Below are 144,179 nucleotides of genomic sequence, written 5' to 3'. Positions count from 1 at the left end.
CAAAGAGTTTAGCTCTAACAACGGTTATTAATCAAATGTTACGCTTAAATGGTAATTTTCTGTCAGTAGATCAGTTTGAAATATTGCAGGGAGTCCTGGAACAAAAAGAAGATACCAGTTTTCTGACATCACAAGTAACCACAAATGTTGCTAAATCGACTAGGACTAAAATCTTAATGATTACAGGTTTAAAGCCTTCCTCCTTCTCTTCCGCTAATAGTAACTCCCTGCCACTCGTTACATTTCTTTAAACGTCCTGCTGACGTTTAGTGTCTCTCAGAGGTATTGCGGCATTCTCTACAACTCTCGGTACTCTCAAGATGGTTGGGAGTTCAAAGGTCTTCTCGTGACCCTGGATCCTTTAACTTTGTGCCTTCCTGTGCTCCGTCAGACCTCCTTCTCAGACACCGTGAAGTTACTCCCTGGCGACTATTATGTTCGCTTTGTTTTGCGGTGTTTGCGTGCACCTCATGTGTGCGCCAAGTCATGTGTAAGTGAGAAAAAGGGGAAAATAAAAAGGAGGAATGTTCAGGAATCTGAGGTGAAGGGCCTCTTTGGGAGCCTTAGTCTGCATTTACTTACATTAGAGTTGGCAAACGGAAGAGCAACTAAGTAGAGCTGAATGAAAGTTCTGGTTTAGCTCTAATGCGATTTGGAGCTCTGGCTTGTATGTGCATTCTGTGGGTGGCTACTGTACTCGTAATGTGGTTTTTGTGTGTGTGTGTGTGTGAGTGAGTGTGTTTGGCACTGTGGGCTGGTGAGCAATCCAGCAAGAAGACCCCTCTCCAGTATCAATTAAAGTCACCAGCTCACGCCACTTGCTTCTGTCACCCAGGTTTACCCAGCTCTCTACTGCAGCCAGCACAGTCGCAGGGAAAACATTAACATAAGTAAGCCCTCTACTGACAACTCTCTTCCTCTCTATTTCTCTCTCTTCTCATATTGCCCTCTTTTCCACATTCTCTCTTCGGCTTTTCCTCTTTTGCAATCTCTCCCCCGTCTCTCTCCGACTCTCCATCCTTCTCTCTCTGTCTCTCCAGCAGGGAAAACATCATTGTCATGGAGAGAGGGATGACAACAATGAAACGGCTGCAAATCACACTGATTGTTAGTGCTGGACCTGGTGGATGGGGAGAGGGCTAATGTAATTGTCCAGGCCCTTGTCACTGTTGATACAGGCTCTTCAGAAGGCGGGGTGATTTAGCTAAAAGCTATCTCTAGGCCAAGTAATTAGACACACCATTCACGGGGTGGCATTAGCTCGGGCTGCTGCTTGCCACTGTATCCCTCGCACTGTGTGTGAATACACACACACACACACAAATGCATCTCGCTAAAGCCTTATCATGCCACTCTGGGTGTTATTCAAACCATTAGCAGGGAGCATGGTGTTCTGGGCCGGGAACAAGTGTATGTTTATATGTGAGTGTGAAATTCATGCTCATTCTGCTTGCTGTGTGCGCTTGCCTGTTGTGTTTGCCTACATGTATCATCACTATAGGCTGATTCTGCCAGCTGACACGGGCTGTCTAAGATCGAGTTGAGGTGGTGCAACATACTTGACTTCCCTAAAGCATCCTGTGTTACCCATCTCCCTGCTGTGACTCCATGCTCTCCCATTAAATCAATTAAAGCAATCCAACACTCAGCTCAAAACAGACAGGGCAGAGTAGAGCAGGCACTGTGCCCCCCTGTTCAACGTGTACTTCAGCGGCATTCTAACCTAAAACCCATGGGAACTGGACTGAAGTGTGTTGGATTGTTTAGCTATACTCACTCCAGGATAATGCCTTCTGTAGAGGCCCGTTTTCATATGAGGCCTTGAGATGAATAACAATATGTCCATTCTTTCTGTTTTTTTTTACAGTTGTATGGTCAGTCCAGATTTTTCTGAGCGTACACTCTATCGCCTGACAGAACACAGTCTCTAACTATCTGCTGTACTTTTACCGATTGAAACAATTCATTTTGTGCCCATCTATAAGGTCAAATTATATCAATAAGACTAAGATGAAACTTGCATAAAAAAAGACCTAATTAATGATTTTATGAGGAAAATGGAGCAATTACAGGACCTGCTACCCCTCCATGTTCATGATTGACTAATTGGTTTGTTATGTAACCTCATATACATTTACATATTCATAAAGACAAACAAGGAATAAAGCAGACATTTCCCTAAGTGACTATAGCTTTTCTTTCTACAACGACCTTCTTGTGTGCACACTGTAGAAATGTCCACAGCCCTGAAGTGTCTGAAAGCAATGACAACAGGGAGCATGCTAAGAGCTTGAAATGCATCCACCTGGGCCCTGGACTGTAGCAAACACCTGTGACCAGCTGTTTCGAGATTGTTTTTTGCATGGTTATCTGTTTAGTATCTGGCAGCTTTTTGCTTGGGCACTCTCTCCTTTTCTTGTCCTAGCTACCTCTGTCATCCTATTAGCTGTCTTTGCCTTTTAAATAAAAGGATTTGCTATTGTACTTGGGCAGATGCATTATTCAAAAATAAGATACTTTTCTATTTTTGATACATTTAGCTGATCCTCCACCTTTCCTCTTAGTTACAGTTCAGATTTTAGTTGATCACACTGTGGTATTGCCATTGTACATTTACTTCTTTCACCACTGACCACTAAGTTAAGATGTCACGCATGAAGATTTTCACATATTTGTCTGTCTCCGGTGTCAACAGACAGTAAAACAGTGACAACCACTTTGTAATTCTAACAGCCATAAAAAAGACTGGTAGCGTTGCTGGTGAGTTAGCTTTACCCTGCAAGCATCCGGATGACCTGAGGGAGGTTTGTGTTGAAGTTAAGGCCAAATGGAAAGCACTAAAACTCCCTCCTAAAAATCATTCCCTCTCTCTATTTTCCACCGTTCACCCCTCTCTCCGCTCTCCCCTCCTCTCCTCCTGCTCCGCTCCCTCTTTATGGGGACACCGGACTCCCTGACAGTTTGTTTTAAATTTGACCGTGCAGATGTTTCTCTGGGTGACTGACTTTTATAGTTTAGAAAAGATTATATCAGCTTTCCCTAAGATTGTGTTACTGTATTTAAAAATGGCTGGAGATTGAGGCAGGAGGGAAGGAGGGAGTGGGGGATTTGTGCAGTGGGAAAGGGAGGGGAGGATAAGGGGTTCATACTGTAGGTCTCTAAATCCTGGGTCTCCCTCTCGGTCTTAGCAGCACAGGCTGGACAGGGAATTGCTGGGGAGGATGGAGGATAAAGTGGGGAGGGGGGGGCTGAAAATCAGGGGAAAGAGGTTAGAGTTCATGGCAGCAAGGTTTGGCTTATTGCATTAGACACAGATTCTTTCTAATTTCAAAGGACAACACCAGCGTTAAATTTGAGGATATTAGTTTTTGATAGGCAGCTGGGGCAATGCACACAGTAAAGGGGGTGGGTGAGAAGGACAGGGTGAGTCCCACTTTTTTCACATTACGGGCCACGTAGCCAGACGATCACTCCTCTTTCCCTCTGTTCCTTAAACATTTAAAATTTGTATTTCTGTATGCTCTGCCTGCAGGAATATTTTTCTTTCCCTCTAGATATCTTTGCAACACTTCCTCTCTCTTTTTTTTCCTGTTAACTATGGTAAAAAAAACAAAACTATAAATTGTCAGGGGAAGGTGAAAATACATTTTTTTTTTGTATTTCCAGCTTGACTGTCAAATAGTGAACAACTGTTTTCTCTCTACCAGTGTGAAGACTCAAGTGGTAAAACAATTTTAGCTGTGATACTGAAACTGTAATTCAAATGTTTCACTGTAGTTTAAAGTATGCCATTTTTTCAAAAAGCCCCAAAACACTGCAATGTCCTCTACTGGGAGACAGGTTTAACTTTCAGAAGAGGCCATTATGGGTAGAAAAGAGAAGGGTTAAAATGGGAGGTAGACAGACAGAAAGTGGAAAAAAAAAGCATATCATTTATCAGTAATCTTTATATCAGACAGTCTTCCCCTTCCGTATCGGCGTCAGGATGAATCAGTTCGGTCATTCATTCACATTCTCACGAAGGGCAAAACCCATCAGCAGCAACTTCTAATGTTTCCTTATGAAAATATGCACAATAGCAACACTAACTGTAATTGAAAGATTAAAGAAATGGAAGGAGGCCATTAAGTCTGGCTCCTTGTGCAGGTCCAAGCGATTTTAATGAGAGATGAAGAAAGGGTGATGTGGAGGTTTTCTTCACAGGTTCAGCCTGTTTGTTTAACAGGGAGCTCGGGTTACGTTCATTAAACCACGGGCTGCTCCTCCACTGTAAGGGTGTAATGCATATGTTATCAGACTGCGTGGCAGGAACAGTTTTGAACTACGTCCTGTCTGACTGCCCGCCTGGTGCGCTGGCTGACTCCTTGCTTACTGGTTGACTGATTATCTAATGACTAAAAGATTGAAAGACCGCATATGAATGTTAACAATAACATGTCTTTTCAGGGTTTAAATTATTCTCTTTAAGGCATGAGTAATACAGGACAACAATGCTTCTCCAATGACAATTCAGCAGCAGTGCAGTCTGGGCTTAATTACAGTTAAGGTTAATTGTCCATCAGTTCCAGTTGTGGTTCTGTTGCATGTAACAACATCAAAACAGCCCTTACCATTGGCCTTGTACTTGTCGTATGAGAGGAAATTGGGCTTAGCGCTGGTAATTTTCTTTCTGTGGTGGCCTACCGCTGCTGAGGAAATGCATAGGTAATGTCAAAGGACGTTACAGTGACTACATAGGCTGTGGTGGACTTACTGGCTCCCTGACTGACCTGATGTCTGACCGACTGGTGGGCAGTCTGACTGAATTACCACTTCCTCCTTTCTCTCTGCTTGTGGGATGTGAGGATTACTTCACAATGCTCGACTTGGGTTACGTGATACACGCACAAGGGGTGTGTGACGGAGTCACAAGGGCAGCTGGAGGTACTTCATATGATACCTCTCTAAAACACACAGGGACCTGTTGGCCCTGAAGTCTGCAAAACTCTGACCATTTATGTTAAATTATAGGAGACTCCAAAATGTAAAGTCACACCACACACAAATCCTGAAGCTTAGCTGACCAAAAGAACCTACTGACAGCGTATGTGTTGTTCTATTATTCTTTATTTCTCTTCCAAGCTTACTTTTACAATACAAGTGACCAGAGTGTGCCGTGTGGTTCAGGCAACAAAAGCACTTTGGTTAAGTTTCGGATAAGATCACAGCTTCAGTTTAATGTTACTAAAGTAAACACTTCCTGTCTTTAAGACACTTTTGACGCTTTCGGTGCTTAACCAAGATCACAATCTTTCCTCAACCTAACCAAAAGTTTTCCTAAACATACGGGTACAAATGTGTAATGATGATTAAGCTGCATGAATTTTGTTTCTTCATTATGCTGATCAAAAACAATTCATTACGTAAACATGTATTTACCGTTGCAGTATGTAAGGATGGTGAAACCCAGACAGGGTTGAAGTGACTTGACAACAGTGTGACCTTTTACTCATATTTGACTTATTTTTACACAACCAAAGTAAGAAGAGAAAAAGTATTATGCGGGAGTTAGTTGTGCCACCACCTCTTCACTTCTTCCTGCCTTCTGCTCCGTCTGTCAGAAGCAAAGATTGGTAGTTTGCAGTAATGTACATGTAGAACCCAACATGATTGTCTTGAAATAGATGAAAGGGCACCTCTGCCTTGAACTTTGAGTGGCTTCCATCTTTTTATCATCTCCCGTTCTGTTCGCCCCTCCAGTCTACTCAGAGATGAGGAAGATGGCAGGGGAGACAAAGAGCCTGTACCTCCAACCACCTCGCCTTCGCTTTGTAGCGCTCTCTCCATCACTGTTAGTCACACATGATTATGCCCTGTCGACTGCCGACCAAGTGTTGCTATTTGCCTGTAATAGCATGACAATCAGTGTCAATCTGTGCCGCGCTCCAAATGTTGTTCACACTGTGTGTCCATTGACTATGTATTTTACATATGGTTAGCATACACAGATGTCGCCTGGTCTTCACCCTGTTGATGCTGTTCATACAACTATTCAGTGTATGAGAAGATGTGCTGTACATATACACTGTTAATAGCGATCTACATTTTTCCATACAAATACCCACTCGCAGAATATTGTAGCCTACATCTAAAGGGTAAACAATTGACTGTGTGCACTTGTCAAATCAGTTATGTTTCATTGGTGAGTATGTTGTTTGGAATTGTTTTCCACGCTTGACACCAAAGATTAGAATGAGATGAAGGTTAAGAAAGAACTAGGACTAATGGAGGGTGTAGGCGAGCTAGAAAAGAGAAAAGAAAGGAGACAAGGCAATGAGGGATCGATGTTCATCTCCCTTAAGTGTCCGTGCTTCACCTTTAATCTATGGAAATGTATGGAGCAGATGAAGTATAATTGTAAGGTGGACTTTGACCATTAAAATCTCTCAAGTGCTTGTTGCAGGAGGGGCCAGAGGGAGACCAGGCAGTAATCACTACAGGTTCACTCTGCTGATGATGGGGAGGGAATTAATTTACCCTGGAGAAAAACAAATTAAGGCTCTACTCAGCCCGGTGCTCTGTCACACAATAGCATATATAAATATTTTATCTTGGGCGATCCAGGTTAGCAAAGGTTTAGTACATCTCCATTTTCACAAGGGCCCGCTCTCCACACCGTGGCCTCCGTTCCCCTCTTGGCTCTCCTCCTGATGAGTGCCTGCTGTCCTCTCCTTCACCTCCCGGTCTTCCTCCTTTCACTTTCCTCTCCGGCCTCTCAATCTTCCACCAGTGTCTTTCTCACCCATGTATGTTACTTCTCCTCTCGCGCCCTCCTCCTCTTGAGCTCCCGCTGTCTCTTGTCCACACTCCTCCACCTCCACCAGTTGTTGAATACAAAAAAACATCCAAATATTCGTTCTGAAGACCAACTTGCACGACTCCGATGTCTTAATCCCCTCTGACACAGACGTATCACTTGTTGACAGACAGTGTAGACTACACCGTGAAAAACAGGATTCAGCTGACACAGTTGAAAATGTCACTGTGATTTATGGACCCGTGTATAAATCAAGTTTGGGGCTGCACTGTATTATAGAAACAACTTACTTTTCCTATTTAAAATGGAGCACCGATCCTGTTGGATGTTTTGGATCGCAATAAATTTGCCCTGGCAAAAAAATATGGGGTTTGTTATCTTAGCTTCCTTTTTCACTTGCCTTCCAGTTGAACAATAAAACATAAGAGCGTGTCATACTATATTATAGGAAATAGAATAATACCGTAAAATAGCTTTCCACTGAATTGGACCTTACTAAGATTGCTGCTTGTAAAGAAATACCTTCAGTTATAGGTCCCCTGAATGCGTCTTCTAGCCTGGAGTTGGATACGTCCAATATTTATCAAATTAATAACAACTGCTGTGTTTATCTTAGAATAAAATCATTTTCTTTGTTTATATCATTAGAAGTTAGCCCTGTGATAGATTGGTGACCTATGCAGGGTGTTCTTTACCTCACCCCAAATGCATGCTGGGATATAGCGGCACAGAAATGGATGGTTCATGGATGGGAGGTCATAGTTTACCCAATCTTTTTACTAAACACTGCTTCACTTTCTGTGATGGAATGTGTCTAAGTACATTTTTAAAAGTTAGGATATTAGTTATGAGTTATTGGCATGAATGTTTCCATTTAATACAACTTTATACTTACACTGCCGTATATGGAAATATTGCTTTTTACTCTGTTTCATTAGTTTGACAACGACAGTAGAAATAGACGACATATGTTAAACTTAAATGATTGAAACTATGTAACCTTGACAAACTACAGCAATAAAATCCTACTTACCCATAATAATTACCCATAATCATCTAATTAGCCTATAGAATATAATATTCACTCATACACTTTAATTGTCCATTAAATACTTACATATTTTCACTTACGTGTAACAAAATAGTTTCATTTTGTTGTATTATGACCGTTACCTGAGCAAATGATCTCGGTATGTCATACTGTGTATGACAGCCTCTGCTGGAGTGGACCCCAATGTCGAAATGAGCGTAGCGTGTGTTGTTGCGCTGCCGTCTTGTTGTTGTTTTTCTTGTCAACAAAACGAGGCAATTAGAGCCACAGCAAGCCGGTAATGACTGCGGTGCAGAGGGGAGCACGGGAGGGCAGGGCGACACCCGGTGTGAGAAACAGCACGCGCCCCTGCTCCGCGTCCCGCTTCGCAGCAATGAGGCTCGTGCTCTAATGAGAGGGATTTAATGGATTTATGGCAGTTAAGGATTCCTGTGTGTCCGCATGCTCTTGGCTTCGCTGACTAGAAATGTCTGTAATAATTGGTGAGCCGCCTCCACATTAACAGGAACCAGAGAGAGAGAGAGAGAGAGAGGGGGAAAAAAACAAAACTGCATCTCCTCTCCACCGCTTTCCCACGGCCATGATAAAAACAGGTAGCCTAGGCCAACACAGATGCTGTGCAGTGAGAGGAGGACTGTGGGAGTAGTGTGAGAATTTGTAGACGCAAATGTTCATAATGAAGGTAATTTTCTCACATTTTTATTTGGACCATCGAGGTTTTGTAGCCTACAGAGAGAGAGATTTGGTAAGGGTAGAACCACTGTTTTACATCGCAGTATAAACATCAAAATGCAGCAGGTGTATTAAAGAGAGGACGCCAATATTCTCCTATTAACCTTGATACATAAGCTGAAATGCTGCATGACATTTTTAAAATGCACATGTGGTCAGTAGTATTTGTTCTTTATAAACCATGAAATAAATGAAAAATAATTGGATTTTTTATTTGTTTTGAAGAATGTAATTTAATTCTCAAATGAAGGTCACACTCTCCTTTTATATTTACTACAACATTACCCTATCCTGCCCTAAATGTCTGCCAATAATGCTTTGAATTTAGAGGCACAATTCTTGGCTTTGGCTGCTTATAATTCCTCTTTATCCAACCTTTTCAGACTGAGCTACTTGCCAGCTGTCACCGAGTCACGGTTTCCTCTGCTTTGTGAATCGATAGCCCTAGTCGGCTAATTTATTGTTAATATGTCCATTGATCAAGTGTCCTCTGGGACCAGATAGAGAAACAGCACTTAATCCTAGTTCAACTAAATCCCTAAGTTAAATCACATCAAACAAATACCATCAAGAGAAATTGCCACGGTGAGCCATGCCATTATAACTGAACAAATAGACTAAAGCGTCATTAAGATGATTAATCGCTACTTATTGTCTAACTTTAAAAAATATTATTGCTACATAGAGGTAATTTAATACTATTCAAATAATCTAAAAGCATTCATAAATATATTTTATAATACTGGATTACATTTTTGTATGGCATGAGCAGAAAATGTGATTTTCTATTTCCACATGCGTCCATAATGGATAACAAACATGCCAACGTTTATATCACATCTGACCCAAACATCCTGTCTCCCAAAGCTCACACGATTTTAATAAATCACAACAAAATGAAAACACCGGTTACAAAACATGAGCACTTATTGAGTTAACAAGTCAAACTCTCCTTTCCCTCCAGCTCACCACTCGCAGGCTGAGGAGAATTTCAGGACAAAAGAAACATTTAGTGTCTGCTTGTTTATTCCTGTGCTCACTCTGTATTTATTCACTCCTGTCACTCATCTTTTTTTTTCTCCTCTCTCCACCTCGTTCTCCCCTGCGGCTTTCTCTCACACACAGGCAGTGTGATGGCGCTGCAGCAGAGAGAGAAGGATCTGGGTGACCATCTGAAACCAATTATGGCGGCGCTGCAGCCACCCAGAAACTCAGTGACGGATGGGGATCTTGTATTTATAGCTGGGGTAATTGGCAACACTCAGACACACACGTAACACGCACACACACACACACACACACACACACACACACACACACACACACACACACACACACACACAACACAAAGAAGTACAAAGAAATAGACACTTTTTAAAATGTACACACACAAGGCACAGTTTGTGTTTACACTTAGGGACAGACATCACACACACATAGACACACATGCACAGGCCTCACGCAGGCAGCAAAAAAAAAAAAAGGTGCTCACTCCCTCAGAGCATGTCTCACTTGCAGTCAAAGTGACTCAGGCAGTGTATGAATCAAAGACCTTTGTCATGGAAAGACAAATAAGGCTCAGGGATGGCAAGAGAGGCATGTTTGTGTTTTCCACGGTCTAATCAGAGCTGATGTTTACAGCCGATACTGCAGTCAGGACAGAGGTTGTACATCTCAGCTATCTGTCTCGGCCTGTCAGCGCGTCAAACCTGCATGTGAAAACATATACAAAACACATCTGCCTCTTGTTAGGCGCCATAAATGGCTGCCATGTGGTCTGCTGATAAATAGGCCAGTATATTTATTGGAGCACAACAAATTGGCTACAAACACTGACAAGGAATCGAAGAACTATAAATATTGCGACGTGGTGAAATCTTTAAACGTGCTGCAGGTATTTTACGAGTGTCCCACTCCTTTGCCTTTTTTATGTAGTTGGAGGTATTTCTTTTGACCGCTTTCTTCTTTCACACACCGCCTTATTAAATAGGTGGGGGGGACAATGGCACTCTCACACTGAGCGGGTCCAGGGCTAAGTGTGTGTGTGTGTGTGTGTGTGTGTGTGTGTGTGTGGAAGGCTTGGCCGCAACTAAGCTGAGCAGATCCGCCACTTGAGAACGATAAAGAGCCCTGTTACACCCGAACTCTCAGAGAGACGTAACCAGAAATTCCTGAATGAATCGGCAACAGACAAGCCCTAAACCCCGTGTAATTACATATTTGGAGTTTATCAGGGTTTATGCGAAAATGCACAAGTTTCCCTTCCCTGGTGGTCCTTAAACACATCCATATGTTTCCATTTCTGCTCCTCCCTCCGCTCTCTCACCCTTTCTCTCTCTCTCTCTCTCCTTCTCTCTGTCTCTGTCTCTCTCTCTCTCTTCCCCCTTTTTAATCTTCTGCCTCCTATTTTCCCTCCATGAGAAATGGCTGTGGCGTACAGATGGATGATATGACCCGTTGGAGTGGTGTTTTCCTATTGTTAAGTTGTTGTTGACTCTCTAGACTCACAGTGGGACAGATCCAGTTTGGTGTTTTGGAGTGTGTCAAGGCCATCAGCACTGGGCCAGAGCTCTTGGTGGAACTGTGTGCAAACAGGGGAAGCCGCAGCCTGTCCACATCGCACAGAGTGGAACACACACACAAATCTGGGGAGGCCTTCTATCGTGTGTGGGCCAGTTTTTTCATTTCTTTTTCCTCCCTGTCTGCCTCTCTCTCTTCTTCTTCTTCTTCTTCTTCTTCTCTCTCTCTCTCTCTCTCTCTCTCTCTCTCTCACTCTGCTTCTCCCTGCTTGAGAAAACTGATCTGTTTTAAAACACGTGCTAAATATTACCATATTTACATTTTCCTGTTTCAAGAAGGCAGAAAAGGGGGAGTGTATGGTGTGGATTTTTCTTTTCTTTTCTTTTCCTTTTTTTTTTTTGTAGTGGAAAGGTCTTGGTCTGGGGTTAGGCTCTGTTTGAAACCTTAAACCTTTTTCATGCTTATTTGTTTTATGATTCTGCAGGGCACTGTGTTTACACTAAGAGTGCAACATCTGGATTAGATAATTTGTTGGGAATTAACCGAGCCCGTATGCTTATCGACCTCATCTGATTACATCTGTTTGATGTTTGGAGCTTTTTTTTTCCCCTGACCCTTCATTATTTTTCAGCCGGCTAACCGGTATTCAGTTTTTGCTGTACATTCTTGTTTGATATGTTTTCAGACAAATGGAGGATTAACATTGTACAGCATTAACCTCGCCTCTAATCAGCAGCAGGCCCTCCATGCACTGTCACATCTGTCCAGTCACAGCACTGCTGGCCTTTCTATAATGGCTTATTCCCAATTAAATCTCTCTGGTAATGTTTGACTTTCCAGTGACGCAAGAGGCTGCTGGAGTGGTTGTGGCTTGCCGCCATGGTTGTGCATTGCATGAAGAGGACGATGGAGGATGTTAACTGATTAAATCCTCAACCATTCTCAATAATCTAGACCCTGGTGATTTTAAATAATATTTATATAAAATGCAAAAACAATAACTCAAATGTAAGGAATGGGTGACTCATACTGACTTTCACCATCAATACTTTCATCAGGATTGTGTTTTGTTCTCATAATAATCATGACTCCATTATCTCTACAGTACTCTCTCTTCATCACTGTCTTTCATGTATATTTTACAGGCTGCAGCAACAGCAGCTAGGATACTTCACTCTGTCACACAGTTAGTGAGTCGGTTGTCCCGAATAGTTCAACAAACTTGACATAACCATTAAGACTGCTTGAGCCTAATTGAGCCACTTTAGGTTTATTGGGTTTTTAAGCATAATATTGCTACACTAGAAATCCTCAGTGAGTCAGTTTAGCACCACTCTTATGTTTTATATACTGTATGGTTGGGTGATGTGAGGAACATAGACGACGAGACAAACTATCACACTGTGGTAGGTATCCTTTTTATTATCTCTGACCAGCATAGGGAAATCTACGCTAGTATTGGCTTAACATCAAAGTGATGAAATGTCTTGATTTGGCCATTAGCAAAAAAATATTAACTTGCATGAAGTTTTTTTTTTTTTTTTGCTAATGGAATATATATATTTATTCAGAAACACTCTTCTATCTTCTTTTTTTTTTTTTAACTCTCTCAACAGTAAGTTAATGATGAGACATTTATTTCTGGCTCTTATCCTTGCTACTGACTTTATCTGGCTGGAACATGTCCCTCCCTGGTTTCTGTGGGGCTTTATCTCCTTTCTACGATCCATTACAAAGCTGCCTGCTGTCCCTTGGGTGATCTGCCCTGTCCCCGCTAATCTGGCCAAGCTGCCGTGATTCCATCACTCCCGATGAACCACACAGAAAGATTAGTCAGACTCTACGTACCACAGATGTGTCCAACACTTGATTTGTGTGTGTTTTATTGACTCTGGCCATCTGTTAATACAGTTGCTGGTTCCTCCTCTTGTGTTTGTTGATGCACACAGACAGGAGAGCTGAGTGCCAGAAGAAACATTCAGCAAAGGGGGAGATGAGAGATAGAGACAGAAAGAGAGGGTGGAGTTGTGGGCAGGAGGGTAATATTTCATAAAAAGCTGCTGGTTTAGTGTTAATCTGCGGCTTGCTTTATTCCTGCGTATAGAACATAAGCATTAGTTCTTGTTTTTAGTCAGAGCATTGATTCAGGATAGCTCACAAACAGTCTTAGTTGATGAATGAGTCTCAGATGTTCAGTGCTTTCACAAAACAGTAAGGGCCTAAATTCCTTCACTAGGAGGAAAGTGAAATATTGCTTTAGATATCTGAAATTCCTCACGGTACCATTCCTTAGATTCCCTCTCAACACTGAAGGCACATAAGAAACAGTTGGTGTCAGCATTCCCTGAATTGTCCATTTGTGTGTACACGTATGTGCCTGTGCATGTAGGAATTTCTGACCGTGCAAAAGGATGATAATGCCTAACAGTTGCAGTCACTTGTGTTGGGTTGTTGTCTCGTTTTTTCTTGGGCATTCCACCCAAGACTTAGTCTTCCTCCTCTCTGTGTCACTCCTCCTCACAGCCTTCACTCCCATGGTGTCTTTTTCCCTCTCCTCGTGTCTCACATAACATTTGTATGAATACCTTGGAAGCCACAGAGCTTATGAAAACTTTTGCCGATCATTAATTATCCCCCGTCTTACTAAAATGCCTAAAAGGTGAGATAGATTACATCTTAAAGCTTAACCTACTCACTCAGCAAGAATTACATCATTTTGTCATCGCAATCTCAGACAATATTTTCACTCTGATCCGTTTTTTATCTGTCCTCTTCTCGCTGGCTGCCCTCCTTCCCTGCATTCCTCCCACCCGTCTCTTGTGAAGCTGCCTGTTTGCCCACTGAGTGGAAAGTTAAGAGCGGTCTGGATGTAGCCATCACATTTTTTTTTTTTTTACGACAGTGGTGATGTTGCTTCTTGCTACCCTCTCTGCCGTGTCATGATGATGTGATTTCTTGACACAGGCGTCACTCAGCCAGTTGAAACCTCAGAACTCCATGTGAACCTGCTGAAAGGGAGGTGGCGTTCAGCCTGGGTAAACACAGTGTGAGAGGGGAGCCAGGGACACAGCCTGTTGGTCCTAAATGTGGAGGAAAAAACGTCCAGTAACTGGGCTTGTGGGGAACAAGCCGGGGCCAAGGCTAACCTGAACACAGGCTCGCTGGGAGCAGGCATAGGAATGAAGTTGGATCACAGCTGCTCCAAGGGACGTATAGGTAACAAGAGGGATTTGGACTTGGGTCTTGCAAACAGGAAATCATTTTCCAGAGGGCAGTATCCCTTTTGCAAGGCAGCACAGTTTAATTCACTTTTAAGTATAACCTACCACGTAGATTTTCTTCAAAATAAAAGTCGAAAATAACCATAAAATTGCTGCAATAACCTTTGAGGAAGTGATTTGGAATTAAGTGTGTTTTATCATTCAATGAATTACAGTTTTGAATTACATGTTAAACTGAGTAAAATTGAAAGCAAATTGACCTCAACTCTACAAGGGAGACATTTGAGCTTTACATGGACATGCACCGCTACTTATGTATCCGCCTTTAGTCCTGTACATTCACCCCTCTGAAGAGGTATTGATATCGCCTCTCTTTTTTTTTTTTTTTTTTACCTCTTTGACTCACTGTTCCCCCCTTCAACTCTGACCGCTGAGGGTTTAAGTACAGTCTAGGCGAGCAGCAGGGGGTTCATGGGAGAAAAAAAAAATCACACACAGAGAGAACACTGTATTCAGCACAGAGCTCGAGGTGTTAACAGTAGTTGTGTCTATGTGAGGGATAACACAGCCAGACTCTGAAGAAATAATTCTTACTGCACATTTTAACCTGTATAAAGTAGCAGGTGGGCCGGGTTTACTCAGTCAGAATAACTCAGATAGTATCAGGAAGATAAGTAAACTTAATTGACTCTCAGACTTTCCTATGTTTGTGCTATGCCAGGTGAATAGAAAAAAAAAAACATATGTGTAATAAATTATAATACAGCTTTATAACAAGATTCATTTATTTGCAGCTTGAGCAGCAGTTTGTCAAAGACAAAGCACCATTCAGTGGTTGGAAACGTGTGTTTTATTTTACCATGCAGTGACGGCATGTTAAAATATACTGAAGTCATCCACTCTCCGCCACAGTGGCCAGCCTTCTTCTTTGTCATTGTGTTTTCAGAAATAAAAACTCTTTTGAACTTGTTCTGGTTCACCCCCATGCCCACTTGCGCCACGTCCCACCCCAGTGCTACCTCACAACCTCCGGGAAGCAGTTAATGCTTTAATTGGCACTTAATTAGTTAATTGACCCCAGCGTTGTTGGGAAGAGGGGGGTGGGGGTAACAGGGTGACAGAGGCTTGGGGGCGCAGGTGAGGCTGGAGAGGATTGGCCCAAGGTGCTTCCTGTGTCACATCACCAGTGGAGGTACCCATCAACCCCTTTGAACTGGGACACAAACACTGGAAACACTTTCATCGGGCCGATGTGTCATCACAGCCAGGTCCCATGTATATGTATGGGACTGTCTGAAAATATACAAAGTCCAATTTGCCCGGGACAGGCCAACCTCAGGATAATGAATCACATGTGATGTGTATCTGATATGCAGCCTGAGTCATCACCAGATGTTTCGACAGGATTACTTCCAGTTCTGGAGAAGAGCAGTGGATTTTCAAAGAGAAACCAACAACGCTTCATCAAGAAAGACAAAGAAAAGAAGTCAACAAACATTTGCCGCCACGATAAGTAAAATAGAATAGTTTATGAAAATCTTGTACTGGAATGCTCCCAGTGCCTCTGGAAGGCAGACCAAAGTGTTTCTTATGTCTATAATTGGGGGTACACATGCCAAATGAGAGGAGTTTTGAGGTCAAGTACAGAAGAGGAAGTAACTCGGGTACCAGGCCTTCAGATAAAAGCTTACAGGTGGAACTAAGTACAGTCCTACATATGTAAGCAAGCTGTGGTGCTTGTTTGTTCTGGTGTCTGTTTGTATGTGGAAAATGCAGCTCCCAGCGCATAATGTGTTTGCTCAGTTGAAGCATAGCATGCACTCTGGATAACATTCCCTGTCTCTTTCACTTGGCAAAAACACATATGAACCTGTGTGAATTTGTGAAACCTCAGAACACTGACATACCCACACAAACACAGAGAAACACGCACAAAGGCTCGCTGCATTCGTTCTCGCATGTGCTTGTTGTTCCACCTCTGTAGTTCACTCACACGCATGCAGAAATCATCATCCGCGTTTCTCGAGTTTACAACATCCTCCTTGCCGTTTCCTGAGAAATTAATAATTTTCTTTTTTTGGGGGTGGGGGGTGGGTGGGTGTGTGAATCTGTGTGTGGGTTCCTGCGTTTGCCCCTGTGTGTGCACCCATGTGTGTGCATCAGAGAGGGACGCCCAGCAGGCAGTGTTGTTGTAGGTGAGGGTGAGGAGCCCCCTGATGGGCAGCTGTGGCAGAGAGGCCAGCTTTGATCAAAGGCCCAAGAAGAGGACGAGGAGGAGGAAGGAGGGAGGGAGGGGAGAGCAGCAAGTAGTCCAGAAGAGAGAAGAGGTGAAGCAGGGCTGCAGAATGGGGGACCCGGGATGACGGTTGATGGAGGGTCCCACCATGAGCTTAAGGACACTACAAGAAAAAACACCTGCTTCTCTACCACCACCACTAGGTCAGAATTGCTGGAACATACTCCTCTTATTATAAATGTTTATGGAGGTTAGTGTTGTAAGATAGCACCAAGGGTACACCAAGAAGTGAATTTTCTTTCTGAATTAATTTCCTTTAGTAACATTCGCAGCACCACAGAGAGAGGATGCCAAATCTGACTCAGTTTCTGCATTAGATTTCCTCCTCTGATGAGATGAAAAAAGGGGTGCATGCGGCTGAGTTTTCCAAATAATTGAATCATGTATTTATTCAATAGGCTCTGGGCAGCATATTGATTGTCGACAGATTGAGTTACGCTGAGAATCTGTGGGAAGTCTCACAAAAGGAGACGACCTAACCAAGGGCATGTGTGCAAGGAGCCGTGTGGCCAGACAAATGTATTCAGACGAGATTCGTGTCGCTTAGGTCATTCTGGCTTCACATTTGCCTTGAGGGAGACGTATTTAATTTAGGCTCTCAGTTCTTCCTAATCAGATGCTTTTGTTCCGACCTCTCGCTACTTCATTTTGCTTTCCTGTTCTGCTTGAGTGTAGCGTTACGATTTATGTTTAAAATAATGTCAAAATGTTTTACTTTAATACATTTTATTTCATCAAAAAAAGGTTTCTCCGAAGAATAACAACATAAAACGTATATTTTTGTTAATAAAACGTCCAAGAAACCAAAGGAGACACTGTCCAACCCTGGTGTGAATTTGAATGTTTCACTGTAATAAATATTTGCCTATATGGACTGGTGTATTTATAGCAGCTTCTTGGCACATTAAAGGAAATTCTGCCAAGCTCGGGAGCTGGGAAATTATATTTAAAAAATGAAATAAAAGCAGCCTTTGAAACACGAGGTCATGCAATCTTAAAACAAGCCAGCTTTCTCTGCCAAGCACAACTACAAACATCCCTCCAAATCCAGGCTTCATTGGCCTTGACGCACTCTGAGAGAAAATTAAATTTGACAAAATAAATTAATGCCAGCGCACCACTTCAACAGACCTCAGCTGAACTGACGTGCAGCTCATTCTGTTAGATGTAACATTTGTAAAATCTGTTGGCTATATTTTTCGTCTTTGGTATACGGGTGCTGAAGTTTTTAACACAACAAAGACAATAAGAATAACAATACAAACAACAACAATAAATTAACAACCAAAATGTCTTATTTTCATTGTTATTATTATATTTTAACCTTGTTATAAGCTAATATATTTGAGTTATTAACACATGTTTAACTAATATTTAATCAAATCCATTTATTTGGATGCATGATTTGCTCAATCAAACAAACATTTGGATCAGCAAATTAATTAAATTAAGATTTTTTTCTCATTTTATGAAAGATTATGAATTATGTAATGGGTGATGTTTTTTGGTGGCCCATGAGTTGGTCTATGAATCAGAGCACACAGCAGTGTCAGGGACTGTATGGAAATGGAGAACATGTGTTTCAGCTTTGACTGCATGATGCAGGTTTGTGCGCTTGGTACCATGATGGAGAATTGTTTTCTTAACCTCTTCATTCACCTGCATAATGTCGTTTTTTTTTTTTCTTTTTTCTTTCTGTCTTACAGTGAATGACGCTTAAATAAGGATAAATGCGGATTAGGGCTGGATTAAAAAAAAAAATAGAGTGAGATCCGGTTTGTTCTGGACCTTTTTTGAAAATGGGCGTTAAATGGTCAGATCAGCCTTTGTTGGCAGGATAAATACTGAACAAGGGAGTGAAGTTATGACAAACGAGTTGGGGGGCAGCCTGGCAGCAAGCAGACAATTAAAGGCTGCCATTTCTGTTACAGTTCCTCGCCTGTCATTAGTGTATCAGAGGAGGATAATGGCCGTATCATTGGGCTGTACACTTTCAAAGACTGGCTCAGATAGGGAGGGAGGTTGTAAGTGTCACTCATCTGGAGCTAAACCTTTCTTTAGTGAAACTTGGAGTGTACATTTGACTTAAATTTTCCCCAAATAAACATAGTTATTACATTATATATAGATATATTATAATATATATTAGATATAAAATATATAATCTACTATATTTAAAAAAAAATTCTAGAAGATCAAGTCTGTGTGCATTACATTAAAAAAAATGAAATCAGCCTCTTTTGCCATAATTCCACAAACATTTCTCACAATGTATGCGTGACTTAAACTGCTTATATATTTTCTTGCTAAAAACAGACAGACATTGACATTGACTTCCGTTATAATTATGGCTATGTTGATGATCTCCATAGAGACAGAGAGAATGACGCTGGTTTGGGCCACAAGCTCGAGCCTGCTGCCCTCTGCATGCAATGGGAAACGCTGGCCCTGCGCAGTTGTTTAGTGTGGTTTCAGAGGAGTACCGATGCCATATGCGCAGCCTGTCCTGCATGATGCATGTGCGCCTTGTGGGGTACACTAAAAAAGAAAAACAACAATTAGACATGAATGTGTGTGTCCAAACAAACGAATCAAAGGGCCGTTGTGTTTGTGGGAAGATGACTGGTGGGGGGAAGAGATCTTCCCCCTTCTCTCTTTCTCTCTGGGCTGACCCCGCGTTTGAGTCCTGCGGTGCGAGGCCGAGACACACAGATGGGCTGCAGTCTCTCTTTCTTGTCGGTCCTCTCACTCTTTCATTATCTGCCCTTTTTTTTTTCTTTAACTCCCAGTTCATTTCATATAAATTCAGTGCAGTTTAATCCAGTCCAATAACTCAATTGGAGACAATTGGGGGAGGCTTATTTATTTGTTGCCTCAGATGATGGTGTGAATTTATCAAAGCACGTGAAATAAAAAGAAAAACATCCATTTATCTAAAAAAGTTGAATAAGAACAAAAAAAAAAAAATCTTCCTGTCTGTCTCGCTCCCACAACAAACAAACGGCAGTCAGTCGGTCCACGCCTGTCCCAGACAAGCAAAAACACAGTGTTGTTCTGCTTTTCCTGCAGACACGTGAGGATGTGGTCGCACTCCATCAAATATAATAACAGGACCAAACAACTGTCATGCTCGGGTCGTATTGTCCAAGAACAATATGACGCGTGATGATTTACTTAAGATGCTGCCACCATGTTTGAAAATGGAAAAAAAAAAATGTCACAGGAATGAAAAATAAACCATAAAACAACAACAGGGATGACAAAGTGGAATATTTTTTTGATATCCCGCAGACGTTTTTTTTTTTTTTTATACAAATAGAAAATGACTACCTGGCCTGTGTTGAATAGACGACTGATGTGTGTTTTGTGTGATTTATACTTTTATTTTTTATTGAAAAAAATTCAATGTAGTAGTTTTCAGGGTAAAATAAACTCCCAACTCTGGGTTTAGCTCTGTGTGTGTGTGTGTGTCTTTATACCGACGCAGTAAACATGCGCATTTCACCCACAAACTTGCACTTGGAGATGTGTGAACCCTCGGCGCAGCTTGTGTGGCCCTGCAGCGGTGCAAACCTCATGTCCGTTTAACTCCACTGTCCCGACACCAAGCTGTCTGAGCCTCAAACCCTGCTCGGTTTCTTGTCCCTCTAACAACCTCCCAAGCTGCTCAGAGAAGGAATAAAAGCTCCAGAAAGTACATCGAGACTTGAATAGACCCAAAAATGGGGAGGGAGAGACAGAGAGATGGAGGGGTGGGTGTGTGGGTCTCTGTTTGCAAGCCTCCGGTGGCTGAAGCGAGGCGGTGCATTGGGGGGGGGGGGCTGGGGGGGGGGGGGGGGGCTCCCTGTGCATTAGGTAGTAATAGGTTTGGGATGACTTAAACGATTTGTTGACTGGGACAATAAATCTGTTGTGTGTTTCTTGGCATGCTGAGGGGAGGATTACAAGTTGTCACACAAAGGAATGCAAATTGCAAGCCAAACTCTCCGAGAGGCCTGTGGAGTAGCCAGCTATTTAGAGCATTTGTGCGGATCCGTGCTTCTCTCTCTCACTATTTTATGTTTCTCTATTAGTCCTAATAACTGTGAAGGGTCTGAGAGTAGCCACTGTATTCATCTCAAATCAATGGCTTTTCCCGCACCAGGCCCTATAGACCTCCACATTTGCATTCTACCGAGTGAGATGACCAGCAGGACAATTGGCGTTAAGTCTCTTTCAGGCGGCCAAATGGAAACTTGAATCCTAAATGACATTTTCTAAAATCCACTCTGTGTATTATGATTATTTTCTGCACAGAGTTTCTCACCCCGGAGAGACCAAAGTGATATTCAATTATAGATTTAAATAATTGCATTTATAAATACATATATTTTTATTCCCCTCTCTCTCTCTGTCGCTCTTTGCTTGACATTGTTTTCTCATACTGAATTTGCATGAATTCATGCGCTTATTCCTCTGGTCATTTTTTTCATTTTTGGTTCAACTTTACAGCCTTTAATGGTTTCACTGGAGCTGAGTTTGCAGTTCTTTGCAGAGGAGAGCGGCCTGTCTTCAATCATACCTCCTCCTAGCGACTGCAGGGTGAAATACAGGGACAGCAGAGTCCATCAAAGCCCGTTTATAAAAAAAAAAAAAAAACAGTAGCAGGATTATTCTCAGCGATGTGTTTTTTGTTTTCTTTTATTTCCTATGCTGCCATCGACATACAATACGGCACTGTAAAGCAGGAGCAGAAGCCACATGACAATAAGTTGTTTAAGCGCTCAGTGTTTCTCGGACTGGAGGTCCGTGCGCCAACTTTCTGTCAGGCTGCAGGATGCCTGAGGCCGGGTGGACGAAACCGCAGGACGCGGATCAACACGGAGATAGCGGAATTATTCCTCTCAAATCTCAGCAGTAGTCGGTCTGACCTACCGCTACTCTGGAGCTGCAGAGGAATCACAGACGGCAGAAGCTGCCGGATCAAGTTTCTGCTCTGTATCAAGCGATCATCCTGACACAAACACCCACTAAAAGTCGTGATGAATTCAGCAATAAACCGAACACACACACACACACACACACCCTGTTAATTTGATTTACATATTTGACTCTTTCGTTATGGCGATATTTCAGGCGGTGTTAATGCGACTATAAGCCACTGGATCAACATTCATATTTAGTTTTATGCATTAATTACTGCGAGAGTCACAGATGAGTTTACATGTGGATTTAGTAGGATTATAAGCTGTAAATATTTATGGCCTAAAGGCAGTTTTATGTTTCGCTGCATAGCTGTACATGCAGAAGACCCATAACGTTTTAAATCTCTATTAGAAATATAGAAATATAGCAATAAAAATAAAAGTAGCCCATTATGATTGTATTTATATTATTTTTCTGTGTGCTCAAATATCTGCATTTACATACAGCAGATAGTTTAATATCCACACTATATGAAAAAAAAAAAAATAATTCCCATTTATTTTGGGTCTGTGTAGCATATCTGCAGGTCGACATAATAATTCATATACTGTGTGCCTTTATTATTTCTTATATGGACCCTTGTTGTGCACGGTATTTAGCTGATCACCTGACTCCTGTAATGAGCTCTGATGGTTGATTCATAACTGTGATTGCAAGGGTCAGTTTCATGTTTTGACTAAGGGGAGGCTTGTTTTAATTGGCGATTGGGCTGGAAAGTGTACACACACACACACACACACACACATATATTATTAATGCGCACACACCCCACCACTACCACATAAAGAACCTACAATACTTCTCTCCTCATTTCTGCAATCCATTGTTTTCAGCCCGTTTGCCCAAAGTTACCATACCTATGTGCCCTCTCCCCCGCGTCTTTACACGGCACAGCAGAGATAGTTTAATTAAAGAACAACATTATCTTAGAGCAGCAGCACTCCTTCCAGCGAGGAATGCCGTGTTTTCAATGCTGCGTCAGGAGAGAGAAGAGAGCACGCCGCCTACATCGACTGCTGCTTACCTTCCCCTAGCTTATATGGCCCATGCGCTCTCAATAGCTTTTAATGGTGTGATTGTAAAACATCTTGTCACATGAGGGAGTTACAATAATGTTTTACAGCCCCCTGCTTTCAAAGATGAGCCATAATATTGCCCTCCGTAACTTTAAAAACAGGCTCAGTGTGTGCAAAGAGTTGCATAATGCCAAGGACCATTATTTTCAAATGCACACTTCAAGACGGAGTCTGTAAGCTCAGGTGTGTATCATAAAGTGGGTACTTAAACACAAGGCCGCAGATATGGCACATAGATACATGCTGCACACACACAGGTCTGAGCACATTTTACAGGATGACTTACACATTAATGGATATATAGCAGGAAAAGAAAGATATTATGTAGCTTGAATGTTTGGGCCATATCTGAGCAACAGTGTCTGGACAGACATAAATACAGGTAGACAGTTAAGTTCATACAGGGGATATTTGGCCCGATCACCTTCTCCTTTTTATGAATTATTTCACCAGCACAAATGTAGGGCTCATGTTCACTGGATATTAATTTGCTTTCCTTTATCTTTCCTGTCTTCAGTGAACGCTGGTGTTTGAATGCTGATCTGCTGGCCCGGCCGGCCACATGATGTCTGAGGCCAGCCGAGAGGGCGGGCCGTTTAAACAAGATTTTTTTTCACCCCCTAATCAACACGATCGTAACCCCTGCAGAACAAAAGCATGAATATCCATTTCCAAGGAAAAGGGTGAGTGCCCTCTCCATGCCCCCCTCGCCCTCCCCGCCCCTTGGTGTACTGTACTCGTTACCCTGGTAACCCCATGGGCAGAATGCAGATCAGGGGGACCAACGAAGCGGCCCCTTGTCTCCCCTCACAATTCACCCTGATGATGACTAACACTTTTGTTCATAGAGAGGGCAGGTGGGAGTTACAATACGCTTCAAATCATTGCCCACCCGAGATCTCCCCTTTACTCTCCCTCTCCCACCCCATATCCCTATATTTCTTTCTCATCGTTCTAACACATTCCCTCCATCTTTAACTACATTTGTGAACAATCCATTTTCTTTCATTTTTTTTCAAATCTCTCCTTTTCCCTTTTTTTTTTTTCGTTCATCCTTCCACTCAGAGCTCACAGCGAGTCCCACAAAGCTCACTCACAGCAGACGGTGGCGGTGGTTTGCGAGAGGTCAGTGTTATCTAAACAGACCCATTGGGCTATTTGCTATAGCACCCTCCATCAGGCAGGAAGCTCTGAGGAATCAGCCCATCACTTCAATCAGCCACGACAGCATACAATGAATTTATAATGGCCTGGAGCAAGGGCGAGGAATGAAATCAGATGAAAAACCCGAGAGAGAGAGGAAGAGAGAAAGAGAGGGACAAAGAGGAAGAAGGAAGGAGAGAGCGAGAGATGGAGTGTAAGAGACAGGAGCCAGAGTTCAGCCGCTGCCTGTTGTCAATGACCACTATGCGATGCTATGAGGAGTGTGTTGTTTGTTTGTGGTCTGAAACAAACAAGTGATTGTTGAAAGTGAGGAGATGGACTGTGACCGTGTTTGACAGTAAAACGTACAGTATACGTGTATGTATGTGTGCGGTTACATGCAGTCGTGTGTACTGTAATGTTTTTATTCGAGTATTTGCATAAACACACGTTCAGTGGAACTCACAGGCAGAAGTTCACATGTATGCATTTGTGTGTGCGTGTACGAGTTTATGCACTTATGTGTTTATTGGCCTGTGTGCAAAGAGAAGTAGTAATCTTATCTCTGTTCAGAGGGTAAGTACATGTGACAGTAGATATATACAAACTCTTGATCAATATCTTGATAGATTGTCAGATAATGACTCTTCAGGCAGATATGGACAATTGCTTCAATATGTGTGTTTTTCTGGCTTGTACACAGACAGCTTGGCTAACGGCCACCATCTACAATTCACGGTCCAAAAAGCTGAGCTCCGGTCCGTTCTCTACTTGGACTGACTGACTGCAGCCGGCCCCTCACTCCCCAGCACAGCCTCTGTGCCCTTTGATCACATTAACCAGTGCAGTCAAACTCATCTCCCAGTCTTCTCTTATCACCTAGGATCAAACATTAAAAGAGGGAGGGAGCCAGAGTTACTCATAAAGTCAGAGAAATATGGCCACCGAAGGGGGGTTGAGAGATAAAGACAGTGAGAGGCAAAGATGGGGAATTCAAAAAAGCAAACAAACAGAATAACTCATCAAAGGCCGGAAAGTGGAAACGAGGAGGGGAAGCAGACAGAAGAAGAGGAGTGAACACTGGTATGAAGGCAAGAGCAAAGAAAAAAAAAGTTGGTGGGATGAAAAAAAAAAAAAAGACAACAAGCAAAAGACAGCAACACCACACCATGTCAGTTCGTCCTATGAGCTGCCGTTTCCTGCATTTCCAAGTTTGTCGTCTAAACCAAGCGGGGCGGAGTTCAGCTGTAGGCAAACAGGCTGTTTTACGAGTACCATTCTGCAATTACCTGTTACCTTGACTGTCGTGGGTTTTAAGAGCGACCCGGCCTTGGAGTTACCTGGATACACCTGGAGGAGAGCGATAAAAAAGAGGCAGGGGTTTTAGAAACACAGGGTGGGAATGATCTCCTATCTGAGCGGCCGCGGCTTGCCCCCAAAACTCCATCTGTCTGTCTGCCGTGCCACGACTTCTGGCGCCCACACACGCACCCTGCCTATCGGTCTGTCTGCCTGCTTGTCTGTACGTCTGTCTGACTGACTGTGTGTTGTAATAAAGCCCGAGTTGTCTCAGTAGTTTCATCAGCTAAGCCTATATATGCTGCCCACCCTGTCCTTCGTGCACACACACACAGCCATGTACACACAGTTCAAGATTTCAGGCAGGTGGTTTGCTGATAGTGATGGGTAGGAAAATATTTGATGTCTCCAGCGTGCCCATTTAACATTCTCACCCTGTGCTCTGACCTTAAAGAGTGTGCATGCATGCATACAGCATGCATGGGTTTGTGTGTGTGTGTGTGTGTGTGTGTGTGTGTGTGTATTTTGTGCTCATGTGGATCTGCGTACTGCATCGCTGTGTGTTTGTTCACTTAGCTTTTAGCCCCAGTTAGCAGGTCAGACCCCCACAACCTTATTCAGACACACACACATACACCATCCTATTAGTAGGACTTATCAGAGCCCATTTGACCTCCACCTTCTCCCTGACCTCTAGAAGGTGGAGGTCTCCATCCCTTGGGAGAGCGGGTCAGCAAGGCGTAAGCACGTGTGTGTGTGTGTGTGTGTGTGTGTGTGTGTGTGTGTGTATGACAGGATGGGGGCTGCTTTGCTGTCTGACTGTGAGCAAACACTGATGGTCAAACACACTGCCTCCTCCACCCCTTGTATTCTGTCTTCCTCTCTCCATCCCTCTTCAGCGACTTCGCCTGTTTTTATGTGAACAGAATTTTTTTTTTACTTTTTCTTCATCGCAAAGTGATGATGATCATCGATAAGTGATGTTAAGCAGAGTTGGGAAACAGCTTCAGAAAACACCCCAGAATCAACAAAGATTCTGTCAAAACATCAAAGACTATAATAAATATCGAATAAACTAAATATTACTGTATAGTAGTGCTGTATGCATGACATTGTATTCCTTTGTCTTTATTGTATTTAGTTGTAGATAAAATCCATATCCATATTTGGGCTATAATATATATATATATTATATATATATATATATATATAAAGCTGACATGACTAGACTTTTGAATGTTTCCATTTTAGCAATTGAAAACTTACAAATATGTCAGAGTTCACACTGCCTGACAATACTTGGCAACTAGAAGTGTTTTATGATATTCTAGCTTTAAAAAATGTGTTATGATAACAATTGAAACACTTACTTGGGCCATGCTGACTCCTCTTAGTTATAGTTTATACTGACTGATCTCCATCCAGCCATGCTGTGATTTCCACCGTCCATGTCATCGCTGCTTCTTCTCCCTGTTGCTATCTACTGCATCTGTCCAGCTTCATCTCATGGGGTGTCCTTATCTGCAAGGAGGCCACTGGGACTCAAATTGTTTCTCATTCATCTCCAACAAACCTACTGCCAAATTTACCATCCATTCAAATTTGCCCCACTCACCGGTTTCCAGCCCAATCATGCAACCATTTCCGTTTTCAAAAAGGAACTGACAGTATATCACGTAGTGGCTCTCCTTGGTGAACTCTGATTTGCTTCTCTGTGTTAATATCTGGCACCGTTTCACTTGACTGGAAAATGCAGGCACATTGCTCAGATTTCCATTGTGTAAACTTTAAGCATAATACTTTCCTTTAAATCTCTTACCTCCCACAATCAAGTTACCAGTTTTTCCACCAATGGGACTTCTGAGGCGTTCGACAGAGCCAAGTGTTTATGCTGTGGAGTTAGTTTTACAGTCCAGATTGGGTGAATTTCAAATCAGGAAGAAAATATCTGCTGCTGCAAAGAAAAGAGCCTAAGTTAGAGCAGCACAGCACGGCACATAGAGGACTCTATTTGGAGGTCTTTTTCCACACTCCTCCATCCTGTGTTCTCCAGCAAACAGGGTATTCTATTGAAAGGGAACAATAAGGTTCTTAATCAGCAGACCTTTCCCCCTCGCCAGTTCCTGGGTCAACTGATGGCCCACACTGCTTTGTAGCAAGTGAACGGCATAAAATATATGTTTATGAAAAGGAGAATTAATCACAGTGGGTATCTTTGGATAAAGTCATATTTGTTGTTTTTTATACCCTTTCTCCAGCTCTGTCTAGGAGGGCTTTCATGTGGCTGTAATTACCATATTTCATTAGCGTGTGGAGTGTCACCGCTGGAGCATCAAAGCGGTTGGCTCTTCGCATGTGCGGCAACCACTGCCAGGGAAGTACACAACTATCTGTTTTTTTCCCAGAATAAATTCGCCCGCGCCTGTTTTTGAGTGCACTCTCTCCCTCAAGCTGCTGTCGATATCAAAGAGAACCCATTCCGCATGTGAAGTGCCCCTTGTGCAGAATAATAAAGCAGTGCATCATGGCAAAAAACTGTGAAACACAACACTCTCACCACCATCCTTCAATGCGCACACAAGGACACGCATGCACATATACACATGGTATTCCTCTCTCCTTTGTACCTACTTTACTCTCCTTGGTACACATTCACTCCTTCTACCTCTGCACTCGAAAGCAAACTATTTTGGCCTACTGTATGTCGAAATACAGAACCAGGAGTGCAACACATCTGTATTTACTCTTCACGTTCTTTCATTATTACAATACAGTTTTCATTTACTACAGTACATAAATTAAATATACTCCTTAACTATCTTTGGAGATAAGGCATGGTTTATCTTCATATATTATTATGAACAAAAAAAAAAGTATTTTAGTCAAACATAACATATCCACAGCCTGACATAGTTTATGCCTCTGTGCTGTAGAACCCTACTGTTGTCCATAAAGTGCTAAAACACACCACACGCCATATTGCTGCACTGGGTAACATATTCCTCTAGTACGGCTTGTCAAACTAAGGCAGTGTAAACACGGAGCTGTGCTTTGTGAGCATGCTCAGTGGTGTCTTCCGGAGATCACAAATGCAGTAACTGAGTTGCTACAAAATAATTGACACTGGCCGTGTTCATTATTAGTGAAAGAGTAAGTCACCCAATGCATCATTATGGCCCTTTTATTTGTGTCAGGGTAACACTTAGGGACTTATATAGCATGAAGTTACAATAATTAATAAAAAATGTGTGATTTTGGTGTCTTTATGGGATTGATATAAATAAAATAGCACCAGCTTTATCCTTTATTATTGCCTCCCGTTTCATTTTTAATCATCACCAAGAGGCTCATTTACACAGTGAATATAATTAAGCAGAATTTAAGCTGCGCAGTATAATATGACCACTTTATTATGAACAGAGCTTTGATTTACCTTCACCAGACGCCATCTTGCCTGGGAGACTTGCACCTGACCTGTTCAGGCACTACAAGGCCACAGAGCTCAATCCTACGGCTCAAAGCCACACATCTTCAAGGGGACTCGGACAATGGGAAAGAATAATGTCTCAAACAGCACTGCATTGCCTCTCGCTATCAGCGGGATTATCTAAAGGGAGAAGAGCTATCTGCCCCGAGGCTAAACACACTTTTGTTTTCCCAAAGCTTTATGGCTTCCCTCGGCTAGACAGAGAATCAAAGCTTTCAGTGAAATATGTGGTAACGTTCACCGCACAGGACATGGTTAGGAAAGACAGACGTTCCCTTTTAACACACAATTACAGATCCAGTGTTAAAAAAAAAAAAAATTACATTTTGAAAACATCCTTCAGCAGCAAGTAGACAAAGCCGCAGCTCCTTGCATTGCATTGTGTTTGCCGCGTGATAAACTTCTCCGTGTGTTATTGTTGCGATCGGTGTGTGAGCTGCAGCTCAGCAATTAAAGCAGCACACACTTGAAATGCTCTTAACAGCGCCAGCTGCCTGAGATCGATGTTCACCTTGACTCAGGTGACTTTCCCTCTCTTGGAGGTATCGATCAAAGATGACGCCACAGCACTGAAATGGGAAAACAACACTTGTGTGTTTCTTTCACTATTGGGAACCGTTTTCAGCTGTTTAGCCAACTGCGCCATACAATGTCACATAGATTGTAAAGTATATGTCAATAGAGGTAGCCTCTCGCTTCAAAACCTTGGAGAGAAGTTAACAAATGATCCCTTATCTATGCCCCTCTATTTCTTCCTCCCCATCATTTTAGTGACTTGCTGAGATCACCTTAACATCCTCTCGGGGCAAACACGGCAGTTTGGTTCTTAATCCTTTTACCAGAGGTGATTTTTAACAACTTCCTTTAAGTCAAGTCAATGGGACTGAAGCCTGATCCACTGCAGAGGCTTCCTCATGCCCGGTAAGCCTTAACCTTGGAGCCCCCTCCTTCCCTCCCCAAGAGGCTCAGGCCAACAGGGAAGGCGATGGGGAGGGGAGGCAGGCCGGGGGGTGCCGGAGGTGTGTGGAGAAACCAAGGACCTGCCACATTATATGCTTTAACATGACTGGCAAATCCACCACGGTTAAACAAACTTAACCTTCATTTGTGAAACGGTGCAAATCAAAGGGCAAAAAACGACTTGTGCAAGTAATTACCACCGGGGGAGAGCAACAGGGCAAAGGAAGGATGGAGGGAAGAGAGGGTGGGAGGGATGGGATGAGGCGGTGTTGGGGATGTGGGGGTGGGGTGGTCGGTCTCAGGGACAGCTAGGCGTTAACAGGTTGAATGGAAGGAAATGGGAATCATTTAAGGTGAGGGGCATTTTTAATGAGTTTGCTCAGAAATTGATTTTCCACTGTAATCTTTTATTTATATGCGGCCGGCAGCGTGTCCTCGGCAGAGTAAGGGTCAGCCCTCAGAGTGGCCTGTCAAGGCCCCCACTCCTTCAAACAACACCCCAAAGTCCAGGGAAAATGGTATTCTAGCTAAGGCAAATATTGTCCTGTCTTGGCTTAAGGGGCGAAAAAGCTGTTTGTTCTAAAAAACTTGCTCTTCACTCTTTTTTTTTCTTCTTCTTTCAACGTTTAAGAGGAGGCTGTTAAAGACAGGAAGGCTCTCTCTTGAAAGATAAGTGTAAAGTTAAAATTGAAACAAAATTTGCTCTGTAATTAGTTAGACCATTCAATTAATATTGATTAGAAACATTTAATTCATCTTAAGAGGATTTTGTAGCATCGTGCCAGAACCAGTTTAAAGCTGTATCCAAATTACACTGACTCTACTTTAGACATAGTTTGATTTATTTCACTTTATTTGTACTGATCCATTTTCGAATAAGTGTCAGAGTCTGTACAATATGTTTTATTTATGGGGTTGACTATATTTATTTGCCCTGCTCTTTTTAAATATTGATATGTATCTTTTAAGTGTTTCATGAAACATTTATATATCACAGATATGCATTGTAGTCGTAAAATGTAGTTTATTTTAAATCAAACGCTTTCAACTGATGCATTTAAAAGACTGGAATAAAAAAAAATAAACCATGATATTCCTGCTGTTATTATTGTTATTAACTTTTAATTATAATTGTATTAATAATTGTATTATTCTAATTATTAACATTAAACAGTCTGACATAAAATAACATTTCTTATTCTGAAGGTGCTCAGAAATCTGAACTGTAATGGCATAAAATACAATATGTACAATAAATGTTTTGTATCGTTAAAATGTTCTCGCAATAGCATAACCTAAAATAATTAGACATCAAGTTTTTGCTGCTTTGCTTTTTCTGTCCATGATAATGTATTGAATATTGCAAAAAATTGTGCAGTTAACAGAGAAATTAATTCTAGTTATTGTTTATACTTAATTCTAGTTATGATTATTTGTGAATATACTTATGTCTACATATTTTGTAGTCATTTCAAAATACCTTGTAAACATTTCCTCTCAACTGTGTGCAGTTTGAATCAGAATTCATCTAAAATGTATTATTAAATATAATTTATTGGATTAATTATCACATGACATTTTTTAACGTATTATTTTTTTCCCCTTAAGTTTATGATTTAAGCACTTTGTATTCAGATGAGGTATCCAAAAAGAAATGCTTACCTCTGTGTGCAGGACTCTGTGGCTCAGGTTGTGAGGCCTTTAAACTGTTTCCCAGAGACGCTTTGTGCCATTTGGTCTGTTGTTATTTTGTGACTCTGACGCCACCTAGTGGTAAAACTACTAATTACAGCAGTGCAACTTATTCTGTGTGTTTTTGAAACCACCTTTTATATTTAAATATTCTGTGTGATGAGTGACACTATATCGATAATTTATTTATTTATCTGTTACATTGAACACACAGATTTATTCTGTTCAGCCAGAATATTCTTCTTTTGATCTTTAAGCAGTTGTTGTACTGGAACATATGGGTCAAGAGTCTGAGCACAAGGGCCCCGAGATGACACTTGTAAGGCAAAAGCATTCATCTTTCATTTTTCTGTACTCATGTGCAGACTCTTGTAAGTGCTTCTCCAACTACTCGGTTGTATAGCCGATGTGGACGGGTGTTTCTTGTCATATTTCTGTAGCCACTTTTTATACTAAATATATCATCTCCTTTACTTTAAGAGTGCTGTCTTGTTGATATAAAGTACAAGTCCAATTTGAGACCATTTACTTCATGGTCTTCAGGGAAAATATTCTGTTAATGGCTCTGCAGACTCACCAAACAAGATCACAGCCAATAAATCTTCTACCTGTCACTGATATGAACATATACATTTAATGTACAGTAATACAGTTGCCCTCATCCACGCCTTTATTAAGCTTTCACTGGGCACTAAACTGTCATCGCTTTGACAGGTTTCAAAAAATTCTGGCCTAAATTACACTAGAGTAGGCCAATTTGTTCATAATGGCTCCTTTGACACATTTTAACTGGTCTCTTTATTTTAAAGAGAAAGCATTAAGTGTGATGCGTTCACCTGAAGTTACATCATGCTCAGTACAGTGTGACAAACCCAACGTCAGTGTGGAAACTAAAATGACGTCGTCCACATCATTAAAAAGCTGTGACTCAAGTCAGCCGACACAAACTTGTTAAAATGGTTATACATGTAACATCAGAGCTTTGCGGCTGTTTGTTAGTGACCAATAATCTCTGTGTTTTTCTTAACATCTGTGTTTTCAACATCTTGTCATACTCTCTCAAGGAAAAAAGATATATGCCTTTATCCAACCTTCTTCACTGCATTTGTCTTGAAATATTTTATCCTGATGTCTGAAGATTTTGAATTCATGGCGCATTACCCTGACAGGCACTTGTAAAGTCTCTCGCAGTCCACTCTGGAAAGTGTCCAATGCAACTGAAGTACTTGGAGCAGAAACACGAGGCGATTGGTGTTGTATTACTTTTAACCAGAAGGTGGCACTTTGGGATTACCTGTTGCACATGGTTACCCCTTCTGCACAATAATCCCAACAATTTGCAAGTTGTTTTCAGTCAATTATTTCTGGGTGTTGGGTACTGTATACAAAAGGTGTTTATTTCATAGTCCATCAGGTACATTTACTTTTATTGTTGTGTTTTATGACACATTTTAAGCATTATAATTGTCTGATTTGTGATATACACACATTACTAGATTTAACTTTTAACAATGGCACATTTACCCTGGGGTCATAAATGTGCGTGTACATTGTCACAAATAATTTAATACTATTATAAATAATAAATTGATTAATTAATCAGTATTCAAATAATACAGGGGGAGGCTGCTGTCGATTTTTTTCTGTCTAATTCTATCTTGCCTCCAAGATTTGGCCATGTCAAAATGATCTGAAGAAAGAAATCTTGAAACACTTTGATAGTTTTCAAAGTTTATTTTTTCATTTATCTTCAAAAAGCAAGAAAATATACTCTTTTATTCCAGAATTAATAAATATACAATATTTTTTTTTATGAACAAAATGCACAATTTACAAAAGTGGCAACTGAGTGCTTCACCTCCTACACAGTACTGCCTGACTGTATGCATTCAACTCGTTTATCACATAACTGTTATTAGTATGTTCTATTCTCATTATTAAAGTCTTCTATACAGTATTACAGCTTTTATTAGGTAGAAAGTTCCACCACACAAACGCTTTAAAATTACAGGTCTTCATTATGCTATGTGTTTTTATTATTTATTCTACCATAATACTTTCATGAGGTTTGAAGACTCCAACGTCCAACACAGTCCACTTGTTGCTTGTTTCATGGCTGAGAGCTTATTCCACACATATGAGACGTGACAAGACTTGGCATTTCGGCAGGCTGGAGCTGATCCCTCCCCTGTAGGTGGAGGCCGACAGCAGGATTGTCCTGCCTCAGGACGTCGTGTCCCCCATCCCTTTTCTCCGTGTGCTGGCTGATGGTCATTCCTTGTGTATCAGGGACATTCCACTGCTCTGGTGTGGACGCAGTGGTGTCTTGAGTGTTTGTCTGTGAGATAATGTCGCCTTGTGGTCAGGAGGTGAACAGTATGTGTGATAACAGCCAGGCTAAAATACAAGACAGCGTGAGTGTGCTGTGGACTAAGGCCGGTGGGGCTGAGCTCAGATTAGGCGGAGTGGAGGCGGACGAACTGGGATGTCGCTCTGTGGCGTAGTTATCAATCTGTCTGTGCTGCTCTTCATGGGTCAGTGGAGGCTCGACTGTCAGGTAGCCATTGATTATCCTCACATTGGTTGGTGAAGTAGTGCTGGAGTAGAGAGGACACACAAAATCAGGGTTTAGCTTGCAACTATGATCATTTTGATCAACAGAAGAACAAAAACGCCAAAGGTTCAGTGATCCCAGCTTGTCAAATGTGAATATTTGTTGAATGTCTTTGTCCTATGTGACAGTAAACATAACATCTTTAGATTTGCTCTCAATTAGAGGACAAATACGACAGTAAACTGATATCTCACCTATCTCCAATGCGGACCCACAGGTCACTGAAGAGACGAGGTCTGCCATGGCCGCGATGGCCTTTGCGAGGCCGTTTGTGTCTTCCGAATTCCTCCAGCTGGCTCAGGCTGTCGGGGAGCAGCATGTGTGGCAGCTCCTCATCTCCAAGGCCGGGCATGTTCTCTGGGTCCTCCAGCTCTTCCTCTGTCTCTGGTGGACTGGTGGAAGATGTGTCAGTGGCCTCCTCACTGGACCCGGCTGCAGGCTCTTCAGATGGTTTGCTGCTTGAGAAAAGAAAAAAAACAGATAGAGAGGGTATGGAGTCAGTTTATACTCATTAAAAGCTCATTCTTTGAATTTTTCTCCTGTATAAATACAATCCTCTGTGTACTCAAAGGCATTACTTAAACATTTGACTTATGGATGTGTCTCTGGGCTGATATGAAAATATCGGACTGTTTTGCTTTTCTAAGATTTCAAAGTGGCTGCTGGCGAATGTTATTGTTTGTGGTTTCTGACCACTCTATTGCTTTCCACTTGCAACTCTTAACTTCAATCAAGGACATGAACACCACATAGGGAGCCTTGCCCTATAAACACTAGCACGGAGTGGCAGAAATACCCAGCAGGCAACACTGGAGGAAGTTGTAACTCTTGTGGCCGTACTGTTGCGTCAAATCTGACATCTGTCCAAAGCAGACCACCCAGAAATAACCGGCCTCTCCTCGAAAAAAACATTTGCCATGCTCTTCTTTCTTCCACCCATTACTCAGACTTTCTCCTTTCTTGTTCTTTTCCTGTCGACATGGCTCGCATGTGACTCTGTGTTTCAAGGTAGAACATTAGAAAGAACGTACTGTACACATCATGTGGGGGAGTTTCTCTGAAACGAGCAGTAGGAAATCAAACATTTCCTATCCTCGTATCTTTTAGATTACAAAATAATTTCTAAGCAAGATATTATTGACTCATGATCTGAGTCATGGTTTCCACTGCTAACTCATGATTAGTTTTGTCTCTCTGGTCATCATAAATTTGATGGTCTGCACTTATACTTTTGCAGGCTTGAACCCCCCCCCCTCCCGCCTCTTCGGTCAGGGTGATGATAGCTCCGGGCCTGCGGTCAAGCTACTGTGAAGCCAAACCCAGCTGCTCTGTCTGTCAGTCATATAATCACTCATGAAGACCTTTTGCCAATCGGTTCTGGTCTGAGGCTAACAGCTTTCATAAACACCTCTCATTCAGCCATCTTGTGGTGTTTTTCCTCGCCTGTCATGTCACCTTGTATCAGGGAGCTAAATGCGCCTGAGTGCATGCACACGTGTGAGTGTGTGGTCGCGTGGTTGCGTATGTGTGTGTGTGTGCATGCGCGTGTGTGTATGCAGCGTACGCAAGTGTTTTGTGACCACAGTAAGTCAGTCCACTTGTCGGCTTTTAAAACCAGAACCACTGGCTAAAGCCCACAACTCTGCAAACAGGGTAGAGAGACATAGGCAGGATACATTTGCAGCTGGAGTTCACAGTTAGAAGTTTCTACAAGACAGACGAATGGGGATGTATTTATTCGTTTTATAGAGATGCCACTTGTTTTCCCTTTTCACCCTATTTCAAGTGTCTTTTGTTACTATTTTATGGGCCCGTGGATCAACCCCCTAGGTGAGACTGGAGCTGTTCTGTGCCAAGGAATGGCGGTACACACACTGGGATATTAAGAGGGATTGTAGAAATGCTGCAGGATGCCAAGCCTCTGTGTGAGTTTGAGTGTGTGCGCGCAACCCTGCTCCTTGGCACTGTGCATCACTCAACTCACCCTGCGTGCGCATGTGCTCGTGTGTGTGTTTGTGTTGATCGTGGTACCAGTGGCTGCTGAGTACAGGGCAGACACAACTGGCAGCTCGCCTTTGGCAGGCAGGGGAGAGAGGGAGAGGGAGAGGGGAAGGAAGGGAGTGAGGGAGGAAGGTGAGGGAGTTGATGAGGTATCAAAGGATTCCTGCATAGCTGAGCTTTATTTGCTACAGAGCACAATTTGGAAATAGCTCCACTCTAGAGAGAATAAGATGGATGTGGACTTGTTTCTTTCTTTCTCTGTTTAATGGGCTCTGTTGATGTATGTCTACATGTATCTGCATGCCTGCCAAAATCTAAGAGTGCACAAATGCTCTGTTTAACAGACCTTATTACTATAACCTTGTCGGATCTCAAGGTTTCCACTGTAATCTGTGACTGATTACATGCACAAAACTGGAATCATCCAGCATTAGCCTCCAAAATAAAATAATGCAGATGTTCTGTCATCATTTACAACCAGATTCAGTCATGTCAAACAATTTTAGGTTGTCATCTGCTTACTCACTCTGTGACCGGCTCTTTGTGATCAGGGGGCATGTGGACGATCTCGTAGCCCTCCTGCCTCAGGATGTCCAGCACACTGTGATTCCCCAGGAAGTGACCTAAAGGCAGACAGAAACGGCAAAAGTCACGATAGAGCCGAGAGAAGCAAGCCAGAGTTAAAACCAGTTTCGTGGTGAGCATGCATTTTGTCTGTATAACTAAAACACTTAAACATTTTGGATGCTAATAGATAGATAGATATTTTATTGATCCAGAGGGAAATTCAAGTGCCAATAACAGTTGTTAAAACCACTGTTAACTAACCGAGTAATTCTTGTTTTGTATATAAAACCTTAACTATTTTTGAGGGTGGCAATGCTGTTGGCAAAATCTTGTGCAGCCATTCGTGGTCCCCAGAAGATAAACCCTTAAGACTTTCCTATAACCTTTAACTGTGGGCAGTATCACCATCATGACGTAATGAATTGTAATAACTTGTGGCTTAACATATTGATTGATATTCTTTTTGCGTCATCCTCAAACAACTTGCCCACCAAAGATGATATTCTTCCATCCAAGGTGTAGGGATACTAAGGATACATTGTTACAGTCCTGCTGCAGATAGAAGTAAGAAATAGCATGGTGGAGGATCTGTGAGATAACAAGGACTGTTCAAATGCAAGGTCGCTCTTCATCTCCTGGGCCCACTTGTTGCTCTGTAATGACCCCATATTGTCAGCACTCAACCTCCTGCCTCCTCTTCGCCGCTCACCCACTTTCTTTCACCTTGTGTATGATTCCTTCAGACTAACATCAAACATGCAGGCCCCTGCCCCACACTGATAAAAGCCTTTTTTTTCCCCCCTCCCATCAGCCGATAATCCTGCGTGTCACTCAACCCAGCAATAAGCTGTAATATAGCCTGACATCACTGTCACTAACTCAAGAACTCATATTTGTGCTCACACATATACACAAACCTGCACATGCAAACATTTGCACACACGCAGGAATTCACACACTAACACACCTCGGCTCTCTCCTCTAGCTTATTAACGACACGTTGACAATATTCAAGCCTCTTACTGGCTTTTTTGTCAGGGCCCTCTGCTCCCACTCAGCTCCTCACCTCCTGCCAATTTTATCATTATAATGTTCCTGATCATTCCTGCAAGTCAAAGAAAGAGGCACACGGTGTTACACTTTCTTGGCAGCCGAGTTCAAAGTCAGCGCTGGGATAGGCTGTGGAGTGAAAGGGGGCTTCTAACAACAACAGAGTGTCGGCGAGATCAGATGGGATTACACAGAGGGGAGAGTGTGAGTTTTTGTCTGGGTGAGGGTGTGTGTGTGTGTATGCTCTTATTTGTATGCAGACTAAATATACTCATGATGGCAGGAGTGAGGATTTATTTGATATCTTTATTTCTGTCTGAGAACTTTGTCAGTGTTAGGATGTTTAAACTGACCTGTGGGACAGCAAAAGAATAAAAGTTGTTTATGATGGACTACAGTTGCAAGTGATGTTGTCAGTGTCATAAAATATAGAGAGTCGAGAAGAAAAAGATTATTATGGATGGCAGTGTTGGTCTTTCAGGCTGGATTACCATTAAAACTTTTCATAGATAAGCAGGGTACCCAGAGGATGAATCCGTAGGACTTTTTTGATCCCTTGTAGCACCTATACCTTTTGTAGCTAGTTGCCGCAGCAGGTCAGAGTTTTCACCTATCAAGTGAAATATCTCAATATCTACTGGATTTTTTAACAGACATTCGTGGTTCCCAGATGATGTATCTTATTGACTTTGGTGATGCCCCTGGTGCTTTAGACTTAAATTACACAATAAGTGATGGATGGATTGCTATGAAATTTGGTACAGGGGCAGTGTTTAGCTCAGTTGGTAGAGCAGCCGCCCCATGTGCGAAGGCTCAGTCCTTGCTGCGGAAGCTCAGGGTTTGAATCCGACCTGTGGTTCTTTCCCGCATGTCATTCCCCGTCTTTCTCTCCCCACATTTCCTGTCACTCTTCAGCTGTCTCTATCAAAATAAAGCTTGAAAAGGCAAAAGAAAGAAATTTGGTACAGATGTTGTACTATGGTGGAAAGCTGCTAGACTATGTGGTCATGTAATCTCAATTTCTGTCCATGATGAATTATGACTGATGATTGTTTGTGTGTGGTGGCGTGTTGTTGACCGGGTATCTCTCCCCAGCAGTGGGAGTACAAAATGATTTACTGAAGATAAGCAAACTGTCAACAGAGATGACTCTTATCAAGACAGAACAAGTAGCAGGTCCTTGTAGGTGACCATGTGAGAGGGGTGTACACTTAACAACAACAACAACAACTAGAGAATAGGTAAACCTCCGCCTGTGACATATGTTATAAATAATATGATGCTTTGCAAACCACCTCAGGCTTTTGTTCTGCTGAATCAAATAAAAGTCTTTATTGCTCTGGAGACTTTGTCTCCGTGTGTCATGACTTTGAGTCTTTTAGCATCATCATATCAGATTGACATTATGAGCATATTAGTGTAACACTGGTTACTCTTAGCGTTAACTATAACTTGACTTTTACTCATTTAAATGAGTTTCGGGCTGTGGGTCAAGCGAAAGCACGGGGACAGCTTCTTCTGTGTCACGTTCGTCTCAACTGTAGGACAACTCAGCACTGACCAACAATGTGATACATCACGTCAAGGTTGCACTTCATATCACTCTGCCCATATACACAATCACTTATGTTACAGGTGAGGTGTACTATGGAATGTAGTATCTTTACTGAAAGAACAGAGTACAAATGGTTATCATTAATTAAATTATATTAATTTTCTAACTCAACCTGAGCAAAAATCATGTATTCTCTAAAATAAAGCTTCACAAAAAAAAAATCATCTTACATGAGCACTTAAAAATGCCATATTTGACAAATTCATTGGAAGTAGCTAGTTTGTTTGTTTTGTTTTGTTTAAGTTAAAACATTATTATCTATAAGAACATTACAAAAATGTCCCACTACACAAATACCTGTGAATAATTTCTCCTTTAGCTCTCTGACATTCTTCCCTGTTTTCTTTCAACCCTTTCTCCAACAAGACACGGGGGCCAAAGTCAGCTCATTCAGTGACTGCATGCTGACAGATTCAACCACCCTCATATCTGTGTCAAGCAGCTATTTCATTAATTTCTGCAGGCCGGGGGCAGAGAAGAACACCTCCTGTGTGTTCTGCCGGGTGTGAGGTCAAGCTGACTGTTTGATGTGCTGACTTGATTTCCTCCGCTCTGCTGTCATGCATAACACACCCGGACAGAACTGTGTGCGTGTGTGCTTGTTTGTATGATGAAATTAGTAGTCTTCCTGCACAACCGGCAGACGACCACATGTTTTTAATTACAAAGACACACCTGCTGTAAATCTGACATTCTTTAAACATTCAATCTGCTCAGTATTCCTTCCAGTATACCCCATTTGTTGTTTCCAGGATGCTGTAAACATGCACCCACTCCTTAAACAACCTACTGTACACACACACACAAACAGGCCAGCAGTGCAAACACTTTTGTCTGCAGCGTAGGGCAAAAAGAAGGCACGGATAAACTACAAACAGCTACAGACATACACTTATGCACACGTGCTCCCTAACATACACAAACAAACTGTCATTCTCATTGTGAAAACCACCATTTCTCAAATTGTGGTAACTTCCATGTTTGAACTTAAATTGAGGGATTGCACAGTTCCCCTTGAGTTGGTGCAATTTGTCAAACAAACAAAAATGTTTTTGAGTTCCTCAGAAATTGGACTTGAAAAAAAAAAAGCTTATTCAAAAGCTTTTCATCTGTGTATTGTTTGTTTCTGTGTGTTTTTTGTGGTTCATCCCTGTGTCTGGGTGAGTGACGGGGTACAGAGATAATAGCTTTTTCCATACACAAGACTGAGTGTGTGTGTGTGTGTTTTTGTGTGTGTGTGTGTGTGTGTGGGAGGCTGGTCTAGTGTGTTTGTTTGCTGAGTATCTAGACAGTAAACAGTGTGGTGCTTCTGAAGAAGACATCAGGCCCAACAAACAGCTCCATTAGCCAAGATGTAATGAGAGGTCAGCTGACTCCTAATTGTCTCCCCTGCTGCGTGCTGCACTCGTAGGCTGACTGCACCAGCAATACACTGCGAAACATGCTGCTGCTGCCTTTGTGTGTGTGAAATACACATTACTAATTCAAGTTACTTAAACTATAATCTATGTCTCCTGAAAGTTTTTCATTTTCGGGTGTAAACATCAGGCGTCTGAGAAGTGTTTCCTTCGGCACGCAGGAAAGGATGAGTACTTAAAGGTCCCCTGTGTACAATTTAGTGGCATGTAGTGATGAAGCGGAAACTTGTCCAGGATGTACCCAGCCTTTTGACCAATGCCAACTAAGATAGGCTTCAGCCCCCTGCGTCCGTGATAAGGATAAGAGGTCATAGGAAATGGATGGATGGACATTTGCAACCAGATGAATACCACTTCCCTTGCAAGCGTATCAGAGAAGGTACAATGGCTGCAAAATGTCCTATCTAGAGCCAGTGTTTGTTTTTTTCTATTCTAGGCTACTGTAGAAACATGGTAGTGCAACAAGAAAGAGGACCCACTCCTTCAGTAGAGGCTCATTCTAAGCTAACACAAACATAACAAATGTTATTTTTTTCGGTTACTGTACATTTAAAACTGGAATTTTCTATCCTTAGATTACACAAGGTCACGTGTGGGCCTTGCGGTCTTCGGCAGTATTAGTTGTTTGGCTTTGGTTGAGAACACCAGGTGCCAGTCTATCTCTCTATCTCACCACACTGTGGTGGCCAGGGTCGAAGAGACCTTTTGCTGCCTTCCTAGACATAATAGATAAACAGACATCTGTGTCTCCAGACTAGAATATGCTGACAATAACACCTGCATGAGTAAAAACATTCTCTTTGACTAATTCTGGGCGTATGGTATTTGTGGTGTTATCTTGGGGTTTAAAGTCTATCCACCAGCATGAGTTCGGCAGAATGTGAGACCGACTCAGGCACTTCTGATGTAATGTGAGAGTGTCTCTAATTCTCCTTGATCAAGCGTCAATAAACAATACAGCATAAGACATCAGAGGCTCCTGAACACTTTGTTCCTTTCTGACCTCACCACTGACCACTGACTTCAGCAATTTCTCCACAACAAAAACCATGCCTGTGAATATTATATTCCATTTCTGTTATTAGGTCTTCCTAAATCTTACACACTCGATCTTTAAATTAAAAGAAATACAGCAAAAACGCTAATTATGGGGTGTCGATTCGCTCAGTTGGTAGAGCATCTGCCCCGTGAACAAAGGCTCAGCAGTGGCCCAGAGCTCGAATCCGACTTGCAGCCCTCACTCTTCAGCTGTCTCTGTCAAAAAAATGTTTTAAAAGGCCAAAAAAATATCTTTAATTCTTATTTTTTCCATATGCTGTATCACCACCAGTTGCATGTTGTTTTGATGTTTTACAGCTGTGAGCAGCTCCTCTATTCCCATGATGAATGTTTTTTATGGTTATGTTTAGGCATTGACTCAGAGCACTCGGTTAAGGTTAGGGAAAGATTGTGGTCTTGATTAAATATTGAAACAGTCAAAAGTGACTTGAAGCATGAGAGAGGATGTGTTTACTTACTTATTAACATTTAATCGAAACCAAATTTTTTCTTTAACCTTAATTAAAGAGCGTTTGTTGCCTAAACCTAACCACGGGCTGGACTGTAATGTGTATGCCCACCATTAACCCCAAACAACCTCTATTCATCACTTCCTTTTCTCAAAAAACATGCCATTGAATCCACAGTATTTATATTTTCCTCACAATATTTGGAGGAACAAATGTGTGGTGTATAACCTTGATTGATTTTTTTTTTTGTATGTGTATAGATCTATAATTTTTTTGAAGTACTCACTTTATTTTCTAGTGTGAACTACATACTCAAAGCGTGCTTAAAATGAATAATTAATATGTCATATGGGATTTGGACACAGCTTCACTCTCCATCATCTACATCACAGTGTTTAATCTGGCAAGTGATCTGTGGCTCCAGCTAAGACAGAAGCAACGTAACTTGTGGTAATGTGGCTTTAAACCACTTCCAACCACTTTCACATATCACCCGACCCTCTGGTCTTTCTTGCCGCTCTGCTGTCATCACTCTAATGAAGCAGATATGCCTTAAATATTTTTCTTTCCTTAAAATAAAAAAATTAAAAAAAATCTGCAGTAGGAGGTACCGTGACTTTTTGCACTGTGTACACTACCTTACAGGGTGTTTCCCCTCCTGTGGCTCCTGAGAGCAGAGTTAATGACCCAGTTACTCCTCTGTTTAATAACCTCTCCATCCTGATTTCCACTTCCAGTAGCAACTCACTTCTGCCTCGGTCTGTCTGTGTTTACCGTAGCCGCCTCTTCTCTCAGGACAATCTCTTTATCTGTCTGGTTTTCCAGACTTAATCATGTCCTCTCTGCTTGTCTTGTTGTCTTCCATCATATTTTTGTTTATGTGCTTCTTCTCTCTCCATCCAAGTTTGTTTATGAAGGCATTAGTGTGTGTTGCAAAAGAAGGCGTTGCTGCATGTCTCTCTCGTGGCCACCCAGGCTTGATTCCAGCCATGTCAGCACCTCTTCATTCACACCTGTACTCCTCCTTATATTTCTCTGGTCTCAATCACAGGGTCAGTCTGACCACGCCAACCTTTACATGTATTCATCCTTTCCTCTCTACATCCCTCTGGACATCCTCCAAAGTGCAATGAACAGCTGGTAGTAGTGCATGAGGAGAATGGAAACTGAAGATTGATCCAAAAATGAAGAAAACTCACAGGAAGAGAATTATGTTATTTTTCAGTTTTGCACAAACAAATGTGTTCGCAATTAAGACTGTGTAAACAATGGATCAACTGATGCACACTCGCGGTTTTAAAAAACTCCCACATGGCTTGCAAGCAGACCACCTCGTATGAAGACTACAATCAGAGCACAAAGGGTAAGAAAATAGAGAGAGGAAACATGAGGAAAGAGAGGAAAAATGGGGAATTTACTGGTGGAATGAATAAATAAGAAGAAGAAGGTCGCAGACAGGTTAGACAGAGATTGGGCTGAGAGAGTGGTGGATGCAGTTGAGAGGACGAAAAAGACAAGAGTGTTGATCATTGGGCGAGAAGGATTGCATTGACGTACATCCTCCATCCAGCCAGAGTGCATGCTGGGTACTGTTGCTACATGATGTATGATCTAAACAAACACAAGCTGTTGCCTCCCAGCTATTGAACAACAGATGAGAGAAGATGATGGAAAATGGAGAGAAAGAGAGAGAATACAGTGGAGACAGAAGCCGCGAACACAGAGGGAAAATAAAACTACTGTAGTTGATGAGGGTGTGTACCTTTTTAGTTTTGTTTGGAAATGTGCTGCCGTGTGTATACGGGCTGAGATGATGGGGAAAATTCCTCTCATCTCCATGTGTTTGTGAATGTATGCGTAGGTGTCTAATGGGTGACAAATTAAAGGAAAAACTAACATGTGAGGTGTTGGACCACCATGAGCCACCAGCTTCAATGCTCCTCTTCTCTTAACTCCACTGAAGCGTTGAACACCAAATATTCCCGCATTCGACGTTTTAAAGGTGAGAGTCAGGCCTAAATTTCCTGTAGTGTAAAATGGATTAAACTCTGTGTTTATCTGGTCTAACCAAGTGTAAACCAACTGTGACGTGGACCCGTTGGTTTGTGAACAACCGCTTTGAAGCCTTGAGTTGGCATTAGGGCTGCAGAAATCACCACATTTGGACAAGAGCATGAAGCTGGTGGGTGACACACAATGGCAGTCTGCTTGGTAACAAACATTCTCGTATTACAGCTAAACAGTAGGCTAAAATATGTTTCTGAAAACATTTGAGGCGAGAATACGCCATGTAATAGCAGATTCATATTTCATCAGCACTGACTAGTTTGACTACAGTTTGATTTGAGTATCACGAGCCCCGTGTGTTGCACAGATAGATAGATAGATAGATAGATAGATAGATAGATAGATAGATAGATAGATAGATAGATAGATAGATAGATAGATAGATAGATAGATAGATAGATGAATTGAACACCAGGCTGTATGATACAAGACGTCAAATTAGTTTTTTCAAATTACTGCATTTCAACCACCATACCACCAGGTGTAGCAACTATAACTGTGTATTGCGGATGTATAATTTTCTAGATCTACATTCGTCATGGCTCTATTACTTGTGACATTAAGTGCACATGTGTTGTGTACCTGTATGTGGGGAAAGTCTCTCAATGATTTATCCTGAGTTGCACTACGACTCTTTCCTTGAACAACACATGAGTAATGCTACAAGGATTTTAATAAGCCCCGCATCCCTGCGCCTTGCTGTGCATTTCCATTTACAGTTTTACAGTACTGGGATCCCTGTATAAATCACACAGCAGCCTTTGGATTAACAGTGGAGCCAGACAAACAACTACCCATGGTACTTCAGAAATAGTTGAATCATTGCCTTGAAAACTGAGCACTGCTTTCACTTGATGTGTAAATCTAAAAAAAGGCAGGATGTTAAATCCCACCTCTCAGTTCTGCTTTGGGTTTGTAAGAGAGGGATAATGGCAGTCTTTCCCCACACCCTCCCACATCTCTCACTCATTCCTCATCTCCATAATGACTTCACTTCATATGCATGCGCCACAACGTCTGTCTGTCTCGCTGCACCATACTGAGGTGTTATGAGTGACAGCTGTTGACGGGGCTGTTAACGTCCAAGTTTTTGGTTGACGTTCCGGTCAAATACAGAGACGAAGAGAGCCGGGGTTCAGATCCAGAGGAAAACTGATGCATGTGGTGGGCCTGACACTGGTCCATGTCAGACAGGACTGCAGGGTGGCTCAGTGGTTCAGTGTTGGAAGTTAGTGATTCCCTATGTTTAAATATTTAGACTGCGCGAGCTTGCCGCTGCAGTCTGCACAGCCCTTGTGGCGGGCAGAACATGAAGAAAGTGGGTGAGGTGAGGGAAAAACAGAAAGGTGTTGAGAGAAATTTGGAAGAGGAATACAAAAGGCACAAAGTAATAGAGAGGAAGGAAGGTGAATGAAGCTGAGACTAGTGGCGCTAACCAGTTCTAGTGAAAATTGAATTGTTTTTGTTCCTGTCAGCTGTGGTCTTCACCGTGTCTCCCTGCAGCCGCTGGTCAATCGTGGAGAAAGACTCTTTTCTTGTGGACACCCACACCTGATGGAAGAAGCCTTGGCATCCTCACGGCGTTCTGTCTTTATCTTTCTTCATCTCATTCTTGCACCATGATTCATTTCCTTCCCTCGGGCCTTGAGATAAAGTTGCAGTTGAGGAAGAAGCACATTGAGTTTTCATGCGAGCAGGTAGAAAATAATCACGGATTTCCTTTCAGTACAAAATACAAATGCTTATGTGCCTGTCGTCTTGTTTATGTGTTTTAACTTTGCGCACATTTGCTTGCAAGTGTCTATGTGGTGTGTGTATGTGCTGCTGGCATACATTACACAGACATTCTGCCCAGCAGGCATAACCTCAGAGATAAAAGTAAGTGAGGTATGTCATCATACATGCAGCCTGCGGTATGTAAACAAGAGTGTGTGTGTAGGTGTGTCCATGTTTATCTGTTTGCTGTTTTCATTCTTACTATTTAATCAGGACCTCATTTACACCTGGGACACCAGGTGAATGCAATTAACTACCAAGTAAGAAAAAACAGCGGTACTATGGCTTCCAAGAAGCGGACCTTTGTATTTTTTGGTCTACACAGGATTTTGTTGTGGTGCGTGCAGGGTAATGCTCGAAAGATCAAAGAAAGCAAGACTGAAGCATCCACGTGTTTATGAAATGTAGCATTAAACTTATTGGCTCTCAAAAGGCTATGAGATGTTCTTTCGGCTGCTAATGAAGTGTGTAATCTACGAACAAGCTAATGAGCTGTACTGATTTCATTAGAGCTAAAAATCTAACTGGCGTATCTAAGAGGTCCCATAAGACGTTTTCACGCAAACTGAAAAAAGTTAGATTCTCAATCATTTAAATGATCATTCCTTACATGGGTAACAAATTGGGCTTGTTTCATAAAAGAATAGGAGAAAACAATTTCTGCCAATACTAAAAATAAATTAGTAACAAATTGTGCAAAAACAGCGCAGTGTGAATGTTTTAGGTGATGCACTTCATAACAATTCACGACTCAAGTGATTCAGGTTACATGTACAGTTTATACTGGACTGTAGTATTAACTATAAAAAGACAAATACAACAATGAAACTGTGAAAGTATGAGCAAAAGTCAGCCGTATACTTTAAATAGTATACTGTTGTGTGTACTAGCAGACAGAGTAAGGAACATTTTAAGTACATATTTGTATGTTTTCATTTTCTATTACTTCTGTGATTTAAGTTTCATGAACCAGACGTTTAGTTTTTAAAAAATCGATGCAGTACTTACAAAAACCATGTGTGTTATTTTTGTGAGTGAGTGAGAAGAGACGGATGTAGTACTGCTGGAAGGGACATTCTTACTCCAGTGGACACTGAAGCAGGACTGAAGTAGCCCTACAACGCACTACACACTCGAGTGACACACACACACACACAGACACATTATCACCCTGCAGCAAACAATGCTGGCTTCTCGGCCAAACCGCTCTCCTGTTAAAAATAAATTCTAATGTGTGCTAAGCCCAAACTGTCAGTGGAAAGCACTAATAATATCTCTGTATCTCCCCCTCTCTACTCTGTCTTTTCCGTCGAGAAACAGGACATCACAACGACGCCCATCCCCGTCTCTGTCACTTTGCCAAGGGGAAGGCAGCATGAAGCAGAAGAGACAGAGCTGGATGCCGTAAGTTCAAACTGTTAGTTTAATAAAGGTGACGTAGGTCGGAGCAGAAAGATGGGAGCTTAGGACAGAGAAACAGGTAGAGGGATGGAGTAAGGAGACAAACTGGAGTGCAGACAGCAACAGAAAGACAGACAGACAGACAGACAGACGGGAAAAAGGGCTGAGAAAAGCAGATATGCACGACGAGAGGAAGAGCCACGGAGACAAAGTGACATGCACGCCAAGCAGACTCTCTCCCTCAGTCATCACTTCAACACCACAACACCGCAAGCGACTGCAAAACACATGGGCCTGCTCTGCCTGCACAATGGGCTATTATAGGCCTGTAGGCCTACAGCAGAACGTACGCACAAAAATCAACTTTCAGCAAACAGATCTAAAGTGGCGCAGACATCAAAACAAACAAATACTACATGTGTATTTTTGACAGTAACTACTCTTTTCGGCGATAAATATCTCAGGCGGATCATATGACTCTTGTGTCGCACAGACACACGTGTAAGCGCGTATGTGTGTGAAGTGGTGTCTAGGCCGTGGCAGCGTCAGGAAATTCCAGGGGATGTTTTCAATAAGGCTGGGCAGCGGCAGCCAGAGAACTGGCAAATGAAAACCTGCTGAAGCACACCACAGAGCTTCAACAACACACTGCCTACCCTCTTAGCAATCCTCCACTCATCAGAAAAAATTATAACTGTGTGTGCTTGTGTATAGAAATTACAGTGCGTGTTTATTGTTTGCGTGTGATCAGGAGAGGGGGCGACCGAGTATGCATATTTTGCTTTGTGGGTGATGGAAAAAAAAGTGCACTGAGGCTTGTATCTGTTTACAATAGCAGCAGAACAAGTGTCCAATGTGTGTACAACGTGTCTGCGAGCATGCCTCCCCTTTACTGCTATCATCTGGTGTTGCTGTGTCGTTCTGTCCGAGGGGAAACAGTGATGCGTTCACTTGGCCTCACACAGAACGCTAACGTCATGCTACAGTGGGTGCCTATGATTGGCCCCCATTACATAATGTTGATAGTAATAGTGAACAGCAGTGACCACAGTGGTGTAAAGAAACAGGATGTTAGACTGTGAGGAGAAGGAAAGAAGATGGAAAAGCTGAATAGCATTTTCATAATGAATATTCATTCAGTAACACAATGTTGCTCACTTCAGCCAAAATAGTTTGACATTTTCCTCTCATTTCAAATCCGAACGCTAAACTAACTCACTGGCTGATGTCTAACAGACAGCTACGAGAGTGGGATTTCATCGAACTGAACTGGCTTATTTTTGCTGAATGTCATACAAGGCAACCGACACACAGATGTTATCAGATTATGAAGTTGCCTTAGACACTGAGCAGACGGAGAAACTTTCATTTGACGTCATGTTTCTGGTAATCTGACAAATGTCAATGCAAGTCAAATATTCAGCCTCCTCTGGTTTGGCCTCTTCTAGCTAAAGCCTGATCAAAATGCCTTTCCTTACATCGCAAGCTTTTTTTTTTCTGAATCATGACTGCTACTGCTTGCAAAAGGAGAGCAGTGAAACAGAACCATATATATATATATTTATTTTGTGGACTAAAACTATAAACCAAATTAACCAGCTACTGTAAATGAAGGTCAATGGCTGCCTAGAGCTGCAGAGTTAAGTGAAAAGGTTTGTGATCTGCGAGCAACCTCTTTAAAAAAAAATGCTGATTAAATTTGCTGATGTATTGTAGACTTGCAGTAATGTAAACTCCCTGCATAAGAGTTCAGCTATTCAAAATATATTCTGAATTACTGACTGACACAGAGAAACTCAAGTTTGGACCGCCGATATCGTAAAATCTTGGCCCAACTTCGGGCTCCAGCAAGAGAAATACTGCTCAGTCAGTCTCTTTTATACTGCCTGGGGTAATTCAATTATGCCTGCTGGAGCTCTTTTACCTCTGTAATTTGTACTAATAACCTGTTGGTGAAAGTGAGGAAAATAAAAGAATGTCTGTTACAACATGTGCATGTACATGTGTGCAGGGCCGAGGTAAAAGAGAAAGAAGCTGCTTTAGCAAGTACAAAAGCATACATTTTGCACATAAAAGCACTTGTGCCACAGGAAGGTGTAGGTGTACAGCAAGAGGAAAGGGGGAGGCTGGGAAGTAAGGTGCTGAGCCGAGCAGAGATGGATTTCCTGCCTGAACCACTTTATACACACGCCGTATAGTTTAATTACCCTGTGAAAAAACTCCTGGATTGGACTGCGACAATGGTAATTCTAGAGGGCCTTGACCCGAGCGCTGCCCTGGCTCTTTCCCGACAGTCCTGTTTTCCTTCTTCTGCTCTGGACATAGTTCAGGCTGGAAGAGAGGGGTCCAAGGGAAAGGCAGCTAAAGGGCCCATTAATATTCATGTCTTGTTTGGCAGAAATGCAGCCTGATAAATAACAAAAAACAGCCACTTGACAGACATAAAAACACAATCAGAGGATTCTGGTAACAGAGACACTGACATTCTGGCAAACAGCGCCGGGATCATCACACGTTATCGCCCTGCGTTATGACTATTCCGTTTTATAATCCACAAGTATAAGCCATGTGCTGTAGTATAAGCCCACCGCCTGCAGTCACACACGTCATATTCCGAGTGTGATTCTGAGATCTGACCATAAAGATTGGATTTTACGTGATCACATTATTGTACGCCCACATTTGGCCTGAAAGTGGCTGTTATACATCTCCCCAGGCTGTATTTATTTTAAAATATGTCTGGACAATTTTAACCCTCACACCTCCTGTCTTCTTTATTTCTCGTCATTATTCAAAATACACATTGCGGTTAGACTGTAATCAGACTAGAAGCAGCACTCACAAAGCAAGCCTGACCATAATTACTTCTTTTTTTTTTTTTTTTTTAATCTCGAGGAACTATGTGAGCACAGACAGATTTCTGGGAGTCCAGCCCGTCACTTAATACATCCTGGCATCATTGGATGATAAAATTTCATGGCTGGTTACGGCCAAAGGGAAACAGGGACCAGCAGGGACAGTTACAGGACCGTAAAGACGTGAGTCAGCGTCTTAAGGACAGAAGGAATGGATGAGAGAAAGGAAGCTTTGTGATGGGAGAGGCTTTATACAGGCTGATTTATGAAGCCTTTTTACGTCTTGTTTTGGGTATATCTGTCCAGTTTGTCATCTGAGACACAACTTATGTCTAATCATCAAAGTGCATTCTCTCTGTTTTTCCACATGCATTTACAACTACTGAGTGTGGTACACAGATGTGCAGCTGGATTTACTGCCACTACTCATTTTTGTTAGTATATTACGGAAATAATTTAGTATTCTATACAGATCTGCAATGAATTAGTCAGAAGTTTTAACTATGTAGTCATAAAATTGACAAAAGAGATGCCTCAGTGACTCATCAACAATCGATCAGTATTTTTATTCTCAGGAATTATTTAATTCTAGTATTCGTAAATGTTTTAAGAATACCTTTAACAGGTTGTAATTGACAGTATATTTTTAGAAGTGGACATAGAAGGCAGCCCCGGTAATTAGTTGCGTAATAAGCTTCTGACGTAGTAAATCAGACACTAATTACATTCAGATTGTGAACACAAAACTGAATGAGCGTGCAGCATGAATTCTTCCTGCTCTTTCATGTAAATCTGGCCCTCATTCACTGCTATCTGCTCTGCCTTCCTGAGGCCTTTACTGAGACCTCTGTGTTTACTGTATGTGTGCGAATTTGCTTATTTGGGCATGCTATAAAGTATGTGCACACATACACACATGTGTAAGTATGAATACGTGTGTGTGTGTGTGTGTGTGTGTGTGTGTGTGTGTGTGTGTACTCAGCAGGCTAAAACTGTAATGGTTCTCATCACTTCACACTAGCTGTCAGTACTCTCATACACAAGCTGCAGCCTGTAGGTGACCCGACACACATGTTCACCTCCGATCTGTGCAGGGCCAGGTCGGACACAAGAGAAAGCCTCACTGAGGGAAACCTGGAAAACAATTTGAATGCTAACAAGTCTCTGTTGGTTCACTTTAGTTCCCCTAATGACACAAAATCACAAGACAATGCAAGTAGCAGCAGGGGATGAAAAATGTCAGTTTCATGTAGGTCTGTTTTGATCACTGTTGCATACCATCATATCACTATCTATTCCAAGTTAAAATTCTTGTTGGTAGTCTGCTTTCTGTACGTTGATAAAGTCTGAGACTCAGACAGTCACATATTTAACCACTGAAGATTCCTTGGCTTTTTCTCAGCGCACATTGAAAAACACATACATATACATGTTCAAGAGCTGCCCAGGAAAACAACCTAAGTTAGCAAGGGAATCAGTCATAAGTGCCTTAATTGTAGTAGTTTCAGACATGAGAAAACTGTTTCTTTCACCGTCTTTATCTCGTGGGATTCAGACGTTTAATCATCGAACTCCCACTCACAAGTCCAGTTTACTTTCTGCCCTTAAACTGAGCTCTCACACACCAGCACAGTTCTGCGTCTAAAGATTTTTTGTCTTATTAGTATGCAAATCATACAGAGCCTATCCTCCTACATCTTAAAAGCAATACTCTGTATTTCCAGTATGTTTTATTCAGCCTTATTGCCTTAGAAAGATGTTTTTGTACGTCCATCAACCGTTCGCGTATTAAACAATGCAACATTGCTAACAACTTGTAATAAGAAACATGACTGTTTTTTCTGTATTTCCATGCTACTCCATCTCCAGTGCTTTTTTTAGCCTAAGGAGTTGGACCGGGTTCATTGGCTTTCTGAGGTTCACACGACTTTCAGTGTTTCACAAACACAGTGTGTAACAGGAGAGGGGGCGAATTATCAGCTCTCATTTATTCATCTACGTACACTTAAGATAAACACCACCACAAATTCCCCAAAATTCATTCCTCCATTCACAGTCAGTACGTCTGACTTTACAGTGTTCAGTCTGTTACACACACACACACACACACACACACTCACACAAACGTGCACGTGCGCACACACACATGGCAGCTGGATAGTGCAACAGCAGCCTTGTCCAAACAGCACAAAGAGCAGAGGGAGCAGAAATGCTCAGAGGAAGGACGCAGGCATTCAGCATTAATCATACACTGTGGCACACACACTTGCATGCACTCACACACACCTACGCACACAGACACAAACCCTGGCGGCGGCACCACCCGTTTTTTTTTCAGATACACATACACACAGTCATACAGTAAACAGACACACAGACACCCGCCCACCACCTGCTTTTGTGGGCAAACACACTTACATGTACGCGTATGTTGATACACGCACACACACATACACACACACACACACTTCCCTCAGGACACACTACACCATTCAGGAAACATTAGCAGCATTAGCCAGGAATGCTAATTGAAACAAACAGCTCATGGTTTCTTCATTTCTGAGGTGGGAGCTGGCTGTAATTGAGACTTCTGTGCGTGTGTGAGTGTGTGTGTGAGTGTGTGTGTGTGTGTGTGTGTGTACACATGTATAGACACACGGTTGTTCATGCCAGAGATCTGGGAACCATTGTACACTATTATTGTCCTGCTTTTTCTCCAGCTTTGCTTTCAAACACGAAAGAGAGCAAATTGTTCCCCGTAAACACACATTAGTGCTGACAGGATCAGTGTTCAAGACCAAAGCAAACCTGATCTTTCTTTCACTTCACAATTACACGCAAACACACACTCTCAGCTTCAATCAGAACGTATTTGGAAAGACCTCATTTAATGCAAAATAGAGATTACGGTTTGAATTTCTGCCATGATGGATTCTCATATTGTTTGGCCTGCAGTTTAGAGAGATATCCCATAACCAGCCGGGTTAGAGATCAGCCGCTGTGGCCGAGGGAGAGAAACTGAACCCTGAACACCCCTCATACAGTATCTGAGACTCCCTTACCTGCACCGAAAGCAAAGAAGTATGTCTGGTTGGGGTTTCTCTGCAGCAAGGCGGACACACGGCGGGCCATTCGCTCGTTGCGTTTGTAGATGAGCTCCTGGCGGAAGTAGCTGTCAATCTGCAGGGCCGTCGTGCGGTCATGAGCTGGCAGGGAGCTGTTGATGAAGTGAGGCAGCTGGGAGAAAGAAGGAAAATGTTATGGTGAAAATCCACTGCGGTATAAAATGTTCATGAATCATTTACATCAAACACGCAAAAAGAAAGGACTGGTGTTAACGAGACTGAGAGGGATAGAAAATGAGATGGATGAAAGAAGAGGGCTGAATAGGGGTGTTGATGACAACCTGGCAAATGTGTGTGCCCGTGAGAGTGTGAGACTTGGCAGCGGGGAGTGTTTGTGACATGGCGCTTGACAGAAAATGACCAATGCAATGCTCTGCTAGACAGGCTGGCTTTTAATGAGAGAGCATCAGTGAATGAATGAGAGAAAAGTGTCAACAGCACAGAGTGTGCGTGCAGCACATTTCCACATGACTGTGTAAACTAATGTGTTTATATACGTGCATGCCTCACTGAGTGCATATGTAAGTTTAGTATATCCACTGGTGTGAGCGTGTGAATGTGTGTTTAATTGCTGTTTGATTTACTAAGAGCCAGACAGTCAAAGACAGACACGGTGGCTCGGTTCCACTCTTGGATGCGTCAGTAGATCCAACAGGCTGTTAGTCTGTGAAGATGAGTTGGGGTCGGTGATGGGGTAGCCTTGGGGTTTGGCATCAGGGTCTTAGCTGTCCAACTCAGACACACACAGTCTCGTTTTCTCTGTCTTCCCCTTCCTGTCAGAGTATCGCTATACCTCTATTTGACTTTTTCTGGCAGTTTCTCTTGACATGTACGCAATAAAATAAGAAATATCAGAGATAGGTGAAATCCCAATACACCAGAGCACGTCTATTTGGTCTGTTCCTTCCTCCTGGCATGCTGTCTGCTGCCAGTAATAAATACGTCTTTTCTTAACAGAGGCCTGTTTATACTATTGTGGCTCTGAAATTCTTTTCCATGTGTTGTTCTTCCTATTTTGGTCATAGAATAAAAATCTGATTTTGATCTTTCATCTACAGTTTGGATTTAGAATTGGACGAGGAGGGTGAAACGGCCTTCACTGCCTTTCACGCTGTGTTTTTTATCCTTCAAAACTAACCTGTGAGCAGCCCCCCTCCCCCTGTTCATATTTCAGTGGGATCTCAATTTCTGCCCTGTCATCTTCCTTCACTGGTCTCTCTTGTACAACCAAGAGTCTACCTGAGGCTACGCAATCTTCGGTCTTTCTTCCCAAGCTGGAAAGAATCAAACGATGGCAGGATTGGAGACAGTTGTAGATGTTGCAGGATGTTTTTGTGTCTCCATGTGTGTTGTGTACAATTGCAGATGTGTTTAATCTGGAACTGTATTTGAGTGTGACAACAACACACACATTTAATACGCACAGTCTAAATCAGAGTTACAAGTTGACACTGCAGTCGAACAGCTGCAAATGGTGCATAAATCAGTGTGTGTGTGTGTGTGTGTGAGTGTGTGTGTCAGTGTGTGGTGTCTGAATATTGAATACATGGGGGGATTTATTGTACCACATGTGAACAAGGTGCTGTTCTCCAACATCTATCCAAAATCTGTATCTGACATGTTTCCTCTCACTCCCCCGACTGCTCTACCTACACTCTGTTTCACATAAAGGTTGAAAGGTTCTAATTCACACCTCCGTCATATATTTATTCATTTAATTTGTAAAAGAGAACTCCAAGGATTTTACACATCAAAGTTTGTTTACAAATCCTGTGAAATACTGATAGATATGTGTGGGGGTAGATAAGTGTTTTGTGGCTCCAGAGGAAAGCTGTGAGAAATTGCCTCAAGTGATGTTGCTTCACGTGGTGCTGAAGACTACAAGTATGAAAACGAAGTGTGTAGTTAGAGTAGTTAGAAAGATGTGATCTTACCACTGTAGGCCCACTCCTCATTGGAGGAGGTGACATTTTGCCAGGGATATATAGTTGTGAGATCGATTACTCCACATTTCAGCTACAGGATGACCTGGTTATATGATTTGTCGTAACAGTTTTTCCATGTTCTGTGTAGTTTCCTGTTTTTAACATGAGCTTCCTCTGTTTACAAAGATGAAACCATGTATGTGGATTCCATTTGAATTCTATAATCAAAAACATCAAATTATTTTAATAACAAACCCAAAGCAATAAAGTATAACATGATTTTCCATAAACTATAATGCAGTCTAAATATGCTCAGAGTAACCGTGAGAAACGGAGAACCCTGATTTTGCACGTAACGTAATGATGAAACCTGCCACAGTTAGTCTTTATTCACATTTGGCAGGTCGGTGGTTGTTAATTTCAAGACATGACCTGGTTTGGATGACATAAGCCACATTACTCATTTATCTCATTTTTACATTGCATGTAGTTACTCAGTGGGGAAAGAAAGCCAGAAGGAAAGAAAGAAAGCCGCATTCACACAGATATTTGTAGCCTGAAGCCTTGTATTGTCTGTGCTTTTTCAGGGTGAATGACCCGGGTTCATCTGGATTGACGGGGGTTCATGATTCATACATAAAATGAAGCAGAGTTGGACAGATATAGGAGGAAGAGAGAGGTGGAGAGGGAGTGCTTCATCATTGCTGTGATGCGTGAGGATAGGGCGAGTGTTTCATGACGAGAGTAAAAAGTGTTCGGTCGGAGAGGGGTCAAGGTGGGAGTGAAGTGGTAAATACAGATAACTTATCACAGAAAAGGCCATTAGCTGCGTTGTATCCCGACCTACACAGGAAATGTGGAGTGACAGGGAAATATTTCCTCCCTTCCTCACTACTGGTATCACTCTAACCTCACTTGCTCAGTCAGTTTGTCCTGCCAGCAATTTACTCACTTCTATTATTTCTTTTTGATTTGTCTCTTTGAAGTCAGAAGTCTCTCTCTTATACTTTCCTTTCATCTATTTTCCATTTCCTTTCGTGCTCTCTGATTTCCCCTTTTGTGGAGCATATTCAGTTCCTTTGCAAACATCAGAATAATCAAGCATTTCAGTTAAATCTAACATTACAAAACAATGTAGATAGAAGTTATGGATCATATCAACAGCAATTTTCCAGTAATTTTGCAGTCAGCTAACATACATTTTTGCGATTGCATCTTTCCAACTTTTTTTTTTTTTAACCTTTTGGGTGTTTTTCTATCTTCTATCCTGCAGCATTCTGCATCATCGACCTCTTTCTATTATGATGAAGACTGAACTGGGAGAGGATCAGGGGTGTTAGAGGCCTCTAGATTATGCCCCATTTATCAAAAAACACCTGCTCTTTTACTGCTCTTAAAGTTCTCACACACAGACACTCACTCACACACACACAATCTGCTATAGATCATCAGGAGGCAGGCACCGCAGTCAGGCGCCTGATTGCTCTAGCATGTGCTGGGGAATGTTAATACATGTTATTATGACACGAGGAGCAGGGGCGAACTGATGTGATTTAAAGCGCTCATGCAGGAAACGACTGTAGCCACGACTGCAGGTGAAACTGTGGCTAACAAGGTCTTCATGGCCCCCAGAGAGAAAGAGATGGATAGACACAGACAACAAAGGAGACAGTGGGAGAACATAAGAAAAAAGAGAGATGTGTGTCTTTTGTCAAGGGTAAAAACAACAGCGGCAGGGTGAGATATGTCTTAATAGTTATTTGTGCATACCGTCTCGTGTAAATGATGTGGAATCTGTGCAGTTGAGCGGTGAGTTGAGGTTACATGGTGTGTTAGGTTTAATGAGACTTCAGGATCAGTGAGGGAGGTTGACGCAGTATAATTGACTGATGTGGAGGGCTTTTCGAGTAAATCTTCATTTGAGGGTGAAGATGGAGTGAGGGCTACTGCACGCGATGCCTAGGTATGCGTGCTTACTATATATTGAATGGCCTTTTGACAGCTAGCGGAGTTGGGTGTGAAGACTGATGAGGGGGCCATCGCTGAAGGAGCAGAGGCTATGTTAGGAAACGCAAAGTTAGAGGAGGTCAGATGGCGTATTTACAGCTGGGTCCAGAGCTATTAAAGTGTCAGACTATCAAGTAACTTGAGGGGGAGAGGGATTAAGATGGCAATGTGCAGTTTTGTGGAATTGATGCGCAAGCCTAAAAGTTTGAGGTGATGATAGGGTGATGGCAGAGAAGTGGGTATGACAGGATTTGCCAACTCAAATCAAGGATCAGCCTGATTTGGATTTTTGAGTACTGTTACAGATGTTTTTAGATTAAAGCTGCAAGTAGCTGGCTTTTTATGTGAATATTTTACTATATCAGAAACTTCACCATTCTTTTGTCCAACAAAACTAAACTAAACCAAAAACATTCACTTTCACTCCCGTAATTTAATTCTTGGCGGAGTGAAAAAGCCTCTGAGCCAACACTAAAACTCTGCACTTGGTTGGACCTGTAAAATGAATACAAGAGGAAAAGTTGAGCCCAAATTTGCAGAGGTATTTCGAGAAAGTCACTGAGTCAGATTAGTCGGCTACTGATAAACTCCTGCTGTGACTTGACAGAGAAACATGGCAGACTACCGACTGGCCCCCGACCAATCATAGCTCATCATGTTTTATAACTAGAGAGCAGCATCACTGATCCAACTGACAGCACCAACAACAAATGTCTAGGTATGTTAACATGTTTTATAAATGAAAGTCAACCCGGAACTATTCATCATCATCAGCTGGCGGTCTGTCTTTTATTTTTATTTATTTATTTTTTACTAGTTGTAGGAAGTATGTGGATGCACAGCGTACACTGTGAGTGTGCAGAGGGTGATGTCACACCCGCACATGTGATTCATTTGTTATAATCCTCCTGAGCCGAGTATCACCCTTGTGTGATGTTTTATTTCAATGAAATGAAATAAAACATAAATCTATAGTTATGGGTGGAAGAGTGCTCTATAGGTCACAGAAGGCTGATGCTGCACCGACTGTAGGAGGCAAAAACGTGTGTATAAAGTGTGCATTGTTTTAAATCACACATGTTTTGTAGGTCAAGAGGGTGACAGACCGTGTCACTATTTATTATCACGTCACGTATCATATCGTATAGTTTAGTTGAAAAATTTGTGAAAAATTACACAAACACTTCTCTCCTAATTTAAGTTTCTCTTTAAATCTACAAGGACCTCACAGGGTGTCATGTTAAAGGACCAAACATCCAAGGATTGATGACGTATGTGATGATGATCACCCTTTCATTTCTGACACCCTGTGTCTGACAGGTCAAACCATACATGCTGATATCATGTAGTCAGATGCTGACATAAAAGTAACTTAATGTGTGACATTGTTTGGTTATAACTTCATATATTCTGATAAAACAGATTGTTGGGAGCATAAAAAGGGCAAGCAATTTTGTAAGAGCAAAAATATTGTGCAATAATTGCATTAGATCATTGGTATTATGATGGTCAATGGTTCATACTTTATGGTTTTTATGTTGCCCTTTTTGAAACCAGCTGTTTTAACTGACAAAAGTAAACTCCATCTTATTTTTACTTTGGAATCAACCATCCTTTAAATAAACATTTCTGCACGTTTCTAAATCTAAAGAGACCAACCTGTGAGGTGTCATGGTTGAAAATAATGGAGCTGAGATCACCACAGTTGTAGTGGGTAATGAGGTCTTCAGTGGTGTAGGAGCCCTGCAGGCTGCCTGCTCGGACGCCCTCGTGCTGCAGCAGCGTCTGGTTCAAGGCAAACAGCACCTGCAGGGAGAGAGAGACAGAGAGACAGGAAGGGTGCTGTTACTTTCTGCATCCACAAACTCAGTTTTCTCCGCTCTGGGCTCAAGAGGAATGTGCCATGAAGGGGGAGAAATCTTGCAAGCACGGCCAGTGTTACTCTTTAAAAATATAATGTGATCTTAATATACAATGAGGCCGTTATTCCAGAGCGTTTTGATTTCTTTCAGGATATTTTCATACACTTTCCATACAAGCTGACTACAGGTAAAAGCAGACCACAAAAGACATGGCAATACTCCAATGACTTTCCTCTGAGGGAGGGAGAAAACAGGGGAAGAAAGGGAGAGCTGAGGAGAGCAGGAGAGAGAGAGAGAACCTTTAAAAATAACCCTTCTTTCTCTTTCACCAGGCCAGGGTGCTGTAAATTTACAGCACCCATTAAAATCAAAAGTAAACCCTCTTTAGAGAGAATTTATTGCGTGCAGCCGCCAGCCAGCCCAACGACTCCACAGCTGTCCTAGACACGAGGGGTTAACCTCCCTACTCCCGCCCTCTACAATCCCACGCCACCTCTGACTGGCCTGCCAACTGGGACTGAGTTGTCAATCACTGTTAAGCTCTCTTACAGGAACCAGAGGTGTGTTATAGCAGAAGAGTTTTTTCCTTTCTCTTTCTGTATACAGCAGATTTCACACACCCAGTAAGACAGTTTCGGTTGACTTGATTAGAACATGTGACTCAGCTCATCATATCTTCAAACCACACCAGACTGATCCATGACTATGATCCTTATTACCGAGAAACCTGACGAGAGCTTCGGAAAATACTGCAGGGGGAACGTCAGCCCAGATGATTTGTGAAGCAGCTTAAGGCCGATACAGCTGCACAACTGATTGAGCCCGATGTCAGAAGTCTAGATCGTAATTCATACAATTAAGTTGTGTTTTTGCAATCATAAATGCCCATATCGTGCATATTAAATGTTTCAACTCCAGGTAACCTTTACGCTGGGATAATCACAACCAAGCTATAAGCTCAACCTTGTGACTCTCTCTCTCGCTCCCTCTTTCTGAGGTCATTGTGTTTGCTAACCAGTCTTGTGGGCTCATTTTGGCTTTGGCGTGCTTTTTTCATAATGCAAGGAGACAACTGATGAGCTAACGGCATACATTACTCTCTCATTATCCCCTCTTTCATGTCTTCCCCTGCTCTTTCTCCACTTTGACTTAAGAAGGGCGTCCATCCTCTTCCAATCTCTCTGCCAACACCAAAATCCCGAGCCCTTCCTCCCACTGTGAAGCCAAGACCTGAGTCTGATCTTATTTATTCTTTTTGACACATTTAATCAAGCTCATTCTCTGCTACGCCCACCGCCGTGCTGTCGCCCCACTAGAGGTGCATAATCCAGGAATGTGACCGTTTCAGTCGACTCGTGCTTTTCTCGGCTCAAATATCGGCACCAGACTTCCCAAACTCAGAATCTCCCCTGCTGATTTAACTAATGATTCTATACCTCATTTCAGTTTTTTGTTTCCATCTCACGTGAGATTTTTTTTATTGCTCTGAACTTCAGGTCATGTTGAGGTGTGATGCCAACCCCAGAGATGCTAATACCTGCCCGGTAGCTAACTAACCACAGTAGCTTATTCTGCTTCTGCAGTTGCTTATTCAGTGCCAGTAAGCTGCCACTGCCCCTAGTCCTTGACCCACAAGGCTCTCTGCCACGTCTCAAGGGTTTTTCCAAGAGAAACACCAGAGCAGGCCCTGGGCAGAGTCAGGAGCCGGGGCTGGCAGAGCACACACACCTGCCAGGCTGTTTGTAACATTGCCAGCTCCCTTTACATGGCAAACTGCACCAGACACGGCAGACCGGAGGCTGAGTGCAGTAGAGGATGGATGGTAAGATGAGGGAGGGGGTGGTTGTGTTGTTAAGGGAGTTGTTATTTCAATATTGTCCGTCTCCTGGGGAAAGAACATCTCTGCAGCTGTAACCATGGCGCCGGAGTTTGTGCTGAGCTGAATGAAAGAGCACGTCAATCACTGCAGGAGAGGAGAAGAGGGAGAGAGAGGAAAAATGCAAACATTCCCAGTGTGTGCGTGATTGCATGTATATGCATACGTGTGTTTGTGTATGTGTGTGTGCATGCCTGTGTTGACTGACAGAGTGGGTGTTCTCATGCTGAAGTGGTCCACTCGCTCTGACAGACTGGCTCTTTTACAGCCAGGCCTTTTCAAAGTAACTAACATTGACACCGTTTACCACATAGTTTACTACTGCAGGTCTCTCCTCTGTCTTTATTCCTTGTCTCATTTAATACATGCGTGAGAAACTCCCATTGTAATTAAATAAAAGCTTTATAAGAACAAAGCTGGAAGGAGCAGAGCTCTCGGATGGTTTTGGAACCTGCGATCTGAGTGGAGCACTCCAAAAATTCATTAGTGAGGGTTGGAAAGAAAACAGAAAAAAAAAGAAAGGGGGTAGGGCAGGAATGGGAGTTCAGAGAGATCCTTTATGTTTCAGAAAATGTCATTTATCAACATGTGTGTGCATTGCAGCAATTGACCTTGAAGTGCGTTAAATCCTGGCTGTTTGCTAGCAATAGTGTCAGCTTGTTTGAAGGTTTTACTGCTCTGAAGCATGAGTAGGTGCCGATGACAAAGTGCTGGAACTGAGAAAGCTCACTCTTGTCGACTACATCACTCCCCTATTATACCTCCTTAAATCTGAATCGAGAATGTGAGTGATGGATAGAGCTAAAGGGCTTTGGGCTGTGATACAACAGAAGGAAGTGTCAAACTGTGGAGGCCAAATGCCAAACTCTGGCAAAATGGAGAAATGCGATACCCCGAGATTACTTTTTACTTGACAGCTGTAAGAGTCGGTACAAGCGTGCCTGTTCGTTAATCGTTAATGAAAAGCACAGTTAATGCACAGATTGAGAAAAAAAAACTGTCATGTATCAATCCTGTCTGCTTCAATATTTTTCCTATTTTTTCCGAGCCACCCTTTTAATTTCCCCATCCATTACTCACTCCTTCACTCCTTCAAGCTGTGGTAAAACAATGAGAGACTATTCTACCCTCCTGCAATCTCACGGAGAAAGAAGAAAGAAAGAACAAAGAGAGGGAGGAGTACCAGTACGAGGAAGACAGAGAGCTGAGAACAAAAGCTAGAGTGAGTTGAAAGTGTGAAAGAATGGTAGAAGACAAATAAAGCCTTGTTCTCTATGAGCGGAGCATGTGTTGTACAGATGGAGGGGATTCTTCTTCATTCGTGCAGTGGAGAGTTGGAGTTTGGTGGTCTACACAGTGTATGGGTATAGCTCTGGCACAGCTACTGGGTATAACCAGGCAGTCAGGTGCATGAAAGCATGACGGTGCCTGCCAGCGCCAGGCAGGAGATCTGAGAGCGTTTGTTCCTTCTCTACTTAAGCCATTCATCTCAGTGGATCTCTTTTCTTCACCTTGTCTCGCTCACTCAATTTTCGTCCACTCAGGTGTTGAGCGGAACATCATGACAATAATAAATTATCACTTCTTGAACTGTCATATTGGCTGCCACTATAGGAAATCAGATGGATTGCTTTACAACCAACCTTTTTTAGTTTGTGACCTTTTGATGCAATGAACCAGTGTCTATTTGACAATTACTTGAAATATGTTGGAAAATAGTTGCTGTGAAAAGACTTTGAAAGATATATTACTGAAATGTGGAGTTAGAGGTAAAACAGTTTTCCACCAGTTTTCAGTCCAGGATTTTGTGGGCGGTCCTAGAAGGGTGGCTCGATGACACACTGAGGCCACCCTGAGCAAACCCCCGCACCCCTAGCAGAGAGATAGAGATTAATTAATCTCGTTCAGAGTGTTTAGAGATTAATTAATCTCGTTCAGAGTGTTTCAAAGTTAGTCATGTCACTTTGCTGCTTAACTGCTCCCACGAGTGGGCAGGGCTTCAGTGCATCCAGCGGACACTCCCCCACAGTCCTGGAACTGTAATTTTTACTCGATTTTGACACCTAATTTCATAAAATGGCCGGGAGGTCAATAACACAAACTCAGAACACATATTTATTCTTACTTTCCATGAACTTAAAGGACAAGTCTGAAAACAAGAGTGACTAACAGTCGTGACAATGACTCTGTGAGGCTATAATTATGCACAGTGGTGCATGTACTGACATGCCAACACTGGCATGCTAACATTATCTTTGGACAGAAAACACATTTCCTTCTTTCTGTGGTTAATGGGAAGTGTGGTCTTTACTTAAAAAACAAACAGTGAAGGTTAAATAGGAGTTACCAATCACAGAAACCACAATGGTGTGTTTTTGTTAATTACTGCCAGACATATAAATGAATTTATCATCAGTCAGTTGGTCTTAAAAGCTTTGTAGCATGAATTCAGACCCTCCAAACAGGATGGAAATTGAGCTCTTTCTGTGTCTGGTACCTCTGGTCATTTAATCACCTCCTGATAAAGAAAACAGTACAAACAGTTTCAGGGTGGTGCGTTCCCCTCGACCGCTCACGTCTCCCTGAGAGCCGCTTGTGTTTCATCGTCCGAGAAAGAGAAGAGCTAGACCCCTGACCTGGGACACGCACCACCGGGTTCCTCTGGGCAGAGCCAGCTTTTCCCCGTGGGCTCCGGCTACAGACAACAAGAGGGGATTGGGTTCACAGCACCCTGGGGTGACTGAAGGGAAGGAGGTAGTGAGTTGAAATAACATCCAGGGCAACCCAAGAATAGGAGAAGTGTGATAGCTCATCCCCGTTCCCCACAGAGCAGCCCTAAAAAAGGGTGGATACCAATTTGAGTGAGTGTACTTTCCACTTCATGGCCACAGTAGAAAACCATAAAAGAATTCATAAAAAACACCCCAGTGTCCATTTTCTTTTAACTGGTACTATCTCAGTATGACTTCATGCTTGAATGTGCATGGAGCAGTGGCAGGGGTATTTTAAAAGCCTGCTGCTTTCTGACCTTTTAGTCCAGCTAACTCTGAAAAGCACCTTGAATACATTAGGGTGGAAAGATGGTGTCACACAAGACCACATCAAAGTTGTCTGGACAGTCTCACATGATAGCTTCGCTGTTGTCTCCTACAGTTTTATCAACAAGATCCTGAAGACTTGTTCTTTCTTTTTTCTCCCTCTAAGGGAATCATGTAACCTGTCAAGGGCTTTAAAGGCAACAATCGAGCATAAAAATGCCTCAAACTCGACCTCCAACGTCAGAGCTTTGCCAAAATAGTTTTACAGCCCTTCGGCGCCTTTCTGCGTATATCGTTTGCTTATTTGAAGGTGAGCAGCACTTTCAACTCATCACATCTGGCATGAGCTACAGCAAGCCAGAGCCATACTTTCTTCCAGCTCTTTATCCCTGTTAATACCTACAATACACATACGCACATGCATGCACACTCACAAATACAACCACCCATAAGCACACACGCTAATAATTATACACACCACATTCCTCTTTGAGCAATACCTGTATACAAAACACATATTGTCGATAAATGAAAGAGAAGATCAGTTTTCCACTCAAGACAGAGTCATTATTGTGAATATTGTCTCTCCTTTGTCTCTGCCTCTCTTTCTCTTCCCACTTCCCTTCTGTCTTCTCTCATTTGCTCTCTTTTTCTATCTCACTAAGTCTCTCACCCTGCCTGGTCTACCTCCTGTCTCAGCCTAGGAAATCCAGGGATTACCAGAGGAACAATCCCAGTGGCAGAGGCCTGCTGCTCCCAGCTTCCACAGAAAGCTGACTATTCTCCCCCCTCCTTCTTCCTTCCGTCCTCTCTTATTTCCTTTTGAGACAGGGGGTGATGACGGGAGATATGGCTCTTTTAGCGTGAAATGGTAAAAGTCTTCGCAACATCCACTCCTTTTCTTTTTCGTATCCATCCTTCCTAATGGTGTAGTTGTGCCTAGAGAAGTGGTACTCTTTATTTATGTTCTCTTTTGCATATTAAGTATTTGCACATTGTGCACACTTCTGCTGCTTGACTTCAGGCAGTAAGGATCATTGTAAAATTAAAATTAGCTAGAGAAAAGGTGCAGGTTTCACAATCAATACTGACTGACAAGTGAGACAACTACATACTTATGTATTTTGAGTGAAATATTCCTTACATGTTTCTATTATTATGAAAATTGGACAACTATGTCATGTCTTCATCATCCTAGGAGAAAAAATATTCAGCTTGCACAACACTACTTAACAAAGAGCATCAGAGAGGATTTAGAAGTGGGTTTACCCAATACTGACTAAAAACTGAGGCGGACTGCACTACACCTCTGGCTCAAGTTTATTCTCTCTGCTCTGCTCTTTTCCAATTCTTTGTCCTCTTTCTTCAAATAAAACCAGTTCTATAGACACCCATACACACACACATACTGTATATACCTCTCGAGTCCCCAGAGCCTCCTCTCTCCTTAATAAGAGTCTCCAGTGAATGAGGGGGTGGGTGTCGCCCCTACACTTGTCCACAAATAAACCCTGCTGTTTGACTTGGCAGCGCTGCTGCTGCTGGGGCCAGTCATCCCAGCTTTCCTGCCTCCTCAGAAAACAGAGAAAATAATAAAGTATCACTCGATCCAGAGTGAAAAAGCGCCCAGCTGGTACCTCACCGTGAATATCCACAAGCAGGGGGTGTGAAAGAGTGGTGGAAAATTATAGAAGGAAATTCTGCTAATTTTTGTTTTCTTTCACCATCAAGGGCCCAGACCTTTTGGACAGGAATGAGTCTGTGTGTGAATTTATGAGGACAACACAGCTGAACATGAAGGTGAAGTTGACAGGTAGAGAGGGGTCAGATTGCAACGTCTTGCACTTTGCTTCTGATTTCTGAAGTAAATACAGCTGAAAAAAAAATCTGTTTTAGCATCATTCAGCTCCTTGCTTTGATTTTACAGCCCACAACATTTAAATGCCTCACTGCCCTCATCAACCTTGGTTCTGAGGTGTCCGCACATAGATGCATAGTTTCATACTAATGCTAGTACTATGATATCCATATGATTTACATCAAGATAATTGTTTTGCCTGCTAGCTGATGTCTTGACCCATCCTGACTCTGGGGTTATTTGGGGCCAAAGAGCCACCAGGTTGACGCCACTGTAAGGTATGTTGATGTTATGATGCAATGTATCTTGAGGAGGTCATTGGTGTTTCGGGTCTCGTGTGGTGTCCTTCAACTGTACAGATAAGAGGTCAAGCCAAAAGATAAGGCCAAGATGTGGGGAATTTCTGTGATTTATCCATCCCTCTGACTTGAGCAATATGGTATTGTTTATTATAGATGCATGCTATGGAGGCATGATCTCCAAAAGGGCTTGTCACGCATAGATCAGGAGAGTCTCTCATCATCCGGCCAGGGGCTCTCCAAGTAATGTTTTACTTGCTACGATATTGAACTTATTGTAATAAATTTCTTATACAACTAAGACAGAGTCGGCGGAGTTTCTCTTCAAACATCTTCAACTGCATCACCACTGAATATACGACAGTTTAAACCACCGCAGACACTAAACAGCAGCAGACACCCAACGTTAGCCACCGGCTGGTGAACAGCATATGTTTAGCAGCTAAAAAGTAAAAAGATATTTCCCTCAGAAGTTGGTGGAGATGAAAACAGAGCTAAAACATGTCAGACTTACATCCATCAGGTGGCCAGAAGCACCTCTAATCTGTTTCGTCTAGATATTGGTGAGTTTATAACCTCAGGGGCCAAAATCAAAAGTCAGATAATTCAGTTTTGATGTTAATTAAATTAATGAATTCAGATACATTTATTTCAATGTAATACGTTTATTTGGACAGGACCCAATAAGGTGCACTGATCATCCAAAAGGATGCTATAATTATTTCAAAATAAAATGCTGAAAGTGCAGCCATGTGTTAGAGCCTATAAAACTCTCTTTTGAATCACTGAGAAGAAAAACAGCATGTGTTGGCTTTATGAGTCAAGTGTCATTTATTATTTTATTGCTGTTTTTTTTCTGCTTTATTTGATATGTGTAGTAGATGTATGTATTTATCACTCTAAATAAACTGCACCTGAAGGTAATGATCTCACCCACCATCGGATCCGACAGATTTCTTTAGGTGTTTTTAGGAAAATAAGATTAAAGGACTTTGTACACTAGATCAGGTCACTCTGACCTTATCTCCCTAGCAGCTCATAGTCCACTTCTAACATCATGGCCTCCACTAATCCTAACACATTTCACAGTCTGCTTTTTTTCCAAGGGAAAAAACGCTCATTGAATTCCATCGGATTTATCCGGCTCCCATTATGATGTGTGATGCTATCCAAACCAGATGAGCTGGGTCTTCTCCACGGCATGAGAAAGGAGCAGGGAGAAAACAGCCGCGTATGTTTAAAACATGCCTCCACTGCCCCAAACCAGCCTCTCTCTTATCTCCCCTAGTCTGCTTTGGTTGGACTAATGGCTTTAGACAGAATAATTCCCAAAGAATGATTTGTCCTTTAAAAGTCCAAAGTCCACATCTGAAGTCCGGCAAAAACATGAGAGCCAAACATAATCTCCTGCATGGACATTTATTGTGTAATGGAGGAAAAACCGGACCTAAATTGAGAAACAGCAAGTGTCCAAACATTTAACTGCTCCAGGTGAATTCATTCCTTTTAAAGAGACAAATCCTTGCAGAGGTTTATGCGTGAGAGTGCGACTCAAACACACATGCAGCCTTCAATCATCACCCGTCGGTCTGATGATATTCAAATGATGTAATGCCAAGTTGAGCCAAACTGGTGTTTCCTTAAATAAATCTCTATTTCAGCTCAGGTTTGTGTGTGCACCTAAGCAAGCACCAGAGCCTGAATTGTTCTTGTTTGCACAATTTGACAGGCGGATTTGATTTCTCCTGCAGAGTAGTGGACACTTTAGTAGCACAGAGTGAAATGCAAGCAGACCATAGCTATAAAAAAAAAGGCATACTTTCATATCAAAGGGATATGATTGAGATGTTTTTATGTATGAGTTAACATCTGAATGTTGTGCATGTGTTTCAGTACAGTGTGTGTCAGCAGAGGAGTAGAAGGTAAAAAAAGAAGGAGGAGGAGGAGAGGAAAAATGAAGTGAGAGAGATAGAATAAAGTGAGAGAATGCATGAGAAGTAAAAAGGGAGAAAGAGGAAAAAAGCTGAAGGAACACAGTGGGGGGTGTAATGTAAAAATATGTAAGAGTCCAAAAGAGAGACGACAAGGCCAGATGTTTACAGTTAACCAGGAGAGGTGGAGGGAAGAGGGGAGGGAGCAGACCTTATGCCCCTCACCTCCTCCTCCTCTGTCTAACAGGTCTGGACTACAGCTGGGCAGTTTTGTCCTCCACCATCTTCCCTTTTCATCCTCCCAAAACCTTTCCATTATCAGTCCTGTCCCCATCCCTCCAAAAACAACTCCTGTCTCTTCATCTTCCATCAATTCTCAAACCTTCAATCAGCAGCCTTCCTCTCTTTCCCCACCCACGTTATGTGCTCTAAGTGACAAATCTCAAGATTATACAGTTCAGCAGCATCCCTTCATCCCTCTCCCACCCATCCCTTTTTGCTCTCGTCCTCCCTTATTCTTTCATTTGATGGCGGCTCTTCTTCCACCACTGTCACCGATCTCTATTTATTTAGCTTTCATGTCCTTCCTCCTTCCTGTAGTCCACTCCTTACACACTCAGCATGCGTGCATGAGCATCCACATGTAACGCGATGCTTGTGTGTATATGCACGTGCACATGGGTACTGTTTGTCTTTCCATATGTGTCTGTCTTTACTACAGAGTTTGTCCAAATTGTACAGTGTGCTTACTATCTAATGGTCTGGCACAACTGACAATACTCTCTCTCCTCTCCTCTCCTCTCCTCTCCTCTCCTCTCCACAGTCATGGCTCTATTAGACTCAATGCTGAAGCTAACGCGGGTAATCCCACACAAGCAAACCATTTCACGGCAAATCAGCGGGAGAAATGTTCAATTTCATGGAAGCGTATTCAGCCTGCAGAAAAACAGACAGAGACAGAGCAAGATTGTAATGTATATCTTTCAGGCACAAAAGACACAGTGAACAAGCATGTGTGTGAGTGAGTGTTAAATAAGGGGTTTTTCAGAGGTTGGGATATCACACTATGAGTGAGGGTCACGCTGCTCTGTCATTTCAAAACGTTCTGTCAGCACCTGCATGAGGAAGCCGAGTCCAAATCATCATACCCGATGAGAACAAGCTGCCTTAGATGAAGCGTGGAAAGGGACACACAAACACACACAAATTGTTCAACCTTCCCAAATATTGCCTGCCATGGTTTGCCAGCATTTAACAACTGTGGGACCACCAGAGAGACTTCTGATGTGTTTGACAGACAAAGTATTTTTAGTGGTGGAAAATGTTTATCGGCTGCATCTTTTCTTACAGTAACGAGAGGAAGGCTGCGCAATGCCACATTTTGTCCATTGTAATTTTACGTGTGTGTGTGTGTGTGTGTGTGTGTAATTTTGTCTCTGTTCAGTAGAGAGGCCAGCCCAGGACATGTTCTTTAGCCGCTGCCAAAAGAGGAGGAATTCACCTTCCAGTAACTCCTAAATTGTCTTTTTTTGTATATTCTTATCTGGCCAGCTAGCCATTGCTAAGCCCACGCTCAGGAATCAGCTGGGTTTTGAGTTGGAGGTTATGTGAACCCTACGGAGCTCTGCGTGCAGTCCACAAGGCTGAGATAGCCTTTGCTGGTGGTCTCTAAATGCCTTCAAACTTTAAGCAGGCTGCTTGTTTTCTATTTTTCCATGTGTCAAATACAGGAAAATGTAAAGTGTGGGTGGCTTTGGAGCGGTTACAAGGCACCTTATCAGAGCTTAGCGGAACAGAAAACAATGTAACGTGTAGTAAATGAAGCAATTAATGTAATTACCTATCAAACCTCTGTCACACACAAACATTCAAATGCATACATACTATATGACATCATTCAAACTCTTTCTCCGTGTCTCGCCCTCTTGTGTTTCACTCTCTTACTGTGTGAATGAAAAGCAGATGAAGGCTAACAGTCAGTCGACAAGGTTTCATGTGCTGGACTGACTGGGGAAATCTTAGGACACATGGACACTTCTTAATCCACTTCCACAGTGTCTGATCACACGGACAGATATCGCACACACACACACACACACACACATAAAACTCAGCCATCCAAACAGAGGTTTTTAAATGGCAGCCAGCAAACTTCACAGAAGAGTGCAGCTGGTAAAAGAGACCAAACTAGAGAAGAAGAAACATAAAATGACAACTGAGGGGGGAAAAAAAGGTGTTAGGGAGGGAAGTGAGTGTGTAAAACTGAAAATGAGGTATAAAGATATGGTATAATAAGAGTTCCTGATGTTATGAAGTGTTTGACTTATTCACTGCATACATACGGCACCAGTGGTAAAGATCTGCTGAAAAGTATTTTCTTCAGAGCTGTATTGTTGCCTGAAAATGACAACTTTAAAGTCTGTAAAGTAAGAATAAATGTGGTCTGGGTTTGTCAGACCGAAGTACAAAATAATTAAGATTATCGACAAGTTTATGAAATTAGGTGTCAAAATCGGGTAAAAATTAGCAGCATTCTCAGCTCCAGGACTGTGGGGGCGTGTCGTTCAAAGTCTTTTGACATGTTTTCAGCAACTATTTTCCAACATATGTAATGTATTTTGAAAGAAATTGCCATTACACAGACTTTAAGACTGTGACTGTGAAGGTGTGGTTAACTGGGTTGTAGTATTAGGTGAACTATCTTGTTGACATGGGTTAAAACTTGCAAAACCTTAATAGGGTTCCCTTTGGGATGTAAAGAAAAAAGAACAACAATTAAGAAGTAAATGAAAGATGCAAGAGTTATATTTTACTAATAGCACATTTAAGTTATTTTGTCCTTAAAGAAGCTTTTATTTCAATTTCAAAGTAAACAGATTTACAGATGCTATGATACTTCTTTATTTGGTTTATTTTCCTTAGCTACTAAATGTGACCTTCCTTGATCACAAAAAGTTTAGCAGGTATGATTTTTGGGGAGAAAAACAGTTAGATTTATTGAAGTTAGGACTTCAGCCAGCCGTACTAGTCTTACAGTGGTTCAATTTTGGCCTCGACACACTGCAATTAATTAACAGAACCTGTTAATACTGACAGCTAAACCAGACACCAGGCCTGTGCCGAAAACAGAACAGAAGAAGAATTAATCATGTTTACGAGCAACCCTTGAATGAGCCCGTCTGCATCATCAGAGCCACTAATCAATGTTGGATCAAGGAGGAATATGAGAAAACAAGGATTTGTTTAAGTGCCTAACTGTGTTTGCTTGTGTTAGTGTGTGTGTGTGAGAGAGAGAAAATAGAGACGGAGGATAACAGTGTGTGTGTCAGGCAGACAGATGCAGTCAAGCCAACATGGAGACAGAGCAAAACAGACAAACAAACAGACAAAATCACAGAAGCACTAAGTGGGAGGAGGTGAAAGGGGGAGAGAGCCCAGTGATAGGATATGGGAAATAACTCCTCTATGCTGCCAGTGGTTTGGAGGTGGAAGGCAGAGGCTTGACGGCATGTGGTGGAGGAGTTACAGTAACACTGGCCATAGATTAGTAGCTCTTCCTCTAGTTGGCCTTGACTATGAGCGGCGTTGGCTGTCGCATCAGAGACATGGCATTTAACTGCCCTCATAAGACTCTCATTATTTCATAAATCTGCAGTTTAGGCTCTCAGCTCTGTTGATTTGAGCCTACGCCAAGGCTTAGAGAATGTTTTTACAATCTCCCTAATTTATTTACAACCTTGATTCATTTCTGCGTGTACAGTGTGCACGTGTATGAGAAGTTGAGAAAGTCTAAAGGCGAGAGATCCAGGTGAAACTGTTTGCTTCTTTTTTGCTTGGCAGCATTATGCAGAGTGTGTGTACGTGTGTTAATGTTGCATTGCTAATGTGATAATTCAAGCACAGCGCCAACGAAGAATAAAATTTCACCACGTCTGGTGCACATATGAATTTATTCCCTCATGAATCAGTGACACATATTTACTCTAGCACTTTTTATTTTGCCGTGTCACATTCTTGGCAGTTCCTTTATGTCTGTATTGACTTTGTTATCAGGACTCTGGTGCTGTTACTGTACGTTTTAACTCTGACCTAAAGCCACTCAGTGTCTGGATCCCTACTGTAGCTGCACCACAGTTTGCTAAATGCCACCATCCACCATACTGGAAAGCAACACATATATACTCTTTCCTTCTCGCTTTCTTGCTTGCGAGGCACAGACTCTAATATACACTTCCACATTCATCTGACCTCCAACCACCCAGGGCTTTCAGCCCCGTAGCCTCCCAGGGAAAGTGCTTGGTATGAAGAAATCCAATATGATTAAGACTATGATTGCTGCCTCTAATAGTTTTAGCACCCATACCCTCTATTAAGAAAAACATTGGGTTTGGACCACAGCACAGCACAGGCTTCTGACAGAGGGAATCAGTCTGTGGGAAAGACCCATAATTCAATGTTTGAGAATGTGTGCAAGTGTGTGTACAGTAGGTGTGAGTTATACATATGTAGACATATACATCTGTCTACGTGTGTCTTTTTTTTCCTACAGTATGTCGTGTGTGTGTGTGTGTGTGTTGGTGTGTTGTTGTGCAGCCCACAGCGGCTCAAGGGCAGACTTGGTCGGCCATGCTGAGAGTTTGTGGTCGCCCCGACCAACAGATCACAGGATTGTGGCTTTAAATGGGCCGCAAATCATCAAACAGGCCACACGGATGGAGAGGAATGCTCAAGCAGACGGGAGGAGTCCTGGATAAACAAGATTACAACTTATGCTGTTTGTCTTCACTGGAAGAATACAATTTTTATGTAAGAAACAGCCAGTAGCAGAGGTAGCAGAGATCAGTACAATGTTTAGTGTCTTATTTACATAATACATCATCATTTATTCACTCCAAAAACTATTTCTGTGACATGAAATAGAAGATTTCTACAGTATATTTATACTGCTCCCCCTTTTGCCCAGTTTTGGAAGGTAAATTCAGATATTTAAAGGTGAGGTGTTGAAGAATACACCATTATTTATATATATACAGTCGTCCCTCGCTATATCGCGGTTCACTTTTCGTGGACTCGCTGTTTCGCGGATTATTTTAGTGGAATTTTCCGTGCTTTTTTTTACAGCGTACTGTACAGTATGAACGCGCATTGTGTTCTGCGTCCTAAATTGGCTAAGGGAGAACCGCACATGTGTTCTACGTCCTGTTTAAAGGAGTACTGTACAAAATGCGTGTAAAAAGGTGTATAAAAGTGTGTGGTTAGGGGTTTTACGGCCTTAAAACATGTATAATAATTGTAAAACTTACTTTGCGGATTTCGTTTATTGTGGGTTATTTTTAGAACGTATCCACCGCGATAAACGAGGGACCACTGTATATATGAAATAGAGTTTTAAACTTTTAAACCTTTTAAGTGTTTCCTTTATTTTTTATTTTTTATTTTTATTTACGTCACACCTCAATCTTAAGACCTGGTCACACCAGAAAGTGGAAGAACAACATAGTTGCAGCTAACCAAGCTAACTGCTAACAGTTTAGCTGGCTAGGCTAGCCCTAGTCTGTCATAATAACTCCTGGAGGTTCTCTCTGTTTTCTGTCGACTTTTTCCCCTGGCATTTTGTTCAGCATTTTGTTCAATAAAAAAAGTTATTGAGAGGGGAAAATAAAGCTCTCCAAGCTGAGCTCGTTAGCGTGTTAATTTAGCTTGGCCGCTAACAGCACAAAAAATGTACACAGTTTATTCAAAAGATGTATTTGTACCATCAACTCCTGTCTAATAACTGCCAACCATATGTCTCGACAAGTTTAAGGATCAGACAGAAGTGATTAAACAAAAGTAAACCATAAAAGAAAACCAATAAGCTATGATAGCGTGCTCCATCTTGGAGGACCGTCCACCAAAATGCCTCACGAGCAAATCCACTAATTGCAACATTTCCACTGGAATGAACCTGAATCCGCCACGAGATTTCATCATTTGAAATCCTGGTGTGACCAGACATTTAGGCTTAACCTTTGAGACAAATGTTTAGTGTTGAACTGCGAGTGCAAGTTCCAAGTTCTGAGTCGAGGACTGAAGCTTGTATTGTGCCATAGGAAAACACTAAGAAGGAAGTGTCTGGATGGGAATGATTGTGCGTGAGTGCGGCTACAACACACTCCATGTGGGGACAACATCCACATACACGTTCAGTGGTGCACTCTGAGCAGCATGGGATTGTCCCTTTCTGCCACACACTACTTCTTTGTGACCCTACCCTAACCTTAATGTTATCTCTGTCCTGATCACTGCCTGAGACTAGAGGCCAAATGTCTGCCTGAACGGCAACTGGAGCCATAGAAACAAACACAAACGCATTCTCACAGTCTCACATCTACAGATGCTCACACACATATACACACCTCATCTTAATGGGCCAAGTCTCACCACAGGGGAAACATTTTTCTATCAAAGCTGCAGTGAGTCTCCAAGACTGTTTATTTAGTTTTTTGTTGTAAGAGATGATATGCCCTCTATGCTCTCGGCTATAAAATAAACCATTGTTTGGTTTGAGCTTAATCTTTGTGCATTAACATGTCCTGGAAACAAGAATTGCTTCACCATGCCACCAATGTTACTGGTGTCATTGTCTAAACATACTGGAGCTTTTTTTTTTTTTCCACACCAAGCTCTCTGTTTCCATCTCACCACACACCCTGCTGGGCCAAAGCCTATCTTAATTAACACTAGGGTTTTACTAGATCAGTGTTGGTTTAATACCAGCTACACATATTCGTTGACAGTAATTAAGTCCTGAAGTCGAGGCTGAGGCTCTAAGTGTGTTAAAATGTTATGTGTCTTAAACGCACACACACACACACACACACACACACACACAGACGTGATGTTATCGACTCGAGGGTCACTGAAAACAATATCTGTCAAAGTCGATAGAGTAGAAACGGAGCCACATCAAGCAGTGCCACAGTCTTGTGTGTGTCTGTGTGTCTGTGAGTGTTTATGTGTTCTCCTGCATGCATGAGTGTGTGCCAGTGACCCAATCGTCAGTGTGTGGTCACGGGTGAGTAGCCGTGGTTTCAATGGCTCCACACACACAACACACACACACACACACACACACACACACCACACACACACACACACACACACACTCACGGAGGGGCTTGCTGACAGATGACTTACATGGTTCAGGGTTACAACAGAAGAATGGAAGAGAATTACTGTGCTCTGTAGCTTCCACAAATAAATATCCCGTCCACCACAGCCATTGTTGTGAAAATACCATAAAGGAAGTAAGACACAATCAAACACACACTGGTATAAACATGCATACACATACAAACATAAAACGACATAAAAGATTCAGAAAAGCCCCCAAAAACACGCTGATGTTTGCAGTCTAGGGATGTTACCTTTTGAACAACAAGAACGAGCTCAAGAGCGTTTACCCCGCCAAAATAAAACTCTCCTCTCTTTTCTTTTCTTTTCTTGTCTTTTCTTGTCTTTCTTCCCCTTTTCTCATGTCACCATCCCTTTCTCTCCAGCTCATTTCCTCTCCTTCACTGACCCCCTGCTCTCTCTGTCCACACCCCCACCCCCACCCTCATCAACACCCCCCACCTGGTTCATTTCAGGCCAGACTGGCAGTGGCCATGGCAACACTCCAAGAAGGTGGGTGAGTCAACAGAGAGCCACAGAGGCCCTACTCTTAACCTCCGTCTCTGGGGGTGAGAGGGTGCAGTGAGGGGACCTCAACTTTTTACTGCAAAGATCCCTGAACGACTGAATTAGAGGAGAGAGGAGGAAATGAGAGGGAAAGTCTAGAAAGTAGACAAAATAATGTAAACACTTAAGAAAAAAAGGCATGTAAGAAATTGAGTTTTTTGATCTCAAGAGCAAACACTCCAGCACATGAGTCATATTAGGTTTGATGCCAGTAGCACTTTTACTGTAAAAATAAGTCTGGAAATCAAAACAGCTACATTATTGTGATGTAGACTCATGTTTCTGTGAGTTTTTAAAGTAATGTGAGACAACCAATAAAACTCCAAAGACGCCAAATCGCCTAAAACCAGCTATTTTTTTTAATAGTTCAAGAGTAAAAGTGTGAAAAAGTATGATAAACTGTGCCAGAAACTCAGATTTAGGGGAATCAACGTGATCAGAGGATTCATGAGTACATTTACACTGTGCGTTTGTGTAGACGCCAAGATTTATTTACAAGTTTCAAGAGTAGGGAAGATTTTGGAAGAGAAAGGGGGATGACGTGACAAACCAAACAGGGATGTTGCAGTTATGTGGTATGCGTACAGACCCCCAGGCCACCGTGATGTCTTGCGAATTTGCGGCGTTGACCAACTGCAAATCATCTTGTCAGTGCCAAGTCCAAAATAGAAAGTAGTTATCATATAAGCAATGTCCTGCGAGCTGTCATTACGTTTAAGTGTTCAAGTTATTTTGTCCAACTCCCTAAGGGTGTAAGTGAGCAGCAAGTTAAAAGGCAAGTGAGGACAGGACTGAAGGAGAAGTGAGGAGTAGAGAGGAAGAGGAGATGCAATACTTTAATATCTGGCTCTAGCGCTGTGATGAGGGTATGATGGCTTGTGTCAGTTAACACTCATGCGGTACGTTTTCCCTGCTGCTGCCAAAAAATGGTGGACGAGGTGTCTGTGTGTATATCATCATCTGCACTGTCAGTGTCAGGAGTCAGAGTGTCTGTAACAGTAAAGACACACACACACACGAGCAGAGCAGAGAGTCCTGGGATGGGTGACACAGACACATGTTTATCATTGAGGAGATTGACTGGATTCCTTTCATCTGAAAATGGCTGACTGTTCCCTCGCTCCCAGTCTGACCCCTCGGCAGCCTTTATCTCTCTATCGCTCTCACTTTCTCCTTAGCTCTGTATCTTACTCTGTCTCTGGGTGATTCTCCCTCCTCCTTACTCCCTGGACAGTTTCTTTTAAGCACTTTCTCGTCCCTCCTGTCTAACGCCGACCCCATGTCCTGCATCTGACTTTACACCCATTTTATTCCTCTTTGTGTATTTCTTTCTGTCTCTCTTTTACTACCCTCTGACCCATCTGCTTTTCATCTGAGCCCACATCGACGGAGCAGAGATAGCAGGCGGTTACGGCAATGATACATTTAGGTGGGGATGGGGGAGACTGACTGATTGATGTGTGTGTGTGTGTGTGTATCTGTGTCTGTACGTGAGGCTGTGTGCAATTTAACACCCATCGTCACGTGTGTTTACGTGGGTGCATTCCTGCATGCATGTGTGTGAAAAAAAATGCGTGAGTTATTAAGCTTCACCGGCGATATTTGCCTTCTCATAATAAATGCACACAGATATTTGGCACGCTCTGACACCAACCCCCCAACCCTCACACACACACACACACGTATACACACAGCGGTTCTCAGTGCGATGAGCTGTCAGTCCCTGTTAGGCTTGGCATTCTCGTTAGCACGCGGTTTGGATCCCGTTTCAGAGGAGCTGAACTCGGGACCTTTTCCCCCTCAGTATTCCAGAAAGCAGCGAACAAGAAGTAAAGACAGACAGGAAGTGAGAGCCAAGGACCTTTCATGATATTGGAGAATTTGTATTTAATCATTTGTTGAAATATCTCTCGTGCCGCGTGACTTTTAAAATTCACAGTGTCTCTAAACAGTTTCAAAGCCTGTGCCTCCTCAAATAATTGCGTCTTCATCTAAACTGCTGCGCAAGATCACCCTCGGGTATATCAAAGGCCAGCTGTGGGACAGTGAAATCAAGCTTAGCAAAGCACATTTACCTTATGAATAACTTTACCTTAAGTTTCAATTACATTCCTTCCAAATGAGCCCCCGAAGAACCCATGGCTGATTAAAAGGAATTTATTTGCCTTTCTTTGGGAGAGAAAGTGGAATAGAGTTGCTTTTTACAAGATCCAGATCAGCAAGTCCTCCTGGGTGGGCAGTGCTTCCCCAGAAATTCTGAACCCAGACCAGACATCCTTCAAAATGATTTTGTCCACCAGTCACTGTTGCAGTAATAACTCCAACATATCCAAGATAAGCAAAACAAAAGTGACAAAATTGTTTGAAATGGGGGGGGAATGTTCACCATTTACACAGACATGACTATTTCTCCAAAAAACTTGGCGCCCTCCCAACGAAAAGCCTCCTGCCTCTACAGTCTGCACCATCCCAGGTTAGCCCAAGTGAAGACGGATGGAATTCCTGGACCATCTTGCAGAATTGAACCAGACTTCACACTTTATGAATTCTTTTTTTTCCTTCATAGATGACAGCTGCTGATGGTTTTGACAAATAATCCGTCTGTCTGGGGGGAGTGGATGTAGGTGAGGTGTGAGGAGGAGCAGTTTGAATACAATATCTGAAACCACAAGGTTGAACAATGTAGGGGTCCTGGGGGGTTCAATGCTTCTGGAATTGGTCGATCCGTTCAGGTAGACCATCATGTTTGAATGGAAAGAATGAGGACAGAAATGTTTTTAAGTTCTGTCTATGAATTACCTGATGTGATGCAGCTCTCGCAAACATTTCATGATAAATTAGTGATCACTTTCTTGCCAGGCTTTGGGGATGGTTCATAGCAATGCCCAGAATGACTGATTTAGTACTCCCTACCATACACACATAACAGGGAAAGTAAATACTTCAGAAATAATTAAACAAGTAGAGTGCATGTAACACATTACCAGGCATTTCACCGTCCAGCACTACAGATTGGACAGAGTCAAATGAAGCTCCAGGACTATTTTACTCTCTTTGAAAAACGGATCAAAATAAAAGAGCACTTTTTAATCTCTCCGTTTGTTTTTCTTTCTCCTCTTTCACCACCTTCTGTAGTTTCGTTCTTTCTCTTTCCTCCACTCATCATTCTCATCTTCTCATGGTTTCCAGGGAGCCGTCCAGCTTTTGTTTGAGTCGGGGGCCGTTTTGTGTAAACAGCAGCCGGGTTGAGGTAAGATAGTGAAGTTCATGTGGTTTATTTGACCTGACCAGTTTCTTACATCAGTACTCCTCCTCTGACAAACATGATAAAATTCTCGCTCTCTGTGTTTTCTTCTTTTTCTTTTACTGATACAGTATGTAGCTCCTCATTAAATACGTGGAGTATTATCACACCGAGCCAATAAACTGATTTACAAAACTCTTTGCTGTTGAGTCAAAGAGTGAGTACTCATTTATTGAAACCTTTTGGATGTGCATGTTTGCTTTTGTTCAGCAGCAGCAATAGCCTCCTTTTATTTGGCTTAACTTGCGTCCTTGGCAATGCAGCATAAAACTAATCCATTACATGCAGCAAGAGACAGAACACACAAATTATTACATACTGTACTATTTGTAGAGCTATTATGCCATTTTTCATTATGAAAACCTATTAGTCAAGGTCAAAAGTCATGTCTTTTTATAAATGAATGGTTCCTGCAGGGAGAATCAACATTCGGAGATTCACAAATAGCCTAATGTAGATGCAAACGTGCACAGTGCTTTGTGTTTTTTTTTCCATTAGTCTTTTAAATCACTGATGTCCACATTTATATCTTATTGAACTCTACTGAACTTGGCCAGAAACTGGCCAGAGAACAAAACACGAAATTAATTTTATCATCATTTCACTCATACAGCCAGCGAGCCAGAGCGATTTCGCTGTACCACTTTAATATTGAGGGAGTTGTAGGAAAATGTAAATCAGCGCAGCAGTCATGATCAACCTTGTCAACGCCAAGACCAAACAAAAGTCCAAGTTAGTTTGAAGACAAGCCAATACCTTCCTTCTGACCACTGCCACAAAAGGGTGAAAATTTGTCAAGATCATTATTGATAGTATACTGCACTTTTTATTATACTTGTATTGGACAGCATTTCTCAACAGCATATAAATCCAGTTTCAGTCAGTGTATAATCAGTAGCCAGCTGGACATTCATCTATAGATAGCAGAGCAATAAAGGCAATTACGCCTGTGATTTCCACATAATTGAGACGTCATTTGTGTCAGTCTCAGGAAAAATAACAAGACCTCAAGAAAAATACAGAGACACGACCAAGATAAATGAGGTTGGAGACAGAGAAAAGACCACAGCTTTAAAAGCTGCGATCACTAGCAGCATGAAACCCAGACTGCGCTTAAGTCTGTAGCGAGGGCAGCGGTGTTGCAGTAGTGATCAGTTGGGACCTAGCGTCCAAACATTGTCGTCAATCTCATCGTTTCTCCATCCCTCCCATCCTTCACCATTTCCCTTCATCCATCCCCCCCATCCCACTAAATACCCCGGCTGTTAGCAGGCATTAAAAAGCCATTCACACTGCTCTCAAGTGCTTGGGTTGGCCGTCACCAGAGCTGACTACAGAGACTTTGAGGTGGCCTGGCCTCTCTCTCTCTCTGTCTCTCTTTCTCTGTGCCTCTCATGCACTCTCCCCTTTGCATTTTGGCAAGCCGATAAAAAAGACTTGTGTTTCCATTCCAATACTCACTCGCTCTCTGTGAGCTTTTCGCAAAGATCTAGCTTTTGGCTGTCAACAATGGCACGCATGCCTGGACTGTCTGTCTGTCAGGCTTCTGTCGGCCGCTTGAGGCGTTGACACGATTACCTGAGAGAATCAACAGCAGAATAATCTATCAAAAACATGGGATTTGTTCATGTCGGTCCAGAGCATTGCTTGGCTCACTCTGCGCCCACTCCATATTTTTCATATTATCAGATTCTGTAAAGTTGCAGTGTGATATAAGACGTTGAGGGCTACATCCGTTTAGACACCAGTGGCAAGGAAACATCTCTCTGGAGCCTTTTCAGCACTGGCAGACACACCATTACAATAAAGACTGGAGGAACAGGGACCGATGCCATGCATGACAAAACCACATTCCACTGTGAACTATGAGGATGCAGCCAGACAAAACCAGTGGAAAAGTGACCTTAGAAAGTCATTTTCAAACTACTCTCAATATGCAACCACACAAGTTTGATCTGAAAACAAGAATATTTTCCTGAAAGTATCATTTGATATCTTTCCAACTGAGATTTTGTAGGCCAGGGATGTTCTGACACTGTGGACCCCGCTCAAATAAGATTCAGACAAATGTATGGATGACATCTTCAGTGCTAGAGGTGTCCTGGGCCAATCACAACCCTCTTTATTGCACTCGATTGTGTTTTGTTCACCTAAGCTGGATACAGTTTCAGCACTGCTGTCTTTAATGACAGCTGGTCTCTACACTGAAAGCATTTCTCTACATAAATAAATGATAATTTGTGTTTGAATATGAAGATTGATTGAGGTGGAACAGTGATTGACTCTGTTCTGACACCACTGCTGTTATTCCAGTTTCTCATATACGTATTTCAACATGTGAGTAAATATAAATATCAGCACATACTAAATATTCAGAGATTTGGATATGGATCAGACTTGACTGAATTATGACTTAGAGAAGATGAATGGATTTTGGTGTAAACTGCAGCTCATGTCAGGAGGTGCACTTCACGGTTTGAAAACCTGCACTGTAGCCAACCTGCAAATGTCTTATTCCCTTCATCAGTCATCATTATCAGATGTTTTATTTTTTTTTGGAATAAATTATATATATACTAATCTATTATAATACGCTATTATTTACAACGTATAAAACATTTGTCACGGTTGCCATATTATAAAGTGCTACCAGAAAACCAACAATTCTTTAAATCCATATTATAAAGTGCTACCAGAAAACCAACAATTCTTTAAATATGTGATTCAAATATTTATATTCTGTGCTACAATGTGTTTTGGCCCTAACTAGACACTTTTTACAGCGAAAGATAATATAGGTATAAAGTGGTTGGAGTATTTCAGGACAAAATATGGTTGCTGTCCACATTGGGTGGTATATCATGAGATGCTGTTACTACCCGAAGGCAGGTGGTCTGGCACAGAGCTGACAGGGGCATCAGAAACCAATAACTGTGTCTGCTTACACACCGACTTTCTTCAGCCAAGTTAAACTCACATATCTGTCTGTTCCCAGAGTCAACTTTAGCTGAGAGCACTACTATACTTTAACTTAATGGGACAGTCTCCTTCTCTTTTGTGTTTAAAGGCTAATAATTACATTTTTACAGTGAAGATGTGAATTTCTGTGTCAGATTTCAATATTAAATTTGACTATTTTTCAATGAAAATATTTTAAAAGTATTCTCTTAATACGAATCAAAAGATCCTTAAAAGAACAGTTTGACATTTTGGGAAATGCAGTTATTCACTTTCTCGCAGATAATTAGATGACATGTATGATACCACTCTCACATCTGTCTGTTAAATATAAAACGACACCCAGTACTCGATTAACTTAGTGTAGTGACTGGAAACATGTTATATCTCATTCTTGTACCCAATGGTTGCCTGGCAACATCACGGTGATGCCAAGACTCCAGGAAGTCTCTTCTCCCAGCCAAGAAATAGTCTGGCACATAACCCTGCATAAACCACCTTTTAAACAAATGAGATAAAATGTGTTAATTAGCATGCTTTTAGAGCCAGGCTCATTGTGTCCATTTAAGCTACGCTAATTACCTGCTGACTGTTGCCCAAAAGTGAATGAGTGTATTTCCTGAAGTGCACCAACACCCCTTAAAACACCAAAAAGGTGTGAGTTGGTGTGTGTGTGTGTGTGTGTGCGAGCTACAAACTTGCTGTCAGAGGTTTTTGAAATACCACGCTGATCACACAATGAACTTCTGTTCAGTGTGTGCAGTAGTGCAGTATAGCCAGGCTTTGTGGCAGAAACCAAGATTTGTATCGTCAAGTGTCCTCAAACCACACTGAACCTCTGGAATATATGAGTAGAGTGCAAACATAATCTAATTTAGTGAATCCAAATGAAGCATTGAAAATCTGTGTATGGATGAATACGTCTGTATTCAATATGCGCGTGTTACTGCACATAAAGGCTTCCGCTTTGGACGTTCCCCGCGTGCCCATGAGAACAAATTTGTCTGCGACAAAGTCAACTACCCCACCTGTTCACTATTAATATAAGTTTTACTCCATCAAACCATTTCCCACACAATCCCACATCTGTGATTCACACAACACACACATTCACCTCCGCAGCCCCTCAGGCTGACATGTTTCCCTGCTAATCTGTTTGCACAACTCTGGTGTGACCACAGGCCTATTACACATCGTCACATGATGCACACCCACAAGAGAGAACGAAGAAGAAAAACGAGGAAAGAGCCACCCACTAAGAGCCCCGTCTTTCTTAACTTCTCCCCCTTTTACCCTTCTTTTCTCCCCCTTGGACCCTCTCTCTCGTCCTGGCTCTCTCTCACTCATCGCATCCCCTCCATCTACAGCTCTCCCACTCAGTTTGTGGCTGTAATTACAGCTGCCCATCATTTAAGCTCTCCCTAAACAACGACACCCCTCAGAGACCACGGTCCCGCTACGACTCTAAGTAAATTTGATTTCTCATCTCATTTACATTCCATAAACTCTGCCATATGTTTGATATTATATTTAAACTGTTCCATGGGACGCCAAGAGAGTGTACGCCCTGGGAAAGGTAGAAGAACTGTGCTGGAAAAACTACACTGGTGAATGACAGGTGAAATTGACCGTGATGTGAGGGAGCAGTAAGGGAAAAACTCCAAACCGACAGACGAGAAAAGAGAGAAACTTCACAGCAGCATCCTTTATTTTTTTTTTATTGTTGTCTTTTTTATTTTGGCACAGAGGGAACTGTCGAGTGGAGAAAGTGAAAGGTTTCCTGTGTTATTGTTACTTTTGCTCTCTTCCAGTACCACCAAATTGAACAATTTTATTTTCCTCTCCTCTCTTTCCCGTTTTGCCTGAGTGGCGTTGGGGTTATTCTGCTTCTCCCTGCTCCCTGCTTGTCCCTGTTCTTGTTCTCATAATCCCTTTTTATGTTTCGTTTCTTTTTTCTTTCGGTGCTTTCTCTCGTGGTAAGGATTGACCAGGTCAGACGTCAACAGCAGGGCAGCCAATTTTATCATTATCTTTTATCCCTTTTTCGTGCCAGATGGAGAGGAATTTTCACATAGGACTGTAGTAAGAATGCCAAATAGTTCAGTGACATATTAAGCCATTACATTTGTGTGCTTTTTGTCACTGTCCTGATATGGTTAACTCATATTATAGTGCAAAAACACTAAAAATAATCTCTATCCACCCATTCATATATTTGCTAAACCGCTTATCTCGTTAAAACCAAATTGGCAAAGACTAATTGACTCAGGCTTGTGTCGTTACAAGGAACTGAAGAAGTCATGTTCAACAGCAGTGCAGAGGGGGGTTGGGAGACGGTGCTTCTGGGGCTTTAGCCAAAAGGATGAGGTCATCCAGAGGGTAAGGACGAGGGCAACCGTCTCCCTCACTCAATCCGGCTCAGAGGAGGTTCTGGGAACTCTAATTTAAAAGGTGAAACAGAGGCCTGAATGCACAAATGCCTGAAATCCCCTGAGCTACTGAGGGCAGACGGGGGTAAAACCAATCTATTGACCGGGGAACTGAAGGATTTTGATGAAGGCTGCTGTAATATGAGGCCTTTTGCCCATCCAGGTGGTCAACTGCTGGTTTTGGATCCATTTTTGAATGTGGGTCCAACACCTTGCTGTTTTAATCTACATTAACCAGGTTTAAAAAGTAGCAAAGCTTGGTTTGACCTGTTTAGTTCTGTGTTTGTGCTTTCACTTATTTCTGTATACAGTCGGTTCACTTTTCGCGGACTCGCTGTTTCGTGGATTTTTTTAGTGTAATTTTGCATGCTTTTTTTTTTACAGCATACTGTACAGTATGAACGCGCATTGTGTTCTGCGTCCTAAATTGGCTAAGGGAGAACCACACGTGTTCTGCGTCCTGATTAACTAAGGGAGTACTGTACAAAATGTGTGTAAAAAGGTGTATAAAAGTGTGTGGTTAGGGGTTTTATAATTATTATATAATAATTGTAAAACTTACTTCGCGGATTTTGTTTATTGCGGGTTATTTTTAGAACGTATCCCCCGCGATAAACAAGAGACCACTGTATATCTATCCATGCAAACAGCTGGTATCAGAGCATCTGTGTCTGAAATCTTATTAATGGCACTGGAGCCTGTCTCCTGCCTCCTGCCGCTTGTCTGTCTGATTGTCTGCCTCCCCTCCAAGCCTGTCTGTTTACCCAGTGATCCACAGCGCTGCACCTCACTCCGTCTCTCTGCTGCGCTTCTTACCTGCCTGTCCTCATGCTCCTTTTTTGTCTGCCTAGATGGAGAGGTGTGTAATGGGCATCACTCCATCCAATTGCAGGGTGGGGGAGATAGGACGAATGACAGGATTTATGTGCTCCCTAATAAAGTTTACAAGTGGACCCTTGTTTCAAGAAATACAACTGCCAGTTTTCACATTGGTCAGGGATTTGGAGACCAGCTTCAGGGCCCGGTCATGCACATTCCGTTAGTGGCAGCAAAAAATAAAAAAAGTTATATTTTTGAACAAGTATGAAATCATTTACAAGGCCAAGCAGGAATATAAACCGCTTCCTGACAAAGACAGTGTAATTCTGGCTCACCTGCTTCACACTTGAGCCTTTCAGAGAGGTTTATGAAATTTTAATTTGGGCCAACAATGTCAAGTTTTTATGATGCTGGGAAAACTGATGATGGGAGTAGAGAGCAGACCAAGGCTTAAAAAATCTGTTAATGCTTATTGTTGTTCCTCTCAGCTCTACTATTTGACATTTGCAGAGTTACTACTCAGTGACTGACTGTTTAACTACGAATAACAACATCTGACCCAAATCAACACTTTTTTCTACAAGACAATAGTAGAAAAGTGCTTGACTGTGTGAATGTGTGACACACAGTATTGCCAAAAAGAAATGTCGTACATGTTCCCCACAAGTCTAACTGGATAAACAAACACAAAAAGTAAAAAGGGGAAATTAGCGTGAACGTGTAGGTTTTTGGAGCAGGGGGTACAGGAAGGTGAGAGGTGCAGGGGCCGGGGTGTAAACAGAGCTGAAGTGCTCCACTGGGTTGTGTATAATGGGGACAGGGCAGAGGGGCCGGAGAAGACGCATAGGTCACATTAAAACCAGGTTCAGTGAGAGGGCTCTACTAATGCTACCTAATCCCCAACAAGCCTGACTCACACAGCGCACACACATGCACACAGTTGTTCTCGGCTGGCACCTATTTACGACGAGAGGTGTGGGAGTATGCGTAGCTGATGTCACAGACAGGCCAGGACGCTGAGTTCATCTCAGACCACCAAGCTTCCGACATGGAAAGTTGCATGCCATGGCGTACTGGCAATCTTTTTTCCATGTTCTACCACTCCGGATGATACTGATACACCGCATCGTCTGGTTTCTTGTCGGCTGCTGCTCTTTCACTCTTTATGTTTGTTAGCAGTATTTTTATGGGTGGTGTGCGCTTAGATTTGGTTCCACAGTGATTTTAAAGATGGATGATGTGGATAGAAATCAGTGCATGGTACTCACACTACTTTGTCCCATTAAGCTCCAAATTGTCTTTGTCAGTTTATGGGTAAAATTCTTGCTACTGCACACCCGAGGAAGAAGAACTCAGGGTTGCACACTAATAAAATACCAAAGCAGTACATGTTTGGATGCTGACTAAGAATGATTCAGACTAGAGCTGCAATGAGTCGTTTAATCGATTAGCTGTCAACTATGAAATTATTTGCCAACTATTTTGGCAGTTCATTTAATAGTTGGCAAACTATTTTGGTTTTTAAGAAAAACTGTCCAAATCCTCAGTCATTTCATCTTCTCAAATGTGAATATTTTCTGTTTGGATTGTGGACAAAATATTTGAGGACATTAACTTGGGTTTTGGGAAATAGTGAACAATGAACATCTTTCACCATTTGCTGACATTTTATGGACCAAATAACAACTAATTGTTTAATCAACCAATCAGCAGATTAATCAATAGGAAGATGAACCGTTAGTTGCAGCCCTAATTCAAACATTGCCTAAGAGCAATATATGTTTAAATTCAAGTGACAAAGCCCTCTAGGGGACGTAGGAATTAAGGCTGTTTTCCATCAAGAACAATGGAGGAAATAGTGTGACGATCTAGAGCCACAAAATCTGTAGTGGCAAGAGGTCAGGGTTGTTGGATGAGTCAACAAAATATTGCTCAACAGTTTTGACCACTATTGCTCCCAAACCTTAACCATTTGATTTGTAATGGTGATTTTGGAACAATAAAGTATGTTGTCCTGCCAATATGGCTTTCAGATGTATGAGGGCTGTTACATACATCGTGTTCTGTCACAAGCTGTTAGCTCTTGTGCTGCATTCAAACCGTAACTCAACGTCAAAATCGGATAAAATATATCAGGGAAGAATGTGAATGTGAGTGATGGCACAAACCTCATCACATCGCAGGTACAATGATTCTTGGTTTTAGCAGCGACTAACCTTGTTAACAAAGGTTATAAAACAACGACGTCCCAGAAGACAACAACATTCCAGAGGGGCCAAGTGTGTCTCTGAGGAAATCAGTCAGTCACATTCCTGTCTGTGATCAATCAGCCTCTGGCCCAGACAACCTGAGATTAGTCTCAGCCTTCCTGGAAACTACCTGCCCATCCCATGGAAAACAACCTCCAGCTCCGTACAATTTACCACATTTTCCCTTATTGTGATGAGCAAATATGTATTATAGAAATATAATGTGTGTGTTTCTTTGAAACTACCTACCTGCAGTAAAACATGTTCAACCATCATTCACTTTACTGAAATTTCCACTGTTTGGATGACAAAATAATTATACAGAATCAGAGTACAGTTTAAGTGTGTGTGTGCTTGTGTAGGCGTGTGCAGCTTTGGTCCTCATTTGAAGGGAAGATGACTGCGCAGTGAAGATGGATCCAAAGTCTGATGTGAGGCGATTTCAATTGAAGCAGAAAGGAACGCTCATTTTCTCCACCAAAGGGAGAACGTGGGCGAAGGAAGGAGGGAAGGTTCTTGGCACATTGAACAGTAAAATATGGAGGAGCACTCTGACCTGCCACGCTTAACTCACTACCTCAACGGCACTCATCTCCGTAACAATGTGGTGGAGTCATTAGTGCAGGTCTCTCAGGTACGGTGTGGAGGGATGTGACCTCTGTTGGATTCAATGAATGGAGACAAATCAGAGGAGCACAGAGAACACAGTGAAGTTAATATGTCAGAGTCGATTCATCAAGAACAAGCTCTGCAGAATTTGGTGTTCCCACTTTCCCCGCATGTTTTACGTCTACTTCAGCTGCTGGAATCACTTTCAACTTCACTTAAATGAGTTATCATGATAACAGTGTTATTGACTTGGGTTTTCCAGTAAAGAAAACACTAAAATTGTAGCACTTTGTTTAAGTGGAACATTTCTTGTAGTTGCGTCCTACCAGTTTCCTGTGAGCTCTTGTCTGTTTCCTGCTCTGCAATTTATTTCTTTTACCCTTTCATTTTCTCCCACAGAATATAAATCCAGTAAAAGAAATAGTAATTTATTCATTTGTCAAGTGCACAGTGCCACTGTTTTCTCAGTGTCCGTATCTAGCCTCTCTGCCTCCCTCCATTTCGCCGTCTGCCTGCAGTGTTCTGGCCAGCGCATAATTGTCTAAGTGCTTCTGGATGGCAGCAGGCTATTTGGTCATTAAGGGGCCTATTAAGTCATTAGTGCAACAGTGGGACTGCCGTCTGCCTGCCGACAGGACCAGATGATCGGCCTGATACGTGTTGCCTCGCAGTTTTCCACATATTTGCGCAGGTAATTATAGCTTAGATGTGAAACACCCTCAGATGTCACGCTTAAAGAGGGGCTACACATCGCCAGCACACTTTAAAGGTAATCTCCTCCTCCCCTTCTCCTCCTCCTCCTCCTCCTCCTCTTTTTCCACTCAGGGTTGAGCGTTGGTGTGTGGAGATGAACAATGGGTTAGCAATGGGACAACCAGAGCCTCGGGACATGTCAGAGAGAAAGATAGGGAGCGAGAAGGAGGGAACAGAGGTCCAAAAAAGAAGTGAGGAGGTCAGAGGAAAGAAGAGCAGAGTGCAGACAAAGAATCGCTTTTTCCATCCGTCAGCCTATGCAGCCAACACATCACTTCAAACCCAAACTTACACACCCATCACGGAATGTAAATATTTGGATATGGGTACGGTTGGATTTTACTAAATTTCTCCCTTTAAAGATGTCCTGTTTAGGTGAACACGGTCCAAAGAACACAACGCAAAGTATTCTGCATGATATGATATGACGGCATGAGAATCTTATTTTGATTTCAAGACTGCTGTTACTCTTAGCAACCCTTGCCCAGCCTTTGGAGACATTCACTACTCTGGGCTCACAATATTATATCCACCGCTTACCATAAACGCTCATCAAATCTGCCGTGCGCAGCCAGAGATTTTCTGGATCTGTACAAAGAAAGACATTCCTCCTGTATACATGCTGTATTTTACTTTTAGTGTTTTTAAACCATTTCAAATCACTCATTTGTGTCCTAGGGCTATATACTTTATGATGAATTGGAAATACAAACACAATTCAAACTGAACTGATCATAGTTATAGTGACTTATGGGAATCACAGACTGTGTGGATCTAAACGCAGAGAAATGTCTCTGACCCAGACAGACAAAAGTCTCATTTTATGACCGCTGTGTCTCCTGGCAAGTATCCTGGCATCATGCACTTTATACAATATATTTTTATGCATATATTGGAAAAACTAGATGCCCTCATATTTCATATTAATTTACCATGAAAAAACACAAAACATGTTTTCAACGCATTTCCAGGCATTCAAGTGCCATGCTGTGACCACAGCATGTGTGAAGCTGCGGTGTCAGCACAACAGAAAGCCTCAGCCTGACTGATCGTCTCTCACAGAGGGATGGCACAGGAGGGTTCATTGATTGAAATAGAAATGTCAGATTGTCACTGAGGCTGTAAACAGGGCTCACCAAGAGGAGGGTGCCCTCCTGCTGAGAGGAAACCGGATTCTCTCACTTACCACCCTCCCATCCCTTTACCCGCTCCCCACTCAAGCCCTGAGGTGACAGCACCCATGGTCCGCCACCTCTCTCTCAAGCACGTACACGAGCACCTACACACAAGTCGTAGCACAAAATAGTCAGAGCTGATGGAAAAACTCAGCCTGGTCAGAGGTTGAGCCAGGTACTCTATCAGATTGGGCGCTGCCTGCCTGCTCAGCAGTGCCCAGACTGACCCCAGCAGACTGCCAGTCTCCTTACCGCTCTGCTGCTCCGCGGCTCCACTACCACCTCCCGCCGTAACCCTTGACCCCTGCCCAGGAGACAGGCGCCACCGATATGATGTAATTTCTCTCCGACATGGGCTAGTGGCCTCAGCTGCAATGCGACCCAGGGAAAATAAATATGGGTGTTTATTTGCTGGGAGTGTGAGAGGCCCACAGGCTGGAGCTGCCCTCGAGTTTCTCAAAAACAGCTTTGCACTAGAGACATTTTTGTTCCTCATCTTAACTCCAAGAACATACATTACTACTCCTCAATTTCAGTAGAGGCAAAAGCATCCTGCATCTTCTGATTTATTATTTATATAGACAATAGATAAAGTTTTCATGGTATAATACCTGATAAGTCATTATGTGAATTCATTGATCCACCCTTGAGGGAAAAGGGTGTATAGGAGTTAAGTCTCGTAGGTGTGATTGTGAAGCTTGCACCAGCTGAGTTGACTAATCTTTCTCTCTTTCTCTTTTTGTGCTGGCCTGCCCACCCAGCTGTCAAGCTACATCGGCCTCCAAAGAACTGGAGAAGAACCATGCACCATGATCCGTCTTTGTTTCCACACCCTCTAAACTGCCTCTCACAGAGACAGCAACACCTTTCTCTGATCCAAAGAGACCATAGAGATGTCTTAGACAGACAGAGCTCTTGTTAGACCACAATGGTCAATGCCTCTGGCACGCGTAATGTCTCCCTCCCACACTACCACCAACATCACCACTACAAACAGTAGATTGGTGCAACACCTGTTCCAACACCTCCTACCACAGAGAGGATGATTTGCTCTACCACTTTTCGTGCAAAGACAACCTCCGTTGTACTGACACCCCTAAGACCAGGCGCCTATGAGAAACCTACATTGGGACAAATGATGAATCACCAGTGTTCACATTTCTCAGAGCCTCATGGTGAAGTTACAGGATATTGTAAGCAACTATTTTTATTGGGAACAAATAATATGTGAGCTGTCAGGGCTTGGAACCTTTCCAGACTCAGATCTCCCTTTAAGCATTGCTCATGTTTCAGATTAGCGTTAGCGGTGAGACAATGAACATCCGTCTCCCTGCATTTTCAGCCCTGCCGCTGCCTGTACACTTTTTCTATTCCCCAGTCACTCTGTATCTCTGCCTTTTGTTTCTGTGCGTCTCACTTTTCTTTCTTCTGACTCCCACCCACAGATTTTCTGTTCTGACTCTGTGTCTATCCGTCCTTCTGACCTCATCCTTGTTACAGTCATGCGTGGAGGGAATCAATCAACCATAGTGTTCAGATTAAATCACAAATTATTATAATTGAGAATAATGGTTTCCATGTCAGTTTCAGTTCAGCTCTGAATTTTTCTCATACATATCTGAAAACGAGGGGGTTGGAAGCTCGGAAGTCTAACAGCGCTTGTGCTCTGCTGGGGTGAAATTCAAGTTATCCGTGATCAAATGTTGACTGAATTTCCATGGCAGTAAAACTCTTATCTGAATTTGAGCACCTGTCTTGTAAAAAGGTTACCATGGCTTGTGAATTTGGTGTATTCTGCCTGTTCTTTTCTCCGAAGAACAATAGATTGTGTTTCTTAAAGTCGAAAAAAGAAGTTCTCAGGAAAAAATAAACACTACTTTCTAAAGTTGGACGCCGTACTGCTACACAAGCCTGTTAGGATGTAACTTAAAACAGTGTTGTTTTTAGGGGCAACTGCTGTGCCTGCCACACTAAATACAGATCAGCGTCAGGGACAGTTAAACTGTGACTACTTTATAGATTAAAAAACATGAGGCATGAATCCCTTTGAGGTAATAAGAAAACATCACGTCCAGAGGACATAATACACCATACAAATTGCAAACGGCATTAGCACTTCTCCGCTTCATTACTGAGAAGCACAGTGTGCCTTGCTGAGCTTGTTTTTTGTGGCAGTAAAGCTTTCTCCAGGCATTCGCAGGGCATGCAGGGCGACTTTGACAGCGTAGTTAGGAGGTGCTGATGAAAGAGGAGAGGCTCGGAGCCCACTGCCTCTCAAATTAGCCCCGGAGCCTCCGACCTGTCACATGGAGGCGTAGGCCGTCACAGATTCTGTTGCACCACATCGCCAAAGTGCATGTATGGAGCTTTGCGTGCTTACAGTGTGCCTTCATGTGTGGTGTGCTATGCAGGCAGAGCACATGTGTTTGCCTGTGAGTACTGCATGAATATACATACTGAAATGTTTTCCCTCCTTAATGCAGATCAAAGGTTTTATTAGAGCATAAATTAGAACAGAGCATCTTCCTCATGCTGTCAAGACTCATCATACAGTCTTTGTCGGACCTCCCACAGTTTGAAAAAACAGTCCAAAGCCTCCGACTTAGGTGACCTCCAGACTAATTCTTTGACTGGATGCATGTTCTCTTCATTTCTTTGTCATCAGACAAGTAATTGAAGATGATATGCTCCCCTGTGTTTTGCTCATCAAGCAATTAGGTTATTTAGTTCATCTTGCTGTCTCCGGTTACAGTGCAAACCCTGCAATACCGCAGAGAGCCAGACAGACAGACTGCATTAATGAAAGAGAGCTCTCGGCTCTTCTCACCTTCTCTAATCTGTTCTGCATGTGCATCGCTCATCCTGACCCTCTGTGCAGATTCAGCTGATGAGTGTGTTTGTTTAGTGAGGTGGAAGGACATCCATAACCATAAAGCTGTCTCCAGCAGAAAGGTTTTAATCTCTTTTTTTTCCTCCTCATATTGACTTTTCCCACATTCTCAAACTGTTTCTCACAGATTTAGGGTGCAACACCCAAAACCTGTGCACACATACTCAACATTTACTATCCCAACCTGCTTAGAGTTACTTTACTACAAGCTGAATGACACAGAGCACACAATCTTACATCAACTCATGCCCCCTCTAGGCCTGGCTTGTCCTTGCATTTTCTCCAGCTATTCCAGCTTAGTGCAAAAAATCACTCAAATACAGAAAGGAGAAAATAAACAAGTGTTCCTCTCTTCTTTTACCTGAGAGAAGTTGAGCCCGTTGAGGGGATGACACTGCTCCTCCACACGCTCCACGGCCCCCGTCATCTTTCCCATCCTCTCAGCCTCTTGAGCCAAGAACAGATCTAGCACAGGCGTCCCCCTGGATCGGACGTCCCACTCTGTCAACGAGTTGACCATCAGCATCACCCAGACAGGCCTTTTCCTTTCCCAGTTTCCCGCAATGGCATTAAACAGGTAGTCAGCATACAGACCGCGCCTACGCTGGTCAGCGGTCATCCAGTAAGGCATCATGTGTTTGACATAGTCCAGGTGGCGTTTGAGGCGCCGGTACAGGTCTCGAGGTAGCAGAGTCTGCAGGTTTTCCCCGTGGGGCAGCAGCTGGCAACTGGTCAGCTTGAGGATGGTGAGAGAGTCGGTCAGGTCCAGCTCAAAGAAAACATTGTGGCTGCTATGGAAAGCCTGCTTAGACCTGTCTGGGATGAAGTCCCATACTCGAGTGTAAGGCACGTGGATGGTACCAAATAAGTATGAAGGTGGATGAGGAGGAGCTCGCTTTATTCTCCACAGGAAAGAGTTCATGTCACTTTGCTGGAGAAGAGGCAGAGGAAGGAGAGAGAAGCAAAGAAAATAAGATGGAGGTCAAGATTTTGAGAGCAAAAGGAAACAAAAATACCAGAACTATCATGTTAGAGCATTTCCACTTGCCTTAAAACTAAAACTGACACATTTTTCCTCTGTTGTGGTTTACTGGCTCATAGACTCGGGTCAACAAGTTAAAGATTGAATTACCATTTTGAGATGACAGCAGGGGAAGCATGAAGTCTATAGCTCGGGGTTGTGCTGCGAGGACTTGCTGCTGTGGTGCAGGCAGCGGGTTTATAGAGGGGCCTTCTGGGCTGTAAACAGACCCCCGTGTATTGTTGAGGTGCATACCTCGGTTGCCAAAGCCTCTTTTGGCCTGGGAAGCATTTTGAAGGCTGCAGTGAAAATATACTACACTGGAACTCATAAAAGCCCAAAACTGAAAGAAACCTGCTCTCCATTGTGACCCCACTGTGACACTTTTGTTTGTGATTTTTTTTTTTTTTTTTTACGCCAGGCACTGAGATCTGGTGCTGACAGGCTTAAGTACAACACTGTTTCTGTCCCCAACGGTTTATATTACAGGAAGTGTTTGTCTGCTGTGGTTATCTTCATACAAAACAATGTCACAATGGAAATGAAATAATCACAGCCACTTGAAATGAGCATAAGGACGCATTGCATTTAAAATATGTTTCTTGTTAGGAGATTTGCAAATGTGCTGTGCATGTGCAATGGCTTTGATGTTGGCATAATTTAAATATGAAAAAAAAAACGAATTAGCTTCTATAAACAATACCAAACTTCTGGCTTCTGACACACAGTGTAATCAGGCATTTGAGGGATGAAACCCATTACTGTAAAATAAAGTTATTCTTAGAAAATGTTTACTTCTAAAATTTAATCAAGATTTCCTTCAGCTGTGCTCCAATTATATCGCACACTGCCAACGCTGCCTTTGTCATATAAAACTTTTCAAACAGCTGCCAAAAGTCAGTGAAGTCGTCTTGTGGGATGTTCTGTTATCATCACAATTAACTACAATGCACATACAGTCATTTCTGGCACACGCTCCCTCTGTCTCTGACAAAATAAATCGAAAGTGCTATATTTGATTTGGGTGCAGCGTTTTTCTTCAGTGGAGATACACTGAAATGTTTAAACAGTTTGTTTCTAGGTTTCTAACTCGATTTTCACGTTGGCAGAGCGCAGCCGACACTGCAGACTGACGGGAAAAGTTTGGACGGCATTAGATGCATTAGTGCATTCTCCATCATAATTTAGAGACACGGAAACTTAAAGAGCAGAACTATTTTTTTCTTTTTTTACGCATGTGATGTGCATTTTTTTTGTTATTCGTTAACTAGCAACTGCGCGCTTAGGCCCCATAAATGAAGACTTTTCGACATGGAAAGTGTGGTCGTGTCCTGAGGAGAGGCGAGATCCCCCTCTTTGCTAAAGCTTGCGTGGACTTTTGTGGAGAGGTTCGACGCGCAGGGCTCCGTTTTATGGGGGTAATTACTCCTAACAGAAAACAGAGACCACTGTACTGACGCATTACAAATCACATGAAGAGAGGGAAGCACGAAGCTCTTCACTGATCTCTGACAACACATCCATTATCCCATATCCTATAGAACATAATGCACTAAAGAAACAAAAGCCTGTGATCTAATCCAAATCACACCCTAATGACATCCGCACAAACACAGCCAAGCGTCTTATTATTATTTTTTTAAATGAGCCTGTTGCTGAGGTCATATGTTTGTTTTTCCAGTAGGGTGTTGGATGTGATGTTTGATTTTTTTTTTTTTTTTAAACTTGTTTTTCCTTGATGTCAACGATGCATTCACGGTGATGCAGAGCTGACAAACAGACAAACAGATCCGGATTGGCTGGCTGCACCTCAGACTTGAAGCCACATTCATAATTTCACCAATATGCCCCGATAAGTGTTTTAATAGGCTCTGTGTTGCGCTGAAACATGATCACGTCTGAAAAGGTCATGGCAACTTTTTCCAAATGAAGTCAAGTCACCCGTGGGTGTTCCCCACTTGCATTTGTCACATAAACAGCCATAAACTCGGCGAGCGGTAACGATATTTCTCTGCAACTGCTTTCATTTCAGATATTTAATGAACCAGAAATAACTGAACTTCACACGTCTGACATAAGATACAGTATTTAATCACTTATTATTATTATTATTATTATTATTATTATTATTATTATTATTATTATACATTCAGGCTATCCACATTAAGCATGTCATTTTAACTTGTGCATCTAAACCAGCTTTTTGTTTAGCCGTCTCTTCACCTCATTGCACATCAGTTTATTAGTCGATAATAAATATCTAAACGCTCGTAACCTTTGACCTCATTGTAGAGCTCAATACGATAAATAATAAACTATATGAGATGTGAAGTTTCCCCTAAAATGATACCATAAAATCCTATAAAATCCTAAAGTGTCACCATGTTAAGTGCATCACTTATTTCTTTAGGTTGGATATAACAAACTTGTCAGACAGCGTTATGTGTTATGTATATATATACAGGCGGGTTTCATGCTTGTCTGTCTCGGGAGAAATGAGGCTGTTTGATTTGATGAAGTGTCCCAACACGACTCACCGACTTTGGTGCGTCGCACTGCTTCGGTCTCTCCGGTTGATGTGCGCCCCAGGGTGCCACAGTGTGCAGGAGAGCGCTCAGGAAGATCCAGCTGAATCCCGGCAGGCAGAACATCGTGTCGAGGTGACAGGACACTTCTGACAGTCAGCTCTAGGAGACTTTTATGTCTCTCTTGTATGCTCTCTTCTCTCGCTGCCTTGTCACCGTCTCCTTTTTAAAAATAAAATAAATAAATAAAAAAAGTTACCGGTGGCCTCTTGGCTCACATGTGCCGCTCGGCTGGAGGACCATTCTGCCTCTTCGCCATTCCCCGACGCTCTCCTCGGCTGCAGTCAACTTCTTTTCTGTCTGAAACTTTTTTCCTGTTTTCTTTGACTCGGTGCTGAAGTCCTGAAGCTGGAGACTGTTTGGAGAGTTTTCCGCGGTGCGCTCCGAAAGTTTGGAGCGTCTTAACTGGGAGAGAGGGAGGTGGGACGATTTGAGAACCCCCCCTTCCCCCTACCCCCACCAGAATACACTCACACACACTCACACACACGTACACACACACACACACACCCCTGCGTCTTTTAAGAGGAGGGAGCGCAGGTTCAGAGAGAGATGACAGGTTTGCGTGAGGAAAGCCCCACAAGACAGACCCAAAAGGAGTGCGGAGTGGTGAATGAATGTTCTTAAAATGCTCGTATAACTACAGTGAGTTATCACTACACGGCAGCATTTCATATAACATACTCGAATATCTCTGCTCAAGAATGAATATGATTACGAATATCTTTGATCTTCCCTGGTATCATATTATTCAATTAATTAAAGATTAATTAAGCACTTAATTACTTAATTCATACTGAACTTTTTTTTTTTTTGCTTGATCATATTTCTTATATATCACTGCGGGTTTTTCCTGTTTTATTAATTGTTAAACTGTTAAATTATGTCTTTACAGTGAGACCAAAAAGACTTTTTCCAGGTCTTTCAGCCTCATTTCAGTCTTCTTCTACACATAAACGGCCTGATGTCCAGCCTGTATGTTCATTGTGTTTCCTCACATCAATCTCACCACTGCGCTGCTGACGTTTGTGTGATATTTTTTCTAGAAACTATAATTTGGTTTCTGTAGCTCTTTACTTTAAAGAATACAAAATACACAGAAGTCAGGTGGCACTGGCGGCCGAGCGTTTGATTTGGTTTGGTTTTCATCACAGTCATTCCAAAGATGTAAATGAACAATATTTCAAACGTTGTCATGTGCTTCCTCTTCAGGAGGATCACATTTATCTCTGTCCGTCTCTGTTTGACAGCCCTGCAGCAATCAGAGGGTCTTGTTGCAGCAGAGAGCTCCAGACCTTATTTGTATGATTAATGATCACAAATAAACAGGTCCAAGTAAAGACAACTGTGAGAAGTGTTTGGTTTATTTTCACTCTGGCGCTCTTCTTAAGATGTATTTGGTCATGATGTGGAGCAGGCGAATCTGAAGTCAATGCCTGTGTTGAGAGAAAGTGGCCCCTCTCTGCTCAGGCCGCGATGTCAACGCTTCGCTACTCTGCTATGACCTCAGTTATTGTCCAAGTGGCAGACAGTGTGACAGAGTCAAGTAGTGGGAAATTTATCATGGAGACCCCTCAAACAAGTGGCACCGGGCCCCTCCCTGCAGGCCTATAGCAGACGGACCTTGGACAAGCAGCTCTTTGTCCTCAGCCATGTTTTCCCTTCCTCTCCACTCCTCTTCTCACCACTCCATGCTCACTTCTGTTACTGGGCAGCTTTGTTAGCGACCGACTGTCCCTGTACACTCATTGTATTTTCCATTCAGATGAGGCAGATTGGGTGTTTCTGCCGAGTGTCTTTGATCAGCTTGTCTCTTAACACAGTCTCACGTTGTAAAACTGTGACACCTCTGCCCTTTGACCCTTTGACTTCTTTTATTGGGCACCATTCATCAAGCTCTTAGAATATGAAAGGCTGAAAAGTCAATATTTCTTTGTTTTATACATCTGCACGACGGCCTACTTGAAGGAAGCCTCAGATGGTTTTAGATTCATGAAGGCAGCACATAAAGGAATAACACAATAGAACCATGTTGATCTAATCTAATCTTTTTATCCTCGCTACTCTGTTTCTCCCCTTTGTGGCTCCTGCTCTGAGACAGGTGTGGGATTTCAGTTAGCGGTTTCATCTGCTCTAATATGTCCACCTGTGGACTCAGGTACTTGCTTTAACCACACCTTGCAGAGAGGGCTTCTCTTTGAAGGTGCTTTTCACATTCTTGGCCGGTTAGAAGAGGGCTTATGAGCGGCTGGCTGCAGGAGATTCCTGGATGGGGGCCAGCGCTTACAGCATAGTGCGCATATAGCCGGGGACGAAAGAAGACTTTAAAGTTAATGTTCTGTTAGCAGACCACAGAAACGCTCACTTATAGAATGCACATCTGGGGAGGCGTTAGAGAGAAAGGCAGGCAGGAGAGAGCGATCTAAAGGTATTTTTAAAATGTTAAACAAAGACTGATCTGCTACTGGAGCCTTTCAACACTGATACTTTCCTCCACTTTCATTGACTTTGCATATTTTCCTTGAATGTGTCCATTATACACAGTATGGACCCCATATGGACAGATAAAGAAAAAAACCCAGAGGGAGGTAGGGAGAAGGAAAAGAAAGAGTGAAGAGACCTTGTTAATGTTTGTGGCCCTGCAGCTCTAAGGATCCTGTGTCTACTTGTCCTTGTGGCTCCGTGGCTGCCTGTCGGTCTGATGTTGAGCAGAAGTCCTGCCACAAAACCCCCAACATTAACTCACTGCCTGCGCCTCAGTATCATTACTTGTCTATCGGTATGTAATGATAGAGGTAATGCTTCTATTACAACTGCTACCACTGCTACTACACCACATGAAAAGGGAATATGAACTATTACAGAGAAGTGGTAACTGAAGCTTTGTTTATTATGCACACAGGGACCCCTAGTGGTGTGAGAAAGGATTAAGATGGTGCACAGTGTGGACAAAGGTAAGGGACACGGGGAGATGGTTGACCCGAGGCAGAAAGACAGTGCTTCTTCAAAGAAAATGTGAGTAAGATGGATATGAAGGAGTGGCTCATAGCTTTAGGCAGCCATACCTCAGAGACTGGCTGTCAGACTGACTGTGAAGGCCACACTGAACACTCTCTCTGTCTCTGTCTGTTGTCTCTGCTCTCTGCTGGACTACACACACACTCACACACTCACACACGCGCACACATACACACTCCCTCGCTATCTCCACTTGTCTCTTACTCTGGCTCCAATATCCTCCGTCCCGCTTTGAAGATGTCGAGGAATAATATTGACTGAGTCTCTGGTGAAATGTTATTGTGGTTTCCCTTTCCGGACGTCCTGGGGAGAAGGGGGTGAGGGGATGAAGCGACAGGATAAGAGGTGGTAGAGGAGTAGGAGAGTATGTTAGGGGGTGGAATATGTCAAAGAATGTCAGAAGGGGGTTCAAATTAAATTTGTTTACGCCTGGTCACATAAGACAGATAGAGATAAATGGGAGTAAGCTAAATCAACCAAAGCCTGTAACACATTTGGTTTGTATCTGACACTGATTTTGGTTTTCAGTGACAACAGATCTGAATTAAGTTGTTTTCTCTGTATTCTCTGCAGTGGCGTCCCCTGTGGCGTGTTGACACATGCAGTGGATGGCTATCTGTCTATCTTCATCATCCAGAATGAGCAAAAGCAGGAGAGGAAAGATGAGAGGAAGAGATAATGTGACATGGGTCATGGTCAGGGTTGTTTTTCTAGAAGAAATGTCAAATGGGTTTCTTTTTTTTTCATCTTCGTAATTGTTTTGGGCTGAGAGAACGAGGAACATGAATCAGAATTACATTGATTATTATTTTCAGTCTTTTTAGGTTGACCATTTTTTCGAACCCCCAAGCCAGGACTCTAAATTGTACCGCATTTCCACACTGACAGCTTCAGGTGTCATAAAGAGCTACAAGATGACCTACATATAGGCCAGCAACAGTCTTGACAATGACATTGAATGACACACATACTTCAAATCAGTGTGGGATTCAGACGCATTGGTGAATTGTTCATATTGAGTGAGGTAATAATGAGTGTAACAGAACATGAAAAATGTCTATGTAAGCATAAAGCAGCCTGCTTGAAACCGAGATGATCCATGGTGATCGTCTGGTCTTGAAATCAATGTTCTCATTTAACTTTGCAAGACATCCCAAAAGTTTGCTTCAGATTTGATGATCTGCAAGTGATTTGAATTGTCATTTTAACCCAATTAAACTCTTGTGGTTTATTTTAGATGGACATGTTAGATAGCGTCCTCCACCACAGTCATCAAAACACCAAATGAGGGAATTCATCCAGCAGTGATCCAGAGTCTTAACAAAGGAGCATTGAAATTGTTCTGGAGGCTCGTGGTGACACTAAACACATCTAATTTCTATTGAGGTTTCGTTCACGTATCAGCCACCTGTAGATGACTTTCCATTTAACGTAAAGGTGGCCTGTCTTGTGAGTCACAAACATAATGCTACACACATTGTCGAAATGTCTTCTGTCCTGAGATTTTATCCAAGCATCAGTTTTGATTATAGTTTTGATTTTTTGCACAAATATACACACATACTTACTGACTGCTTTCACAGAGATACATATCTTTGTATTTATTTTCAAGAGTATATAATGCTTTCAACATCAAAGGCATGGCTGGCAAAGTCACCCCATGGTGCATTGTGTTCTCTCCCCCTTGGCATTGTAAGTAATTGTATTATCCATATCGGGAACCTCCTCCCTGCTGCCTTTTCTCTCATTCTGCCCCATTTACCCCTGAGAGCCAAAGCAGGGGAGGAGGTGGAGGAGTGAAAAGACCCCCCCTGCTGTTAAGTAGATTTACCTTTTGGCTATTCAAATAGTCAAAGAATCAGATATGGAGGAATAATGATGTCTTCCTCTTGTCATTTCAACAACCATAGTGATGCTGCTGCAAATCTCAGCACAGGACAATAGATGTATTCATATCATAATGTTATGGAAATAACATATATATATATATAATGTTAGACTGTATAATACTTTTGGTGTTCAATGTCAATGTCCTGTTTGTGGTCTAACCAAGCAGGGGTTCAACAGAGACTGCCAGTGCCAAATAAGGCCTTTGGCGTTGACTGGGGAATACAGTATAAACAGCATGTGTTATGATACTATTAAATCAAAATCTCTGGTCTGCACTGATGTGCAGGAACCACACATGAATTCCAGCCCAACGGATCAGATGAGCTCTTCTTTAAGTCAACCAAAATCTGGATTTGGACTTGACCTTTTTTTGAAGACGGTCATCTACTCTAATGAGGTTCTTTGAAGATTATCTTATTGTCCAAGGTGCTTTTATGTCACATGTATAGTAAATTCATGGCATCAAAGCTTGGCTTTGTGAAAAGATTAAAGATCAACAGAGATGGACCTCTGTCTGCCCACATTGTTTTCCTACATGGTGCTCTTCCTTGCTTGTATATCCAGAGTTTACAGAACTGACTAGAGAAAGCAAAGCCTGACGTCGTGTCTGAGTTAGTGCAGTTTCTGTCTGCTTGAATGTATAAAGAGTTTAGTTTGGTGGCAGTGAAGCTCCAACTGTGTTTATCCTGAGATTTATTTGGTGTATGTCTAGCACATCTCTGTCTGAGGTGGTATTGTACCCCGGCTGCTGTGGCGTACGTCGGATGTGACTGTGTTTGAGGGGGTAGTCTTAGTCATACGCCATCTTGGGCTTTTTTTAAACCACATCTGTGAAGCCAGGTGTCTAAAATACCACACAGTGTGCGCCTGCATTTCGGCAGATACTCAGCATAAAATGGCCACTGTCTCTGAAGTTAAATCGGCGGCTGTTTTAGAGGGACATGTGGCTTGAGCATGTGTTTGGAAGTTAAAAAAAAAACACTTCAAATGCCTGATGTGTGTATTGCTTCCATTGGGTCAGTGTGGACTCACAGAAATATGCACAGGAGGGTAAACATCTTGACTTGACATCTTGACTTAGTTGCCCCATCAAAGAGAACCATATGATGCCTTCACGTGCTCTTCCATCTCTGTCATTAATAATACTGGACTTGAGACAATGAGGTCAGAGGGAGAGAGGAACTGAATAATGTGAAAGCACTTTTTTCCCCCCACTATACATGCAGTGTTGATTTGGTAACAAAATATGACATTTCATGCTTCCTCTCCATCATCTGCACTTTTCTGAGTTGCTATATCTTTTTTCCCCCCGCATTTCTCCTTTGGTTTTCAGCTCTGTTTATTTTCAAGATCAATGTGCGGTTCTCTAACACTTGGCTGGTCTGCTCTCTCAAACCCAAAAACTTAAGTTCATGTGTCAGTGTGGGTATGCATTGGATATGCATTTATCTAAATATGAGACATGACGGGAGGAGAGCGAGAGAGAGATAGGGAGTGTCGGAAAATGAAAAGAAAGGAGACACAAAAGGAAAATGTGGTAATGGGAAGCACTTGATGTGAAGAGATGCAGGAATGCCAGAGAGGTAGATGATTAGCTCTGATTAATGACTGTGTACTGATACAACGCAGGCATCGTTTATTGCTTTAAAGGGCATATTTCAAGTGTCTAGGATTAAGAGCTTGTAGAAAGAAGGCAGAGGAGGAGGAGGAACAGGAGGAGGACGTGGGAGCTTTGGAGATCTGTCTCTATAATAACCTGGCTGTGGAGTCTGATAAACACACAGGCACGCATAGGCAGGACATAGGTACACACATTATGTACACACACACACACACTGCAGACTTCTCTCTGCTCTCTGGGCATCGCTCCTACAGCTACTCTTCACTCACACATAGAGCTGTTCTCCTTCTTGACAGGGAGCAGAGAAGCTGTCAACAGGCCCGGAGTCTGTCAAGAGCCAGGCTGCGCTACCACGCTACACAGCTGAACACACTCTCTCACACACACACACACACACACACTGATATAAACACAGATCCATACATGCAGTTGAAACATGTCAAACAGCATGGCTTCTATGACAAAATACACACAAACACACATGTGTAGTAGGTCAAGAGACACACATTAAACAGCATGGGTTGTGTGACTAAACTGACTGAACTGTAACACACATACACACACACACAAAGAACAGAAACACACCAAACAACATGACCCTTATGACTGAATACACAAACACACACACACGCGTACAGAGACAAATACACAAACAGTCTGCCCGGGAAAGATCTAGAGAGGTAATTTTCTGCTTCTTCAGCTGATCCCGAACATGTGTCAAGGTTTATACTGTAATCTACTGTAAGAGACTGAGAAAAGAAAATACACCAACCTCTCCTCTCCTTTCATTTCTAAATTTATTTATTGTCTTGCCTGGAGCTCTGTTTGGGCTGCCATGATGATATCCTTAACCATTTCCCACGACTTACCTTGGCATTAACTACTTCACTGCATCAGGCCGATGATCATTGAACATTGTCTTGGATTGGATTGCAAAGCATTATCACAGAGTGAAGATTTTTCCGGTGTGTAAACGTGCTTTCTTTTTTTAGCGAGAAAAGCTGAGAGTGCAGCTCAGTTCCATGTGGCTCAAGTGCAACCCATCAATAACAATATGATGACAGGCTCTAGTCTCCACCTGGACCCATAGAAGATGAATTACAGCCCGAATATGACTGAGCTATGATGCTCAGGTCCAGGTGGGGGGGCATGCTGGGAGCCTTAACGCCCCACCAGGGAGGGCAATAATACATTTGGAGCAATGCAGATGCGTATACAAACTGTATCACTAGACATACTGTATATACTCTAGTGTAACCTGCCAGCATTTGCAGTTATTCTGGACATAAACATTTGTGATACACTATAATTAATGTGGACAGAGAAATTGGACATGATTCAGTGATTTCTTTGCTACAGTTTTTCACTTTATTAAAGTTTAGAACACTATACGCCAAGAGCGGCAATGCTTGACGAACAGCTAGTTGGATTTAGTTACTGTTGTTTTGAACAAGGCTAAAAGTAGATCTATGCCAGCATAGAACTGTACTGTACTGAGGCACAAAGTAAGCTGCTGTAGAGCTGAGGCTGATGGGATGACGGTGCTTTATGATTAGTTAAGAGATCACCCAAGTTGTTACATGTGGGACGTGTATTTATCTGTGGTACTTGCCAAAAATCATAGCTATCCATCCAGGAGTCATTTCACAAAAAATTGTAAATATGAACCTCTTCTCTCCATCATTTGGGGGAAAACAAAGTTGTCACAGTTAATGTCAAACCATTGCACACTTGCTTGCCTGCTGACAAACATCAGTCATATACATTACAGACATGAGGTGTATTACAAAGGGAGGCTCTAGTGGCGACCTTGCTGACCACAGATTCCGTAAAGAGAGCGGTGTGGTCTGACTGCAGAGGGTTAAAACACACATTACGCTCTGGGGAGTTCAGAACTCTGCAGCCGACTCACTTAGACAGTCGGTTGATTTATGAGCCGAAGCTGAGCCTGGTGCAGTCTACTGGGTCGAGGCACGCCACCATGATTGAAAGTCACATCCAAGCCAATGTCCCAGCCATTCACTCACCACACTGTACACGCCCAGAGATAACTGTGTCCTGTTTTGATATCATACAGCCTCAAATGGAGTTGACAGAGTAGCATTTACAAAGTAATTTGAGCGCACAGGATACAGGGTCTACTGTTCTTGTGAAGTGGTGTTCAAATTTTGTCCCTCGTAAATTTTTCTTCCCCTCCCTTCATCCTCTGTGCTGCCATTTTATCTTTGCCTTCCTCTCCCCTCACCCACACACTATCCATCACTGAAATGCTATTCTACTGATATACTGATTATACTGAATTTCATGCTTGTTTTCTAGTTGCACAGTGAATACTTCTGGCTTTCTACTTCTCTGTTGGTCTGTCCATGACTTCATTCCCCCTCAGGATGAATATCAATGTAAGTGAGGACAAACGTCATCTCACTTTGAGCCACGTTGTTTGTGTCCCATTTACATCAGTACTTGACGTCCTTGGAATGAGACTCAACAATCAACTGTCTTTCTCCAGTGTGACTGACTGCACCTTTAAGTGATCAAACATGGAAGTCTCACATAAACCAATGGATATAATGTTATATAGTCTATCTACATGTGTGGGTGTTTGAATACTCTGCACTCTCAGACTGGAATGTATTAAAGAAAATTATAAAAGTCAAAGATCTGATTTATTTGAATGCCTTTAAAGCCACATGGAAAGACCTGGAGTCAGAATCGTTGGGGTGTCGTTTCTTGTTGGATTCACGGCTTGTATTTTTGTTTTTTGGGATGTCATGTCTTGTTACACTGCCTGATTTTTTTGTATGCGTTTTAATTTACTTATTCTTAGTTTGTGCTGCTTGGCCAAGACCTCCTTGAAAAAGAGATTTTTAATCTCAACGGGACCTTTTTCTGATTAAATAAAGGTTAAATAAAATACAACCATCGTGATGACATGAATGCTTGCATGTTGTTAGCATGGGAATCTTTCCCATTTCTGACGTTTATCCCACACAACACACACACACACAGCTGCTAGAATGACTCTGTTTTTACACTATTGCTCAACCTGTAGTCGTCACTACAAACAGTAAGTTCTTGTCCAGTTGAATTTCATGCTGCCGATATGAAATCTTGGCTCACAATACATCTTGATACTCACCCTCATCTCCTGCGTAAGCTCGTGTTATGTTTGCATGTGGTGAGAGCAGGTCATAACTGGAATCAGCCACCGGTTTCTTAGCCAGCTATCTAGCAGCATACAGTGATAATATCTCAGATGATGGTAAATGGGGCATGGCACGTTGTCAGCCGTGTGGTTTGGCAGACAGAAAAGGGGGGGCGATAACAATAGGTGATGCAGGCTTCAGCAAACCACTCACACTGCAACCAAGCCGATCCAAAACCAAATATTTTGCAACAGCAACAACCAAAATGAGCCTCCAGTCTTGTAGTCAGTGGTTAGAATCTGATGATATCATCATATCTCATTTCTTATTGAAGGGACTTATTGAAGGGACATTGGGAAAATTCATAAGTAGGTCACTCATAGGGGGAAAAAAAACATTTTATAATCACTCATGAGTGACTTTACAGTCCTAATTTTTATTCATTAGACATTTGTTTTATTATTCTGTCCTCAGTTGAGCCTCGTAAATGATGATATAAACACATTAATGCCTACCAGTTGGCGTACTATTAAAACTATAACTGTTACTTGTAGTGCTGCTACTGCTGACTGTTTTCCTACAGTACTCATTTTAGCTAGTGTTCTCAGTGTAATCTTTAGTTTCTTTCTACTATTATACCGTTGCCACGGCTTCTCTCATTCTCACTGATGGTTCAGTCTTGCCTTTCACATCCTCTATGTGTTCTAACATCAAACGTTACACATAAAAGCGTCTCTGCAGCGCTGGAAAGAGTCTCTCTCTTTAAAATGTGTTTCTCATTTCATGCTATTATCATATCACTGGACATGTCCACATGCAACTTTTGTTTTGAAGACTGTGGATTCAGAGAGTAAATGAGCCACAGAGTCAGTAATTTGAGCTCTAATCCCGTCGTAAGCCCTCACGGAGACTCGACTGTTTAGTGGAAATGTTTCCAAAGCCAGACATCATTCAGGGAAGGAAAGTGAAGAAGATGTCGATTCAAATGACTAAATAATCCTAGAGTTCCTGTTTGTCTTGGCTTTGTTGGTTGCTATGTGACAACGGTGTGTGTGTGGGTGAGAGAGAGAGAGAGAGAGAGAGAGATGGAGAGAGAGATGGAGAGAGTTTCTGGTGTAAGGGAGAAAGAAGTTTCACAGTCAGAGTATTGAGGAGGGAAAAACTGATCTGCTAGAGTTGGTTAACATAAAATAAAGCACTGTTTTAGTGGGAGCCAAGTTGGTATATCTTCTGGACTTTTTTTTTTTTTTTTTGGTAAGAGTAATGTGAAAATAAAAGCACATTTGAACTTCCATCAAAAATAAAATGATATTAAAATTCTTCACTGAAACTAGCAGAAAGAATGAAAGGATTTATGAGTGAACTGGATCACTGCATTTGTTTAAATAATTTAAACAAAAGAAAACATCTATATAAGATATAAATATATATTAAATATGAATGGGCGTATTTGGTTTCAAATGATTTATTCACATTTCAAATAATGTCACATGGGCTAAAGGAGATTTTCAAAACTACTTTAGACTATTTCAGCCAAATTCAGATCAAACTCGTTTAGTGTGCTGGTTGTTAACCCCATTTTAAAGGAAGTGCAATTTAAAGATTAAATGTTGCATTTTAAGACGTTGATGTCTTTTTGGACGTCTGTATATCCTCAGAGAGAACTTTCTATAAAAAGCTCTGCTGCCTTTACAGATGAATGGAACAGGAATGACTGAAGTTGCAGGATTATAAAAATGAAGAAGTAATCTTTATGATGAAAGCAATGCGGTGGTTTTGAATTACTGCACACTAAATCATTTTTATGCAAAGAAGTAACTCCAGCTCCATCATCACATAGCTGTGGATGAGCCCTGGGCTCAGACAAGGGCTTATGATTGCATCTTAATGGGTTTAGTGGGAACAGGGTGTCACAGAAAGTACTGGGAGATTAGTGATTAGAAAAATATCTCCACTGACACAAAGGTTTGGAATGAGCTACTACCTAATGTGTCCTTAAACGGAGCAAACCTGATTCCTCTCTGTCCAATTTAAATGGATGTTCTGTCAAACACCGCAGAGCTGAGGTGCTGGAAAATCTACACCTGCTGATGAAATTACTGTAAAACCCAACTGGAGTTGCCAGGGTCAAAATTGTGTGTGAGTGTATTTTACTATTAAACTCATTATGAAACAATTATAGGCCTCTGTATGTGTGTGTATGTTACTGTCTGTGGGTGAATGGTTCTACACAAAGTTTCCCAGTGTTTTCCATAGCAGGCTTGTTGGAGGTTTGACTAGAGGTCGGCCCTGTGGGCTCCCCCTGCAGCGTCTGTGATTTATCAACCAGCCAGCCCTGATCTGCTCCTTGTGGGGCTTCCCAGCACCTCAACAAACCTCCATGAGCTTGTCCAAACCCAAGAGGCCAGCCTTCAGGCAACAGGGCTGTATTGCGGTTAACCATCACTCTTTAAAACAAATCTTATAATGACCCATGCTGTGGCTGCTACAGAGGCGGCGGATTTGGATTTGAGCCATATTAACAATTGGCCCAGTCCCAGCCTGGAGCCACTCTGCTCAGTGTACGACCCATGGTCCAAGCCTCAGCCTTGCCACCTAGTCTGAGCCAAGAACTGCTGCCCTACAAACAATACAGGGCAGCAATGGAGATCCAAGTCTGAACAACCTCAATCTCTACTCCGGTGTCAAATTGCTATCCATAACCCAATTTTAACCCCTGTGAAAAACTGGTCTGAACCTCAGCTTTTCAAAACCAATGTCCTGTAATCTCAAGGAACTCAGCCAAATCTTTACAGGCTTGCCCACTATTCAAAACATGTTCTAACAATTACTACAAGGCTTTAACCTTTCTCAAAGAGGTCCATCGATCGCAAGAATAGTTTCCCGAAACGTATCACAGACTGTACTGCTCTGGCACATTGTACTGTACAACCACACATGGACACAATGAAGCAGCATAATGAAACCATCTATCTTCTTGACACTAAAGGCTAGCATACAGAAGGAGCTTACTGTCTTATAAATCTTTCTCATAACCCCAACCAGTTTGGTCCGTGCTGTTATTAGGACTCAGATAAAATGCACCATGCTTTCTTTCTCCTTGTTTTTCCATGTTGAGCAGGGAGGTCCAACTGAGAGACTTGGCAGGAGATGTAAGGGAGATGAGACAAAAACAGGCAGCAGAGGAAGAGGAGATGAAGTGTTTTGAAGTCGTCTTGAAAACCTCCCCTCGTCTTGAGAACCCCTCCCCCTCGGGAGCTGACTCCATTTAACCCATAAAACCGGAGACCTCAAGTTCACTTGGTTAAGGATCAGCCGGCACACAGAGACGGCAGTGATGCTCGCACAGATATGCTTTGTGTCAACCAAACCCAAGAAGATAGTTTCATTGGCTGTGCTTGTGTGTGTGTGTCTGTGTGTGTGTGAGAGAGGAGACAGAAAGAGACGGAAATAAAGAGACCAAACTCATAAATAGCATTTATATGTTTACGTGTGTGCATGTGTTTTACATCTGTGCATGTGCGTGACACGGTTCACCAAACGCATGGATAGCATGCAAACCTTGAATTGATTTGTGTGCATGTGTAGGTATGCTAGCTGTATTGTATTAACATGTCTTTGTGTGTGTGTGTGTGTGTGTGTGTGATCTGGTAAACCAAACCTAAGATAGCTTGAATAGAAAACATAGTACAAGTTTTTCAGGTTTGGGTTCTGTGTGTACGTATGTGTGCACATATGCTCATATGTGTGTGAGTGTGAGATAGCAATGGGCACTCAGTGTTCGGCCAAGGACAACAAGAAGTTCCTTTTGGACAGAGAAGCTAGTCATGAATCAGGTGTGATACCTGCACCCAGCATCAGCAGAACGCCAAAACAAACACACCCAAAAGTGGAGCTGCGCTCCAGCTCACCTTCTGTCTGTGTGGAAGTAATTACTGAGGTGTTGAAGTTGTCACTTTTCCTTTGCTGTAAAACACATTCATTTGAACTCTCACACAGAAACACTTTTTCACTAAAGACTCATGCCCTCTACACATGCTTACTAGCTCACCTTTGTTAAGCTCTGAAATTTGCACGTTTTGGGCCATAATGCTGGACACACCAATTATTTCCAGTTCAGGCAACATTAGTTTTTCACATAAAAATTTGACTTTCTGGTTGTTCACGTCGCAGTAACCTTCTGGTCTCGCCTCTGCCAGCTGACTGCTGTTCGGGCCTCATGGTGAGAGTTTTTCATAGCTGAAGTAGCTAAAATATTCAGCAAACAAGTTAAAATTAATTATTCTCCACATATTTTCCTCTCTGCATGGACGTTTAAAGACGTGCATTATCCTCAAAAAATCACTACACAAATATATGCCCAGTTTATGTTCGACATTCTCTCGATGGGCCCCCGTAGCCCAGGTCTCAAAAAACAAAACATACAAATAAAATGTAATTTAACACGTCAATGATGTTGATTCAGCTCATTTAAAAAGAGCTGTACAGTATATGTTTGAATCTGTTTTCGCTTCTTAACAAATCGCTCCAACAATGAAAAATTTTTGCGGATTAAGGCTACTAAAATGAAACAACTACAAGGCTAAAAGTGTAGGTATCATCGTAGAAAAATGCACGGACAATCAGAATAACAGGATGTTTTTACATGAATAACATTACTCATCGGGTTGCCATCTTTTGTTTGGTTCAAAAACCAGTGATAGTTCCTGTGAGCGGAGTACAAACATTAACAGATTGGCCGTTAATTGTACACTAAGGGAATATTTTTGTACTAGTCTTTGAAGATAACGGGCATGTCTTCAGAAACAAAGTAAGCTAAACATGGACAGGATTTTCCAAATTGTCCACCTGTTCATGTTTAACGCAAACAAAAACTGGCTTATTTCTGTGACCCCGATGCATGCATCTCAACATATGTGAGGAAGCTGTAAAAGTGATGAGTAAATATACATTTTAAAAAGTGTGTTCATTTCAGAGTAACTGACCTGCATTCACTTAATAGATTGATAGATGCATTGACCTGTACCGTTCACCAGTACATACGTGGACATGCCTAGTAATGATGTTAGAGTAATCTGATCCTTCCATGTTTTACTGCACCTACTGGAGCTGTGATTTCACATTGTCAGGACTGATTTGCAGCTGGAGCTGTCTCTAGATGGTGTTTCCATGGATGTCTGTCTATAAGCAAATGTATAGATTAATGAGTGAGTCTGTACCTGAGACCTATCTGACAGTTATGGGTTCAAAGCTGCTGGGTGCACAGGGTTGGGTAGCAGCAGCCAGGCGTGACCCACACTCGGGCTGAATTGGTCTGGACGGGCAGCTCTACGGTCCCCATCAGGGGTGGCCAAGCGGACACAGCCATTTTACAGGAGAGGAGGTAAGTGTTGAATTTCAGTGTCACGCAGGGGTAACTCTTGCAACTACACTCCTCAGCCCCTGCCCTCCTCACCCCTGCCTCCCTCATCACCAGTATCCATTATGTCCCAATATAAGCTTCACTCCCTTTCCCTCCCCAATTGAGTTCTAGCTGCCATCATGGCCCAATGCACTCCCAGACCATTCGTACTCTGTTTCACTGCTGTAAATGTCACCTGAGTTACACTCTCTGCTTTCCACAGACGGCCCTTTATTCGCCACCCTTTTAAAAAAGACCCCCGCTCACATTTCATGTTTTCTCATTTTTACTACGTGCCAGAGAACCCTTTTCCTCCCTATTCACTCAGCCATACGATAACACTCATATTTTTTCTGTGAGTGCCAGAATTTCTTTCCTCGCATCATATTTTTGTTTTCTACTAAATACTTTGCAAAGCTTTGGTGTCGACTGTATTAAAGTAAATACCCTCGACAGCTAGGGTGAGTGTTCCCATGTGCGTCTGAGGTTTTTTGTTAATCTAAATTTAAGCTAACCACTAGTTTACAGCTGTTTGATGTAGTCAAGTGAGCATAAAGCAAGTCTTGCTCTGCTCATAACAGCATGCAGTACTCACAGTAAATGATGCAGAAACATTTTTAATACTAGAGCAGTCATTGCCTATCACGTCATGTGAAAATATGAAATTTTAACTTAACTTTTAAACTGTCACATGCCAGTCTCAGATCAGATCCAAGCTGATGTATGTATGGTTCATGCTGGAAAGTGCACTTCCTCTTGTATCTTACAACATAAAATGCAAATCTCTCCGGTGTGTTTAAACATATTTAACATGAAGCATTACAGTATGTCTTTGAGTTCAGTAGGAATCTGGGCACGAGGCCGTAAGATCATTAAACACTTACGATCTTGGATTTTGACCGAACGCGATACATTCACACTTCTTCCGTGATGCAAGGTCCATATTCTGTAGAGGCTAAAAGAGGCCTGTTCTGACAGTGATGACAGCATGATTAATGCCCACCTCCATTCCCACTCACACACTAACTTCTCACACAGCAAGTCTAAGTGACTTGAAGAAAAGCTGAAGAAAGCCGCCTACAGGGCCAACAAAAAGTAGCCAGTGTTCATCTGATATAGAAACTGTTTGATAGGATACAGTCTGACATTGGCAGGAATTCTGTGTTCTATAGTGGCGGATACGAAGAAAATGTCAGCAGGTTTGGTTACCTTCATTACTTCAGAGGTTATTTCTGTGATGCTTAATGCTTTACAGAAGTGCTTTATACTAATAAAGTGGTTTAATTTACTCTCCTGATGTACCCACTGTTCGCTAATCAGCCTCATTTGCTTATTTTATTTTTAAATTCATTTTTTAAAATTAAATTTAAATGTAGTGCTTTTTATTGTTTTCTATTTCTGGTACTATAAATGATGTATTGACAAGCAAAAATTGAGCATGTAAATAAGTTATTGTGAATATTGTTGCCTCATGCATTGAGAGAAAGGTAATTAATTGAATTCAAGAGCTGTTAATGTAGTTTTTATTGGTGAAACAAGACATTTATTTTGTTATATCATTCTGCCGAACAGACAACAAAATCTTTCATATTTAAATAGATAAAACATTTCCTCTGCTACATGCCAACAACACTGCAAATATATGACATACCATCCATATTATTAGTTATCAGTAGGAGTCAAGCAAAGAACGTAAAAAAGAAAATTGAGCCCAGACATGCAAGGTACATCACAAAAACACTTTGTGGTTGATTCATCCCTCAACAGTCAAAGTGAGCTGCTGAAGAGATGCAGTGATGTGAAGGAGCTCCTTCTAAAACCACCTTTGTTCACCTCACCACCTTCATTAATCTTCCATAGGCGTCTATAAAGGAGCCTGTGTTGGACCATGAAGAGGTTGTTTGAATCAAATGCATGCCAGGGGCCAAATTGTAAGTCGGAGTAAGAGGAAACTCGGGTTGGCACACCAATTCCATGCCAGTCACTGCCAATACAAGCTATCAAGCCACATAGACAAGCCCCTTGACGAACATCCCGGGACTGCCAAGTCTTATGGCAAACTGAGGATAGTTTAATGGAAACCATGGATTAAAACTGCACCTCTGTGTTTTTCTTTCTCCATTTATACATTTTATGTGATCATGATATATGAAATCCCATATAATTTAGCCCAAGTGTCAGCAGTACACCTTGTAGAACCATCCAAACTTCACACATGTAAAAAGTTTCTCAATGTTTTTATCGTAGGAAACGTTTTTCTTGAGTTTTATGGACGTGTCATGAATTATGTTACAATTTTACCATTTTTCCTTTAATATTTCTGCATAATCTATTAATAATGTGTGTCAAATTTAATTATACACACACAAAAAATAATATAGTTTCCTAATTTTTATTTATCAAAGGGAAATTCTAATCTCAACAATCAATCAATCTCAACGACATGATGCAGCATTTGTCTGGTTTCTGTTGCATTTTTTGTAACATATGTCTCACACAAAGAGTTTGTCAAAGCAAACCGAGCAGTATGGCTTCCCCTTCTGCTCCTTGAAGATGCCTTGGCTGAGCTGCCTCAAACAGAAGGCGCACACAAAGTGCTCGGGGTGAAACTTGCGATCGAGAGCAGAGATGCAGCGACCCATGATGGGTTCACCGCAGCCACCGCACAGTGTGCCCTGTCGGGAGTGGAAGTGCAGTGAGCAGAGAGGCCGACCATCCAACTCCATGAAACAGCCGTCAGTAAAGGGCTTCAGGCAGTCCTGGATATAAGAACAGAAGAGAAAGATGGAGAAGGTGATGTGGGAAAAGATGGAAGGGAGCAGGGAGGACAAAGAGAGACAGGAAATAAAGGTTAGGGATAGGAATGTGGAGGGAGAAGGATAATAAAATCAAATCTGGATAAGCGTGTTTGTTTTAAAGGACCGACGAGTGATTTGATGATTTAGCCTTGTGTATACTAATATTACTGCTGAGCCTTTGCCAAACGATACTATTGCTTTAGTACTCTATGAAATTAAACATATTGCAATATGTAATCAACATTGTTTTTTCTATGTTAGATTGTGAACATTTGGAAATATCCAAAACATGCTGACTAGGTTTGTTGCAGAAAAGGTGTTCTCAAGCTATCTTGCTGCAAAATCAAATATAAAAGATGAGAAAAAAAGTTTTATTATTATTATTGTTATTATTGTTTAATGAAAAGGATAATGCGATGTTTTATAGCTACATGCATTAAGTGGTTGCTGTGTGGCAGCCTACTCTGAAATCTTGACGTTTCCTTGCTGCACTAATGAACCCAAACATTGAATGTGTGAATTTGAACGATAATGCAACAAAATGTGTGATGGATTAACTCTATTATAAAGTTCAAATGTCTCTTTATTTGACAATCTGCATCTGCTATCTGGCACTTATCTATAACCCTGTGGTTATTTCCTGCAAAATGTTCAGCTGCAATATTAAGTATAGCTACAAAATCTGAAAAATCACTGACATAGACCATTAATATGTTATGAATAGACGATTGAAACAGTTGTGTGTGTCTGTTAACAATCCATTAACAAAATCAGGTCTACAGCCATGCTGTCTGCTCTGTGAGGCTGTCTTTAGTTTTATGGGTATTTGGTTATAAACCAAAGTATTGGACAAAAGTTTAACACTGACCACATCAAAGTTATCACAATTCAATAAAGAACTAGAATGTTGGTGGTGCTGGCAAAAAGGGATCAGGGTCAGGGATCATTAATGTCTGTACAAAATGTCAACACTATCCAGACAACAGTTGTTCAGATGTTTTTTAGAACCAGAGGCCAACTAACAGGCCAACATTGCAGTGCTAGTGCAGTGTTTATATATTTATATATACTCTATTTATATCTGTACATAGTATTTTAATATTTATGTTTACCTTGTCAAGCTTGTTTTAGCTGCATGTATGCCTGTTTCTGTGTATGTACACTGAGAGCAATGTAAAACATGTGTGTTAGGTGGTTGGTAGCCTCCGTGTGATCCATTTAACTTGTAGAACATGCAGTTGTTGGGTATTTACCTTATCAGAACATGAACTAAATGTGTCTGCACAGCAGAGATGCTGCATATGGTCCTGTGGTTGATTACATATATTTCTCTTGGCAGACATCTTGACTTGTCATAGCAGTAAAAGCACAGGTGTAACGTAACATTAGTGATGGCTCTCTGTTCCCTTTATATGTGCCAGTAAGCCATGACAGTGCGCCAACATGCATAACTTTTGCACAATAATGGAAAAATCTGTTAACGATATCAGTAACACCTGTGTTTAAACAAGTCAAAATGTCGCTGTGAGAAAGGTCTATTTGGTCAGTGTTGGTAGAGACTGTTTCTTTAAACTTCATGTAGCTAAAAAGTATATATGTTGGATGATTTCAGAACATTATCATACAGAATACAACCAAAATGCTTTAGTCCAAAGTCTCTCTAATAATTATCCTTTAAAAAAAAAAAAGACTAGTAAAGTCTGTTTTGTCGTAACATTTCATGGTTTGGATGGAAATCTCTCTACTGTTCTCTACAAGACCAGGCTGCAGCACAGCTTAGTGAGAGTGGCCACAAAGATCAAAAGGTGCCACATTTTATGGTAACTAATTCATTTTATTTTTTTTAGCAGGAGGTTATTAAAAATGCTCAGCCACTTTTGAGTGTCCACTCTCTTAATGGAGTGTTTGACCTCCTGCCCTCTGGAGTTAGAGTTACCAAAGGCCAGGCAAAAATCAGACTTTGCTGATGATGACTGCTCCATGTCAAACAACGGGAGCTCGTTATCTTAATTGTATTTATTTAATTCTGAGTGGTAGGTTTTAAGAGCAATGTATTTTATGTATTTCTTGTTCGGGTTTATGAACATTGTATTTTCAGTCAAGAATAGTTTGCTTTAGTTTTGCTTGAAGAGTTGAAGCTTCTACCTTATGTTAGAACGTCTCTACTGAGAGCAGTTTATGTTTAACAACTGCTCATAGCTGAGTAAAGCAAAACTGCAACTGCACACTGAACCGTTTTTGACCAGATGCTGTATACAGAAGTAGGTTGGAAGAGAATGTAAAAGATACCCACACAGAGGAATATGGTTCCCTTGATTTATTCACATCATTTCAACCGCAACGTATTCATCAGGCATAAGGTTTTCATCAGCCTTGTGGTCAAAATGTTGCAAATAAAGCAAATGTGTGGGTATCTTTCTCATTTATTCCCATGCTTGTGTGTGAGCCAGAGCCGTGTGTGTGGTCTGAGGTAAGAGGCTCACTGAGCAGACGAAGCACTCTGGATGCCAGGTGCCATTGGCTGCAGTCAGGTAGTTCTCCCTCACTGACTCCCCACAGCCTGAGCACTTGGGAGCAAAGAGGTGGTAGAAGTCCTTGGAACAATATGGCTTCCCATCCTTTTCGAGGAAGCCTGGGACAAGAATAAGACACGTAAGATTAATTGTGATTTTTAATGGATACGATTTGTTCCAGCTCTTTGCTGAACTTGCGGTTTCCAGTGAAAAGAAATGAATGCACAAGCCTCTCACCTTCAGGTCCAAACAGGCCTCCACAGTGTGTACAGAAGAAGTGCTCAGGGTGCCAGTTCTGGCCCAGAGCTGTCAGGATGTTCTGGTAACCCAGCCAGAAAATTGAAATATTACATCATGCTTTTACTTCCCTTTTGGATTAATAAGGTCTTGTCTCATCTCACATGTTCAGATGTCAGGAAGAACAAAAATAATGATTGTGAACCACATAAAGTGAATCAGAGGAGAAGTTGCATTAGTTTCTGATAAATGAGTTTGGTCTGCAGCATAAGGCCAGACTGAATAACCCCAGTATGGTTTTGTGCTTTATTTCTTAAGATGACATGTGGGATATGTCTGGGAAAATTAACTACATCCTACTGTATGTCATCATCCAATCTTCGAAAGATTATTGTGCAAATAAATGGATATGATATATGACAGAACAAATTAGAGTCTGCATCAGGAAACAAAGGCAAGTTTTGACTTCATCAGCACACAGTAAACTAAAAAGAAAAAAAGTTTTCTCACTTGTATAATGGCCCCCTTGCAGTAGGCACAACGAGGAGAGAAGAGCTCATGGTAGTCTTTGTCACAGTACGGCCGTCCCTCTCTCTCAAAGAAGCCTGTGGTGCTCAGCTCCATCTTACAGGCAGTACACACAAAGTGTTCAGGGTGCCACACTTCACCCAGAGCTGTGATCATCTACAGAACAGAGAAAAAAAAAACAAGTGCAGTGGAAACGAGAAGAGGTTTGTATCTGTTTCATCTTTTTTTATTATTATTATTATTCAGATTTCAGAACCTACAATACTTCAATGCTTGTCCGTTTGTTTAATATACCTTTCCCACAATGCATTTATTGCAGGAAGCACAGTGGCCCTTGGCTGTGGTGCGTACACCAATCTTCTCCAAGTCAGAGCTCAGCCCTCCTAGCAGGTCATCGATAGTATCTGTTTTCTTGCTCGTAGTCGAGGCCTTTGCATCTGAACCTGCTGTTCTGCTGCCGCTGCTGCTCCCGCTCGCCTTGTTGTCTTGTTGCCCATCTGCTCTTTTTTTTTTCACAGACTGTTTCTGTGTAAGAGGTGGTGGGGTTGATGAAGGCGCTGGATCCTAAATGATGATATAAATAAGCACATGTGTGTTTTAAAGGTGCCCCTATACCAAAATTATATTGACTGAGTGAGGCTTGTATGATGCTGCCCTCTGCTGTTAAACCGGTTTAATTTCACTCATGTTTGGAAAGTTTCTCTCCGGCACAGCCACTGTCCATTCATACCATATTCTTTCCCAGTTTATATGTATGGAAACATAAAACTATAGAGTATTTTCTGTAAAATGTTCATTAATATGAAAAAGATACATATTGGCAATAAGATATGTGATTGCAGGCACTGTACTGACCCCTTCGCCCAAAGTCATCAGATCCTGCAAGATGGAGTCCAGCTCCTGAGTGGGAGAGCTGGAGTTTGTGGAAGCTGCCACAGGAGCTGGCAGATCACTAAAAGCAGGAGAGGAACAAATTAGAAAGTAAATTATCTCAAATTAATCTCCAAGCACACTAACTACCCCAAAATAGCTGTGCCTCTGAACATAAGCTGAGGTCCAAGGTGATGTTTTACAGTAATGAAATGTGGAGGTATGAACACAGACACTGGACTTCATGCAGTTTCCGGGGTTAGATATGAAACGTCAGGTAGAAAATATTTCCAGTATTTAAATGAAGCTGTAATATAACACAGTAAGATCGTTAGACACATTAAGATGCTTTAACATGGAATAATAATCATAGCATGTGTAATGAATTCCAAGTAATTTCCTGTTTCCTCTACATAGATTACACAATGATAATGTGAATCAGGCTTTAACAAAAAACTCAAGACTTCACCTGTAGACATTTGAGCAGCCTGGTCCTTTGCTTTTCTTGTTAAGTCCAGCATAAAGTATACCTGACACCTGTGGACACAACCAGAATGTACTAGAGTTCCTGTGATTGAAGTAGCAAGATTACAAGTTAACGTCATCATATTATTTAAATGTAGAATGTAGTTAACATCTCAACTATTTGGTTCAGAATAGATTCCAGGTTCGGCTACAACTGAAAGGTGATAATTAAGCAAGTTTGTAATTTCTGACGCTTTGTCTTCACCTCTCCGTCAGCTGGATCATTGTTCCTGTTCTCATCGACACTCTGTGAACTTGCTGAATTCAGAGCCAACTCCTCCAACAGCAAATCTGTGGAGGCATACAGGCCATAAATCTTCTAACCACACATACAAACATAGGCATGCATGCATACATACATACATACATACATACACTCACATATTGCAACCACTGAAATACACTGATTGTCCTTTCTGTGTTAAAACTAGAATATGTGCATACTTTATACTTATGAAATGTTTCCTGTGAAAAAAGACAGAGTGCACCACAACATCAAGGTGTAGGCGGATGACTATAAGGTTGATTCATACAAGCCAACTTCCTGAGGAAGTGACATGTTGCAGAAGTGAAACTTGAAATCATGTTGCAAGTCTCAAGACTGGTGACAAATCTTTACACTAAGTGCAACCCTGTCCACACACAATGTATTGTTAAGTGTAATAGCTAAGAAAATAGATAGATTATGATATTTCTACAAAAGTTTTTGTGCGGAAGTGGCTGACAAGAAAATAATAAATGTCCTGCTGCTTTTAGTACCACTACCGATCAGTCTATGTCTATGTACATCCTGTCATTTATTTTTAGAGAATAGCAAAAATAATTCAAATTGTATTTTTACATACATAGGTTTCACATATGTTTTGATCATCTGTGAAGAATCTTTTCTTTGATTATATTTGGTTATATTTCTGTCATTCATGTATACTTTGATTTAAAATAGCAGCATCATTTACAAACAATAAACAGCAAGACTGAAATTTTAGTGCAAAATGAAACTAAGACACAGTAACAACACTGTGTTATTCAAATAATTACACTCAGTATAACATGTACTTGTATACTGTACTTGGTGTGAGTCACAGAATACGTACTGTAAAACACTGTCATATCTATGATCGGTTCTTTTCAACACTATTAGCTATATTAATTGTATGAATGTTTTATAATTTCCAATCATCTTTTCATATCTAACATTATGCTAACTGATCAGTTTGAGGATGATGAGCAGTATAAAGCATAACAGACAGTTGTCTTACCGAGCTCTTCCATGTCGTCTCCTCACTACTCTCACTCTCTGAGTGTGTGTGTGTGTGTGTGTTTTTCAACTGTAAGTTACTAAGGTAACAAACCCAATTTCTCATCTGGTAAAAACCGTCACTTCCTCTAACAAAGGTTTGTTTTCATTTGTTAGTAGATCAACCCAAATCATATCTGTTGCTGTTTCCTCATAAAGAGGAAACCAAAGACAGTTTCTGAACCGTGTAAGTGAGATCTCAACTGAGATAATAAGTGAAGAAACCACGTTGATTATCCTTTTATGTTCGTGACATATAGTATATGTATTTTAATACAGTCATAGTATTAGAAACATGATCTCCACTTAATATTACTGTTGGTAAGGCGAGTTTATTATGTTTAGTAGTATATCTTCAGACACAATAGCAAAGTGCTTTACATTCATGAAATGCAAATAAATGCATTAAAACAAAACAAAAATGGCAAAAAGAAGAAAAGATGTACAATTTCAGAGCTCTCTCAGGGGCTATTCACCACTGTTTTATACACAACTAATACAGATGATCAACATTTTTTTCACTAACAAAATGCTTCACATAAATTCATGAAATGCAAACGCAAAACAATGCATTAAAACAGAATAAAATGCTAAACAAAACAAAAAAATGGCAAAAAGAAGAAAAGATGTACAATTTCAGAGCTCTCTCAGGCAAAAAGAAGAAAAGATGTACAATTTCAGAGCTCTCTCAGAGGCTCTTCACCACTGTTTTATACACAACTAATACAGATGATCATCATTTTAGGCCACACTAATAGTTTATTACATGTTGTGGAGAAAGTTAGGGTAGATGGTGGAGGGTAAGCGATAGGACCGAGGGACCCAGAAAACAAAAATAAATTTACATAATTTCCTTTTTGGCTCTTTACTTGTAATTTTGCACTGGTGTGATGTGTCCACCAGCATTTACATTAAAGCAGAATTATAAACACCTGTCCCTTTAATCACTACCTTCATGAAGCTCATGACACTCAGAGAATTGTCACCTGCCCATGTGGCTGGTTTGACTTTCATACCACGGTTCATAAATAGCTTCCTATCTTCATCACTGTCTGCACTGGTGACCACAACAAAGGCACAATGAAGCACAGACACAGTTATTTCTCACGGGGTGATTTCAGCCTCACTCTGCTTCACTTCAGTCACCATATGGTGGTCACCTGCGTTATCTCGCACCACTTTGGTCGCAACCATTAGCTTTCAGAACAGGGGTGTTTGTGGATTTATGTCATTTTAAATCTTGTTTTTTTAAGTCTATTAAGGTATTATTTTATGCTTAAGTGATATAAACATCTTATATAATGGCGGGCTCTTTCTAAAACCGTAAGATAACAAGCCTGTGTGGCTGATTTATAAGATTATTAAAAGCATGGTCGCCCCTTGCTCTGTGCTCCTGCGTCTTTTACCGGAAGAGTCCGTGTTTACAGCGCAGCTACTGCTCCACGTTAGCATCGCTGATTTGATGAGAAGTGACCGGGAGTGTGTTTTCCAGCTTTTAGAACCGACACTTTGAGCTTTTTCTTCTTTTTTTAATCACTTTTGTGATTAGCATGGTTGTTTGGAGGCGGAAGTGCTGCCGACAAGCATAGCAATGACGAGCTGGCTAACGTAGCTCAGCCAGCCAGGCGTCCAAACAACACGAGCTCAGCTCTCACGTAGCAGCGGCACATCAGCACAGTGACACAGGTACAGCATGACGCCTTTGTGTCACACTGACATCGCTGCATTGACGCACATTACGTTTTCCTTGCATGTGTTACGTCTCTCCCTCCACCTCCAGGTCCAGGACCAAGCGCGACCATGGGCGCGGAGAGCAGCGCGGTGCGGAGCTGCACCCTGGAGGAGCCGCTCCTCACCCTGCCCTCCGGATTGACCATGTACTCGGCGATGCTCCAGGATGGGAAGCCCGCCTCTGTGTTTGTTCACAAGCAGGGTAACGAGGATAAGGTCAACAAAGCTGCCAAGGTAAGTTACACTGAAGTCATGTCACACTGGCTCACCTGTCTCATTTTATTTCATTTGTACCTTTGCAGTTATTATTTATATCACTTACTTTTGTAATAGTATTTATATTATGGTCACTACTCTTGCAATAATATTATCATTTTGTATCATGGTCACTTTCTTTGCATTATTTCTGACACTATGGTCACTTTACATTACAATACTCTTTTCATATATCATGCCACTTTTATCCTCAGTACTTGTCTGTTTCTGAAGGTTGATTGTTTTTGGTGTTTGTTGTGTAGGTTATAGATATTTCTGTCTGTTTGTTGTGTTTCTAATTATGTAGTATATGCTACACTTTCCTCTGCTGCTCTAACAGGTAAATTTCCCCGTGGTGGGATGAATAAAGTATATCTAATCTAATCTAATCTGGTTTACAGTAGCTGTAGTAGTGTGCATTTAGTTGTTAGGTTTACAGGGACTTGTAAGACATAAGCGTCCGTCTTAACATTTTTTAGAAAACGTATTTCCTCTATGGAACTTGCTAATCAGGTCTTTTATTACATGATCTATGCAGGATGTAGTTCTCGGAGGCAGATGTTGGATGTTTGGACTGCAGTCAGTCTTCTTCCTCAGGCAAAGTGCTCTACACTTCTATAGAACAAATGTGACCAACTTACACCTTTCTGCTCTCCATTGACAGCAGTCTTTGTTTAATTTGATTTGTTTGTTTGGCTCAGATTCTGCATAACCAGCTGCTCCCAGCTGTATGACATTTACTTTTCTGTTTTCAGTTTCTCTATATGTTTGATGAGAGTACTACGAAAGTGTAACCGGAGTCAAATTCCTCGTGTGTGTGTACACATACCTGGCGAGTTAAAGTGATTCTTATATTTTCATTTCCTGCAGCACCTGAAGACTTTGAGGCATCCGTGTCTGCTACGCTTCCTGTCCTGCTCGGTACAGGACGGCGGCATCCACCTGGTGACGGAGCGTGTGCAGCCCCTGGAGCTGCTGCTGGACAGCCTCTCCCCAGAGGAAATCTGCGCAGGCATCTATGACCTCCTGCAGGCACTCATCTTTATGCACGAGAGGGTGAGCAAAAAAAAAAATTATCTTAATGAATGAGAGGAAAAAGTTGGTCTGAAGGCATAATTTAAAAAAGATAAACTAAGGTGCCATTTCATGTTTCATATTATTCATAATTTCTTTGTTGTCTGTGTTAAACAGACATGGATAAGTTCCTAACCTGTATTTCTTAACCACCAGGGCAAATCAAGCCACAACAACGTCTGCATCTCATCTGTATTTGTCAGTGAAGATGGTCATTGGAAACTGGGAGGAATGGAGACTGTCTGCAAGTTCTCTGAAGCAACGCCTGAGGTACGAGACTAAATCCTTTGAATGATTGAAGCACCTCGGGAAAATGTTTGATGATTCACTTTGTATATCAGTTTTATGTTTTTGATTTTCAATCTTCTTCAACTCCTCAGTTTCTCGCAAGCATTCAGAACGTGAGAGAGTCCAGCTGCATTCCTCCAGAAGAACAGGTAAGCAGAGTTGCTAATTAGTGGGTTTGCCTCTGAAGCTCTCCTTTTGTTCACACGTTCTCATGTTGTTTACAGGTTGAAGGCTTTAAAATGCTTCCAGAGAGAAATGCTCACTCTCGGGACTGTTACTCCTTCGGAATGATGGTGGAGACCTTCATGTCTCTCCTGAATGGCTACGGTGAGTAGAGTGATGGCAACATTTTGCATCAAGTTTTGCCAGTATTTATGTACAAGTACCTTCTCTTACACCTGCTCATCTTTCTTTCCAGAGGAGCTGTCTGACAGCCTGAAGAAGACCCTGCAGGCAGGCCTGCTGAACTCTGACCCCTTATCTCGCACTCCTCTCCGCTCCCTGCTCACTCATGACTTTTTCAGGTAAGTGTGGTTATGCTTGTTTTTGTTCTCACATACTGAAAATGATTCGATTAATAGACACTATTTATTTTTCTGTGAATAGGAACGACTTTCTCGAAGTGATGAATTTCCTGAAGAGCTTGACCTTGAAGACGGAAGAAGAAAAGAATGAATTTTTTAAGTAAGAAACCGTATGGTCCTGCCTTTTACATGTTCATTTTCTTCAGTTTGGAATTGACACATTGTATTTGTGCAAAACATATCGTCATATACATATAATCATATATTGTTTTTCCAAGGCAGTCACATGTTTGGACAATTAAAAATAGTGTTTCTTTCTTATTATTTTGTAGGTTTCTTCTGGACCGGGTCCAGAGTCTCCCTGAAGAGCTGATAGCTGCACGCCTTGTCCCCAAACTCCTCAACTCTCTGGTTTTTGCAGAACCCATGGCTGTCAAAAGCTTCCTGCCTCATCTTTTAAGGCCAAAGAAGGGTCAGACGGATCTCTTGCTAATAATATCTTTGACTTTTTTTTAATGTCCTATCAAAGATTAAAAATGTACTGTATCTGCCAGGTGTAAAAGTACGAAACTATGAGTGCTTGTTGCTCATGCTTCTCCTCTTTAATTCGCCTGTGTGCACAGATTCCAGTGGTGGTGGTAGCAATGAAGAGTGCCTGCTGTCGCTGTCCCTTTACCGTAAACACGTGATTCCTCAGCTTCTCAAGCTCTTCAAGGTCAACGAGGAACACGTCCGGATCGTGTTGCTGGCTCACATCCACATCTGCGCTGAGTTCTTCTCCCATGATGAACTAAAAAACCAGATCCTACCTCAGGTAGAGTTTTGACATAACTTTGATATCAGTGTTGAACACTGATTGATACCACTCTTGTGTGTGAACCTTTACTTGTGGAACTATCCCTTCAATGTTTGAAAATAGATTTTGATACATAAGATGTCTGGAACAAGTAGTGTGTGTGTGTGTGTGTGTGTAAATAGTCTTTTATTTGAGACATAGACATAATGACATTATGTAATTGTAATTCTCTCTTCGTTACATAATCTTTTGTTTGTTGCTGGCTGCAGGTTTTGTTAGGAATGAGAGACACCAATGATTCTCTGGTTGCCATGACGCTGCAGAGTCTGGCGGTGTTGGTGCCCTTGCTGGGGGCTCAAGTGGTGGTCGGTGGAGAGAGAACCAAGGTCTTTAAACGCACCACACCCAACTTTACCAAGTCTACAGAGGTCACCCCTGAAAGTAAGCAACACTGACCTAAAAATGATAATTACAATGAATGCTGCCATATCACTTATGTTCATATTATTAGTTACTAATACGGTGTGTGCAACTTAGAGATGTGCATTGCACAAGTTCTGCCATGGTTTCATCATATTAATTTTTCAGCCAGAAACCTGCAAGACACAGTTCCTCTTCAAAGATCCTGCCTCTCATTAAAACAAGTTACTAAGAACTGGCAGTTGTATACACCAGAACAATTATAGAACTGTTAGACAGAGAGCAAGTTTATAAAAAGTCATTTCCACTGTCAAGCCTCCTCAGGTGCTTTTTTCAGTCTGTAATATGAGACCGATGGGAGATTTCTTTCTGTTTTGCGTTCTATGACGAAAACTGAAATCAATTTAACTGGATTTATAATTGTCTGTTAATCAGGATAGGCAGAGTCAAGCTGATTGTTTGACTACAAGACAACTTAGCAGTATTTTAGATCAGCTGAGGGCATGACGTTGTACAGGTCACCATGTTTGTGTGTGTCAAAGAATGCCTCATTGTTCTTCTAAAGGATCGAGAAACAGGTTTTATGAGCGTGTAAGTTCAAGCCAGAAAATCTAGTTTTAAAACATGTTTTTTTTTTTTATTCTTCTCTAGCGTCGCCTGTCCATATAGTTGGAGGCTCCCACCCTCAGATGGCCCAGCCTTCGAAAGTCTTGAATTTGTTCCCCAAACCGCCTGGGACTGAGGATCTGGTGCTGGGTCACATGGATAGCTTAGCAGGCAGCAAGGAGACTCCAAGAAGTTATCCTCTGGCATCAAAATCAGGTATGACCACACCTCGCATATTAATAATTTGTATTCAGTTTGATGTTCTTGTGCTTAAAGCTCTGTTCCAACCTGTTCCAGATGTCACTAGACAGATGTCTCTACCTTTGAACGACTTTCGTCAGGACCATGCGATGGAGCCATTGTCATACAGCCCAGAGCAGGCTAACAGACGAGAAGGCCCTGCGGAAGACTGGCCTGACTGGAGTGACCCTGAAGAGAGCGAGAAAAGAGATGGACAGTCGGTCCAGATCCACATTCAGACCTCAGAGAGACAAGATCCAGTCAGCAGCAGACTGCCACTCTCACACCCTAACATGGAAGAGGAGCCGTGGGACGACTTTGAGGACACTGAACCTACCTCAGATCTCTCCCCTACAGCTCCTTTATCAGACCCAGTTATACTCGCACCACCCACAGGGGGCGCCACTACACCTGTAAAAGAGAGGCTGGGTTCTTCCAAACCCCTGAAACTGACGTCAGCACCGCGACAATCCACACAGAGCAAGACCACTTCCTCATGGGATGATGGCTGGGCTCAAGAAGAGAGCGACTCAGAGAAATCACACAACCTATTAAACCCCAAACCTACAGTGCCACAAAAGAATGGTGGGATAGGAGGTCTGGGGGAGGAGTTTACCATTAAAGTGAAGAAAAAGGTAGAGCTAGACCCAGAGCTGGATTTGTTTGCGGACATGGTGCCGGACATCAAACTGTCCTCCCCAGCTCTGTTACCACTGGAGGAGAGCAGTGTGGGTGACATTAAATCTCTGCAGGTTGACTCGTCCATTGATACTCTAACACTCACTGCCAAGTTTGCAGCTGCCAACCTGGCTGAGGTGAGTGTGTGTGTGTGTGTGTGTTGGGTGGGTCAAATTTCCTGGGATCTGGAGTAGATCAGGTTTCTAAGGCAGAAGAAGGGCTAGTTAATCTGCCTCAATAGTTTTTAGGCTTTCACAGTAATCTTTCATCTAAAAATGGAGACTTACAGACATTAAATATCTGGCTCCACCTTTTTTTCCTTTGTGAATATGAAGCAACGTTGCAGTAGTTTCTTCTCAGCTCGCTCAGCTAGTTTTGAGGCCCGACGTGAGAGAAGTATATAGGACAAACCTTCATTTATATAACGAGATTAGACTAAAAACATTAAAATTCAAATGAAGTGAACCATGAGTGATACAAGTTTGTACAGTTCCATAATCTATGTTTAGAAAATCATCAAAATAATGATTGTATCCTATGAGAATTTCTCTTACTTACAAACTTCCCTTTCTGTGATAATTTTGTTTTTTATTTTTTTTTCTCCTCTCAAAGACTGAGACAGACGGCTGGGGAGATGGAGATGACCTGAACTGGGAGGACGAGAACGCCTGGTGATGACGTCTGATCCGTGTGTTTCATTTGGAGCTAAAGACTTGAACACTGGAAAACTCAAATCCTCAACACACACCATCTCAGACGGCCTGTGAGCTGAAAGTTGCTCTGGCCATTTAACAGCATAATGCAGTAAGAATATGATCATAGGAAGAAGACTTTTTATATCCTATTCTGTCGGTTCCCAGACATTTATATCAGTCTGTTCATTAAGATAACTTGGTCTTGAACTGGAAGGATTGGAAGCTTGGTAGACGGTGCTGGACCTGGACAAACGAAGCCATTCTTAATTGTTTGCCAACTGATATTAGTCACCTCGAGATGAACGAGGATTTTAATCATAGGTGATGGTCATCCTGATTTCATCTGCTTCTTTTTTTGTTTGTTTTTTTTAAATGTGCCAACTTCACTACTGGCATGAAGATTAAGGTACACTTTTTGGCAAGGCAACTTGTTCAAAATGTGTTTGAGTTAAAGAAAGCTTGCACTTTGAATGAATGTGAAATAGAAATGACATAATTTATTAGTAGCTTTTTGGTTGCTGGTGAAGTAAAGATTTTACTGTATTAAATCTGACCCTGTTCTGTTTTATAATGACTTTGCTAGATTTAGCTTTTGAAGTAACTGCATTTGTTTAGGGCAAACAAACCACAGAAAAAAACCTCCATCCATTATGGGTACTAAAAGGACTTTCTTACAACACAATTGTGCTAACTGAGTTAGTGAAGACTCCTGTTTGACTGATTGCTAAATACAAACAAATAAGCAATGATATATTCAAACAAGTTTAATAAACAACATGAATCAAGATCGATTTAAAAAAAAATGAAGAGAAACATTGAGCCAGCCAAGTGAATACAGCCTTCCACAGGCGCAGACTGTGTTTAAATAGTTTTTCTGTACATAAAGTAAATAATCTGGGGCTAGAAATCAAACTGGAGCAGCTAGGTTGTGTGTCTGGCTGTACGGATGTGAGTTATGAGTGTCTGCAGCTCCTGTAGTCTGGATTCCAGCCACTGTGGAGGTGGTACAGTAGTGTTGGCTTTACCCTCGGCGAGAGCCTGAAGGGCTTTTAAAGCACTCTCAGCTGTCTGGATGTAGCGGCTGTACTCCTCTGCACTGGTCTCCTGCCGGGCTCTCTTTGGGCATGGCTGAGAGGGGGAGGGATAATTACAGGGAAAATACAGATTTTTATGAATTAAATTTTTTTTTACAGATGAGGCAGAAATCGTGCATGTACAAGTAAAACTTTCACTTGCTGATCAGGACATTATGTAATAGTTTTTAATGGGAAGTATTTTTGCTAAATAAATATACTATTTTACAGTACTTGTTATTGCTAAGTTTGGACTGAGTATACACTAGTGTTGTACTGGCCAGCTGCTACTCAGAGTGACTTAGACAGCATGAATGTGGAGCAATGCTGTGCAGAAATATATTCAAGGAGTGAAGTTTAAGTTAAACAGCACTAACCTCTGAATCTGAAACGGCATCAGCAGCCACTTTGTTGGAAGCATTTTCTGTGTTGTTCTCCAAACTCTCATTGTGTTGCTCAATCAGCACCTTCTCCAGTTTGAGCCTCTGTAGCCGTGACTCCACATCTTCCTGTGCATTCACAGTCTGCGACAGAACACACACTCATTTCCATCCATCGGTTTCATCCAAGACTGATCTTCACTACAATATGTAGGCATCCCTTACCTTGCTAAGATAGTTGACCACTTTTGTCTTGGTATCTTCTTCAGACAAACTCTGGGAAATGACCTCTTCGTGGTTTGTAATCTTAAATACCAAATGGATATATTTATTACTCATTGTTTATGACAAAAGATAATATCTGAAACACTGGCGAGATCTGTTGTGTTCCTGCTGTACCTCTGCAAATTGAGAAAAGGCCTCCAGGGCGTGCTGATGTAGCAGCCATGATCTGTCAGACAACAGGACTCCAAACAGGCTGCTCAGCCTCGGCAGAATTTGATTCTGAGGGACAAAAAAGAAAAGTTGGTGTGAACGATAAAAATGACATATGTAGACGTCAGTTCAGTTTCAAATAATGACATTGTTTTTCATATCACAGCTTATTGTTTTAGTCTATGTAGTGTCAAAAATAATGACAAATTACAATTAGAAGAGTTGTTTTAAACTGCGTAATTGGCAACACAAAAATATAAATTTCATGAATATAAAGAAGATGTAAAACAGATACTAAATTGGTGAACATCATATGAAATCAGAATTTTTATCCTGACCTCTTGAACCTCATACGGACTCAACATATGGTCTCACTTGTGGGTCAAAGATGTTTACAGTGAGAGAATGGAAGTAGAATAATCGTCCATGAGAAACCACAAGTAAGATTTGTAGTAGTCTGGTTTTCTTACCTGTCTGTCAGGAGGGATGAAGATCTTCCCAAGGGAGCAGAGGAACTCCAGAGCAGCCAGCAGCAGCTGCTCTGCACACTCCTGAGAGACCACAGTATGCACACACAACAGAGCCTGGGACAGACACACACATATAGAGAGTCGATAAATTATTAGTATTCCTAATTCTTCATCTGTTTGAACTGTGGAAACCAACAGCATACCTGAAGGATGACTTCATGTTCAATGTTTTTCACTAAAATGGCTGATACTGACAGGAGCAGCTGCAGAGTACAGCGGAGCACAGGGTGGGTCTGCACCTGTAAGTATGGATGGATGGATGGGGAGTATGACGGCTTAAAGGGATAATAGTCATGTATTGACACTACAGTGTGTGTGTGCGTGTGCATTTGGATCTCACCTGTTCTGGACTCATTCGTATCCAGAGCTGCGTGATTACCCTCATTGCGGACAACACACACTGTTCCTCAGGAGACGAGTGCCCCCGAACCACTGCTAGGAGGGATAACAGCGCCGCGTTCTGCACGAAAACATATGTATATTTTTTCTTTTTTGAAAAACTCCCCTGCTTCCTTGTTTTCTGCACTGGGTGGAAAAGACCACTTATGTTAAGAATTTGACTCAGCAGCTGGCCAAACAGATTACAGCACCCTGCAGTGAGGTGGGGAAAAATATATAAAAACAATGTAGCATAAAAAACAAAACCAAAGCGGACCATGTTATCAGGACTGTTTTCAACCAAGCCTATCTTACTCCTGATGCAGTATCACTTGCTGTGGGTGTTTTTCATACATTCCTTTGAGCGCCCAAGGAAAGAAACTACACTGTAGCACTTGATATTTGTACAGCTCCTTTTCACACCGTGTATTTAGTATCACAGTCACTACATTTTACTTGTTAAATGCACATTGATGCCATTTGCCCTTATCTCACAATCTGAAATAACATCCATGTGGTGTTGACATGAGTAAGTGTGATATTTTTCCCCACTTCCTTTTAGAGTTTACTTGTTTTGTTTTTGTGCAATCATAGCGAGTACAAAGCAGACATTAAAGCGCCACTCATTAGAGCAAACACGTGAATGCTGATTATGTTTATCAGCCACGGGCAGCTAGTGTTACGGGAAAGCAAGTGATAGCAGGGAGATAAGTCATTCATCTGTGTTGTGTGGTGTTGAAAAGTGAAAAGTGACTGCATGGTCAGTGTCTCTATTCCTCATTTTTATCCATGCCCTCATAAGTGCATAATCTGCGAGTTTTGTGTTGTTTTTGATCATTTAAATTAAATAGACTATATGTCTTATATTCATTAAAAAAATTAAAATGAGAAGAAATAATAGATTATGACAGAATTTTTATGACCCTGTATGTCACAACACAACTTCTGCTAAGGTTGTCCTCACCACTTTGTCCACTCGTCCTAGTTTGTACCCTCCATTCTGCCAGTCGGTCAGAGCTTTTTGAGAAAGGCCAATGATGTCTGTCTCTACACGGTGACGGGCCTCTTGTGAAAGAGCTCTGAGGAGGACATGTCGCCACACTGGAAGGTTTTCCACTTCAGAGGGTGGGAAACGCACCACCAGCTCCATCTGGAAACACAAACACTATGCATTAATGAAGAACCACCTTATATCGAGGTTACGCCTCTACCACAACAAGAGAATGCCAGCCCTTAAACCCCTATTATTTTGAAACTCATAATAATAATAAATACGATAATATTTCAATAATATATTGTTCGCATGTTCACAGTTATTAACTACACTGTCAAATGTGTGAGTAGTTTATGAGTTACAAAAAAATGTTCATTCCAGTTATCAGGGTTTCTAACCTGGTGGTTCGGTGTCATGAGGAAAACCATGCGTTTGAGCAGCAGGCCCAGGTGGTACGACTGGTAACACTCAGTGGTGCAAGCTTTCACCTGAAGGAGAAGAGGGGGAAGCAGGGAGGAGGTGAGGGATGGTGTGAATGTCAGTGTGAAAGCTCAGGAGGAGTAAAATCACCAGGACATTAGGATTGTAGAAAGGTGAAGAACTGAAGGAGGGGGTACATGTATGGAAATGAGTGGGATCCAGCTCAATCTGATGATGTAATGACGTAACGGGTTATGAAAAGGTGGCCCCAAGGTCCAACAACACCAATTGTCACCTCTGTTGGGGTGCCACAGAAAACAGGGAGGGCCCCATACTAATAAATAACCCTACAGAGAGATTAAGGGGATTTAGAGTTATTTTAGAAGGTGCTCAGGAAGAGGTCATAGACACGAGACTTATCCATGACCTTGTGGTATCCATCAATAACAAGATTTCAGAAGTGAGGACGAAATCCTGAAAACTATGTCTGCAAAATATAACCAGGCAACAATACGATGGTCTGAAAATGGGTGGTAAAGTGCAGTTTGCAGTGACCTGCCTTGTGTTAAATCAAAAAATGTTCTGGTCTCTACCCACCAGCTGAGCGATGAGGAGGACATGATGTAGACAAAGTTCTGCTGTCCCATATCTGGAAGCAGAAAAGACAAAATCAGCCTACAGGAAGAAACATGTAAAAAATAAAAATAAAAAATACAACAGCACGACATAGAGTGTGTGAAAGGTATGCAATCAATTTTTTTTGGTGTGCGTTGATGCTCTCACCGCGCTGTAAAGCACCACACATCTGCTGCCAGCAGAGCTGTTTGGGTATCAGCCTGCAGTACTGCATCAACCAAACAACGCTCCTGAAAAAGAGTGAGAGTGGACGGAAGGAAAGGAGGATGAAAAGGAGCGGGGAGTAAATGAAAAGTGAAAGAATAATATGTATTAAATGACGGGAAATCCCGGACCAAACTGTGGCACAGTGTCAACCAAACAACATTTCTGAAGAAGAGAGATAAAAGGAGTGGGGAAATCAGTGAGACACAATGATGGGGGGGGAAAGGAAAGTTCACTTTAACTACTTAAACTGAATATGAGTCAAAAAGGATTTGCAAATCATTTGTTTTACACAGAGTCCCTTTTTTAGAAAGAGAGTTATATATTTACCACTATTACTACTGCTTTTTGAAGGAAGATGTACAAAATTGTTTCCAGAGGTTGGAAGACCAAACGTTTGATTCTTATGGGAGGAAAAGTAGATAGACATGATGCCTAAACCAAAACATATATGACGGAACATATATGTGATGTGGCTTATGATATACATGTGTGTAGAACTCACCAATACAGGGAAGTACACTGGAGGCAGTGCAGCCACACTAGCACAGAGCTGCACACAGACATGGTGGTGCAGAGTGACCTGGACCTGGGCCTGACCCTTCATCATCACTCCTGGCAACAGCACCGGAACCTGACGCTCAGTATAACAACGTCTGAAACCAGCAAACAAGGCCTGATAGAGAGGAAGCCTGGAGAAAAGGGATGGAGAAAAAACGCACTCTAGACATATATTGAGACAGATTGTCTTAAATCCATAACAGAATAATCTAAACTTTTTCATGACTGCTGAATGATACATAGATTTTTTCATCAAATTAACTCCACGTGTCCTTAAAGTCCTAAATCAGCTATCACTCTGTCCCTGAGTTCAGTTAATGCTGAATAAAAAAAGCAAAAAGCAAAAATTTTTTTTATATATTTATGGAGCAAAGGTTGAATTATAGTTACATTTAAGCTCTACAGTGTGAATGTATTTGTCGCTCTTGATCACATTACCAACATACACCTGGTTCTTGTGTACAATTATTATGATCCTTTTTTGGAACTAAGTCTGATTAAAAATCACTTTTGTTGGAGAAATGTATGTAGTCATCAATAATCCATCAATAACCAATATCCCCGCTGCTTTGGTAACCAAATGGTTATTGCTGGTTGCCAACCTGACAACCAGTTATCTGCTGGTCCCTGCATTAAAGCACAAAATATTTCAAAAGTAATTTTAGTTAATGACAACAACAAAACCATTATTTATTACCTGGGTGTCTCTTCTGAGAACTGACTGCCAGTGTACCAAAGCTGCAGCACCTCCTCTGGCTGGGTGGCGAGCTGACCCAGGATGTTCACCAGCAAAAGACACTGAGGAAGCTCATGGTCTCGACTTAACCCTGCAAAGAAAAAAAGACTAGTGTCATTCTAAAACTGTATGTTGAACATTTGAGTAAGAACTGTCGACATCTACCCAAAGACACCACACTTTTGTAAATATATAAACTGTCATAGATGTCAGTCTTAAGTTGTTCAGAAGCAAAAAAGACTGGAGTGTCAGAACATTTGTGTCCTGAAGGCCCCTGAACGCATGAGCATTCTGCGTCAAACTGCATACTATGTACAGCATGTGTATTCCTACTATACATTGTTGTGTTGAGGAGTTTTGACTAGGTAGTAAGCTCACACAGGAAAATGACAAGATGAAGTACACATTACAATGTCAGCATTAAAAATATACTGTGGAGACTAAAAATAGAAAAAGAATGTGGATGGTGATGCAACACCTCTAGAAATCTAGCAAATTTACAGTGCTGTTCCAAAGCCAGTTTGATTCACAACCATAAGACCTCTATTATTTTATGTGACAATTACGACAAAAATTAAATATATTATTATTATACAACACGATGGCATCAGAAAGGGTCACTCAAAGGTTTCTAAAACAATTTCTCCAATGCAAAAGGAGATAGTAGAGCATATCCGAACCCTGCTACACCATCTGTGAAAAAGAGCGAGTAGAGGGCAAGATTTCAACTCACGCAGGTCCTGCTGGAGAACAACTTCAGCAAACGGCCTTAAAGGCAACACCTGGAGCAGCAGAGCATCTATGGGAACCCGAGCTGCTGCATTCAGCTCCTCAGACAGAGCTGAGGGCAGTGTTGGAGCACACATGCTGGGAGGAAAGTTACTGAAAAACATAACAAATGTATCTACGTTTGATGCTACTCAATAATTGTTCATTCAAAGGATACATTTTAGTCTGAATCTGCTTTTAAAAAACTCACATCCAATCCTAACATACCTGATGATCTGGAGGCAGAGTTGGTGAAAGCAGCTACAATACTTTGTCAAAAAGAATTTGAATTCCTGTTCAAAGGATAAGAAATAATGTCATAAAAGTTAAGCAGCTTTGTATTCTTAAGTAGAGAATGAGAATGTCACAGACAGACACATGGCACAGTTTTAGTACCTTTATGTAATGAACCAAAGTGTTGGCAAAGAATCTGCACATCTTTGCAGATTTCTGGAACAGCTTGTACTCTGGGCTTTGTGTTGCCTCCTATAAAAAGCACAAAGGAGCATTAACACAAAAAGGTAACAAAGATCAAGTCTACCTTTGACCTTACAGTAATATACTAATTCAACGGACATAACACACAAAAATTACATGATTTCAGCATTATATCAGCGACTGTGACTCTAGTCTCAGGGGTACATGACTTCCCTTGTGGAAAAAAAAAAAAGGTAAAACATCTCCAACTACAATCTTGTTGAAACTCATTCAACAGTTCTGCATCTGTAAAACGGTAAAATTCTGCTTTAAAACCTATTAATAATACTTTTTTTTATATTTTTTTTCCTACAAACCAATCAGGGTTTCCCTACCTGCAGACCAGCCAGTTTAATCTGCTCAGCCAGCTCCAAACAGTTGTGGAAAGAGGCCAACAGGTTGTCAGAGAGGCTATTGCTGATGTCACCATGATGCAGATGTTCCTCCACCAAGGATTGGTACTTCAGACTCTGTCTGAACAGATTAATGACCGTTTAAAATAAGTGAGTATCCAAACTAAATGCTAAATTCATTCAACTCTTAATGAGTGTCTGCTGTACTGACTTGATGAGGAATTTCCATGTGTTTGCATGCAGTGCTATGTCCAGGTTGGAGATAATAGAGCAGATGTCCAGCAGGCTGTGAATCACTGAGGAAGATGAAAAATATTCTGTGAGTTGATGACTGCAACGAAGGTGTACAGTGAAGGCGTATAGAGAGATCCATACATAAACACAGACCTGTTACAATAACAGAGACCTGCTCCTCTGAGGCACAGCTGTCAAGGGAGATCCTGTCCAGCAGCTCCAACAGACCCTTCTGGAGGGTGTAGGCCTCTTTGAAGAGCCCCTGCAACAGGTCAGCCACCAGGGACAGACGGCCACAGTAAACCACCTCACTCTCCTGAGGACAACATGCAGCGTATGTTTAAACTCATCATTTTAATTCATACACTTTCTCTTGCATTCCTAAGTGGTCCTGTTTCCTGCTGCAAAAATATGCTTATGCCAGCAGTTTCCTATTAATATGGTCCTCTTGACCTGTTGACACATCAGATAAAACTTCTAACAATAAAAGATTGTGATAAAAAGAGAGAGAGAAATGATGAGGAGGCACATTGGTGCTGTAAATAAACTCTAGAGCCAATTTGCACCCATTTCAATCAGCCAAAAAGAAGATTAAAAACTGAAAATAACTTGCACCACTTAAGGTTAGATTAAATTTAATTTCATATCACTTAATGTGTTTCCAGTACATAATGATAAGAGTTATTTTATGCATCTTCATGATTAATAACAACAACAACAACAACAAAACAAAATAAAAATGATCTAAACAAACAAACCTTGCAGTGCTGAAAGGTTTCCCTCAGGACTTTCAGGATATAAGTTGGTAACGAGCGGATAGCATCTAGGTCAGGTGCCTCCTCAAATGTGCCAACGTGACGCACGCAAGTGGACAGTACATCGATTATCTGCATCATTGCCTGAAATAGACAGCAGGGTCTTGTCAAATTATTGGTTAGAAGTGAATTGAGATGAATGATTTTCAGCAAATATAAAACAGACACTTGTACGGTACTCATTTGAAATACACAATACCTGCAGAATGTTCCTTAGTAACGAACATAGTTCAGTGTTTTGACTAGACAACCCTCCGACTTGGTCCAAGATTTCTTTCATCATGCTGTCAAACATTGTAACCGCCTGAGAGATTCATACAGACAAATCAGTGCAAATCAGTAATTTGCAGTAGAACAACAGTTCAAGCAACAAATCTTAAGAAACAAAGCAAATAAAAGTGTGGCCAATTTTGCAGAAAGCCCATTGTCTGACTTTAGTTATAATCAGACAACAGTGTCAACTTAAATAACTAAATATTATGTTATTTAAGATTCTTAATGGGTTTCTATCTAAGGTCTTTTCCTAGGCCTGCAGCAGCTGTGTGTTGTTTAATAAATGCTAGTGAAGGTCTTTGCATAATAGGACCTAAAACAATTCATCATGTTGTTTACAGTACCTTTGGTAAGACCTTGGAGAAGCACTCATCTTCCAGCTCTGGCAAACCAATATGAGGGAGGAACATGTCTGTAATTATCTTCAGGATACCTGCAAGGACGTTGTGTTTTTTAAGCCAGGGATGTTATATTTTTAAGCCAAGGACATTATATTTTAAGTCAGTTAATACTTAGATCACAAGTAGAGTACTCAAGGCACAAGTTAAGTAGTTTGTTTTGCAATGAAGTAACTTACGTATATGATCATCCCAGCTCTCGGACTTATGATGTAAAGAGTGCAAACAGTCAAGGAAAACCACAGCACTGTTAGGTCAATCATTTTCCACTGTAGCATGAGAAAAACACAAACTTCTGGCCAGCTTCAAAGAAAGTCAAACTTTATCATCTCAAGAGAGTTTGAAGACTTTGGTGGTCAGTATTATTATTATTATCATCATTACAATAATAATAGTGCAACTATGTTTACAATTCAAGTCTACAGATAATATGCCTTTAAAAACTATAGAGCTAATCTCAAAGACTGTATTATGCTTTTAAAGTTTTTCTGTTATCTGTTTGGAGCTATTTATCCAAGATGTCGCAATAATGAGAGCGAGTAACCCCTGGGAGGATATGGTTAGTTTTGGCAGGACAGACTTGAGTTTCTGGCGGCAGGTTTCCTGACTCCACTGAACCACCTCGTCCAGAATAGAAGTGTTCGTCTGGGACATGATGACAGCAGACACCGGCGGCAGGACAGCTGCCCACATAACACACAGACAGACAGACAGACAGACAGACAGACAATACGGCGTGAGTCACTCAGAGTAGTGGCTCCATTCAGCACGACAGGTTTGTTTTGTTTTGTTTTTTTTGGTGTGATTAAGACCGAGCTAACCGTTTAAACGCGAACGTTAGAAAACCGTTGGAGGACGTTGGCGGTGGCAGTTAAGTGATAATTTGGATAATATGGCTTCTTACCATGAATGTCAAACTTTATCTTCTGTTCACAAACATAAAGTCACACGGACCTTCCTATGGCTGCGTGTCTCTTCTTACCGCCGCCGTTATATTTTTTGTTATTTGCTAAAACACGACATGAATTTTAATGAAGCAGAACTGTGACAAACATACCGCGCGCCGTTGTCGGAGTCGGAAGTGACGTTGTAAGTAAAGCCGCTCTCTGCTGCTGCTGCCTGCCCTCGCTCTGATTGGTTGATATGTGAAGCGCCAAAGCGTTCAACCAATAGGAGAGTTAGATGACTGCAAAGCGCTGAAAATAACAACGGACTATCACTGAAGTTAGGGGGGCCAGGGTATTTTAAAAATGGATAAATTAACAATAAAAGTTACAAATGCACTGTTCTATGACAAATTTATTTTCATTGTCACAATTATCTTTTTTTTTTATGACAATGTAACCAAATCTAAACCGATCGGGCATCTAAAAAACAATTCTGCCTTTCTTTCACATTTGAAGTCAGATAACCTAGATAACCCTAAATTGTATGGAATATGTTAAACTTGCATGAAGTTGATACAAATCTTAACCCTCATGTTTTTGTTTTTAAACATGACTTATTATGAGTAATTTAAGCCTTTAAGTTTAAAACGTGTTACTCTTGCTCCTCTCTTTCACAAGAAAGTAATATTTTGTGTCACATCTACAGGTACATAACGTCAGCAGTTATGTCCTTAGAGGTTTATGTTTAGTACGTTTAAATGCTTTGTTATGTTACAGTATCTGACAATCCTAGCAGGCCATAAATAATATATTATAAAAATGAAGCTTTGGGCCCCATGAAATCAGCCCCCGGGACTTTGGACATCCCTGTGTTATACAAATGTTAGGTTATGTGTATTTTTATGCATGTATTAAATTCAGATTTTGTATAAAGCAACATCTCAAATGCTTACATATACTACACAAACAGTACTACTACTACTGCATGACTGTTACTGCCACTGAACCAGCCTGGATATTTTACCTTTTGTAAAACACTGTCACTTTACATTGCCTGCCAATTTGTAAAGAAAACACTTTACCCTACTACTACTACTAGTAGTAGTACTTTGTTCATATCTATTTATACAGTAACACAGTGTATAGAAAATTCATACATATCGTTCATAGTATTTTTAAGTATATTTTATATGTGTACATATATAAGTTTACTTCTTTAACTTATTTCTATTCTTGTTACACACTCCTGAATGCTTCTTGTCCAACACATTTCATTGCATTGTTTACCCAGTGTTAACCAGCATATGATAAATAATAGCAGTAATATAAATATGAAGTAATTAGTTTGTTTCATTTAATGTGTTCCATTTAACAAACTTTAAATATTGTATTTAAATGCTGTACATATCTCATTCACACACTGACACACATTCATACACTGATGGCACTGGCTGCCATGCAAGGTGCTAGCTGCTCATCAGTTGGGAGATCGATGGCACTGCCTTCGGGAGAAATTTGGGGTTCAGTATCTTGCCCAAGGACACTTGGACGTGCATTCTGGAGAATCATCTCTACCTCCTAAAGAACAGCCATTCTGTAGCCATTTATACATTTAATAACCCGTAAATGGAGGCAGGGACGGACTGGCAATCTGGCATACCGTGCATTTGCCCGGTGGGCCGACGTGGGGAGGCGATTTTTTGTCCCAGTCCGCCCATGAATGGAGGGCATTGCTTGATGAAATATGATGACTGGATTACAGGCTAATTCCATTCCAGGATTCTGCAGTATGACTGACTATTATTTTTCAAGCGCTGCTTTCGTCAAATTTCTCTTAGAGCTTCTCTCAGCGTTGATTTTTTGATTTGTCTTGATGGTTGAACTCTATAACAGAAGTGAGGTGACGAGCCATCACAAGTTTGGGTTCATAAAGTTAAAGCTGTAAAGCATAAAGCCAAATTAAAGTACAATGGTCACCATGTTCCATCTCCTTACAAGAATATAGAGCCACTGAATAACATGACAGAATATATCAGATGATATAACAAGTCAAAAAAGGCCAAAGGCCAAACACTGATATTGTGGTTATGTACTGTAATCCAGTGACATCAGATGACTTTATAATGATATATAAAGTTTACAAGGCCACCAAAGGGAGGTACATTGTCTTTATCATATGTAAAGTTTTGCACCTGTATGGGTTTTGGTTCTTTCCTTTTCACCAGCAGTGTTTTTCTGCCCTTTCCAACAGGACTAAGTATTCCACTTCCAGATGCTTATCAATTGTGACGAAGTGGCAAAATTAAGTGAGTGGATAAATGAAGCACATCATGGATAAATAATTTAAAATCACAATTTCCTTATTACAATGCTTGATGTCACTGGCCATATAACGTAGACTCTATATTTATATATATTTTTTAATTAAAAACCAGGATATGCAGATATTGGGAAAATTACAGAGATGTTTTGGAGTTTTTAGATTGTATTTATATCCATTAGGGAAAGAACACAAGTTCACCTTTAGGAATCTGGAATTTCTGTTGGCTCTGACTTGATTGACTACATAAAATCATTGTCTGGTAGGCTATTGTTTCACTACGATAAGATCTTAAGCACTGGGGTAAACCGTCACACTCTTACTGTTCCCAGAGGTGTTGCTGCAGTTGCTACAGGAAAAGACCAACTTCTTGTTTAGAAATTGGGAGTGCACATTGATTGATATCTCTCTCGCATATAGTTTATTGCTGCACTACTTGCAGTGTATGCACACTTGAAAGGACATATCAAAATGTATTTATTCAGTCCATTGTGTTAGTCTCAATTTAAAAAGTATTGGTAGAATTAACATAGAACACAGTAGTTTTGCTAGTAGGCATATTTCAGTTATGTTTAAGTTTAGGCTCTCTGCAGCTTGTATTTCAGCATCTTGACCAAGTGTACCTCAACACAGGGACTTGATGTCATGATGGACTGTATCTGTATTCTCCAATTGTACCGTTACCATCATGTAAGCAGATATTAATGGTGTGTGACAAATTTAAAATTATAACAAATTGAAATATAACAAATCAGAAAGAATTTATAAGTAACCGCAAGATCTTCCCAATAAATTGAACAAAGTACTGGTACAAGTGCTACAAAAGCAATGGACAACTAACCATATAAACTAGGTAATTTCAAATAAATAAAAGAAAATGTTATTCTGTGGGTTACGTTCTGTAGGATTGTAAAGACTTTGATGAAGTCATCCAGCCAGATAAAACAATTTCCATTTTAATGCTTAGGCCTACAGGAAAACAGACTGATTCCAGTTTAGTCACAGACAAGTCTAATGTTTTATATGAAATCTAATTAAACAGTTACTGTAACATGTGCATTTTCCGAGAAGAGGGTTGCAGTCAGGGTCTAACAGTTTAAATTTTCTCCCTCTCGTGTTGACCTCCCTCTTTGTAGATAATAGAAAGGTTATCTGTCTACGGGAAACGGGCTCCGGATTTTGAATGGAAACCGGAAGCTTTTTTTTTTTTTTTCACAGGGTAACTGGCAGTTAGTATCCATGTCTATGTTAAGTCTCCTGATGAAGGTCAAGGTTAATGGAGTTATCCTCAGTGTCAGCAGTATCTAATTCTGTTCAGTGTTACTGCTCTTCCCCTTGGTGAGTCATACACTGAATCACAAGCAAAAGAATAGTAATGAAAAAAAGTAGTAGTGAAATAGTAACGAAGCATGTGCTGCTTGAAAACAATATATATATCATTTGGGAAAACCCAGAGGAACAGGATGTAGACTCTTGTAAGAATAGATAGTGGAATCTCATGAGAAGAAACGTTGCATTACAATTACATTTAGGCAAAGCAATCAAAGTACAGTGCAACAAGAACATGTTAATGCAGCATGGAGTACTACTCGTATAGAATCAAGTGACAGTTCTGGGATAGATTTAGCATGTCAAGGTGTTGATAGTCCTAGGAGAGGAGGTATACTCTAAACAGCTGGGTCTGCAGGAGTTTTTTAAAGGTATAAAAGGGATGCCCCTGTCCCGGAACCAGAAACCACTTAAATGCAGGAATATGGTTATATCAATCTACAAAACCAAATGAAAGACAAAACTGGATATACCATCAAGACAAGCAAATCAGTATCACCTTAGTATCACCATAGTAATCACTATGGTGCTTAAAGATTAAATCACAAACAGAAATGTAATGGGTCCACCACTTTGGTCCAGACTGAAATACTATTAGAAGCATTACTGGTATTTTGTACATGCCATTCATATTGTTCACATGAAAAATTACTTTGGTGATCCTGTTTTTCTCTGAAGAACACTTTTGTACTTTTTATTGAGAAGTCCCAGAGTCCCACAAGTTGGTACAACAGGTGGAATGCTGTGAAGTTTGGTTCAGGCATTCATGCCCCCTCATGATAGAAGCATCAACTGTATTGTTTCTGTGGTAACAAAATGTATCCATTACAATGTTAACTGTATTGTTTTTGCTGTGCTTTGTATATTTTGTGACTACAACTTGGGACTGGTTTATCTTGCAGCTTCACTGACTCACTACAAGTGCCTGCCAAGAGTTGAGTAGCAGTTCTTGTGATAAGCTTCAAGGCTAAAGACAAAGGTCAGATTTCCATTAAAGGAAGATTTACATGTCAGGGTGAGAAGCGATATTATTACTTGTATTACTCTTTGTCAGACTCTGAACCACTTTGTGTGATTGAGGACCTTTTAGCTGAAATAATTGTAACTTGGAATTCTCTCAGTGGTTTCTTTGTAGTGATGTCCTACATATTACCATTGTATGCTCAAAATGATCTTCTTAACCTCATATTATTCTCACTCTGTTAAATAAATCAAAGCATTGTTCTGCCTATGTAAGCTTTACACTCACAGAGCTGCATGGATGTACACTCTTAAGCTGTGTCCTAAATACATGTCTTAGCAGTTCATAGAAAATGTCTAATGTTTGTTATCAATCAAATTGTGACTTTTGAATGTTAGTGCCAATTTTACTTTACTAAAATGTTTATTTAATACACATTTTTGTGGATGTTTTACCACCATACACTTGTGAATAACACCTCTATTTCTTTTGTGCATAGCATTGTGAGTACAGCACACACACACACACACACACACATTATTATTCATACTATCTACTTTGAGTATACTTTATCTTGTCAACACACAACATACTAAAAATATACTCAGAATATGTAGTTTGGATTTAGGATATCCTGTTTTTCCAGAGAAAGTGCACACCCCTGATAAAAGACATTACTTCTCTTCACCTGTTTACAGTTGTTTCACATAATTTTGAGTAATGCACAAAACAAACACAATCTTTTATTATATCAAACTTAAGGAAAGCCTGCTAAATGCATAAATAAAAGGGAAAAAAGAATCAGGCCTTTGTCAGGTAAAGGTTGTAAAGTATGCTCAGGCTATTTTGTTTCTGTCTGGCTTATCATATTGCTTGATGTCTATCCATTCCAAAGAAGTGACGAGAAGTTGAAACTTTTCCCCTAAAGTAACAGGACGTGGAATTCCGACTCGTCATCTTCCTGTGTGGGTTTTACACTTGGCACATGGCCTTCAATTCTTATGTAGTCAGTCTAACATCCCATGAAAGTAAAAATGAATCATTTTGTTGATATTTCGTCTAAACCTTTTAACTGAAAGTGAAACCTGCAATGAAAAACAGAGCTTTCACTTTTTGTGCTTTCACAGAGCCAGACACAGACAGTTAAATGTAGAATGATGTATTTGAATTAAATGATGGTTTTACAGAAGAGTCAGTTATTATGTGGATTTCATACTGGAACTGATTATTAAATGCTGACATTTTAAATGAAAAAATGTTTACACTTTATTTTTTGTCATCAGACCAGGTAATCTCATAGTCGCTGAAGACACTCTTCAAC

At 41.6% G+C, this 144,179-nt stretch overlaps 5 protein-coding genes across 7 annotated transcripts in view; 1 reads left to right on the top strand and 4 right to left on the bottom strand.

The window, feature by feature from the left end:
* Positions 1 to 33,024: 33,024 nt before the first annotated feature.
* trabd2b (TraB domain containing 2B) lies at positions 33,025 to 96,974 on the bottom strand. Its single transcript, XM_019279549.2, has 7 exons — positions 96,498 to 96,974; positions 93,301 to 93,870; positions 58,827 to 58,973; positions 53,173 to 53,347; positions 36,380 to 36,476; positions 34,047 to 34,307; positions 33,025 to 33,835 (listed from the first exon to the last, which is right to left on the bottom strand). The coding sequence occupies exons 1-7, from the start codon at positions 96,609 to 96,611 to the stop codon at positions 33,601 to 33,603; spliced, it is 1,599 nt and encodes a 532-aa protein (XP_019135094.2). The 5' UTR covers positions 96,612 to 96,974; the 3' UTR covers positions 33,025 to 33,600.
* Positions 96,975 to 113,127: 16,153 nt separating this feature from the next.
* On the bottom strand, positions 113,128 to 120,451 carry lpxn (leupaxin). The gene is made up of 9 exons (XM_010730241.3): positions 120,352 to 120,451; positions 119,298 to 119,383; positions 119,037 to 119,104; positions 118,553 to 118,649; positions 117,992 to 118,261; positions 117,680 to 117,853; positions 117,170 to 117,251; positions 116,903 to 117,051; positions 113,128 to 114,380 (listed from the first exon to the last, which is right to left on the bottom strand). The coding sequence occupies exons 1-9, from the start codon at positions 120,362 to 120,364 to the stop codon at positions 114,114 to 114,116; spliced, it is 1,206 nt and encodes a 401-aa protein (XP_010728543.3). The 5' UTR covers positions 120,365 to 120,451; the 3' UTR covers positions 113,128 to 114,113.
* A 1,316-nt stretch (positions 120,452 to 121,767) lies between these two features.
* Positions 121,768 to 128,249, top strand: scyl3 (SCY1-like, kinase-like 3). The gene is made up of 14 exons (XM_010730239.3): positions 121,768 to 122,075; positions 122,170 to 122,354; positions 123,246 to 123,431; positions 123,606 to 123,719; positions 123,830 to 123,886; positions 123,962 to 124,064; positions 124,156 to 124,261; positions 124,344 to 124,421; positions 124,594 to 124,733; positions 124,885 to 125,075; positions 125,327 to 125,498; positions 126,129 to 126,299; positions 126,381 to 127,138; positions 127,614 to 128,249. The coding sequence occupies exons 2-14, from the start codon at positions 122,190 to 122,192 to the stop codon at positions 127,674 to 127,676; spliced, it is 2,304 nt and encodes a 767-aa protein (XP_010728541.2). The 5' UTR covers positions 121,768 to 122,075; positions 122,170 to 122,189; the 3' UTR covers positions 127,677 to 128,249.
* Positions 128,250 to 128,445: 196 nt separating this feature from the next.
* On the bottom strand, positions 128,446 to 138,498 carry firrm (fignl1 interacting regulator of recombination and mitosis). 3 transcript variants are annotated; one of them, XM_010730238.3, is made up of 25 exons: positions 138,419 to 138,498; positions 137,920 to 138,044; positions 137,541 to 137,580; positions 137,308 to 137,396; positions 136,890 to 136,994; positions 136,634 to 136,774; positions 136,029 to 136,191; positions 135,853 to 135,937; positions 135,624 to 135,762; positions 135,208 to 135,297; positions 135,040 to 135,104; positions 134,777 to 134,925; positions 134,005 to 134,134; positions 133,252 to 133,438; positions 132,690 to 132,772; positions 132,504 to 132,555; positions 131,885 to 131,974; positions 131,457 to 131,642; positions 130,455 to 130,574; positions 130,258 to 130,353; positions 130,055 to 130,168; positions 129,549 to 129,653; positions 129,375 to 129,455; positions 129,147 to 129,293; positions 128,446 to 128,824 (listed from the first exon to the last, which is right to left on the bottom strand). In XM_010730238.3, the coding sequence occupies exons 2-25, from the start codon at positions 138,013 to 138,015 to the stop codon at positions 128,618 to 128,620; spliced, it is 2,760 nt and encodes a 919-aa protein (XP_010728540.3). In that variant the 5' UTR covers positions 138,016 to 138,044; positions 138,419 to 138,498; the 3' UTR covers positions 128,446 to 128,617. The 3 variants fall into 3 exon arrangements, with proteins under 3 accessions (XP_010728540.3, XP_027146316.1, XP_010728539.3); XM_027290515.1 differs by having other exon boundaries at positions 138,183 to 138,452; XM_010730237.3 differs by having other exon boundaries at positions 138,266 to 138,452.
* Positions 138,499 to 144,001: 5,503 nt separating this feature from the next.
* si:dkey-51e6.1 overlaps positions 144,002 to 144,179 on the bottom strand; it is a 997-nt gene continuing 819 nt past the window's right edge. Inside the window, exon 3 of the mRNA XM_010730236.3 lies at positions 144,002 to 144,179. This exon is cut by the window's right edge and continues 38 nt beyond it. Coding sequence (XP_010728538.2) covers positions 144,125 to 144,179 — 55 coding nt within the window. The 3' untranslated portion in view covers positions 144,002 to 144,124.

This window comes from Larimichthys crocea, chromosome XVII (genome assembly GCF_000972845.2).
Source record: "Larimichthys crocea isolate SSNF chromosome XVII, L_crocea_2.0, whole genome shotgun sequence".
NCBI lineage: Eukaryota > Metazoa > Chordata > Actinopteri > Sciaenidae > Larimichthys > Larimichthys crocea.
Note: the sequence above shows the minus strand (reverse complement) of the source record. Positions and strands in the feature narration are given on the sequence as shown.

Excerpts from the sequence above, each read along its gene's own strand:
- firrm (XM_010730238.3), bottom strand. The coding sequence starts at position 138,015 with ATGTCCCAGACGAACACTTCTATTCTGGACGAGGTGGTTCAGTGGAGT. Across the intron at positions 129,654-130,054 it reads TCATCCCTCCTGACAGACAG|AATCAAATTCTGCCGAGGCT; the intron begins GTAAGAAAACCA and ends TTTGTCCCTCAG. Across the intron at positions 128,825-129,146 it reads ATGCCGTTTCAGATTCAGAG|CCATGCCCAAAGAGAGCCCG; the intron begins GTTAGTGCTGTT and ends TCCCCCTCTCAG.
- trabd2b (XM_019279549.2), bottom strand. The coding sequence starts at position 96,611 with ATGTTCTGCCTGCCGGGATTCAGCTGGATCTTCCTGAGCGCTCTCCTG. Across the intron at positions 53,348-58,826 it reads TCAACCATGACACCTCACAG|CTGCCTCACTTCATCAACAG; the intron begins GTTGGTCTCTTT and ends TCTTTCTCCCAG. Across the intron at positions 33,836-34,046 it reads TGGGTCCGCATTGGAGATAG|CACTACTTCACCAACCAATG; the intron begins GTGAGATATCAG and ends TCTCTACTCCAG.
- lpxn (XM_010730241.3), bottom strand. Across the intron at positions 118,262-118,552 it reads TGATGACTTTGGGCGAAGGG|GATCCAGCGCCTTCATCAAC; the intron begins GTCAGTACAGTG and ends ATCATCATTTAG. Across the intron at positions 117,252-117,679 it reads GCAAGGGGGCCATTATACAA|AACATCCTGACAGCTCTGGG; the intron begins GTGAGAAAACTT and ends CTGGGTTACCAG.
- scyl3 (XM_010730239.3), top strand. The coding sequence starts at position 122,190 with ATGGGCGCGGAGAGCAGCGCGGTGCGGAGCTGCACCCTGGAGGAGCCG. Across the intron at positions 124,262-124,343 it reads CTCACTCATGACTTTTTCAG|GAACGACTTTCTCGAAGTGA; the intron begins GTAAGTGTGGTT and ends TTCTGTGAATAG. Across the intron at positions 125,076-125,326 it reads AAAACCAGATCCTACCTCAG|GTTTTGTTAGGAATGAGAGA; the intron begins GTAGAGTTTTGA and ends TGCTGGCTGCAG.